This window comes from Pithys albifrons, chromosome 5 (assembly GCF_047495875.1).
Source record: "Pithys albifrons albifrons isolate INPA30051 chromosome 5, PitAlb_v1, whole genome shotgun sequence".
Lineage (NCBI taxonomy): Eukaryota > Metazoa > Chordata > Aves > Passeriformes > Thamnophilidae > Pithys > Pithys albifrons.
The window spans coordinates 50,352,880-50,497,058 of NC_092462.1; the positions used below are offsets into that span (position 1 = coordinate 50,352,880).

At 37.5% G+C, this 144,179-nt stretch overlaps 1 protein-coding gene across 1 annotated transcript; it reads left to right on the plus strand.

The window, feature by feature from the left end:
- The first annotated feature begins 13,634 nt into the window (after nucleotides 1-13,634).
- Nucleotides 13,635-114,053, plus strand: KCTD8 (potassium channel tetramerization domain containing 8). The gene is made up of 2 exons (XM_071555203.1): nucleotides 13,635-14,511; nucleotides 112,765-114,053. The coding sequence occupies exons 1-2, from the start codon at nucleotides 13,668-13,670 to the stop codon at nucleotides 113,223-113,225; spliced, it is 1,305 nt and encodes a 434-aa protein (XP_071411304.1). The 5' UTR covers nucleotides 13,635-13,667; the 3' UTR covers nucleotides 113,226-114,053.
- Nucleotides 114,054-144,179: the final 30,126 nt, after the last annotated feature.

Consider the following 144,179-nt stretch of genomic DNA (forward strand, 5'->3'; position numbering starts at 1 on the left):
TCAGTCTTATGGACCCAACACTGCCTGTCAAACACTGTACAGCACACAGGTTGGAAGGGTTTCTGACCTCTGCTATGAGTCCACACTTAATAGCAAGGAAAGAACTTTCCCTATGACAGCTCCCGAAATAACTTTTATTAATACAAGTGTGTTTATTTATGCAAGTTATTGTGGGTTTGCGTTGCCGGTGATAATGTTTAGCTGCAAGATTGTATTTAATTGATGACAAAAAGACCCCAAAAGAAACCAGCACAAAACACATTCTACAAAGACAAGCACACCAAACTTAGGTTTCAATACAGCAGTGTACTCCCCTCATGACAGACTTATCTAACAATAGAAAACTACTAACCAGAAACACAACAACCCAAAACACAAATCTAGACCCCCTCTCGGTAACACAGAGCAACAAAATGACTTCTACACCATCTTCTCTATAACACAAAGCAAAAGCAAAGAATACAGCTGTTTTCCATTAATATATGTTGAAAAGGAACTGCACACTGTAGAGGAACACAAGAACCAAAATAAAGTTGCGAAGTGTAAGGCAAGTTATTATCATTAGTATTAAAGTAGCAAAACACGGTTAGTAAGTAAGGTGCCTATAGAGTAAGGATCAAAGTAGCTGTAAAGTAGAAGTAGAAGCATAAGATATAAGATAGAATGTATAAAGTAATAGGTATTGTAACAGAGTAAAGTATAAGATATAAAATATAAAGTATAGACAGCACATGGTTTTCTCACCCCTACATTGTTCGAAGAGGTAGGAGGAGACAGGGCAGCTGCTCTCAGCTACCCCCACAGAGACAATGGCATTTGTCCCCTGTTTTTGCTCATGCCTAATCTCTTTTTATACCCTTTTTCCTTTAGGTAGGTTGAGTGATTATGCTCAGTATTTTGGGGGTGATAGACAGACGCGTGAGGGGTGGGTTCTTGGGTCTCTGCAGGGGGTCACAGGGTGCGGCAAAGAAGGGCCATGTCATTTCCATAACACTCCACTCTTTGGTAACCCCATCGATATGACTTGAGCACTTTCAGGGAGACACTGGAATCTCTTTGTCCCCTGACAATGGTTCCTGCAAGCATCCCTCCAGGGGCTGAAGTGTTCTCCTTAAACTATTATCAGGGCTATCACCCCACAAACTGCATAACACATTCTTGCAAGTACAGATGGGAGTGGTGAAGAATTGTCCAATAGATCCTCTAGCATAGAGTTGCCACAGTTGATGCTACAGTAACTGTAGCTATCCAAGTGGTGCAAACCTCCCACAATAGAACTGGGGGTCTTACTTGAGAGTTTTTCATTATAAAAAGCTCTTATATGATAAAAGTAGGCAACTGTTGTGAGGAAGACACATCTTATATTCAGCTAAGGTTGTGGTTTCAACTTTTTCTGATTAGCATCACCTGTAAGGGGTTATGTCCTACCATGCAGTAAACTTCAGTCTCACAGCAGTAGTTTTGCCTACCTTAGTCACAGAATCACACTAAAATGCAATGGTTAGGGCTGGAAGGGACCTCTGGAGATCTAGTCCAACCCCTGCACTAAAGCAGGTTTGCTCAGAGCAGGTTGCAGGTGTCCCGGTGGTTTTGATTATCTCCAGAGAAAGAGACTCCACAGCCTCTCTCAGCAACTTATTTCAGTGTTCTGTCAAAATAAACAAGGTTTTTCTCAATTCATATGGAACTCACCTTTTTGGTGACCCCAAGAGCTAACAGAACTGAGCTGACAGAACACAGGCTGTCAACAAAAACATAAAAACATACACAAAGAATAAATAATTTTTTTTTTTTTAAGTTTAAAGATTTTAATGTTTTGTGGGTTTCAGAAATGTATTCCCTCAATTTCCAATTCCAACAGATGGAAGAATGAGCAACACCTGTAATATTTCATTATTTATAATATCAAATGCACTTCATAAAACTGGAACTAATGTTAAGACAAAATTTATTAGTCAAATCCAAAATTAGTTTGCCATGCTCTTAATTCTGTATTAATGCTTTATTAATGCTAGTATTTATATTACACTTATTACCTGCTTGAAGCACTAAGTGCTTTTAGTATGTTCAGTAATTGAAATCTTTGTATTCCTAGTACCTCAACATACTGTATTTTAATTATTAGTTCCTGAAACATGTTGGGTTGATGTTTAATGAAGCACATCTCTGTTTCACCTCAACGTTTTCTTTTAATCTCATCTTTATGCTTGACATCATCCATACTTCCTTCTCCATACTTGTATTTGTCATTCACAGCAGTATTTGTGCTCAAATTATTTTGAAACTTATGATGTAGAAAATAGTTGTTCTGTTTCATCTCCATATATACATATATATATACTACCTGCTTAATTTCTTCCACTTGAGTCTCTCAAATCCATGATTAGGTTAAGAAAATCTCCCATTACTCCTACAGCTCTCTTGACCTTTCCATAAGCCTTTTCATTTACTCAGTCATTTCACACTTGAGCTGTTGTTTCAGGAAAAGGCAAAATATAGCATATTTCTGTAACTAGTTTATTCTCTCAGACCAATTCAAATTCAACCCTGAATGATATTGCAGCCTTAGGAATGACCAGGTCACCACTGTTCTTCACTCAAGTAACAAACAAATCAATGCCTATATGAACACCTGCCATGGGAAAATATGAAGAAAAGAATGCTTCGACTCCTCTCTGCATTTTCTCATAGTATGGAGTAGACTAACTGGAAGGAAAACCCAAACATCTCCACACCAAATTGAGTTTCCTGGCTCATTTAAACTGGTATTACAACATTTTTTTTTACCCTTCCCTAAGTTTTCTGCTCCAAAGTAAAAAGCGATGAAGTAGTCTCATTCTAGGGCTGCTGCTCATGAGAAAGGCACAGGATTCTCATTTCAGAGGGTTCCCATTTCACATTTCCACTGGATTTATCTAATCTGTATCTGTTATTTTTAATAGCTCAGCTAATGTAATCTTCAAACCAGATTTAAATTATGCCGATAATACTCTACATTTCTTCATATGACTAGTTCTTTCACACTTCTATCTCCTTTGGACTTCCCATTTTTACATAAGCATTTTAATAGCCTTTTGTTATTGAACTTACACTATTGTCTATAAATTCCCCATTAATCTGTCATATAGCACATTTCCACCACAAAAAAAACCCAAACCACTGTTACGATATACTCCATGTATTTGTTTTCATACCCTCTATGTATGTATTTGTTAGAAAGGCCACATTCACGTAAGACTTGTTTGTTTCAATAGGTTCAGCTGACTATAGGATGTTTTGCCAGTCTAGGTACAGGACTTTGCACTTGGCCTTGTTGAGGTTCACACAGGCCCACCTCAGGTCTGTCAAGGTCCCTTCCTTCCAGCCTGTCAATTGCACCAGGCAGCTTGATGTTGTCAGCAAACTTTCTGAGGGGGCACTCAATCCCACTGTCCGCATCTCCAACAAAGGAAGCATAACCCCTGTTTTTAATAAAGGAAAAAAGGAAGACCCAGGTAACTACAGAGCAATCAGTCTCACCTTTCATGTGGCCAGAAATGGCTACCAGAGTACTCAGACCATACTTTGCCCAGGGGCAGAAGCAAGGATAACTGCCCTGGAGGTCTGCAGATCATTGTCCTTGTCTTTTTAAAGATGGGGTGCAACACTTGGCACTCTACAGTCTTTTGTTCCTCCCCCAAAGCTGTCAGAGAGTGGCCTCATACTGACATCAGCCAGCTCACTCAAATGCCCTCAGAGAAATCCCATCAGGGTCGGTGGACTTCGATGTGACAAGATTTCTTTGGAGATCCCTGAGCTGAATGTCCTACAATATTGGAATTTCTCTGCTCCTTCATCCCTGCTTCTGAACTAAAATGCCTGGGAACAGCGTCAGTGAAGACCAAGGTGAAGAAGGCACCAAGTACCTCAGCATTTGCTGCATCACTCAACACATTTGGCAAGCAGGCACATACTTTCCTTGCCTGATTTACTATCTGTGTAACAGCAGAAGCCCTTTTTGATTTTGATATCCCTTGCTAACTGTGGTTTAGCTTTGGTTTTGCAATCCCATCACTGCACACTTCAGCAGTGTTACTATGTCCTCTTTCATAACATGTCTGTGGGGTGATGGCCCTGATAAAGTCTTGATTAGTTGAGGGAAATACCTCAGTCCCCCTGGAGGGATGCTGACAGAATTGATGGTGTTAACGAAGAATAGAATGTTATTGAAGTAACATGGGCTTACTTCCCCTGTACCCTGTGGCACCCTGCAGAGACCCAGTGAGCCACCCCTCAGGCATTTGTCTATCACCCCCAAAGTATTGACTTTAGTCACACAAACCACCTAGAGGAAAAAAAAAGGTATAAAAAGAGATGGAGTATAAGCCAAAATTGGGGAAAAAAACTTCCACCATCTCTGGGGAGGGCAACCTACGAGCTAACCTGTCTCCCCCACTCTATCGGACATTGTGGGGGGAAGCAACCAAATTATTACTTTATTTTTCCTATGCCTTACTAATTATAATTTGTTATAGCTCACTGGGTGTATATGTGTTAGTGGGAAGTGGCTATATTTTTCCTGTTGCTTTTCTTTTAGGTTACTGAGTGTGTTTACATGTGGTGTTGAACTGTTGTGTTTCTGTTTAGTAATCCTCTGTTAGTTAAGTTTGTCGTGGGAGGGCTATACTGCTGGAGTTGCCTGTAAAATGTGTTTTGTGCTGGTGTCTTTTGGGGTATTTTGTACAATCCTGCAGCTAAATGTTATCACTGACTAAGTAACCCATATAGTCATTGTCACATACTTGTATTAATAAATGTTATTTCGGGAGCTGTCATAGGGAAAGTTCTTTTCTTGCTATTAAGTGTGGTCTCATATCAGAGGTCAGAAACCCTTCCAACCTGTGTGCTATCCTGAGTTTGATAGGCAGTGTTGGGACAATAACGTTCTGATTTTCTGGAGGCGCTTATTGCTATTAAGTTCTCTCTGGCTTAAGTGTGGTCCTCATTGGAAGATCAAAAATCTTTCCAGCCTGTATTCTGTCAAGTGTTTGACAGGCAGTGCTGGGTTCATAAAGCTTTGATTGTTCCAAGGACACTTATAGTTATTAACTTTATATTAATACAGGTGAGACTAGAAATCTTTGCATTTCTGTCTCTCCCCCTTTTCCTCATGACACATGTCCTAACTCCCACCACCTGTATACATAATTTTTGTATCTCTCCACCCTGTTTAGCCATGCCAGCCTCCTGGTAGATCTGTTTTGGGTTTTTTCTTGAGCATCAACATAGACATTTCTTGCATTTTAGGAAGACTATCATTATAGTCCTGATAGCCCGATTCTTTTTCCTGCAGGGCTGGCTCTTACAAGAACTGCCTCCCACCTACCTTTTTCCTGAGCAAGCTGCAGCTTTCTGTTGTGAGGTCCAGGGCTACTCACCTTCTTAATCCCCTGCAGCATCCTGGACTCCTCTGTGTCAGGATCATTACAGTCATGGCTCCCATTCACTATCCCAGCCCTGACAGTTCTTTCCCTGACACCCTCTAGAAATCTCCCCAATGGCCTTTCTCTTACAGCAGGTGCCAGGGAAGAGGAAGTCACCGAGGAGAACCAGTGCAAGTGAGTGGAAATTTGACTATGATGGTTCGGTGTCCACATATGGTGCTCCAGTTCAAATGTAGAAACAAGTAATATGAGACAAGGCTAGCAGATAAAATATATTATTTCATTACTTCATAGAAACATTTCAAAACAAATTAAGGTTGTTTTTTTGAGGTTTTTTGTTCAAGTTTTTCTTTTTTATTTCCTTTTGACTTTAGCAATAAAATATGATGGGTCATAAACCCCTCTTCTGAATCTGACCATCTTTCTGTCTCCAGCATAAATGTATTTGTGATCAATTTAAATCTATTTGGCCCTGGGCCAGGATGGCCATTCAGAATTTCATACTATAGTCATGTACAGTAATTGTACTCCTCTCAGCTTTCATTTTGTGAGACTAAATATGAAAGCTTCTGTAGTTTTGCCTTCTTTCCTTTTAAGACAGAGATGTATCTTTTATCTTAAATATATAATACAATTGTCTATTTTGATATAAAAACCTTTTAACAGTGAAGTAGTTATGTACAGGTCTTTAGCAGCATTTTACATCCCATACTTAACGATAAAGAAAATTTATATTTAAACATATGTCTGTTAATATGTTTGTTCCTTAGCAAACAAACAAACAAACAAAAGTCTCTCATTTGCAACAGTTACAAACTATCAACATGGTCTTAAGGGAAAATAATGTGATACAGCATTTAAATGAAAATATATCTTTAACTGTGTTAGGTGTTCATGTGTCTGTTTTTTTGTCTATTTTCCTGACTTTTTTATTGTTTTCTAAACTGTGGGAGGCAGACGTTTCTAAATCCTTTTGGGCAGCCACCACTAAAATTTTTCTTCATTATTTTTCCTTTATGGATTTTATTAATATTATTTTGGTAGTGATAAAAATTTGTTTGGCTGCAAAATCAAATGCACATTGTTATTAGTACTACTGACTTTCATTCACGTGTTAATTTGCTGTGCTATTCTTTGGAGCCTTGTCACTTTCATATCTTTTCTTTTTAGCTATCATTAATTTATCACTGTAACAGCCTCTGCAACTTTCTTTTGTGAATGCAGGACCCTGCATGACAAAGATATTCTATCTTTGTATTCTGATTTGGTTCTACAGTGGAACATCAGGAAGAAAATATGAAGTACACAAAGAAAGAAGAAAAATATATGGAAATTACAAATATCCATATTTCACCATGCTATTTTGTCTCTTGAAGAATGGCATGACTAGACAGTAAGCTCTAAGGCATTATGAATTATTATTTTATGCTTTATATAAATATTATTTTATACTAAAGAAACAGTGGTATAACTGACACAGAAGCAAAGACTTAGAGTAATCTCTGATCTGACATTGCATGTGAACACCTTTACATTAATCAGTACTCTCATCATAGGCAATGGAGCTCTTCAAAATTTGCAAAATTATTTATATGCTCAGTGCCAAAATGGTATGTCCTGTTTAGGCACTTCACTCTCCTTAAATTTTGTGAATCAGGACAGATTCTTGAATATTCTGTTATAGATATGGCCTTGAGTGTTTGGCAGAATCGGAGCCATGCCCGAGATTTCTTCTTCCTTTTTCATTTAGTCAACAGAAACACTATATAATACGGTATAATATGGCAAGTTAATATATTAGTAGAATAATGACATTTCTTGGTTTTGTGCATTTAAAAATTCAAGTATAATCTGAAATTGGAAAAGCATTGTGTATATTTTCTTTGCAATTTTTCCCCATAAAGATAAAGGAAAAGATGGTTGTAATTATCTATTCCAGTATATCACCTAAAGGAAACGGGAAAAACATATACTGAGTTTAAGGAGCCCTAATTTGCACTACTGTAAATAGCTTCTGAAATAAACAACTGCTGCATTAATTTCTGTGTGCTAGACTGTAGATACATACCCATTCAGACACTAAGTGCCTACTTACCAGAACTCATGAACACCACAAACATAAGCTGAAGCCAAAGGAAGCTGACTGTGTAGACTCTATCAAAAACACATGAAAATCAAAATTGACAAAACAGTTACAGTCAGACTGTAGCTGCTCCAGCACAAGTGGATACCACTACACCTGTGTCCTATCTGTACCTGAGGTTTCTGTATTTCATTCAACTTAGGTTCATGAAGAAGTGGCAGTGAGAGAATATGAGACTCCCTGTTCTAATGACAGCCACAAGGTGTGTAATTACACAAAAGTTGTTGCTACAGCAAATATTATATGCTTCAATATTCAGGAGCCAGGTATTAATGAAATTTAGCCTAACTTTACTACAAGGAAATCATACGATAGCAGATGTATATGTTTGTTCTGTCAAGCTGTTCATTTTAACAAACTCTAGGAAATTGCTGCTTGAGAGTGAGAAAGAAATGAGCAGCTGAGCAGAACATCAATAAGCAGTACTTCTATGGAAATGACTTCACATTGATCAACATTTAAAAGATGTTTTTTAAAAAAGATAAATGAATGAAGAAGGAAAAAATAGTACATTCAAATGCTAAATACAGCCTACACTGAGAAAAGTAAGAGAAATGTCATTGTCATGCTTGGAATACACTTGCATAACTGTTCAGGGTGTTAGGCCTAATTAACAGCAAGCTAACAGACTCTTGCTGTGGGGGTGTTTATAGGCAGAATATGTTCAATGTAGAGTTTGATACATTGAAGTTAGATTTCAGTTAGATTTAGGTTAGTGTAAATTTACATAGAAGACAGATTTCTGTTCTGGAAAGGAACTACAAACTAAGTACTTTCAGAATGCTAATTCTGAGTGCTACTCTTAATGATGGAAAAGAAATTGTGCATTCTTCAAGGAAGAAATCCAACAACATAAAATATCAAATTATTCTCATGCATGTTTGGATAAAATAATACAATTGAAATATTCTAATAAAGCTAGACTGGTTTATAAGTCCTGGGGTTGTTCTTTCTTTTGGCTTTGCTTTGGTATTGTAGCACAGTGTAGGGAATACTCCAAACTGCTATAGTATAAAAGCATAGCCTTTATTTTGACTTTCATAACTGACTGACTCTGCACCCAAAGAACTTGTCAGGTAAAGCTAATGCAGCTGTTTCCATGAATAATTCAAAGAAATCACTTAAGCCACAGTATGATGGAGCTGACTTCAGTGGTAACCTCAGTAAATACTGTCAGAAAAGGGACACATAAACTATTAGTGACTGAAACTTCCAGTCCTTGGGAAGCAAGAGTTGCTAAATTCTTTCTTGATTGACCTGACTGACAAAACTTCTCACCAAAATTTTTTCCTGAGAACACATAATTTTCAAGACCTTAATAACTGCTTGCTATGTTTCAAATGTAATTTAAATTAGAACTGTGAATTACTACAGACTGTAAAGAAGAAATTTCCCACATTCCTAGAATCAAGTGTGCAGGCTAATTTCTTCTGATTGCAGCCTCAGCAGTGCAACTAAATAATCTATAATACTAATGTAAATGTATACAATGCTGATTAGGTCCTGAACAAACAAATTTCCACAGCACTAACTTTACATGTATGAGTGCTTCTGTTTAACTCTGAGAATTAATTACATAAATATAAACATTTCTAAATTCTTGTGGGACAGAAGTCCAATAATTTTGGAATAATGAAATGTTATATATAAATACCTCTAAAGTTTAAAAAGGATGAATTTTGGGACGAGAAGGAAAATGTGAAGAATGAGCTAATAAGGAACAAACATAACATATATATTGAAGAGTTGAAAATTAACAAGCTCAGAGTTTTTAGAAAAGCCATCTCTTTGGAATGATGCTTTGCTGCCAAGAGAGAGTAAGATGTAAAGCAACAAGATCGATTAAAGAATTTGTAACAGTAATATATTAATAACTGTGAAAATGACAGAAATGACAACCAAAAAGAGAGAAGGACTTGTCAAAGTGGTCAAGACTTCAATGCTTACTGAGTCAGAGTACAGCAGCATTAGAAATATGATGCTGCTGGCAGTTTCTCACACTCTTGTCTACAATTTTAATGTCATTTTTTTTGGCTGATGACTGTTTGAAAGACAACATAATCATCTTAAATTCTAACTAGGTGATTTGTGTAGTTATTGCAGACCTGCTCATAGTAATCATCTGTATCTTCTTCAGCATAATGAACTACTCTTCCTCCCTGATCCTGCAACTCAGAACAAAGGACCAAATCCCCTTGGCTTCACTAGGAGTTTACTAAAATTTTCTCCTTACTACAAAAGTTCATCTAATTTATTCACTTGCTGGGATTACAGAATTTTTTATAATTCTATTTCTAAGAACCTCCAATTAAGTGCCTATTATCAGTATTTGTTCTTCTCCTACACATTATCCTCCACTTGGTTGTTCATTTTTACAGAGAAATAAGATTTTTTACAATTTAACTTGACTAGTGGGTACGTAGCCTTCATTTCATGTTATTCAATCGCTTTGGATTGTAATGGTGATTTTTTTTAATGATGCTGAAGTATGTCTTTAAAACAAGTCTCTTGTTATGAAAACTCTCACTTCCACATCTCTCCTTCTCAGAAACATTAAATAATTTATTTGACAGATTTTACCAAACACAAATTCACAAGAGATTACTGTCATATTTTTTAAATGTAAAAAGTTACCTTTAGCTGGGTAAATCAGTTCAAAACCGGATTGAGCAATAAGCCAAGTAAATGTATTAATTCCTGATGTTCTAATTTCTGTCTCAGAACTGGACAGTCTGAGCAGCAGTAAATGCATACTTTTATCTACATGAATTTTTTATAAGAACGACCTCGGTGATCTGCATGATGTAGTCTAGATGATCTTCCTGACTCTCCTTTCTGTCATTTCCCCCTCTCTCAGCATGATCCTCTCATTTAGGTCTAGATTTATCTTGTAGCCTAGTCAAACCAGCACACTGACTGACTTCAGGGCAGGAAGGACTATGGTGAGAAGTTTTTTTTCTGAGGAACTTGTCCTGCCTGTGCTCCTCCAGCTTTCAAATGGGATGTTGTTGTTGCCTGCTGATTGCACCAGTGTGCCTGTATAAGGGAATCTCCAAAAGAAATTCTCATTAATATGAATTTTTCAGTCCTATCTCAAAACCCTTCCACAAATAAAGAAACAGATCATGACAGATTTTCACCTGTGGATTTTTTCCCCCATGCTTTAAGCATCAGAAACCCTTGCATATCTGAAGCTTAAGGATATTTAGTTATGTACTGAAAGATTTACTTGTTTCCCTTTTATTGGCCTCAGACTTCACTCAAACAGCACTCCAGGATGCTACTGCACTACACATGATGTAAGCCTCGAAGTAGATGCTTCTTACTCCACAGGGCACAAATATATTCTCTCTGGCCATTCTCATGAAAAATTACCATTGGAGTCTATATGGGCTATTTTCACCAACTCAAAGACATTATTGGGCTTTGATACACTTATTCACAGAGGAAACCATGAGCTGGCCAAATAATGAGTATCATATAGAAGCATAATACAGAAGCAAGCAAGTCTCCAAGCATTTAGTATAAAGATTTTTCAAATGCCTCAACAATGGTTGCTGCGACTAAGAAGACTGCAGTACTGATTCTCCCTTCTTTACCCGATAATCCTGAGAAGAAACTTCTTTCCCTGAGTAATACATTAATATTTATTTTATGCATGACTTCTATGCAACCTGCCAAACTCTGGCAATTCTATGTGAGAAATGATCTCACTCTATTTTGCCAAACTATGTATCCTTAGATTACATATCCTTACAAACACAAGCCACCAAAGAGAAGATTTAATATACAGTTCTGCTGAGGCCATCGGCTTCTGAAGGGGAGAAAAATGACATCATACAGGTTATGACAGCACCTAAGTGCTGCTTCATAGTGTGATCCTGCAGTGTCATAGCCATGCAACGCTCTGGCATGAATTGTCTTAGAGATGGGCAAACTAGTATCCTGTATTAAAAAGAGGGTGACCATGAAATCTGTTCTCTTGAAATCAGCAGAAACCTTTCAGCTGAGTCTGCAGGAGAAACAATATCTCCTGCAGAAATGAACAAGACATTGAAAACTGCCTCCTCTTGCGTTTTAAGGATTTGAACCTAAAGAAAGATATGACAAAATGGTCAATAAACAATGTTGCCCTGCTTTCTTGTCGTCCAACAGTTCAAATGGCTTTTCTGACTTTTGAATGGTTTTCCCAACCTTTCTGACCTTTAGATTTTCTGCATTTCACACAAAATAAACAAGGAAAGAGACAGAATTTTACTTAGTTTCTTGCAGTCATTTCTATTTTCAAAACTATTAATTGGTTTCAGTAAGTGGTCATGGAGATGCACTGCAGAAATCTTTCCTGCACATTTGTTCTCTGTGACATGCCCTTTCACTCCCATGTAATTCTTATGTTTGAAGGACAATACATCTAGTTTTCTAGGAGTCTTTTCCCAATCTGTCCGACATTCCTGACCCAATGGGTCAGTGGTGGATGTGCCTCCCCTAACACTAACCATGCAAAAGCTAGAGGAGCTCTCTCTCTAAACACAGATTTAGGGTTAGCAAATGGAGGGAGGAAAGTAGCACCATGGACAGATTCATCCCACCTTGAAACAGATACCTAAGGTCGGATGAAGCGCTGTGGATGTGTATGTTACTGCTTTAAGACAGAGAAATCTACACTAGTGGTTTAAAGAGCCTGACCAAGCTTTGGATGACCAGTCATTCTGATCACAGCACACTAGTAAGGAAGTAACAGACTACAGCTGCATCTACCTGCAAACTGATATTCTGACTCTATGTGGCATAATTAATGGTTGAACCCTTAATATTTAAAGTGTTAGAGAAAACTAAAAGCTAAAGTGTTCCCATGCATGAACCACCTAGCAAACAGTCACACTTAGATCCCTTACTGGTAGTCAGAGAAATACAGACAGATTTAGGCCTCAGATTTTACTGGCAAGAGCAATTGCACATCTCTCATCTAATACACAGGCACAAGTCTGGGGTCTAATACATTCCAGCAGCACAGCTGGAAAGTACATGCATCAGAAATCTGTATGCAGGTAAGCTGTGGCTCTGGGTAGAAACAAATAAATAAAAATTAAAACCCCTACTGCTTGGAGTACAAATTTAGTTGCTTCACAGCCAAGAATCCAGACACTAACATATTCCAAACCAGTGTCTGTTACCTAGATCCTAATGGGAGCTGACTTTTTTTTCTGCTCTGAATCACCCCAAGTGCATTGTCAAGCTACAGAGCATGTCAAGCTTCTCTGGAAATCAAGATCCCAGTGTGCCATGCCACAGTGTAGCCTCATGACATCAAATACAGCATTTGTGTCCACCAGGGCCCATTAGTTTTGTGCCACCAGCACAGCTAAACAGTGGTTTCTTTTGCATCCTCAATTAAATGCTCCCTTTCCTCACAGTAAAGGCTTGCTGATAGAGGGAAGATGGGGAACAATGCTGTCACATGCATCGTGCTGCATTGCTACTTTTGGAAGGACGACCAACATTCCAGCACTCTGCAAGTGTTGACCAGTGCAACAGTGTAAGAGGAGCAGACATTTGGGGGAGGCTAGGAGATTTTTAAGGGCGGAAAAAAAGAATTTCGAAGTGAAGCCAGCCAGGCGAGGCGAGGGGAAGAAACGGGGTAGGGGCTTCGCTCTTCCCTGGGCCGAGCCTGGCAGCGCAGTAGCGCTTTGCCAAGTGGTACCGGCTCTGGCGGCCGCTCGGTCCCGATGCCAGCGCGGCTGCGAGCCCCGCGACCCCGCCGGGCGCAGCGGGCAGGGGGTCGCTCGGGGCGGGGCGGGGCGGGCCAAAGACCAGCCCAGCCGAGCCCAGTCCGTCCCGCCGCCGGGGCAGCGAGGGGGTGGCCGGGCCGGGGTAGCGCCGCCAGGCTGGAGGGCGGCACAGCAGCAGCGCCGTCCCGGAGCTTCCGGGCGCGCCGGGCGGCGGGGGAAGGAGGGGAAGAAGGAGGAGGAGGAGGAGGAGGAGGAGGAAGGGAGGGAGGTGTGGGTGGAGGGGAGGAGAGGGGAGGGAAGGGGAAGGAGGGGTGGAGGGAGGCCGGCTTTTTTAGGAGGGAGACCCTCCTTTGCGGCCGCCCGCTCGCAGCCATGGCTTTGAAGGAGGCGGGCGGCAGCATCCTGCCCATCAGCGACATGGTATCGGGGCCGTCGGGCTCGCCGTTCCCCGAGGTGGTGGAGCTGAACGTGGGGGGCCAGGTGTACGTGACGAGGCACTCCACGCTGCTCAGCGTCCCGGACAGCACGCTGGCCACCATGTTCTCCCCGTGCCGGGGCGGCCCGGCGGCTGCTCGCCAGCTGCCAAGGGACAGCCGGGCGCGCTTCTTCATCGACCGCGACGGCTTCCTCTTCAGGTACGTGCTGGATTACCTGCGGGACAAGCAGCTGGCGCTGCCCGAGCACTTCCCTGAGAAGGAGCGGCTCCTGCGGGAGGCCGAGTACTTCCAGCTGGGCGACCTGGTGAAGCTGCTGTCGCCCAAGGTCACCAAGCAGAGCTCGCTGAACGACGAGGGCTGCCAGAGCGACCTGGAGGATAGCAATTCGCAGGGCAGCAGCGACCGGCTTCAGCGGGCGGCGCTGGACAAGCGCTCGGGCTTCCTCACCGTGGGCTACCGCGGCTCCTACACCACGGTGCGGGACAACCAGGCGGACGCCAAGTTCCGCCGCGTCGCCCGCATCATGGTGTGCGGTAGAATCGCCCTGGCCAAGGAGGTCTTCGGAGAGACCCTCAACGAGAGCCGCGATCCCGACCGTCCCCCCGAGAAGTACACTTCCCGCTTCTACCTCAAATTCACCTACCTGGAGCAGGCTTTCGACCGGCTCTCCGAGGCGGGCTTCCACATGGTGGCTTGCAACTCCACCGGCACCGCCGCCTTCATCAATCAGTACAGGGACGACAAGATCTGGAGCAGCTACACCGAGTACATCTTCTTCAGTAAGTGCTGCCCGCGCCCCCGTGCCGTCCCCCTCGTCCCCACCCCCGAGGGGTGAGTGGCGGTGTGCAGTGAGAAGTACAGGTGCATCCCCGTACTCCAGCCCTTGCTGTCCCAAAGCAACATGTAGCTGAAGAGAAACGGGGGCTGCCCCCCTTCCCCTCTCACTCGGCACTGTCACCGCCACAGTTCAAATTCCATTTTGTGCTTTGTGGGGGCGGGACAAGGCTGCCTAATGCCCCGTCCGGAGCGGGGCGTGGGAGCAGCTCCCTCCACTCCATGGAGCAACCGGGGCTGCTGCCACCTTTTGGTGCCGAGCGTTCCGACGGGAGAGCCGGGCCCCTCGTGCTGGGGTCTCCCGGGGGAAGTCGCCCTGGCTCCAGATCGGGGGCCTGCGGGGCCGGGGGGGTCCCTGCCCCTCTGGGCGGGCGCGGGTGCGGTGCGGGCGCGGCTCCGGCTCCGCTCGGGCGCGGAGGGTTGCGGTGCTGCCTTACCAGAGAGGCGGTGCTGCGATCTCAGCGGCGGAGCTCCGAGCAAGGAAGGGTTTTAATATTTTATTGCTGCGTTTTCTACAAGTGAGCGCACTGCGCTTGGGCACGGGCCCCGTGAGGAAAGGGGCAGCGAGGGCACAGCCAACTTCCAGAGGAGCAAGAAAGAGTCTGGCTCCAAGGTGGACGAAAAATAGAAAAGAGAAAATAAACCACTGAGTAGCCAGTACACAGCTCCTAAGCCACTTCGCTAGTTGGCTGCGGGTAGCCTTGAAGGTTTCGAGTCATTCACAAATAGGAAAACCGAGCAATGACGAATGAGTTTCAATTTGGTAAAGTATGTAGTGCAATGTAGGGCACTGGCTGAGCAGCGGGTTCGGTTAATGAAACCGTAGCTGGATGGAGAACACTAACCCCTGGCAGAGATTTGTCTGTGAAAGGCAGAGGCAGTTTTAAACGTTACAGATGTCTTTAAGAGTCGACTGAGTCCGTGGAAGAGAGAGATGGTCTGCATTCACTTCTTTCTTCTCTTGCCTTCTGTGTGGTCTCACGCTCCCTGAGCACAGGAGGAATGAATTGGCAGAACATCTGGCCGCCTCTGTGGTGAGGTGGGAGATGCAGCCTCTAACTGCGCTACTAGGGCAGCTGAATGGAAGCAACTTGTTTTTCGTGCAAAAGTGGACCTAGGCACAGTACTTAATAGAGGAGGGAAATGTGAATGGTCTTCTGCTGGGAGGAGAAATTCATAACATAGTTTACTTTGGTATATATTTTAGAGATGGTGATCACCATTTGCTGAGCAGACTGAAGCTCTATCTTCAAAACACTATTAAAACAGTTTTTGAAGATTCACTGCATAACTTAGAGCTGGTCATATTTCAATAAGATATGTAAAAACGGAGCTGTGGAGGAGCTTTGCATACGTCCTGTGTGGACTTCTATTAAATACTTTACTATCAAGTATTTTGTATTATTAAATAATTTTTCTGGGAAAAAGGGACAATTATTTTCTAAATGGTAGAAATTTCTTATTGTTATTGTCAAAACTGTGAAATAATCTCTTCCATTTGCTCAGGAATAGAATTGTAGGTGCAAAATTATTTGTGTGCATTTGTGATGCTCATAATGTTGTAGTTATTTAGTGTTTGTGTATTACGATGAGGTTGCTGCATAGAACAGTCCTCTAATTCACATCAGTGTTCCAAATTAATCCCTGGTGTAATACCACTGATTTATGTGGAATAATGCCAGGGATGAATTGGATCTTGTACATCGTGATTTTTGGTTTTAGTACTCCATCCTCTGATGTTGTGAAAAGTAAACCAGTTATTTAATTACTTAAATTGATACAGTAAACTGAAAATGTGTGTTTTTCCTTAATGTGTTTGGGTGGGTTGTTTTTATTTTTTTACTTCCGAGTGCAAAAAATGGCTGAGATAAAAGTAGGCTGAAAAGATGCCAAGCATATTTTAATTTTTGTTACTTGTTATGCATTTAGAAACCTTTCTGTATAACAGCTTTAGATGTTGCTGTATGATAAGATAGATTTCCTGAAGTATAGCAAGATGGAAACAACACTTAAGAAAATCACTCAAGGCGGAAGAGAAATATGCAAATGCAGCACCTGAAGTAAATGTTTTAGGATTTTTTGTTTTCTTTTTTTTTAATATATCTGACTAGATGTCCAATTGATGTAGACTGTGCTAAAACAATACTTATAATAATAATTATAATATGCCCTGGATGGATTGCTATTGCCTTGCCTGACTGCTGCATAAGAGTCCAGCAACTGGAGAGCAAACCTTTTAAGCCTTAGTGCTCTGCTCCAACTGTGGGGAGAGGAGGAGTCAGGGTTGCTGGCTATAGGGTCTCCAACAGCATTAGCCAGGACTGTCTTCCTTTCTCACTTAGAAACAGAGATTAATACACAAGAAGAGCAGTCGCTTTTCAATTTATTTCTTGCCAAATGTCCCCACGAACCCTAGAGAGGAGGCAGTTTTAGCTGGGAATTGCTGATTTAAAGAGCTTTCATGGAGAATGTCCAACCCTGGACTGTTGTCTTATAGACCAAAAAAAAAAAGAATCAAGACAAAAGATTATAGGGAGCCTATTCTAGTTTTGGCCAGTGCCCGAGTTTTAATTTGGTGCAAGTAGAGAAGAAACCTTGTTTTATGTCCCACTGGAAAAAGCCATACCTCCATTTGCATTTGTTATTCACAGCATGAGCATTTGCAGCCATCAGTAACTCTATTGCTGGTCTGTAAGTCTACAGCAGTCATATAAACTTCTCTTTCACCATTTCTTTTGAGAACCGTGGACAATTCTGTTTCCTAGTAATGCTAGATAGCAAAGTGATTGTAAACATACATGAGAGTATATACATTCTGCCTGTTTCCTTAGGTCATAAGTAGCTGAATGAGTTTCTTACCAAGAGCTACTAAGGAATATTTGAAGGCCAAAAGTTTATTCTGTGGTCTGTGGAACAGATTTCAGGTCCGTTCCTGTTACCTCTCAGATTTTGGTAGGTTTTTTGAGTTGAAATGACCATCTAACACTTTTCTAATAAAATAGAAGTTAGTATATATTCTTAAACATTCCAGAAGATCAAATTCACCTGGGATACTGCATATATATTTAACTAATTTAAGAACTGCTTAATATCTAGGGATGGAATAATTATTGCAGACTAAATCTGATTGAAGAAGCAGAGGTTGTTTGGAACTGCTTACCAGGAAATAGTGCTTCAGCCTTTGGCAAAATGTCCTGATAAATACAAAAACAGACTGTCCTTCTTAGTGTCTATAAATCCTATTAAAAAAAAAAATGAGATTCTTTCCCCCCAATGTTTTTCAAGCTATCATGCATGCAATGACATCTTCATTCATCTACACAGTTAAGTACATGGCCAGAATTTAGCCTACATCTTGCATTGATGGCTTAGTTACGAAAAATGCTCACATATCTGTTCCACATGTCCATTACAAATCCCAACTCTTAATGACCAGTAAAAGGAGTAACCTTTTACATGGTAGTGAAACGACTCTACCGGAGTGTGCCACAGACTTTTCCTTTTTTGTTGTTTTGTTTGTTTTTACTGGTTCCGTGCTATTAATGTTCTTACCTTAGTACACATGAGAATTACTTGAGTCAGATTAGGGTAACATGACATGCATATGCAATTGGGGAAAGAGGCTAAAATTGTTTTGCTGCTTAGTTTCAAATTGCCATAGAGGATGATGGATTAATTATCTGTTGGTGTGCAATAGGTGATGGCCCTCACAAATGTTGCTTCTAACTGGAGACAGGAGACCTTGCCCTCTTCATGTGGCTGCAGACACTGTAACATACCTTCTGTTTGCTGGCCTCTTTGGGAGGAAAGGGTGCAACGTACATGTGTAGGGTTTTTCAGTTTGTTTGGGTTTGGATTTTTCTTTGGCTTTTTGGAGTTTTTTGTGGTATCTCTTGGTATCACTGTATCTCTTGGTACTGTTGTATAGTGCAAGATTGCCTGTGCATGCTATTACTATTATTTTCCTCTGTAAAATCTAATTGGACTTAATGGATTTTATATTTAACATCTGCTATGCAACCTGACTTATGGGTGTTGAGTGCACTCTGCTCAGCTGGAAGCTTTCTGTGCTGAACTGACATCTTTATTGTAAGAAGAAGGCAGTAACATTTACTGAAAACTTTCACGTGCTTTCTATGTTGACACTCCTGTTTCATATCTGGCAGTTTCTGTTTCCTTGTCTCCTGTTTTTGGTTGTAAAAGATGACATTTGCATGAATTTATGGTGCTCATTTTCCACTTGAAATCACAGCACTCTGAGATTATATTTGTTGCTATGGAAATTGTCATAAACAAGTGATAATAATTTTGTAATCAGTGGGGAATAAGCAGTTGGAAACAATGAAGTTTCAGGAGACAATATGCTATTTTGATAAAACAGAATCTAAAACTCAAACAAAATGACACCCCCAACTCCCTGAAAAACCCTATCCAACAAAAACACCCAGCCAAAATCTTTTGTGTCATTGCAACAAAAAAGAGAAGAAAACAGAAGGTGACACTTGAAACATAGGGAACAAATGTATGTAAAATACTTTGAGATGTTTTTTTGCTCTATAAATGCCAAATCCAGCTCAGCATCCCACGGGGATAGTGAGGGAATGGTGGGCAAGCAGATAACCCTAAACTGCTGTTTTGAGGGCAGAGTGATGTGCAAACCATCCTGCATGTGGTTTCTGTGACCATGCCAAGCTGCTTTCTATCCATCACTGCTTATTTAGTGGAGTTTTTACTGTGTAGAGTGTATCTGTGCTATTTTTCTTTTTCACTCTGATACAAATACAGGTAAGATGTTCTAGGCTGAGGAGAAAAAGGAGACCAAGACAAAAGTAAAAAAAAAAGGATATTGCTTCTCTATGACACTTTGAGATAAAGTTGGACAATTTACTTTGAGCCTTAACCAGAAGAAGCTTCAGAAGAAAAGCTCCAGATTTCTAACAGTATCAAGATCTAGAAATGTTGTTTCTGATAGGAGTGATGAGCAAAGCCCTTTAAAGAGGCATTTTTAGGCAGTCTTGTGACTTTGGAAAACTGACATAAAACTTCAGGATATTCTGTCTTATGATTCCAGCTCAACTCTAATACATCTTAAAAACAAATGAATAATATGCTACTCTTTATCTTGTCATTCTTCCAAAATATATGTTCATGAATGCAAAGAGTTGAATCAAAGTGTACTGTCATAAATTACTAATATAAGAATATCTTTCTTATGCCACAGATTGATGTAATGCGTGATAATCTAGACTACTGAAACTGGTGTTCTGATTTTAGTCATTTCAAACAAGATACTCTATTTCAGAATTATTTTAAATGTGAGATTAAGAACTTTAAACAAATTTGGCTTTTTAGTAAATAATGAAAACAACCTGCATTCATCTGCTGTTAAAGGCACTGCTTCAGTGAAAAACTATGCCAGAAACCTCTTGATTTTTCTTACATTTCAATCAAAATATGCAAAACTTAATACAATGATTTGTGTTCACATTTTTTCAGTATAACCAATTTCTGGTCTTACTACAATAAAATAATATTTTTAAGTACTGTGGAGCCTTTATAATATTTAGAGCTGCATATTGGAACTGTTGTGTGATATTTTAAAAATAAAATTAGAGATTAACTAAGAAAATCAATTCACCCTGAGTATTATATACCAAGATCAATGCTAAATGAGGAATAAGCAAGAATTGATAATTCCAACTGTTGTTTCTTATGTTGGAAAGTGGAAACACTGGTTTTGATGTTATCCCAGACTGGTACTTCTTGCGAATTACTTGGGGAAAAGAGTGACAGTGTTGGAGAAGCTGACTTTGCTGGATCTGTACTGTTTTGCAAGAAAAGCACTTCTTGGTGTCAGATCACTTCATAGATTTTCAGGAATTTATGACAGTAGTTGCAGGGAAATGTTTACTTTTCCACACTAGAATGAGCAAATCATATTTTATTTTTTCTTCAGTGTCAACATGTAATTCTAGTTATCTGCTGTTCAAGCACAGATTTTTTGCATACAAAAGCTTTCCTTTTAATATTGTTCCAGGAAGATGATTTAAAATTAAAACATTATTGCTAATAAAATACATTCTGCAATGTGTTTGCTTTCTCAGTATGATATAGCTGGTATTTCACTGCTGTTCTCCTTTGCAGCAAATACCACATTTATTATACTGTGGTGAGAATTTGTGTGGCAAACTAAATTTCTCTAAGCTTTCCACCAAGAGGGATTTCGTTGATTGTCACATTATCCCCTTTTTGCCATAGTTCCACATTTAAACATGTCTCCAGAAATTAAAAACTTCTCAGGCAGCTCTCTCAGAGGTCAAAAGTAGTATTCTGTGGGTATAAGGAGAGAAGTAGCTGAAACACAGTTCCTCTTGGTCCAACCAAGTATCAGTATGGCCTGAACAAAGTGACCAGAAGTAACTGGTTTTGTTCTGTTACCAGTTGAAGGGTGGGAACTTTGGTGGGCCAGATACCTGGATGAGCAAAGAAGGAAAGTGCATAAGGTGGCATGCATTCATCTTGCACCTCTAGTGTCCTGGGCTGCTCAAGGCTGGTGGGCTTGGTGTAGCTTGCAGCCATCTTAGCATTGCCCTGCATTGTCTCAGCAGCCAGGCAGGTCCTGAGCCTCACATGCTGCAGGAGATGTGAACAGCACAGCCATGCTCTGGATTCTCTTTCAGATTTTTCCTCTGATTTCTGTCTCTAGTTTTGGAGTACTTTACTGCTGGAGTCATATAAGAAGTCTGTTACAGAGTTAAGCGGGCCAAGGTCATGTCTGCAGGGCTTTTTCACGCTGCAGACTGGTTGTGTGGTTAGGGGTATTTGTCTTGGTATAAATGTTGAAAAAAGCTGGGGACACTATACCAGCTAAGATTCTAACCTAAGTAACTGATATTATATTTATATCCAAGGATGATTTTATTTCATTTCCATTTGCAAGATCTTTATCTCTTAAAGCATGTGGAGTACTAATGCCACTCAAATCATAGCTTTATTATAAAACAAGCCACTGGAAGTCCAGTGGAAAATGGTTATAAAAAATTACTAGGCAAATTTCATGTTACTGTGGCAAATCAAATGCTTCCTGATAGTTTTCCTGGGGTAGTTATTCACTCCAGTTTTATAAAACTGCATGTTCTTACTGAGACGAGGTAATTTATACTGTACTTAAAATTCATGTATTGACTAAATGTTAGGATAAAAACGAGCTATGTCTAGAATGAAATTATCCCTCTCAGCAGAGATTAAGTACTTTTATTTAAATGTTTTGTATTATTGTTACTATTTGGTTTTAAGACTGTAACAGCCGTTGCACTGACAGCTTTTGCCTTCATATAAGTTCAGGAATATTCAGTGAATTATTTTCTTTTCTGTTTTTTTATTTAACCTAAATGGGGTTAATCATATAAATTATAAGGACCAATAGTGTGTGAAACTCAGAATCAAGTTCCTTTGAAAACTGCACCTTCACTGGGACTGAAGCAGCATAACAGTTTTGTGCTAGTCTATCACATAAAAGTGAAATTCAAACTAAAGGAGTGGTTATTTGCTTTCATAAATGTTTCTAGTACACATAATCCTGGCAGGAGTTAAGTAATAATGATTTGTAATTTTAGGGCTATTTTATAAGCTAATACGATTCATTTTTGTTGCATTTTATCAGATTGTGGTGGCTAAACTTGTGATGTTGTTTACATTTTGACAGTTTAAGTTCAGAAGACATTTAAACTAAAGGTTGTGTCTTGCTGCAAGGTGCAACTCCATTTATATCATCACATCTCTAAATATTTTGGGGACTTCACCAGATATTTGTTAAAATCACAGTGGTGTTAATGAGAGTTTCATGTTTCTAGCAACAAGATAAATACAATGCTTTTAAAACTTTAATGCAAATATTATTTCCTCATGAAATTACTTTTATCTTGATCTTGCCTTTCCCTAAGTTGCTCAAAACAGCATTCAAAGATAGGGAACAATGTGCTTACCTGTTCTTTGCACAATATAGAGTCTGCCTGGCCATAAGTAGCATCAGGACTGCTCTCAGTTTCAGCTGGCGCAATTAGTCCTTCATCAACATCTTGCAGCTGAGAGTAGCTGGGTCAAAATTTAGATGTTTCCTTTCGCTTTGCTTCCAGTATGCCTGAACCCTATGGCAGAGGCTCTGAGCAAAAGAAGTGCAGAGACAGGTGCCACTGTCTCCAGGTGGCTGCCACTGCCTCGGGGCTGTGAACATGTTGGGTTGGCTTTGTACTGCTCACCCTGTACCTGACCTGTTTTCTGTTCCGAGGACATGCAATTAGGAAACAGGGAAAACTAGTGTGGCTTATAAAGTAAAAAATAATTTTACTTCCTGTTGAAGGGAATACTACAACACTTTTTAAGGAAAACCACTGTGAATAACTCAATCCAAAGACAAAAATTTAAACACAAGTGCACATACAGGTGGCTACTAGCACACTGAAGTAGGTATGCTACACATCTCAGGGGAAGAAGGTGTGGGCTGAGAAACAGGGGAGAAACCAACATCATCATTAACTTTTATTAATAAAATTAAATATGCCAAGTCTTAGCTAGCATACATTCAGTTGTATTATACTTAATATGTACAGAGGTATTTTCTTTGCATTAGCAGAAAGATTTGATCCAGAAATTAAATTGGTCAGTATATTTTATTTTTTGTATAAACAAAGAACAACAACCTTCAAATGTATTTTACCTTTTCTCGTTGATCCTTGCTGGGTTTTACCTATTAGTAGTATTAACAAATATTCCCACAGGGAGAAGAGTTGGTACTCAGGGACTCTTATCACATTTTGATGTAAACAATCTTCTGCAACTTAACAGTGAAATTGATCTATATTTACTGAATGTAGGTGTCTAGAGGTTCTTGTAAGGATTGCAACTGTGTCAGATATGGAACTTATTAAAAGTGTGCTATCATTCCAAAGACTTTGTATGGGTGAATATTTTATGTATGTCACAGGGATCCATGAAGCTCTTTATTTAATAAGAGGGGGGGAATAGGGCCTAGAATTGCATAAATTCATGATTATACAAATACATTCTGTGCAAAACAGTTACTTTCATAATGTCTTACTAAGTTTGTACAAGTGTTTTTTTTCCTCCCTGACTGTTACATTAAAACCACCATACCTGCAAAACTATGACAGTAATGACAATGTCTATTTTGTGTATACAGAAGTATTCTCTAACACTCTGGTTCTTAATCCAGCTCTTTCACTCTCATTGAAACTCATGAATACAAAATAATATGAAAATCAACTACAGAAGGGCTGGAAGGCAGATAAAATAAATCAGTAAAATTGAGTGCCAACAGTTTAACTAGTGTAATGTGTAGATAATACAGTGGAAAAAGATTACAACTAAACAACAGTCTTCTAGTTTTTCTTAGTAAACACATTTTCTTTCCCTTTCTTCTCACAGTCACCCTTTTATAGGCAGTCACTTCTCAGTATTGTTCTCTTCAGACAGCTGTTACTATTTCTGTTGTTAATGCCTACTGTGGCTTTTCAGCAGATCTGAAACAAAGTGGAGGCATGGCTACTCTTGCCATTCCACCTATTTTTGTCCCTTTTCACTGCTGGGTAATATAAATATCACTCATTCTATTCTTCTAAAAATACCAGTATACAGCTTTATAAAAGTGTGATCAATATTGCTGAAGCTACATGGGCTTAAGAGGAGAAAAAAGAGAACAAAAGAATTGAGCTGTTTATGATACTAGAATGGGGCTGTAGTTCAAATAAGGTTGTGGTGTCCTCTTTAAATTTCAAAATTTTGGCAGTAAATCCCACACCTGCCTTTCCATGTTTTCCTTTCTGCTTTTTACTCATTTCAAGGACCCCTTTGGAGTAGGAACTGTCAGCATCTGTATGTGTAGTTAAGCCTTGTCTGGAATTTTTACTTTCCCAGGACTCATAGACTTTAATTTTCTTAGTTAGCCATCCCTCAGAAAACTGTGTGTATTTACCTGTTTTAGTGTTGTCATAGGTTGCATATATAAATTTCTCATCTTCATGCGGTCAGCTTGTTTCTGGGGATTCAGTAAATGATTATAACGTTTCTAAGTCTTAAAATCTGTGTGTTTTTCTCCTCCCAAAACACAAGGAGTAGCAGATAGTGATAACCTTTGGCTTCAAAATAATCCTGCAGTTCTTTAAGAAAGAAGGGACAAGCTTTTCAGGAAAGTTTCAGTTATTTAGATATTTGAACATTATTGAAATTTTTTAAGTTTTACCTCATAACCTGCCAAGTTTGTGTCTTCATTTGACTTCTCACTGCCTAGTAATTCAGCCTCCAGTCATAATGACACATTTTTATTCCTCTCTTTTCAGTATTTTACTTCTTCCACCTGTACTGAAGTAGTTTGGTATCTAAATTGGTGGAATTATGCCCCTAAATAATTGCATCTGTGATCACATTTAATTTCAGGAAGCAGAATGTGCTCATGGCAGAGGAGATTAGGTTAAACGCTGTCTGTCTAATCAGAACCCTGGCGACTGTCTCCTGGCAGTGCTTCCTTCCTAAATCCCACTGCTGGGGATGCCATGAATAAAAGCTGCATGGCCCGTGTCCATGTCTTCAGAAAATGATTTTGCTTTTCTGAGTTGAGGGGTTTGACATGGACCTAGGAGCAAGGCTGAACACTGGCGATACCTGCCAAAAACACATGTGGGGCTCATGGTGCCTTTGAGTGGGCTTGGCTTCATGGGGCCCATGTCTGGGCAGGGCAGGGCATGGGGAGCTGAAGTGTCCTGTCTTGGGGTCTGTCAGCCTGAGGAGGCATAGCTGAAATGGGTCCTGGGCTGGATTGGGGAAACCCAGAGGGTCTGTCATGGCCAGAAGAGTCTGGTGGTGTCCCCTGGGGGCCTGGCATTGTGGGGACAATGTCTGCACTCTGTGAATACCAGCAAATGAGCCAAGAGCTGCATCCTCCAAGGATCTCTACCAGGTGCCTCAATCACAGGTCTGCTTTGGGGCTTTGGAATACCAGAGTAAAGTAATGAGTCAGGGTGAGGTATTCCACAATTTGGAAAACTTTTTATCAAATGAAATACATGAGTAATAATTCCCTGAGTTATTTTTATGCATGAAAAGCAAAGGGTTCTTGATCAAAGGCACCAGTAAGACAACAGTTGCATCAACTAATATTTAAGCAGTGATACGGCACACTATGTTTATGCAACCATACTGCTGAAGTAGATTAAATTCAGAAGTAACGGCCTTAATATAAATAGTTAATATAAATATTCTTACTTTTGGCTGCAAAGTATGGAGGTAAAAGAGCAGCTGTTGCAAGCAGTTGGTAACCTGAAAAAAAACACATTGGAAAAAAATAATTTGCTTTTTAGAGTATGCAAAAATGTTTTCTTTAATATTAATTATGTGACTGTATGCAAGCCATTCTGTGTTTTCACACTTACGATGCATTAAAGGTATGAAGGAACTTGGGGGGTTGCCTAGCTGCATTTTCTGAATATAGTAAAAATATTCTTAACATTGAGAAGATGCATTTTAAAAAAAATATTTTAATACATTATTTTGGAATCAAGTAATGAATCACATTTGAGAATAATATGAATCTTAAATTGACCTCCAAATCAATGCTTGCAGTCTGGAATGTGTTGTCAGAAAATCCAGACTAGTTCGGTGAAAATTTCTGTCTGCACTTTGAGTCCTGGGCAAGCTGAAGGGATAGACAAATTTGAATTCAGACTGTTGGTTTGGAAAAGTTAGTTTTTTGTATCACCTCTGTGACTGGCATAAACCACACATTTCTATTCTTCCTTGTCCTCTGGTTATATTAGAGGTTTAGCAGTTTAGAAATCAACTTTTTATCAAAGTTCACCTTGATTTCTATCATTAGTTAGCTCTCAGTCATTAATTTACTCAATTAAATCAGTTTATAACACTGAAAATAATACTCTTAAAAGCTTTTCATTATCAAGCAGCCATATAACAAGAGTATTGCAAGTTACTAGATAATTACTGCTGGTTCAGAGCATGTTGCCATAATTTCTCTTCAAGAAGGTATATGGTATTAGACTGTGAATCAGGAAATTAAGACTATTAAATGTTACATGTGGTAGCCATATAACAGTCATTTTTCAAGCTTCTTAATAGACTTATAAGTTCCTTGATAAAAGGTGAAACATTTCCTGCATTAAGGCAGTCAGGTGTTGGAACAAGCTATGCAGTGATACTCTGCATGCTGTGAATCCTTGGAGGCTTTCAGAACTTGTCTGTATGAAGCCCTGATAACCTAATCTGACCTCATAACTGAGCATGCTTGTGAGCAAGAGGTTGGACTATGCCTAAATTATGCTGTGATTTTCTTCTCTGATGTGAATTGCATTGGCGTTGACTATTTGAAAACATTTCTCAGGAAAGGAAAAGTAAACTGTTGCAGGTAAATTAAGTAGATGCTAGAAAGCTATAAATCTGATTATTCTGAAAATCAAAAACTTCAAAGACTTAACTTTATGTTGTCTTTTTTTCCAACATTCGTGTGTCCTACTTGTAGTCAGAATTGGAACAATTACTTCAGGAGAAAGTTTCTTACAAGAGTTTCTGTCCCAAATTCAAACCCACAAAATGTTAAATAGGCCACAGTTAAGAAAGTATCTGAAAAAATCATCAAAATAGGTGTTGGATAGCACTTTAGTTGTTGATTATATGTTGCTTGAAGAAAAAACTCACAAATTTAGCAAATCACCACTGTTTAAACCTCTAACCATTTTTATTATCATTCTTTTAGAGACTCTGATGCTACCTGTCACAAAGGTGACAGGCAACCTTGGATTTCTTTGGGTTACTTTCCATTAAGATGTTTTTAGTCAGTGTTGAGTTCCTTTAATGTGACATGTTTTTTTCACTGGAATTTTTCAGCCTCTGTACTTTTCCCCTGCATAGCTTGAATCAATTTACGTAGCAACTCTAAAAATGCTGAACAGGATTCTTTTGGTAGCCTGAAAACTTAAAAAAAAATTATCATCAAGCAAATATGAACAATGCAGAATTATTTTTTAGTAATGCATTGCTGAATCGTTGTATAGCATAAATACAAGATAGTTAGTTACCAGTATATGTAAACAATTTGAATTTTTTCCTTCTTGAAATTTTAATGTAAGAATAGAACATGAGACACTAGTAACTAGGATTATCCAAAAAAATGTTGGATGTTCCTCTTGCTTTTCCCACATTACTGAAAAGATTGCTGAAGTGATGTGTCTGGAGGCTCTTCATGCTGTTAAAAATTCTCTTGTGACAACAAACTAAACCAGAAGTATTGCTTGCATTGATTGACACCTAATGGATAAATATACATATGTAGTCACAGAGGCGCAGCTTAATAAAAAGATGTTGAGAAAGTTCTTATATCAGTTATAGGTTGTCAAAACACTTTCAATGTCAATTAAATTGTGTCAGTTATGCCTAGTATTTCCTCCTCTGAAATTATTCTCTTGAGCAGGGCATGTGTTGTTAAGATACAGTATATTTCCACCAACAGTTTGGGTGATGGAGCGATTGGGCAGATTGGTATTGATACCTTTGTTATGAGCTCACCTACATCCTCCTAGAGCAGATTTGGATATCTTGGTGGTGTAAGCTACTCTGTCTATGTCCACATTAAATATGATGCAAAAGTTATGTTTACTGTATTTAAAACTCTTGTGACTTGGCTGTATTTTGCTTCTGGGAGAGTGGTGGAGATGGCTTCCTTAGAGAGGGGAGAAGAAGAGATTCTGAGGAACAGCAGCCACAGGGCTTCAGCGTGTCCCTTCTCCTCCTCCTAGCCCAGTGCAGTGACCTGTAAGCAATGGATTGTGAAGCTTGGCCCTTCAGTGATTTTCATGGGACACCTCATTTCAAAAATTCTTTCAGGTTCTTCTCTAGACTTTAACTGGTCTCTTAACTTTGCTTATGTCTATGTCATAAGCTACAAGCTTTTATTCACAACCTTGAGGACCACTTAATTGCTTTATATTTTTAAAATTATAATCTGAAATTAATATATGATTATTTGAATCAGGAGCCTAGTGTCCACTATGCTACGTTTCACTAGCTTTTCAGTGCTCTCTTTCCACCCTTATTTGCAGACAAAAACTGGAACTACATTAGTAATATAGCAACACAGTCCAAATATTTCTCAAATCTATCATTATCCTAAATCTGTGCATCATATATAATGTATATTTATCTATCTGTCTATATTTAGAAATCTAAATATTTAAAGAAAAGACATTAGCTAAATTGTGACATCCTGGTTCAATATTATAACTGAGTTGTGTGGTGGTGGCTTGGGAGGCATATAATTGAGTTTTTTATGGACAGTATTTTGCCTTATGTTATTTACAGGGTTTGAATACTTGGCAAGATACTTCATTTCTTTTTCATAACCTGCATTAAGTAGAAGGTTGTACTAATATAGTTCAGAATCACAGTGGCATATTATATATAATTACTGTTAGTTTTTACATTTTCTAGAGGTTAAGTGAATACCTTATTGATCCATGGTGATTATTAGAATGTTTATAATGTTGCAGTTACTCGTTTTGCGCTATAGCTTGCAATATGAAAGAATTCCTAAATTATTTTATACAAAGTCATATTATGTAAACTGTCAATCATTGGTAGAGCTTGTATTCTAAAGACGGTTTTGCTGGAATAAGGATGATACAGAATATCTGCACCAGCCAAACAGTATGTAACACTGTCTTGCTGCAGTTCTGGAAACTATACTACAGTGTTTCTCAAGTACCTAAAATTCTTGATCATTTCAGCGGTAACATAGAGATTACAACAAATTGTAGAAATAATGAATAACACAGAAGTGTTTATTATCAGTGATCTTTATGAAAGCTCTGCAAATTTTGTAAAATTATCCTGTCTGTGCTCCACTGGCTCATTTCACGTGTGCTTTGTTTTGTCTGTACAAAGCTTTGTCCAGGTCAAATGCTTTGCATGTTTATAGAACAGTTGTAATTTCATAGGAGACAAAACAGTGGAAACTGGGGCTACATGGACAGGAATGTTCTTGGAAGACAAGAGAAATCTTCAGTTAGTACAGATGAAGAGGCAAAACTCAAAATGTTATGATTTTCTAGTCCTGCAGGTTGTTATGTTGCAAAATTTCCATATAATGTGATTTAGAAAAAAAAGTCTTGAAAATTTAAATTTGCAATAAAATACATGGTAATGAAGAGAAAGCTCTTTTCTACCAAGAGATTCCTGCCATCAAATACTGTGGAATTTTATTTTTATTTTCACAGAGTCACACCAAATGAGGCTACTGTGATTAAGGGCTGTGCTGAGCCTATCTGACATGCACAGTACAACATAATGGAATCCATTGTGGCCTATCAAGTAAAGGGACGGCTTATGTTGCATTTTCATAAAGTAGAATGATGAATGGTATGAATATCGTGTGTAGGTGTTCAAAATCGATGTAAGCCAATAAAATATCATCTGCTTTTTAGTAAATACTCTTTATCTTTGGGGTTTTTTTTCCCTTTCTTTTTTCCCTCTTTCTTTGCTATATTGATTTTCCACACTAGATGGCAGTGCCTTAGCACTAGTGCATGATAGGGGAATTGATTTAATTTGACCGAGGGGAAGAAATCCTTTTTCATGCTTCCTTCTATGTACATAGCTCAAAGAATTGCAGATAGGAGACTGGATTTTGATGAGCCACATAATGATGGGCAAAGCAAAATGCAAATTGTTTCCCCCTTCTTTTGTACCAACGAAAGACTATTCAAGCTTATTGAACCAGGCTTGCCTTGGTTGTATGTGAGATAAACTGGGGCTCTTTCTCAGTCTTGTCCCCAAGGAATTGCGTTCATAGAAACTTGAAGTGAACGCTGTATTGAGTAAGAGCTGAGAGTGCATCCAGACTCTGAGCAGATTGCCTCACAGTTTTGAGCCATATGTTGTCTATACTGAAAAGTCAGTGAGAGAAAACACAGCTTCATTCTCTTTCCAAGAAAACCACGTGCTGGAGAAGTGGAGATGGAGAGCTGAGAGATGCTGTGGTGCACCAAAATACTGCACTTTTAGTGCTGGAATACATCCAGGGTCCATCCACCTATGAGTTGGGATGCAATCCTGGATTGCACATCAGGTGAAAGACTGGAAGATTGCTATCTTGAAGTATTTTAACTAACTGAAAGTTCCGTAGAACTCTGATGGTGAGTAGTGAGTGGAGACCATGATTATAAACAAGTGGGCTCTGAAAGTGTAAATGTGGCAGTAACTGGTGCAAGCTGAAAACTGGAAACTTGAAGTTCAACTTGAAATTAGGATACAATGTTCAAAATTTATGGAGGAGGTCCTCGGAAACACAGGGTTATTAAACTGAGAGGTTATCTCTAACTGTTCATATTTTCAACCTTCTTTAAAGAAAACTTTCACCTAACCCTGTGAAAAGAGGAGACAGAGTTTGAAAAACAACAAATATTGAAAGATTCTGCAGTTAAAATAAAATAGACATATATCATTATCAGGAGAAAATAAATACCTTAAAAGGCAAGTAGCAGTTGGAAATAAAAAAGAGATCTGACATAGAAAAGATTGACTGTATGAGAAATGGTAGCAAGAAAGAAGGTATAAAAGTGCCTGAAAAAAAGGAAAAAACATGTCAGGAAGTCAAAAATTGTCAAAGAAATATTTGCTCCTTGTAAAATTCCTCGTCTTTTCATTGTAGGATTTGCTTAAAAATAAGATCATTGTTTCAGTCCAATTTATAATTCACAAAGGTAAGTTTGACACAATACCTTAATCTTTTTTGCTGAAGTTAAAAATTGAAAAATAAGGAAAGCTCTTGCCTGAGGCTGGAAAGAGTACTGCCATGAATATGTTTTCTTAAAGAAAATTTAACTAAACTTGGTGTCTCCTGAGATGTCACTGCATGCAGCTTCTGCCTTATTTATTCAGTTTTATTTTTTGCTACATCCCTACTGAATGAGCTGGATAAAACAAAATTGAAATACAGGAATACAAATTTTTCTCTCACTTTTTTTTTTTACTGAATCTACCATAGTAGCTGAAATTTCATTACTACTGCTGGAAGGAAGGCAGGCCAAATAAATGTTTACCTATCATCTACTGCAGCATTCACAGAAACTTAATATTTCTGCAAAACATGCTGCTGTCATTTTTTGCATGTCACAAAAAGTGCTAGTCCCGCCTATAATTTATTACATAACTTTTCCAGAGTAGAAGATGCAGATGGCCTGCTATAAAAATGCAGTGCAAATTATGTTTGATAGTACTGCTTAGATGATTCCTTATTAGTTGGGGGAAGCAACAAATGGTGCTAAACTGAAATTTGTCAGGCATTTGGTGCTAGAGAGTGAGCCTCAGGCTTGGGGCAGTTACGTGGTAGAAATTGCCAGTTCTTTAAACTTGAGAGAACAAATAATTGAATGTAGATTTCCCACCTCCCTGATGAGTTTTCTGATCACCAGGTTAGATTGCCAAGGGATATACCTCTTCATTTTGCAACAAGGATTATTTTCTTTTTGAATTTGAATATAAATATCTTGCCTCAGAGGTTTTCATAAACAGAAACTCGCTTTCTAGTTAGTCTTCTTCACATCAGTAGGAAGCATGACACAAAGTTGTTTGAGGAAAAAGGTACAACACGTCTTGAGACAAAAATGAATATATGGACAATATTATGCAGAAATTGGAACTTGGAGAGGTTTCTTGTTCAGAGGGGTTGTTTTTATATTCTATTGTGGTTTAGTTCTCTTTCATCTTGTGGCTAGATGAAAAAATGGGATTTCGCCCTTTGTACAAGGAGTTTCAGTCTTCAGTGTTCCCGTGCACACAATTTCACAGACTGGATGACAGCGAGTATTCAGAGATATAGGAATCTATTGGGCACCTGTAGCTATTCTGTAGCAGTTTCCCTTTTTTCTTTATTTTTCCTTTTTTTTTCTTTATAACAGCCATGCCTGGCACTTTGTGAAGCAGCAGGAACCCTCTTTATTTTTTTATTCATGAAAGCCAAGAGCAATTCACTCTAATGGAAATTTTTATCTTGCTCACATGGCAGTTCTGATTAAATCTGAAGAACAAATGAATGACAGGATGCTTCAAACCACCCAAATGACTTGTCTTTACTCATATCCATTATTTAATTGAAAGCAGGAGGTTTGCCTTTGAGAATCAGGCTTTGTAAGCACAAGGATTACCCTTGTTTGTTAACACAATTCTAGTTCAAACTTTATTTCCTCAAAAAGACAATGTGATTTTCCAGATTGTTTTCTTGGGTTTATTCTGGCTATGCTATTGAAAAACACACCCAAACAAAATCCTAGGTCTGTTCAGTTTGGCATTCATGAGGAAAACATTCAGGTTGTTCTCTTTAGCCATTGTTGCTTATGGATTTTTACTGCTGCTTCCCCTCCCCAATTTTTTGTTTGCCTCCTTCTAATTCTGAAATGTCATCTGCACATCAGGAACAACAGAGTTGCTACTCTTACCAAATTCATGTTAGCACTCCTCTTTGCAGCTTTTATGCCATCCATTTTGTCAGGTTTTGTGGATTGCACTTGAATTACTCCAGCCATAACCTGGAAAATATCCTCCTGACTCACTGGACTTGGGAAAAGCATCTTAATAATAAATTCCATTTTGAATGGCTTTTCTTGTCATAGATACTCTTGCAAAATATTCATTAAGCACTCCTGCTGTGTTCTTGATTTTTTCCTTTTCTTTCTTACTTGGATGTATAAAGCTTTTTTTTTCATTTTGCTTGCCATCATAGAATAAATTGGGTTGGGAGGGACCTTAACGATCATTTAGTTCTAAGCCCTGTGCTGTGGGAAGGGACACCTTTCACTAGACCAGGTTGTGCAAAACCCCGTTCAGCCTGGCCTTGGACACTTCCAGGAATAAGGCATCCACAGATTCTCTAGGCAGCCTGTTTCAATGCCTCATCACATTCTCAGTAAAGATTTTCTTCCCAATATCTAGCTTAAACATATCCCTCTTTCAGTTTAAAGCCATTCGCCTTTGTCATGTCACTACACACCGTTGTCAAAAGTTGCTTTCTGGCTTTTTTTTTGTAGGCCCACTTTAGGTATTGAAGGGCTACTCTAGGGTCTCCCTGGAGCCTTCACTTTTCGTGGCTGAACAGCCCCAACTCTCTCTCAGTCTGTCCTTGTAGGAGAGTTGCTCCAGCCCTCTGATCATCTTGGTGACCCTCCTCTGGACTTACTCCAACAAGCCAGTGTCCTGTCTGAGCTGGGGCCCCCAAAGCTGGATGCAGTACTCCAAGTCTGAGAAGGGCAAAGCAACGGGGCAGAATCACCTCCCTTGACCTGAGTCGCACACTGCTTTTGATGCAGCCCAGGATGTGATTGACTTTCTGGGCTATGAATGCACATTGTTGGGTCATGTTGGTCATATTCCTCTTCAGAGGCTTATAAATTAATTCACTCTCCCTTCCTTTGGAATACCATTTTCCTTTTACCTTTGTTAGGGGGTTGGGGTCTTTTTTTGGTTTTGTTTTTGGGTTTTTTTGTGTGCGTTTTGATTTTTTTGTTGCTGTTACTATTATTGTCCACCAGCGTTTTGTCCTTGGTTTTTTTTTCCTTGTGTTTACTTAATTACCTTGTAGGGTCTGTTTGTTTTTAATTTAAAAAGCTCTTTTTGTTTATACAATTTCTTCTAATTGGAATACATTGTTCTACCAGCAATTGAAGATTGTGCCCATATGTGTTTTTTTACATATAGTCCACTCTGTCACATTTTATTTCACTCGTAACAAAGTTAAAACCTTTAGAAGACATCAGCTTTGGTTGTTTCTTAATTGGCTCTGTTTTCTCATTTCTGTCATGCCACACATGTGAAAAACAGCTGGCTCTCTTGTTTGCATTCCTTTACTGTTACTTCCTATGTTCACATGATGTTCCAAATCAATTCAAGTTCTTTGGGTGGCATAATAGAGATAAGAGATTGGTATTTTCTTTATAAAATGGCATATTTCCTTCTTTTTCTTTCAGTTAATGTTTTTTAAAAGAGGGGCTGAATTTCATTATCTATGCATTCTTAATTTACTTCATTCATGAGTAAAATTCTGCAACATACTCAAAATTGTTTACTACTTTTGATTAGTGCTGTAGATTCAAATCCTCAGTCCTGCAGAAAAAAAACCAAGTTTTTCACTAGAGAGAAGATTCTGGTGGAAGTGCAGAAGTGAGAAACTTCTGCTATAGTTTGCAGAGCTCTGTGAATATGTTCTGCTGGAGGATCTACAACAAACAGATTAGCATTTTTCATGCTACCATTTCAACTGCCCTGGGTTTTTCACAGTCAGTGCGCTTCACTTGTGACTTGTGCAGATCCCTTGCTGTGTGCTAAGGACAGTTTCTCATTGGATGCAGCCTTTTTTATAAAAAAATGTAAAAGGGAGCTGATGGGCAGCAAGACCCCACCAACATAGTTTTCCTATGGATGTTTTCCTACTGCACAGGCAGATCCTGCATCCGTTCAATCAAGTCAGGTGTTTGGCCCCCTGATTTCTGTTCTTCTCTGGGTACTACTGAAATCCACATTTAGGGGTGGATTTTTTGTTTTATTTAGCAAATGCCTGTTTCTTTCAGATGTAGAGCAGTTATGTCACTTTCTTTATGTAAAGACCTGAGCGCTATAACAGGACATTCTACTCCCAGGCTGGAGCATGTGGCAAATTGTGACTGCCCTTACAGGTACAAGTACTAGAGATTTATACATTTTTATTTCTTAAGACACATACAAAAAGTAGACATAAAGATGAAATAGCAACTAATAAGATGTTGGAGTCTATATTTTTGTCCATTTTTTTGTTTGTTGCAGTTTTTAAACTCTTTGCCTCATTTCTGAGGTTCACCACAATATATGTAATTGTACTGTCTAAAGATGGCAGCAAAGGTAGTGAGGCAGATTTATGTCCTTCCTAGTGTTAGAGGCAATAACTTGTAAAACTGAAATGTAATATCTGTACTAATATTATTACATCATTACATAAGAAATTTTCTTATCTTTAAAAAAGTTTCTAAGAAGTGAAAAGGAAAATGGCCAATTTCACTGAACTTCAAAATTATTTTATTTAAAAATTTAAAAAAGCCAACCTAAAAATTCAAATGCCCATCAGCTATTTTTTGTACTCATACTGTATTCTGTATATTTGGTTTTCCAGTTTTAGGTGTGTAATTTTAGCATTGCCTCACTGTCATTTTAACTTTGTGAAATTTAATATTGAAGCAAGTGTTTATGCAAAGTACTGCTCTCTACAAAGATGACAAGAGAATCATGAAGCATTAAAATTCAACAGGAATTGTTTGAGGGGGAAGGGAACATCATATTCAATCATGCTATTTCTGAAGAAGTCAACGATAAAAGACACAGGATCTTTATCTAGAATGATTGCAGGACTGTATACAAGCAGAAGGCAAAAAAAACCAAAACAACCAACTGGCATTTTAATCTCAATATCTGAAATTGCTGGTCCAGAGGAACTCAGTTGCTACCATTGAAATTATTCTTTTTCTTGCTTTGGAAGATGGTTACAGTTTGGGGTACTGTGTGGGCAGTTTGCCACTCCTCCATTTGTGACATTTGGATACCATAGGGAGCTTGTGGCAGTGCTGTTTCTCCTGAGGGTGGCATGAGCAAAGCAAGCTGGTGTCTGAGGAAGAGCTCTGACATACTTCTTAGAGACAGAAAGTCAGGGCAAACATAGGAGTCTGGAAACAAGGGCAGGACAAGGTGAGAGAAAGTATTTTACTTTTCTGTATGGATAAGGATGATTTAATTGATCAAGTGCTAGTAAAAACCCCAGAACACAATGGATTCACAAGTACATTACTTTTGAACTTTGATGGACGTGTCTAATGTTTTATAATTTTGGGTCTTAGTGCACTCAGTTTTCTATTTGACATTTGAAGTATGAGTGGAATTAAATCTTGCAAAATGGAACATGCACCCTAAAACATTCTCTTCCATTAGCTTTAATCCATACCTTTTAGTACTAATTGCTGTTTATTTACTGTATCAGAGAGACTAATTGAAAATTCCTTGAAACAGGTAGAAAAGTTTTGTTTGACACAATGAAGAGACAAAATCACAATTTCTTCAGGTTCTTCCCAAATCACATTACAGTTTTCCCTCCATTCTCAAAACCACATATCATGTATTTTTCCTCCTTTTAGTTTACATTTTAAAATAATTTAATTTGGGGGAGATGCTAATTTTTTATTTGAAGTATTTGCCAAAAATCCCTAGGCAAAGGTTGCTGAATTTATGCTCTTAGTATGTAATTCTCCTTTACCTGGCTGGAGGGTGGAACTTGTTTCCGAATATTATGTTTTTTTGGGAAAAATAATGAATGTTTCCTCACTGCATCTTCCAGCTTATGAAAGATTCTGAGTCCTCCTGAAGGACTTGGTTTAGTGGTGGACTTGGTAGTATCAGGTTGCCATGATGATCTTAAAGGTCTTTTCCAACCTGAATGATTCTGTGATTTTATGATGTTAAATTTGATTTTCTAGCAAATGAAGCCATGTGAAAAGAAAAAGACAGAAAAAGAACCTCTTATTAGGTTTCCATAGTAACATGTATAGAATATTTGCAAATGTTTGATTTTATTACAAGCTTCTGTTGTCTGGTATGAATAGATCAGTCTGGCATAATGAATTTTGCTTCATATTTTACTAGTTCTGACTCATGGCAATAGAGGCAGCAATTAGTGTGATGTTCAGATGAAGACAGTAGTGTTCAGTGTCTGTATAGACAGTTTGGCTTCTCATTGTCACAGAATTTTTGTTCATCTACTGTACTTATTTAATAGAAGAGCCCAGTGAAGAAAACTGCAACCTTTGGCTTAGTTTTGTTACAGACTTCTTATGAAAAACATAGCCTAATATATAAGGTTTGAAATTCTCTTCCTTTTCCTTAACTATTGGTGTTGTATATCTTTGTGTTTCAAAATTGCTAATATATGTTGCCCATTTGGTGATGTAAAGATGCTCCTTATTGATCTGTTCTCTGGGAGTGAAACCTCTGAGAAGTAATACCTGTGTGGCTGGTATAATTCCTAGAAATACAACAGTGGGCCTCAAACCTGCACATTCATGATTGCTTAAGTAGTTCTGCTGAGGAGTATTATGAAGGATTGGATCCAGCTGAGGTCTGACAGGGAATCAGTCGCAGTCTGACGCATTTTTACTTTAAAGCATATGTAAATTAATAGATACCATAATTTTATTTCTGTGAGCAAAAATACAATTGATCATAATCATTGTGATGTGGTCTGGAAAGATTAGAGATTCTCAGTTCTTCTAGTGCGGCCGTATGGGAGTGGAATGACAGTGCTTTTATTCCTCTTATCACAGGGTAGGTCTTCCTTCCTGCAGGTTAGTAGTGAACCTTAATTCTGTATATAATCCTGCATCTCCTTTTGGAGGAAAGGGAATGTAAGGTAACCCAAATATTATCCACACACTTAATTAAAGAACAAAATATAATTAGCTATCAATTATCACACAGAATTGAGTGAGGTGGATTATTTCCTGTCTCAATCTTCATTTACAAATACATTCTGTATCTTAAGACCAAGGATAAAGGTAAAATAACAGATTTCCTCTGGTAATCCACTGGGACATCTTTAGCTTTCTGTTTCACCTTTGTCTGTGCAACTTCCAGCTGTACTGGTTGGCTTGTGGGAAAGTAGGACTGCAAGCGTGGGAGTGACATTCCACATGCCAATGAGCTAGTCTTTTAAATTAATAAATAAATGTACAGTATTCTGTATCAATTTGAATGTACATCTACATCAATTTAAAACTTTGTTCACTATCACTGATTTTGTTGCTTAGAAAATACTTTAAAATGTCCCGCCTTAGCTTTAGTCAGTCAGTTTATTCTTTTTATGTGCTGATACTTCTTCAGGTTTGATAGCTCTTCTTTTCCATTATAAAGAACAATCAGGGTTTTTGTGTGTATTGGTTTCCTAGGATGCACAAGATAAGATTTCATCATATGTGCTACTGTATGATAGTGTTGCCATTCCTCTGATTTCTAGTAGCTCTATTTTCTGCATCTGATTTTGTTTAACTGTACATTTTCTGGAGAGAGAATTGTATAGATTACATTCAATGAGATTTTATCATCGTGGTGTGTACCATTTTACACATTTTTAGGATAACGTTAATTATTTGCATGAAGCCAAATCATGCAGACTTTAGTTTACTTCATTAAGGTAGTCATATTTTTCATATCTTTTTATCAAACTAAAAAGTTTCTTGTCATTAGCCTAGCAATCAGTTCACTTGTTAGTAGTATTGCATTTCACACTACTTTGATTCTTCTTTTGTGGTGTTCTGATCATAGCTTATTGACTTGGGTGAACCTTCTAGCAGTTGTGTCTTCTTACCACCATGTTGCAACCATGCTGCAGCCCTAACAACATAGAGATGCAGGATAGTGTGACCACAGTGAATGCTAAGCTCCTGCCTTTTTTTTTTTTTTTTTTAATGTAAATTTTAAGTTGGAAAAGCCCTCCAAGATCATTGAATGTAACCTTTGACTTATGACCACTTTGTCAACTAAACCATAACACTAAGTGCCACTCCAGTTGTTTCTTGAACACCTCCAGGGATGGTGGCTCCACAACCTCCCTGACACAGTTCTGGGCTACATCCTTTCATCCTGTTGCCTAGGAGAATGACTCCCACCTTGGTACAACCTCCTTTCAGGTTGTTGTAGAGAGTGATAAAAAAAGCCTCCTTTTCTCCAGGCTAAACAACTCCAGCTCCCTCAGCTGCTTTATAGACCCATCACCAGCTTTGTAGACCTTCTCTGGACATGCTCCAGCACCTCAGTGTCTTTCTTGCAGTGAGGGGCAAAGAACTGGATGCAGTACTTGAGGTGTAACCTCACCTGTGCTGAGTACAGAGGGACAATCACTGCCCTTTTCCTCCTGGCCACACTATTTCACAGTCCAGGATGCCATTGCACTTGACTATCTGGGCACACAGCTGTCTGATGTTCAGCTTCTGTTGACCAGCACCCACAAGTCCTTTTTTCTGGGCAGCTTTCCAATCACTCTTCCCCAGGCGCGTAGCCTGTGGCCCTAGTGCAGAATTCAGCACTTCCCTTCTATAAATTATTTATTTGACGTGTGGCTGTAGTGGCTACTTGAGTGGAGTAGTCCAGATACTTCTTCATGTTTCTTTAGATCCTGTGTTGTTTGTCGTACTGTGCAGATCTTTGACAGTCAATTTTCACTAGGTTTTTTGCATTGTTTTTGTAAGAAAATAAACTTTTATTTGTTAAAAATTACAGGGAATATATTGAGGAATAGAGGCCTCTAACAATAACTTTTGGTCATTATATATATGGTCTCAACACCTGCTAAGATTAGAAAAGAAATTTTGAGAGGAAGGATTCTGTGCAAGGCACCACAAAATCACTGACTGCTTTTTGATTGTGCAGCAGAACATCAATATGTTATATCACACAGACTCTACTCTCTATGTTTTGTTTGTTCCATCACTATATAACACTGATAGGTGGGACAGCTGTCATTCTCATTAATCTCACTTTATTTTCTGTAGAATTAAAAGCAAATGTAGATAAGAGCTGCTGACTATAGGATTTCAGAAGTTTCTTTTTGACTGTTCTGGTGCATAAACTGCTGAGCACTCTGTAGCTATAAAATCTCCTTGCTCTTTGAAATTGCCAAAGTTACTATAGAAGCAATGTAAAAGGCACTAAAAAAAAAAAAAGGCAGACCCCCCCCCCCAGATCTCAATACTGTAAAAGAAATTCTTTGCAATATGATCATCATAAACACCAAACACAAAAGCAACATTTTTCAAATTTTGAGTGTAGTTTTGTTTTTCCTTGAGAAACATAGTTTTCTATTTTGGATTTTTTTTGCATTAGTCTTAACCCCTGATCTTGTATCTCAAGAGTTAACGTAAGGGAAGAGGAGCTATGATGAATGCCAAAATGAGCTGTGTGTAAAATTAGACTGAGAATAAAGAACAGCAGAGCACTTACAGTCATTTATCACAATTGTCAATTGATAATTGACAATTTCTTTAGGAATGGACTTATGATAGGTACAGTCTGTTTGGTTTTTTCAAGAGAATTCCTTGGTTTTACAGTTTGGAATAATCTCAGAATTGAGCAGAGTGGCCTGCTATGCATTTGTGTTACATTTTACTTTTAGTCTGTTACTAAATAATGTGCTTTTTGTCAAAAAGAAAGCCTCTCATCCTGGTGCATACTAAACAGTGTAAAGTGGTTATATTAGGATCAATGGTGTTCACAGTGGAAGAAATAGGTGTGCCAGGCTTTTGCCCTTTTCTGGTCATACCAGTGTTGTTTGTGTTTTAAGGCTCTAGAAAGTCATTAAGATTGTCACTGATACCTTTTTTCCTCCCCCTTCCCCACCCTTATTGTAAAAAATCTCCTTCTTACATCTAATCTAATTTGACCCTTCTTTAGTTTAAAACAATTACCCCTTGTCTTATCACATCAGGTCCCACTATAAGTTTATCTATGAGGCCATAATACATCATGCAGTTCGACTTGGAATCTCAGCATAACCTGAACACATAAACAAACATTCCCCCAAGTGTTGGGGTTTTTTTTCTTCAATTTTTATGCATATTTTTCTATTACTGGTAACTAAGAGTATTGCATCATACCATTACACGTGGCTTGAATAATCTGTTACACTTAATGCTTTTCATGATGTAATATTTGCTGCTCAGTGGATTATTTTGTCCTTTAGCTTAATATGAAATTAATTATATCTTTAACTCTACTTGTTCCTCTTATTTGCTGCTAAATATACCCATTAGAAAGGAATGCAACAATTCTGACAAAAATTAAGCAACAAATTTGATACCTGCTGTGAGTGTTCAGAGAACTGCTCCCAACTGTGATATTAATATTGGATTGTTTATCAGGAAGGTAACTTGCAGAGTTATTTCAAGTTAAAGGCCACGCTTATCTCCCAGTGAGATAATAGCAGCATATTTCTTTGTACAAAAGTTGGTCTAATTACGTTTTCGACTGTGCTATTAACTATGGTAGCCATACAACTGCATACATTAGGGTTAAAATGACTTTACATTGTACATTTGGCCCTAAATTATCCTGAGTTTAAAATATATTTTTAGGCTTTTGCACAGTAGCTTTTTACCATGTTTTTGATTTTTTTTGTTACTGAATTTTAATGTAGTGATTCAAGAAAATTAGCTGTATAGAATTCTTGAACATTTGAATGTTTTAAGAGAAAAGTATGCTTTTCTGGTGTGTTAAAGAATGGTATTACAATATTTATTAAACATTAGTAATTTAAAGGGGAAGATATATATTTAGCATGTGTTAGGGTGACTAGAGCATTCTAAGTTGTAGTCTGTCAGAATTCTGCATTTCCCAGGAGTAAATAACAAGCAACATTAAAAGAATATTTATTCAAATTAGCAGAAATTCAGCAGCAGTCTTCCCTCATATTGTATGTTTCATAGCTGTTCCCAAAGTTTGTAGTTACAATGTTTCTAGGTCCTTTGACTGAAGCTAAACGCATAAGTTCTCAGCAGAGTTTGTTCTCCACCAGAGGCAATGGCAGTATAATACTATGAGAAGGTAAAAAAAAGTAATTAGTCTTATTTCTCTAGGCGAGTATTCATAGTAATATTTTTAAACTTCTGTCTGTAATCCCTCACAGTTGAAGGTTTTAATGCACTTAAAATATATGATTTAGTGCTCATATAATATCTAGGACATGTGGGATTACCATTTTCTATAAATATAGTTTAATGCAACCCAAGAATATAATATAAATCATCAAGGCATTTTTAAGGGCTACAGTAAGCATGTGAGTACTGGAAATTGTACTGCTTTACAGAATCAAAATGCAAGTGAGGAATTACATGAATATATTTAAGTATTTGAAATAGGAAGAAAAGGAAAATAGAAGAAAAACAATTGAAAAATATCAACAGCAAAATGGCAGGCTAAAGCAACATCCATAATACTGGCTAAAAAGTCATTATGAGAAATGTTAGTCTTTCAACTGAATAAAACAGCTAATTCACTGGAGATCTGGGTATTTGAAAAGCATATGGCAAAGAAAAACTTGTCTGCTTGTTGTAGCCACAGTTACTAGTGACATGTTTAATAAATGGGCTCAGCTCATCCAGATAGAGTCAACTCCTGATTATCCAAGGATGAATTATTCAAACTCAGGATTAAATGTGCCGATGACGCGGAGATACTGGAGCTGGCTCAGCATGAGCTGGTTTCCTTTCAGGAGGAGTGCAGGCATGCCCAAGCTGAGAGCACAATATGTTCTTCATTGCTTGCCTGGTGCCAGCTGGGGGATTTCCCTGTTCCACACTCGTCAGCAATGATACCTTTTTCCCACTGTACCCTTGCAGTGTGTTCTTACAGGCGAGTTTTACATGTATCCTGTATCATATGTAGGTTTGAGTTATCCAGGTAATCCAACCCCTTCAGAGTCTGCATGGTACTGAGGAGCCGATTGTTGCCTGCTGTTTCCTCTTTCCTTTTTTAATGTACCAATTTGCTACGAAACTATATTAAAAGTTGGAATGAAATAAAAAGTGCTAATTTCAAAGTTATGACTTATATGTGACTTCAAAATAGTGCTGTTTTTTTAGTTATAGAATTCATTATCTCTTTTAGTGTCAAGCAGACATTCCCACCACTAACCTAGATGTTTTATTTGCCTTAGTTTTTTTTGGTACACAGTGAATTTAAAGCATTCCTGCAATGTAATTCATCTACACAGAATTGGTAAGACTGTCCTCTTCAGAACTTTGTGTGGAGTAGATGCATGCTGCAGTAAGTAGGAAGTGGTGTGAGATTTAAATTTCACATGATTTTATTTAGATCTTTTTCACAAGTATTAAGTCCCATTTTATGTTATTTTCACATCAACCTACAGAATTTTAAAATTCTTGTTGGTTTTCAATACTTCACCATAACATGCCATGCGTTTTGGAATGTCAATTGTACATATATATTAACATATGTAATTTTTTGGCTGTGAAATATATTTTATGATAACAAGAGGTATCATTGACACTGTCAGGCCCATTGATTCTCAGCCACAAAGTCCAATCTGTGTCTTGTGAGTTTATAGACCGTAATACACACAGTCATTTGGGAATACTGTAATAGAAATCTACTTAAGAGAAACACTCATGTTGCTATTAAATGAAATAGTATATTTTACTACTAATTTGTAGGTTTCAAATTGGCATTTTTTAAGGGCATTTCAAATGCTTAGCATAGCCATTTGTATTTGAGTTATACTACAGGATGTAGAATCTAATCAAACTTTACGTTTTTTGGTCACTTCCAGGATGGAAATAAAGTACATCAAAACAACTCTGCCCAGGATAACTTTACCTACCAGATTAAAGCTTTGAAATAGTTCATATTCTTTCTGTGAATTGTCTATAATTGAATTCTTGGTCAATCAGTGGCATGATGTCTGTAATCGTAGTAAGATTTGTTTCATCAATATCATCAAATACCTCGCAGAGAAATACGATGGTGTAATATTACAATCATATGAAGTACGTTTCTGAAAGGTTAAAATGTACATTTTCTCTGTTTCTGCCAGGGAGTAGCTGAGCAAGAAAAAAAGAAAAATGAGCAATTTTGAATAGTAATCTTTTCCTCTGGCCTTTAGTTTCACACAATATGCTAAAATGATAGCTGCTTTTGAAATACCAAGCACATTTTTCTTTGAAAAATTTCCAACTTTTTCATCTAATGTAATATCAAGCTCCTCTTGAAATGGAAATAAGCTGGTATCAGTATTTTTGCTTATTAGTCCACCTGTAATGCAACCCACCTGCATATGTCCCTCTGGACTTGGTTATAATGTGCAAGCTGGTCTTTTTGTTACAAGGCAGGGCATTTTCTTATTAATATCTGAAATTGTGCTTGTGACATGTTCCCAAGGGCTTCGAAAAGCCATCCTCTGTGTCTCTGAGCCAAATGGAAAATGTAAGACTTCCAGAAAAATTTCAAAAAGCTTTGATGTTGCTAATAACACCACAGGTAGGATTTGTTTTTGAAACATATGGCAATAAAGATAAGAAGGTGTTTCATATTTAAATCTTCAGTTTCAGGATTCCTCATTACCACCACACAGCCACCAGTAATGTCAGTAAAGTTTCTGTCCTTAAAATGAACTATTTGTCTTCAATCTCCTAGACACTTCCACTGTAGTCTTAAATTATTATATATGAAAAGAATAATCAGGGGACGATATGGATACTGACTTCTGTTTTTTCTCATAATTGACACTCATACAACTGCTCGGTTTCAGATTTCTGACTCTTTGCTTCACAGCAGAACATACTGTGCTCATTTTTCCCATGCTGCTTTGGGCTATTGCAGTTGTGACCTATTTTAACACTGGTTTCAAGCAACTTTAGTTATAAACAATAAGTTAACTTCAGCTCTGTGTTCACAAAGATTGTCTCTTGCTGAGTAGCTCTCAGTTATTGAATAAACATTCTTCCCAGCCGTAACTAGCCCATTTGTTTAATTTGCCTTTCTCTTCCATCCCTACTTACAGGCTGTCAGCATAAGTGACTACTCTTCCAGCCACAGCCTTCCCTTTCCCATGCGTTGTTGGTAAAAATTTGTTTCACTACCTTTTGGACTTCCCTGTGCCCTTCCCTCCCATTAAGATCAATCTGCTGTCACTATCCTTAACAGCACCTATCCAACATGTATACATATTTGCAACTTCTTGTAAACTGTATGAGTCTGTATGTTGCAAGATGGGAAATTAGATATCTAAGATGCAATTAAATACCTCACACAAACTAACTGCCTACTTTTGATTATTATGGAGCTGCTTCAAACTAGACCAGATAGGCTAATTTCACTGTGCACAAGAGACACTTGTGAGACCTAGGCATCCATCTTGAGGAAAACCACATCCTGTAGGATGTCAAAATACAGAAGTGGCTACAGGCCTGTGAAGTGTGCTCAAAACAGGTAGAAAGTGACAATGCAGCTCTGTCTCAGAATTACGTGCTGAGGCTCTGACTGTTCTAACTGATCAGCTTCACCTTATGGACAGTGGCCCAGCAGATTGGTGAGCACAGCCAGCTGGTACAAGTAGGAGAATCAGGACAGAGAAAGAGGAGGGACAAGACAGAGTTGGAATAAGAATTCTGTAGGACCCTGGACCATTTCCCTAGTATTTAGAAGCAACTCAGATAAAATTAATGGATGTAAATAGCACCAAAATCTACCATCAACAGCAAGCCCTCCAGACAACAATTTATTCCTTATTTCTTGCACTCACTCTCACCTTAAGCTGCAATGCCTCAAGCCTGCAACAGGGTTCTGCACAGGTATCTTGATTTGCTATTATGTCTGTTGTTTCTACTTATGCCTGAAGTGATCCTTTGCCTGCCAACAGCTGTTGAAGAGACATGCCTTCAACTCTGCTCATCTCTCCTGGCTCTGAAACTATATGGGTCTGAAAACTGTATGTCTTACCAGTGCACATTTGCCAGAGGCCCCTTACTGAAAGAAAAAGTGTGTTGGAATTGAAAGACATGACATTCTCTCCTCTCTTGCCCCAAGTATTGCCATGCTCAAACACACATACAGAAGAAGAATATGAATCATCTGGACAGTCTTTCATTCCTCTAAACCAAATCATGTGAAGGAACTGCATATTTTCTAAAATTCTTGTCCTGTGCTTCCAGATTCTTTGAAACTTGTAGTGAGTGCACATGGTGACAGGTTTTATGCAGTAGTGTGAGTAAAATCTCCCCATCTCTACGCTGTCCTGTCTTAGCCAGGACCTTGGCCATTGATGACAGAAGTGTTTCTGCAGCAGGTCCACAGAGCTGCTCTACTAGAGCATCTGGGTTTAATCCACATGCAGTGAGGCTCAAACATCTCCCCAGAGTAATTCCATGCATAGCCACTGAGATATGGTCTGCACTTCTACAGTTGTTCACAGCATGCAAAACTATACATACCAGTAAGTATAACTTCCCATTTCCTGCCTCTAGTCCCTGGTCTATCAAATGGGGTTTCTCGGACAATCTTTAAATCCAGTTTTTACTCTTTCATCTGTATTTGTATTATCTCCCTACATGCTGTATAAACTTTAATCCTATGCACCAAAACTGTAGTCTCCCTTGTACATGTATGTACCTTCTCCTCGTGTGAAATACCCATCTCTGCAACATACACATGTAGCACAGTTCCGCAAGAGACTTACCTCCCTCAACAGGGCAAGTTTCTTGGGAGACTGCCAATCCCCATATAGCACAATCCTGGCACCACTCTGTCTCTCTTGAGTAACAAGAGTAAGGAGAGTTGGGCTGTGAATCAGAGCTGCTTAGCGGTGGAATAAAATCCTGCACACTAAGCAGAGACATAGGTGGAATCCCCGTTGTAGCACTGCTGCTCAGAAGTTGTCTCCTCCCAGCTGTGGATGTGACAAGTGAGGTATCTGACAAGCTTTGTTGGCCGGTCTCCCTCAGTAGTTTTTTATAAGGCACTTTTAAATATCTATATCATTTTTTCAGCCTGATTGTTTGATGGTGATAGTTTAAATGAGTGAGATTTTTTGCAAAGTCTTCAAATTCATTAGAATGCAGTTCTATTGCTATGATGGGACCTGGTAATTCATTAATCACACTAGAAAAATAGCAGAAACTGCTGCAGTAGGTTTTTGTGATCTTGACTCATTTCGAGTAAGAGTCTGCCACAGTCTGGGTGTTCTTTTTGAAAAACACAAAGGTATCAAATGCAGATTCGAGACAACAGCTTCTTGGATAGCAACTTACATATCACACAGAGTAGTCTGTCTAGTGTTACACTCATTTATCACTTTCTTCTGGATGTGCTTTCCAACTCAGAATTGGGTATGCTGTAACATGGCTAAGATTGCTCAACAACTGTCTTCAAGAATAGTACTCTGATTTTTTTCTTCTGAATAATTTTTCAGTTTTTCCTCTTAACATTCAGGGAGAAAATTTTCTGGTGGTGCTCATGTGACAGTCATTTCTAGGACTTGGTTGGCCAGTGAAGGAAATGTATCAGCGGATTAAAAATAGCCCACCGATACGGTGGAGAGGTTTCTGCTTCCAGGAGCCAGGCTAAGAAAGCGACAAGCAGGGCTCCCTAGGATCAGGCCCCTTAGAAGCGAAGGTCGGCTCCTCCCGCCCCCGGCCCGGGACCGTCCCGAACGGAACAAGCCCGCACTTGCCAGGAGTCCACGAGGAAAAGCCAAGTTTATTGCCGCGCGCTAGCTTTTGAGGAGAGCATGGGAATTCCCCGGATGTAGGCGGGGAAGAGGGGCGGAGATGGGGCGGAGTAACGCACCTCATTGGGTGCATGCAAACGAAGGGAAGGAGGGAGGGGAGGAGCGGCAAAAGGACCAATGGGAGAATGAGATGGGTGGGGAAAGTCTACCGTAGGGCTTCTGGTACTTCGAGGCAGGCACAGCCCCCGCTCGGGCTCCAGCGGCGCCTCGTGGGCGGCCCAGCCGGCAACCGCCCCCATGGCCGGGTTGGGCCAGGACAGGGGGATGCGGTCCGGAGGGTTCTGTGGGAAGAGGGAACTTGGATAAGGAACGACTAAGGGAAAGTGACTAGGGTAGACATATTGGAGTGTATAACATTTAAACTGGGGAAACATCAATATAGAGTGTGAACATTAGAGCCCTTATAAATCTCTCGCACAGCTTCCATATTTGGGGAGCCGAGTTCCTGGACTTCGGCGTCCTTGTCTATCCATCTCTTGTAGTATTTTTGCCACTGTATAAACCCTGGGTCTCCTCCGACAGAAAGGAATATCCAGACTTGATACAGGTAGCATGGCATGATCTGGCAGCATGTTGCAGTGCATCATCATGAGGATGGTGATTGATGGAGTGCAGACCCCATAACATGTGGTTGAAGGAATGGCTGATGTTTTAGCATTCAAAGATTCATCAGTACTCAGTGGTGGAGGCAGCAGTACCCTCATGAGTTTGCTGAATTTGTGAAACTGAAATATCCAGTCAGTGACAGCTGATGTAGGCAGAAATGTAACTGGCTATGATTTTATCTTTTGCCTTGTTCTTCCATACATCAAGTGCAATAACTGCCTATAATGGCAAACACGGGCAGTTGAAAGAATAGCACATTTTGTTTTGGGATTAATCTCTCTTGTTTCAAAATATTCTTGAACTTAGAGAATTCTGAAATCAAATCCCATGATGCAGAAGCACTTACATTGAGTTGCTCAATGCATCCTAGCTGTGCTGATCCAATTTCTAGGCAAGCACACTCTTTCAAGTGATTGCAATAGCCCTTTACACTGTGAGTCCTTGCTGATTGTTCTCAAGACCATTGTTTTCTTCTCCGACAAGCAGTGCTACTCCTCTTCTGGTATTGCTCGTTCTTCTGCAGGATTATAGCCTTCCTGTCAGAGCCCCAGAGTTGGATTTGTGGAGTGGGATGTGTCTTGCTGAAGAAGCCAATAGCAAACAAGTGTGGCTTCTTGTGGTTAGCAATATGAACAAAATTGCCTTCACAGGGAGGAACTGTGTGTAACAGAATTTATTCATAGGCCAGAAACAATATACTCTGCATATGCAGCAGTGGCATCTCATCTGGATATTCATGCCTCAAATAATTTAAGGTGCCTTTAATGTATAATGTATACATAGCACTTTTTGCCTTCTGCTGTCATTTCCATATCTATGCAGGAGTCTGGTGTCTTTTTCAGGGAGAAGATCAAGTCCAACACAACACTATTGCGACTGCCTCTTTGCATTTGTCAATATCATGATTTTTTTTTAATGTTTCCTTTTTTAGTCCTCATATCTCTTTAGAAACCCAACTGACAGCCTGACACGGCAAATGCTGACTTGAGTTGTTGAAACTTTGTCCTCTTTATTGTTCACTTATCTGGTTGCTGGCTTGCAGCCGGTCTGATTTTGACCATATGTCATTTCTTTGCACTTATGGCATTTCTGGCACTGAAAAAGCAGATTGTTTGCAATAGATATATTTGCTGATTATAAATTGCCTTTTGTAATTCCTGAAACTTGATTGTATTTTTATAAATTAAATAAAAGTTTAATGCCGTTAATGATGCTGGGTTTTTTGAAAGCTTTGATATCAACACCAGTAATTCATTACTGTAACTGGTCTGTAGAAAAAGTAACACTATAAAATTAAATAATATACAAAATACAGCTACCTTAGTACACTACATCACCGTAAGTGTATCACCAACAGTGATCCATATCATAAAGCATACAGATGTCAAGTCTTGGTATAGGTGTTTCAAAACTACACTTGCTTCCTAAATAACACTATTTCTGGAAGATATTACACATGTTTTGTTAAAGTGTTGCTACAGAAAGCTAATTATTCCACCTGGGTATTATGTAGTTACCACTATTTGCAAATTCTCTGAAATAAACTCAGTTGCCTTTTCCTTTTAGAAAACTAAAACTCAAAGTATTTGGCTAATTTTACTTGTCTGTATACGAAACAGCAGTCGTAGTTGGGAATAGATAATGATTTCTGTATCCAAGAGGTCTATAATGAGTAAAAAGGTCTTGTATGGAAAGTATGAGATTCTAAGGGAAATCTGAAAAACATCAGGTGTTAGTAATTCAAGTCCACTCAAGAAATAATTTAACTTATGGTTTATAAAACTGGAATGCCAGGGACATTCAATTCTATAGTAACTTCAGAGATGAGACCTAGTTCTAGTGACAACTGTCTTTGAAGAGCAATCTACTAAATTGTTTCAACAACAGTTTCTGTTGCCTTCATGAACTATGTTTATAAAGATTTACTTTCCATTCTGTTTACTCCAATAGTGTATTGTTTTTAGTGCTGCTACAGCTGTCTTTTTCACTTATGACCTTTTTTGCTATATTCTTCAATATGTGTGAACTAGCAGAATGGGGAGAGAAATTGAAAGTACAAAGAAAATTGAAAGTTCAAAGCTTTCACAGAATGTCTTTAGGTTCTAGAAGTCTTTCAAGTCAAAAAGTATAATGAAAATTAATTACTTGTGACAAAACATAATTAGGAAATAATAATGCATAGCACAATATACAAAATCTAAACAAAAGTCATAGTACATTATTAATATCTAAAATGTTTATCTAGAAGCAATATTTCAACCACATTCCAATAAATTGGGGTTTAGGTATACAGATATAAATTTAATGAACCAAAATAAGTCTCCAAGTGAAAATTGATGTCTTTGGAGCTATGATATCATTGCATCTAGATTACATTTTAAATAAGGCCTTCTTCACTAGTAAATTCACACCACTGAAAGTTGGCTACCCTACTTTAATTTATCTTTAAGGACTTCTTTGTTGTATATGAGCATGTCCATTCCTTAGTTTTTGCTATATAGGATCGCAATTACAATTGTAACTGTAATAGTGTTCAAAAATGGGCTTATGTCTTGACTGTGCTTGTGGTGAATCTTCATCTTACAAACTTTAAGTATTTAGTCTAGGTAAGGTTTAAAGCATCTGTGTTTAGTTTTGTATAGTCAATGAAGAGACATATCTCCAGCAGAATCCAGAGGATTGAAGTTGCATGCCTATGTCATGGTTTAACTCCACCCAGCAACCAAGCCCTACTCAGTTACTCACTCACTCTCCCAGCTATGGGACTGGGGAGAGAATTGGAATGGTAAAAGCCAGAAAACTCGTAGGTTGATATAAAGACAGTTTGATAGAGAAAGCTGCACATGCAAGCAAACCAAGGAATTAATTCCGTTCTTCCATGGGCAGCCAGGTGTTCAGCCACCTCCGGGAAAGCAGGGCTCTATCATGCTTAATGGTGATTTGGGAAGACAAATGTCATCACTCCAAATATTTCCCCCTTCCTCCTTTCTCCCCCAAGCTTTATATACTGAGCATGATGTCATATGGTATGGGATATCCCCTTGGTCATTTGGGTTCAGCTGTCTCAGCTGTGTCTCACCCCAGTTTCCCACGCACCCCCGGCATCCTTACTAGCGTGGAAGTACAAAAAGTAGATAAGGCCTTGGCTCTGTGTAAGCACTGCTCAGCAATAACAAAACCATCTCTGTACTGTCAACTCTGTGTTCAGCACAAATCCAAAACACAGCCCCATACCAGCAGCAGTGAAGAAAAATTAACTCTACCCTGCCTAAAACTAGCACAGCCAATTTTAAGATGAGATGACTTCCTTTAGTGTTACCTTAATTCAAGTTCATGCTCTCAAATGTAAAACTTCATCTAAATAAAATGAACTTTTAATAGGTCTTGAATGTTTTTTAAGAGGTGATATGAAGCTAATCATAATGTTGCAATACAAAATGAGCTGTTTAACCATTTAGGAGGAACAGAGTTTTGAAGTAGATGAAGAAGATGTTTATAAGCAAGATCTGCTGGCCAAAGTGTCATGTAGTAAAATGAAGTATACATTGCCTTAAAGCTTATGCTGCAAAAGAGAGAGTAATGAAGAACAGGTAAAATAAATGTCAAACAGCAAATGCCCAGAAAGATCTATGAATACTGATGATACTATAGTGGTACTTCCTCTACTTGTATATAAAGATACAACAGTATTTGGCTGTTAATATTTTAAATTAAATGCTGGTGTCCCAAAGCATGAGGCCTGAAAGTAGAGCTCTGGATATACTTTGGGAAGTTATTTTGCAAACTATGTATTTTCCTTAAAATTTAATACATCTTGCCCAAAAGTAACTGCCTGACCAAGAAAAAGTAGACAATTTTGTTGGCAAATTATAAACTACTCATCCTAAAGTCAACATTAAAATTTACCTACTGAAAATACTTCTGAAGTAACTATTATTCATGGGTTCTTTGTAATATCTTTATGACTTGATCATTAAATTTTAAAATATGATAATATTTTTATGTTTAAAGCAAAGGAAACTTGGAGACACCAAAGCACATCACTTGTCCTGAAAAAGAGATGAGAAAATAATTCATAATTTATTTGCAGGATTTTAGGGTTTTTTTTATTTCCTGCATGAATACGTCACATGAACACTTACCCAGTATCAAAATGTAAGTTTCGAGAACTGGATTAGTTTCAAGTTAGGTTCATAATTTTGAGCCAAGATGCTTTTTTTTGTCAAACATTATTGAATTTAGAAATGATTGATGTGTTTGGACTGATAGGATATTTTTTTGTAATGTTAGCATGTAAGTCTTCAGATATCTCTGTGATTTCCTGTCTGAAGTTCTGAGGTCCATGACTCATGATACTGAAATTCTTTCACTGGAGCATGTTAATTAAAGATATATTATCTTTTCCCTTAAAATGAGTAAACTCTGTAAGGTTTGTGGTAGTGAAAAGGAGTGTAAAGTGTAGATGTTTATAAACTTAGAATAAGTTTGTTGATTGATCTATGACAACATAAAAAGCAGAAGAGAAAAAATTATATTCAATGGAAGTGCTTTTATAGAATGCAAGACAGATGGAATTTCCCACCCTCATGTTTTCTTCATCTTATGAAAGACAGTCCATGGTCTAAGATACTTGTTCTTAAAGAGCAATGGTGCTGATTAAAGTCTGGTGGCTGTAAGTAAGCATTTGACCTTGAGAATGGTAAACAGTCTCCTAGTACTAAATAATACTGCCATGTACTGGCAAGTTTTAAATGGCAATAAGATGGTGAAGCATATTAACATTATCTTCATAAGAAAAAAAATACAACCCTTTCTGCATTTGATTGTAAAAATATTGTAAACTCTTTAGCCTTGCATATGTAGTTATTCAAATTTTATGTATCTTTTTTCAGACACCACTTGGAAAACTAGGCAGATAGTATTTGCTCCTGTGCAGTGTTTCCACTAGCGCTCAGTATTTCTTTCTTGACTTCACTACTGATCAGAGATTGATTTTCATTTGTTTTGTTCTAGATGTTCAGGAGCAAAGTGGGAAATAATTGTATCTTACTTGAGCTAGTTGAAAATCTCTGCCTTCAGGGACAGCCTTTCTGTGCTGGAAGGCTTGCCCATACCAATGGTTTGCACTTTATGCATTAATGATTATTACAACAGCAGCTTTTTCAAGGACCACTCTAACATAAACTAACCCTAACATGTTTGATCTTACAACATGAAATATGCTTTAATACTGGTGATCTGAAATAATAGTAAACATGCGATGTATTTGCTCCCTTGTTGAAATGCCCTTCATTATAAACTAAACCTATTTTGAAAAATGCATCTCTGGAAATAGAAGATGCACAATGGATAAAGTGACTTTTGAAGAATGAATCAAGTTAATCATTGTTTCCCCTTTCACAGTGTAGAAAACATTTTCCTATGAAAAATGCATACTGGATTAAAATAGGAAGGTATTCAAATGCAGAATCATAGAATGTTAAGGGGTTGGAATGGACCTTAAAGATCATCTAATCCCAACCTCTCCTGCCACGAGCAGGGAAAGCTTCCACTTGACAGACTAATTAAGGCCTTATTATCCAGCCTGGCTTTGAACACTACCAGGGTTGGGGCATCCACATCCTCCCTGGGCAACCTGTTCCAGTGACTAACCATCCTCACAGTAATTTTTTTCCTAATATCTAACGAGTATTTCCTCTCTTTCAATTTGTATCCATTACTCCTTGTCCTATCACTGTACAGTTCCTGACAAAGAGTCCCTCTCCAGCTTCCTCATAGTCGCCCTTCACATACTGGAAGGCTGCTATGAGGTCTACACACAGCCTTCTCTTCTCCAGGCTGAACAGCTGCAACTTTCTCAGCCTGTCTTCATAGGGCAGGTGTTCCAGTTCTCTTATCAGCTTCATGGCCCTTTTGGATTTGCTCTAAAAATTCCACATCCCAATTTAAATCCCAGGTTACATCTACTTACTGTTCCAGTATTTGAGAGAACTTATTTCCAAAAGCTGTATAAATTCTTCACTTGATTAAAAAATGAGTACCACTAGAAAGGAGGAATATCTGGAATTTAATACTGAGTGGCATTTTTTTTTTGTAGCTAAACTCCCTGTTAAAAGAGTATTTCTGAGATGAAACATGAAAAAAAATGAAGTAATCTCAAATATTAAAGTGAAATTTTCTTTTCAGATACAGGTAGAGAAGTTAACAAGTTACTTTAGGATAGGTAGCTGAAAAAACTGAAGCAGCATTTCCTGCTATTCTTTTTTGTCATGGTCAGTCTTATGAGAGTGCCATGAAGATGTACCAGTGTTTTGTCCCAGCTCTCTAGTTACCAGCAGTTCCTTTAGGATCTTGGAGTTCTCTATCATGATTCAGCCAGCTGTGAACTGGTACCATGCAAACTTTAGCATGAGGGGCTGTAATTGCCTGTCAGAAACATCTCTGTCCTCTCATTCCATACTGAACACAGTTAGTTTCATAGCTGGTTCAAATAAATAAAAGAAATAAAAACTCGTGATGAAAGATCATGGATATGAAATATGCCTGATATTACTATAACAGAGCAGTGATCAAGCTTCTGGCTCAATGAATTTTCCCAGCTATTGAAAACTTGATGTCTCTTGCCTCATGGGATCATATGTAAAAGCCCTATTTATGACTTGGATTCTTTTTTTTCTTTGCACCAATGCAACTTTTATTTTTGTTTGTTGGCATATGCTGCAGAATAATGATTTTTTTTACCCAAACCTTTTCTTTGATGTAGATGACAGGGGTTATTCCATCACTAAAGAAATATTCAAGATGTATAGGGACGCAATGCTTTATGCACCTTGCTTCTATCAGCTTTTTGTTTTTGTTATAGCTTTGCCTGCTGTAACTAAAAAACATACTGTTGTCAGCCTAATTATCCCATAACCCTCTTTCCATTTTCTCTAATTTTTGGATAAAAGCACACAAAAAAATTGCTTTTCTAGGATTTCATGACAGCTCATTTCTTGTCCCTAGAGCCAAATTCACTGCTGTGAATAAGTTTATCTGCCAATAGTGAATTGTCTGCCTGTCTTTCTATCTTGAGTATGTTTTCTAGCTTAATTGCTGTGAGTCAGCAGTAGGAGATTAGAAGCATGCTCCATAATGAACGGAAGCTGTTTGTGAATTTAACCTTTTTACTGTGCAGAGCCTTTACAAATATAAAATGATTTTATGCTTTATTTTATAGGACCATACTATCTTTCTTTTTTTTTTCATTTTCAGAACTTAATGTCTTGTCATATGTGATAGGTCAAAACGAGGCAAGAATTTTGACCTATAAATAATCAGCCAAATGTTCTTATGTTTCAAAATCACTGAGATTTGTAAACATCAGCTATAATTCTGAAAATTCTAATTATTTTCATGTCCAGTTTTTCCCATGTGAAGTGTTGTGCAGTTTTGGAAATGTTGCCTGTCAGCCCATATGGTCAGGGTTAGCTTCCCAAACAAAGTTCCTATTCCAAAAATAATGAGAGTGATAGAATACTTTATATGGTGACATTGTTTTATATCACAGTCATTAAGTGGATGACTCAGAAGTGATCCCAAAGATTTATGCACACAAACTTTTAAGCATTGGAGTAAATTTAAGTTTGCTCATCAGTCTTCTGAGGATTAAATTATAAAATGTAGGTACTGATTGCCAAATATTTACAATAAATACTGACAAAAGTGTTCTGCTTGGTAAACTATGTTTAGCAATGCACCACCTCTTGATTTTTTCCATGCTTAGGGCAATGACAAGGGCATTACCTTGAAATGGTCCTGCCTGCTTTTCCTTTCTCTTTTGTACTTGACCCTAACTTAATTTTTCGGATGTCCAAGATACAGAGTCAAAGCAATTAGAATTTCTTTGATGTGTTTTCACTCTAATGTAAGACCTGAAAACTTTACATATTCAGAAAGACTATACAGATAGGTATTTATATTTAGATCAGATCTGAAGCTTGTAGGAAATGGTTCTTATCATATGCATAGAAACAGGTTTTTATAAAAATATGGATGAGACAATAGCAAGATACTGCACATAATAAGCTACATTTTGTTTAACTTGTGCAGTTTTTTGTCTATAAGTGAAATCTTTAGGTGTAGAGAGATTCTTTTGGAATACTGTTGGGTAAGGAGTACTTCTGTTGAATTTTTGAGTTATAAGGTCAATATGAGGGCTTTGCTGGCTGCTCCCTTTGTCATGTAGTTTCAGTCCTTTGTGTCCCAATTTTTCCATCTGTCCCAGTTTTTCCATGTGTGAAGTAGTTGTACTGATTCTGATTGCTTTCATGAAGTGTTTTGATATCTGTTTATGAGACAGTGTCTTTAAGAGCCACATGCAGTTATTACACTATAGCATATATCAATATATCTGTTTATTATAAAATCAAATTATGTAACATTTTACCTGCCCCAGATTCTGTAACAGTTCCCTTGATTTACCAAGAATTCTCACTCCCACCTCATTTTGGTCTTCTTTCTTCAAAAATTACAACTAAGCTCCTGGATTCACCTGATCATTCAGAATTTAAGGTATTATTATTATTTATATTTGTAGTTTAAAATGGTTACAGCCTGTTGTAAGTTAAAAAGAAATGATTGGCAAGTGCACCTCAGTAGAATGAAATGGGGACAACAAATCCTATTCGCTTCTTCCTATCAGGACTTTAAACAAATGTTATGACTGTAGACTTATCTTTTGAATTTGGATGCTTGGAATTAGTATTATTTCTTTAAAAATTCTGTGTTTACCCAGACTAGCCAATAAGAACAGTTCACCTTTGTGGACTTATGTCCCCCTTACTTTTCATAAATGAGAGAGAACCTAAAAGTACAGCTGTTGACTAAGTCTACATGTTAAAATATACACTAGAATAGCTAAATCTTGTAGGGACACTGTGTGGAGGATTGAAATATTCAATAATTTTTTTCATACTCCAAAATGGTTGAACCACGGTGGAAGAGCAGAAATTATTAGAGAGTAGATACACCTTTAGGGAGAAAGACACTTTCAGACTCCTAGAACTGATGAGGAGACGTGTTATGTGTCCAGTGATGTGTCTCATCCTGTAGAACTGGCAAAGTCTGCCTTAAAATGCAACAAAAGTCATAAAAATTCAGAGCTGTTTCTTGTTGTTTCTGAAAAAGTGTCAGGTAATTAACCTTTCTTAGTACCTACAGTTCTGTGGCTTTCTGGCTCCTCACTTTCCCCTGCCCCATCTTTTATGGCAATGTGGTGAGCTGTGAGTGATACAGCTACCTGTTACCCCCTGAAAACCTTGGTGAAATTAGGCTCAGTTGCTTGAATGCAAGAAGAGGCAAAATTTAGCTGCAGCATCTTCTCCTTTATTTCTCTTTCTCTTTTATTTCTCTTTTATTTTCTTTATTTCTCTTTCTTCTCTTTTTGCTTCTTAGTGTCACCACTTTGAGGTGGGGAACCTAGTTGTGTTTTAATATCCATTCAGGAGGCCAGTGTTGGGAAATTCAAGAAGCCTTGCCCAAACTGAAACAGTAAACCCTGCTATGAAAATTTGTAATTCTTTAAACTGAAAGTTACCTGAAGAGTAACCATATTCATATGACTTCTGAAACTCAGGGTTTCAGGAAGGCCTAGATGCACACACAGGATAACAGTATAAAGAAAATGGGAAATCTAAAACTGAAAAAATGGCATTCCAGAAACCAAGACACAATCCTATGAAAGAGCACAGAGGAACTCAAGTTGTTCACAAACTCTTGTGATGAGTGAAGTTTGCAGTAAAAATAGCAGATTCTGATGTCAAAGTAGGACTTTTCCACATTTAATAAAATGTATTTGGATTTTCTATTAATGTCGCAGCATCAGCTCATTTCATTCTAGAGACAGATGTGAAAATAAACCTGAATCTGACCTTGCACGTTTTTACCAAGGTGGATGGGACCCAGTCTCCGTTTCTTGTCAACTGTTAAATGCCAGATTCGAAAATTTGTAATGAGGTTTCCTAATATGTGGCCTGTAACTCCCTCCAGCTGTGGTTCAGATGAAAGCATTTACTCTTTCGCAGTCTGTCCTTGCGTGTGTCAAAATGTGTCCATCTACTTGTCGTAATTGGCTCTCCTGAGCTTCAGTTGCTGTCAAGCACCAGAAATTCAGCTTTTTATTGTGAACATGTGGAACACTGAGACAGTAAAAAAAAGGCTAGTTTCACTTGCTGGCAATTAATATAAGATTATTCATGAATGTAATAAATTTATTTTTTACTTCTAATTAAAAAGGTCAATTTTGGCATCAAAGTTCTGAGCATCTCCATTGTAACTGACTTCTCATCCTCACAGGCAGTGTTCAGAAGTGCTGACGGGATAGTCCCAAGGCTTCTGTTGAACTTCTTGGAAGAGTAAATCTTCCCTAAAAAGAGAATATACAGTTAGTTCCATTTCTGTATAGGTATGGTTCTAACTTGAGAACTGGCCAGTGTACATCAGAATTGAGCAATGAATACAAGAACGAGCCATATATTATTTTGGGAAGTTTTCCAGCCACTAAAAAGAATAAAGTTCCATCTGCTGTCCACTGATAGCAGGCCCTTGGGAGTTATTTCAGAATAAAATACCAGCATAATGGACAGCAAAAATACAGTGCATGTATCTAATGTATCATAAAGAAACTTTATTCGCTTCTTTGGAAAAATTATAGCAAGATGAAATGGCTTTATTATCATGAAATGATGTTAATAATAACAGTAAGTGTAGTAAGGATAATGGGATATGAGAATTGACATTTTTAAGTATCAATAGAATGTTTGGCTTGTATTGAGGAAGTCTGTGGTAAGACTGCTGGTTTTGGGACAGGATTTGATAGGCATTGCTGACTGAGACTATTACATTTATTTTCTTCAATTTCCTCTTAATGTGTAAGTTTTCACCTGGCTGGTTGTTCCTTATCTTTGGTCTGCATCTTAGAGATGAAACATAATCTGTCAAATGGAGTTATTCATGTATGGGAAAATGTATATTCTTTTTTACAGTCTTTATTGCATACTTTTAATTTCACGATCTATGGAAATACTGCAAAGAACTTGCTACAACTCTAATTGAAAAAGGGTGAAGTTTGTGACCATTTCAGATAGTCAAGGTATCCTCCATGACAAGCTAGAGATTCTCCTTAACAGATTCCCAATCTGATAGAAAATTGTGATATAGGTAAAAATTAAATCTCAATTACTGTAAAAAAGAATTGTCTGCAAAATCATGTGTACTTGTTGGTGTTTTTTAGAATATTTTTTACAAGAAGCTGCAAACTATCCTGTGTGCATGTACTTTTATGTATACATATATCAGCAGGTGTTTCTGTATGCACATGGAGACAATGGGCATGAAACAAGAAAAAGAGCTGATTTTGCAGTTTCCTATCAATATGGCCCACAATCATTTATCTTTCTTCCCACAGTAAATTCATTTGTCTTTTTCTGGTTCCAGTGAATGTGTAGTGTCTTGTATTCAGAATACTTTCCATTTACTGTACAATTTCACAATTTCGGGGAAACAGAACTATTGTAGAAAATCATTATGCTTTGGAAGGGAAGAAGGGGAAAGGTGGGAAATGCTGAAATGCTGGGAATCAGCAGGTGATTGAGATTCCGTTCAGTGAAGATAGCACACAGGATAATTGTCGTAGTATCTTCGTAGTCTTGCATTACAATACAAAGCTTGTACGTTAGTTGGGATCACTAGGTCTGCAGCCCACAGCTCTTGGTAGTCACAGTCTGCAGTAGATCATGTGATCCTATGTATTTGTTTCCTGAGCAGACATATCTAGAAATGAGCACTTCTTTTTCTGTGATGGATGTCTGGATGTCTTGTCAGCTTCCTGCGATCCAGAAGACTGAATGAAGTGATTTGAAAGTAGATAGGTCAGTCAAAATATATGAATGATTATGCTCTGTTGAAGCAAATTTTGGTAGGAAAGTAAATGAATGAATGAATGAATAAATGAATGGCTTGGCTTTGCAAACACAGATTTGGGCATGGCTCTACCCACGTGGGTGTGCCCTTCCAGCCTGCGCAGTGGATTTTTTAGGTAAGGCACAGCGTGTGCAGAACTGGCCCCACCCTTTAACTCCTCAGGTTCATCTGCCACAGCCGAGTGAGCTTGGACAGTGACAGTGGAGTCCTCCGGACTAGAACCTACAGCCCCCAGTATTCCCTAGAGGTCTCCCATCCAAGTACTAACCAGGGCTGACCCGGCTTAGCTTCCGAGATCTGATGGGATTGGATGTCAGGGAGGTATTTAATTGCCTAGGAAAGTAAATAGTTGTATTTGAAATTAATGGGAACAATGATATTTGCTTTTTTAATATAACACACTATAAAATATGTATTACATACCTACTCTGGAACCTTACAGAAAAACCTACTGGTTAATGAATTACAGCAAAGTTACAGGAGATTAGTAGCAGTATAACTGAGGTCAGAAAGCGGTCATAAGATAATAAGTTTATTAGTGAATTAGATTGTTGTCTTTGTAGCAGGAACTATGTCCACTTTGCTGTTTACAGGATACTGAGAACAGTATGGGCTAAACTGTGGAGTTCAGGACCATTACTTTTCAGTGCTGTAGAGGCATATTATCAGTTTAAGGTTGTTTTAGTGGACATACAAGCATCACTTTTTCACATCTGACAGAATACCGGTCTAACACCACATCTGTCCTTCTAACCTCAGGAGTGCTGAGGGCTTTCCTGTAACTCATTAGCTGTGAATAATTTATACTTACTGACAGCTATCATAATTTAGAGGGATGAACCCAGTTCACACTAAAGCAAACACTGGGAGAGTCCATGGAAGCCTTTGCAGATGCTCTGTAAAGCCTTAACTGGCTTTAATGTATTGAGTGAGTGACAGATTTTTTATTTAGTACTAGCTTCATGCTTTTCTGTTGTAATTATGCAAATGGCCTATTGTATGAAAACATCATTAAACTTTTAATCATCTATGTTAAAGTGTTCAGCAAAACATATCATGCTCAGACTGGAACATGTTTCATCTATGTGGGAAAAAAGATCTGTCAAGAAAGCTTGATTGGGCAGGAGAACATAGTTACAAGTTGCTTGCATCTGTAATTTTTAAGTCAACCTGCTTTGAATTGTGTTCTTTATCTCAGTGAATTCTGTATGAGAGCTCATGGGAGGCTTTTTGCTTACAGCTTTTTCCTGTGGCAAATGTGGCTAAGAAACATTTTGTATAGAGCAGTGTTGGCCTGTTGGGCAAACACAGTAATGATTATCTGGGCACGGCCTCTCCTGAGACGTGGTGGTTTTGCTGGTATCTGCATCCTGCCATCTGTGGGCCCAGAATGGATGATGAGTTTATAACGATTCTGCAAGATGGGAAAGAGAAAATACAGAAAGGATGTAATAGGAAGGAATATAAATACGTATGAGAACCTGCTTGTCTTTCATTTCCTCACCTTCACAGCTTCAAGTCACAGCATGTGATAACCTGCTGTGACTTATAGCATAGACTGGAGAAATGTTGAGCTGCTACAAGAAAGGAAACATATGCCAAGGGACATGTAAACACCTAGGCAGAGAGAGAACTATTCAACTGGAAACTGTCCACTACAGTAATTCCTTCTAATTGAAAAGTAAAACTGGTATTATTTTATCCTGGAAAATAAAAAATAATTCTGACTTAGAGGGACAAACACCCACAAAATATTTCATTGCAGTGTCATTAGATAAAGTATCTTATTAGCAGAATTGCACATTAGCAACACATTTTTAATTCCTCAGGTGCAATTAAGGGAAGTTCATATACTTGGTAAGTATTTGTGGCCAAGACATAAGAACTATTTCAGTTTTAATAATTGATTTGATGTAGTTATGGAAAATCTTTTGATTTCCCATGTATAATGGTATTAGAGGAAAAAGGCAATAGAAATACAGAAATTAAATACCTGTTCTCAACAGGCAGAAGGTGAACCAGTTGGGCAGTCCCTGTTCACAACTGTATCACCACAGGCTTAGTCCATGGAAGTAGGAGTTTTCCTGGTTATAGCAGCAGCCACATAGCAGTTACTCAGATTTAGAGATCCTTTACTACAACTCCTTTTTAAGAATGCATTGGAGCTTTCCAGTTCATTATCTTCTTCAGTCAGCAATGGTGCCAATATACTTCTGGTGGTGTAGCATCAGCCTGCGATATAACAGACAGTGGAAATCTGTCTGGCACTGCACTATGAATACAAACATACCAAAGGACTCAGCTGAAGGAAATCACTATCTGGCTATTCTGGAAGAAGAAGTGCACAGAATATGAAAGGGCAGCATCAACCTTTTCTGTAGTTTGTGGTGAATGAGAAGTGATTAAAAGGTGCTACATTGGGAGCTGTGGGATGCACATAACCCAGGGTTATGTGATTGGAGATGTAAGGAAAGTTTAAAACACTTCCATGGATCAAAGCTATACAGTTCTGACTTACATGTCAAAGTAGTCATTATCTGTAATTACACAGAACCTTTCTAGTTGCATGTGAAAATTCCTTGGGCTTAAAAATAATTTAAACGTATTAATTGCTTAAAATTCATATCAAAATCGCATTGCTTATATCTGTTATTCACTATACAAGGCATGTACAGGGAAATATGCACATCTTAAACCTTAATTTCAGGATGCATTTTGGTAGGTACTTTTTGAAAACCTTTACATAGTCTATTTTCTGCTCCTTTATTTCATGATTCCAAGAATTATGCCTGAAATAAGGAGCAATAACAGTCCAGACAAGTATCGATATTTTCTCCAGCAGAAGTATATTCAGCTAAATTGTCTGAATCATTAAAATAAAAAGAACACATTTGGAAAACATACACCTGTAAATGGTTCACTGTTTCAGAAGAGGCTTACCTGCATTTGTAATGCATGTATTTTCTAATGAATATTAAGCTCTGTGCTTTCTGTCATCCAAAGTGTCAATCTGCACTGCCCATGAGAATAAAACCACAAGGTAGCATTTTTTCCCTTGTCTCAGCCAGATGTGGCTGTGTTCATTCCCAGCATAGGGTGTATGAACACGTTTCATTTGTTCCTCAAATGATTCAATCTACTATTCTTCTGAGGGTCTACAGGGGCAATTTTATACCAGCTCATTATGCATTATTTTTTTCTCTACAGTGCAATCTTTCATTAATTCTTCCTTAATATTTTGCCATAGCTGACAGATGCTCTGTGATTGTGAGATTAATTAATGAAAACTATGCCCATAAATAGCATCCCCAAAGTGACTTGCTCTCACTTTCCTTGCTGTATTATATGCTCTGCTGCATTTCCTCATTGTCTTTAAAGTCTTTCTATTCATTGTAAAAGTTCATAATCAGAAAATTATTTTTAATATATGCAAGAGTCCATTCAGAAATAAATGAATATACATTGTTGCTTTTCTTAGAAAGGTTTGAACATTTGTGTGTTTTCACTGTAGTCCTGTATGAGGAAAAAAGCTGCCCTATTCCCAACTTCAGTAAATTTTTGATGAATCTTTTGGGTAGGCAGTCCCAGAACCTCTGTCCTAAAAGTGCCAAACCTGTATTTACTGGTTGCCGTGGGAAGTTTTCATTGTCAATCTGAGTTGTCTGATTTGCCTTGAGGGTAAATACTATGCTAATAATTGTAACTTGTTTAGAAGAGATGAGCTCTCCTTTCTTTCACTTAGTCAAGAAAAAAACAATTGCCTCTTTCCTCATCTTCCTGATTTCCTTTCTCTGTTTTTCTGTAGCTGGAGATTTACTTTTCTCTCTGATTCGTTTGCAGAGGAACATGCTAAAGGGGAAGGTTAGGCATATTTGCACTTGACTGTTACAAGAAACAGTATTTTAACAAACCCAGTGTGCCTGTTTACTTCACTTTCTTTTGAATCCTTCGGAAAATTCCATTTTCTTTCAGTGACCTCACAAAGGCACAGTGTGCAGATAATATGCACTTAAAGGAACATCTGTTAAAAGAGACTAGGAGACTCACTTCCTTCTGTCTTCCCAAGTACTGTCCAAGCAGCCCAGAAACTTCTCTGAGGGCAAAAATGCAGAAAGAACAGCTGTGTTATTCCATAGTTGAAGCTGCTGTTCTTCCCAGATGGATGCACAAGAGAAACGATGGAGGGTTTATTCCTTTCTGCAGGTCTATTTGGCTTCACAGAAGTTAGGCACCATATGACCCATAACGGCTTTTTAAACATATATGTATTGCAAATCTCTAAGAAGCTGCCACATTTTTGTTCAAAATGTTCAAATGTGTCTCCTGAAACATCTAAAAGCGACAGGCAACACAAGTCTGCATTAAAAGAAAAGAAAAATCTAGAAGCATTAAGATGGTTTCATTATGCTCGCATCTTTCTTCACAAAAATTCTGATTACTTGTAATGGCTAGCCAGTCAGTCAGGCAGCCTTGGCCTCACGTTGTTCATAGTTCTTAAAAAAGGAAGAATTTTTCTTACCTATCTGTGAAATTATTCACATCACATGATAAATAATTTCTTCATGAGACTTTTCATTTTATCTCATCATAGGTAAGAATCATATTTTCTGCTTCAGAAGTAGGGAGGAGGTTGTGAAACTGAATAGAGAAGATCCTGCCAGATTGAAAACATAGAACACACCTAGTGGGTAGCTAAGGTTTTAAAAATTAATGGAGTTTCAGATATTTATTATTTAAATAAGTACTGTTAACAGCATGACAAGCTGTTTCTTAAGTAGACATCAGTGCAGTAGCATCACTAGAGCTGCAAATAATTTTATCCTGTCCTCTTAACTTCTTGGCTTTTCACATGCCCCTGGACCTCTCCAACTGCCTATTTGTTTATCCATTCAGGAAGAACAAGGAAACTTTGTTACTTTACATCATTTTAGGACTGATGAAACATAAATTCATCAAAATTTTAAAGATGGCTCTGAGGTGAGCTCTCCTTGGTGTTTATGACAAGTCCTGGCAGGGATAAAACATGACTATGAATAAATGTATAACACATAGGTTCAAAAATAGCTTTATATCAAGAATTAATATAGCATAAAGTGATTTTTTTATTGTCTATGCTTTATATATTCCTAGTAGGAATAGAGAATAGTATTTTGCATAAAGAGAGTAATCATAGCCACTTTTTTCTAATATATCATTGACAGATTAAAAGTCCTTGACTATCCAAATAAGTCTCAGACATTATGACATTGAAACCTAACTTTCCAAAGATCAGGATGTTATGTAATTACACATCAATTCCTAGCAGGTATGAGATATTTATTGGCAGTTTTATTTATGGAAAGATAATAATTTCAGAGATTCTTTTGAAAATACTTGTAAAGATTTTTCTAAGTAGCTAAGAGAAAAGAAAATAAGTAGATTTAAATCAGCTGAATTGCAAGCAAAGTCATCATTTGCAGAGATCCATCATCTTGTATGGTCACATTGCTGCAGATTTCCAACCTGGTTAAAGTTGCTCTATCCATTTTTGACGCTTCTCTTGAACAAAAATTTCTATAAGGTACAGAAGAGATAATCTTTGGTTATTTAAATTCAGGTAGTTGTTCCTTGATTGGATTCTGAATCTTCTACATGTTCAAGTCTCCAAAGTGGCATAAAATAGTCATTTTTGCAGCTTTGCTGTTCAGTGTTTCCTGTCCCATAAGACTACATTTTGACTTGAAAGTTTTTTCTATTTTTATTTTTTTTTAATCAATAGAACAGTCAGAACAATGGTTTATAATTGATGCTTATGTCTTGAAGACTTTGCTCTCTTCAAACTCAGGACTGGTATTTTAATGTTTGAAAAAATCCCAATAAACAGATAAGATCAAAATTTTAGAACTAAGGTTTAGATACAAGTACACCAAAATTACCAGTACTGTATACACATACCTTTAAATTCTTGTCATGGTAATTTCAAAACAGAGTTCAAACTTAAAATTTATATTTTTTGGTTATTTATTAATTTTTAACTTCATGTGACTTTTCTTATTATTGCAATGGTTTTTTCTAAGCATTATTTTCATGAACAAACATTTAAATCTGTACATTACTGTTTCAAGCTTCTAATACTTGTCCCATAATATTATATATGAGATGAAAGAATGTTCTTTCTAATTCTCATTTATATTGCTAGATCTGTAAAGTAGTTCAGGCATGACATTCACATCTGATAGAACATAAGATTTACATTTGATTACAGTGTTATTCGTAAGCAAATTGACTAAATCCTTTATTGACCATCCTTTCAAATTTTTTGATATTTCAGAAGCTTTGAAGAATTGCTGTTCATCCCAATTTTCCAAGGTCAGATACATCTGAGCTTTTTTCTGTTTCACATTACTTTGATTGTTTGAATCAAAGAACCCCTTTTGTGAAACACTGCTTTAACTTTAACATCCTATCAGTCAAAAGTAATATATATTGATTGCAACCTATATTGATAAGAAAGCAGAGGTAATTCTACAAGATTTAATTTGTTCATGTTCATACTGTTAGTATGTTAAGATGCTCCAGTGCAATGGTTCTATATTCTACTTATGCAGAGTGAAGTGGGGTTTTAAATACTACATGTCCTGAAATAACCTGAGATCCAAGAGTTGCTTAATCTACCTTTCATTGGTAAGAAAGTCTGATATTAGATTACTGATGTTAATTTTTCAAATTCCTACCTACAATTCCTTGGTTGTTTTAGTGAGGATAATGAATTCTTGTCAGATAGTATTTTGATGAATCTTCATTTGAAAACTGGTCTACTGCATAAAAGTGAAGCCCATTCAAAGGTATGCCATTCCCTCTGTAGCTTTTGACATTAGAATCAAATCATACCATTTTGTGTTAGTATTTGATCATTCACCTTTCTTGTTAGCAGTAAGAAAATGGATAATATGGAATGAGAAAAATTGGGATCAACAAATCAGGCATTCATTTCACTGCAGTTACCACTTCTGCTGTTGTCTGTTGCAATGACTTTGAGTGAATCTGCACATAGTAGTAGCTCTGAGGAGCCTTTATTTTCAGACATCAGCTCCTGGTAGTTGTTAGCATTAGTTCAGTTCTCATTCTGCATTACAACTTTATTCCACATGCAGAGCAAAACTATGGTTCCAGGTTAGAAAATAAGTATCTTTTCAAGTTCCTCCTCTCTGGCTGGGTATCTTTACCCACTCTTTCATAGGGTTCTTGCAGGACAATCACATCATTATTGTTAATGATCTTTTGATGAAATAGAAAACCAGTCCTCCATGGCTGCTTGCTCTTCCTCAGGCATCCTCAGGCTGTCACAGTCATGTGCTACAGATTAGGGGAAGGGAAAAGTCAGTCTGCGTGTTGAGCCTCAAATCCAGCAGATGAAGTCTTTTAGGGTGCTAAAATAATTTTTTTTTAAATGTCCAATTCAGTATTTAGTTATTATTATAGGTATTTAGTTTAGCCTGGTTCAGTTTTGTGCATGACAAGAAGCAGTGGGTCTGAACTTAAAATAGTGAGTTTAGGAATATTTAGTCATCCGAAACAATTTTTGGAATGATTCTTTGGGTGGAAATACCTCCAATCTGCTCAAGTTCCATTCTAGATGTCTGTTTTCATGGGATAGGAAAACTCCAGACGCCAGTTCAGCTCTACCATTATGTTTGTGTAATCACACATTAAAACATTCTATGTGTAAGTCAGAAACAAATGTGAAAAATTGACAGCCCGCTGGAATCAGAGAAATGGCAAACAGCACAACAGGTTTATTAGGGATTTCTGAGAATGGTTATTGTGTTTGTCCTCAGAGCCCTCCACATCTGGTGCTCTCCAGACTGTAGGGCTGCAGTGTCCTCGGGTTTGTTTCCAAACATCCTGAAAGTGTATGTTGACATTGCTCTTTTTGCAGGTGAGGTTGGATCCCTCCTAATGTCTTGCAGATGCTAACTTGCTGTGGTAAATAAAGTTTATCTTGATACAGTAGCCATTTGTGACGATAAGCCAAATGAATCTGATTATGGCATGCCTTCTCAACATGCCCTTACCATACATGTCTGCTTCTAGAGGTTGTTGATTCATTTAGCTACATGTTAAACCAGGAGTGGGAAAGGATTAACTGTAGAAAGCCATTTCAGTTCATATGTAATGTTAGTGCAACAGCAGCACTTTTAGAATTTAATGCTGACAGCCACAACTTCAGGAGTTTCAAGTGAAAGCCTTGAAATTGTTTATAAAACAGATATATACAAATCATCTGCTTTAAGAGCCGAGTTGCTGATTTTTTTTTAATTCTTTGAAATTCGGCCTGATGGTTCCTGGAATTACTTGCAAATGAATTCCATTGTGGTTTAGTATCATCAGTGGGAATGAGAGTGTGAAGCTGAGCAAATCTCTTGCCATCTGGAATGTAACCCAAGCACCTGATAGTTCCCTTTCTGAGTCCCCTCAGGAAGCTTACAATTATATAAAATGTTTAATCAAAGCTGTTATGCCAAGTATAACTGCAAAGCTGACATAAACATAGGAAAAGAAAAGTTAAATGGCTGCATATGAGCTGTTCTTTTCACTAGAATTTTGAAAGACAGGAAGAAAAGATAATGCCAACTTTGCTTCCTTTGTGTGTGAGTTACCAAAATCACCCTTTTAGTAAACAGTGTCATTCGGCTACTCTATGTTGGTTTTGTTGCTTAGGTTAAGTACAGAATTAATGCTTATAGATACATGACCTTATTTCATGAAGACTGAATGTTTATTCAGTTGCTTACAGATATGTTAATTTCGCTGTTATAACAGTTAGTCAAGCAAAGTTGACTTAAACCCAACTGGCTTAATTTTTTCATTTAATTTCTTAAGCAGAAAAGACTGACACATGAAAAGCAGTGATTAAAAAATTAACACATCAGATTAGCAATCTTCAAGTAATATGTATTTTAATAGAAAAGTGATACTTTGGTATTAAAAATACTGTATCAGTATTTGGAGGGTGAGAAAAAGAATCTCATTTTTCAAAAATGTTTTATGTAAAATAAAAGTATTTCTTAAAATACCTCTTTTTTTCCCTTAATTTATGTCTATGTAAGGTAAATTTGCATTTCTAAAACTATTGGAATATATGCCTGTCATATTTGGAACAACATTTTTTTCCATAGCAGCCTGGAAATGCAAGTGATATTTTGAATAAATTTAATTGGAAAACTGTTTCCATAAACAATCTTTCACTAAAGCTCAGATTAAAATTTGTTTACTCAAAAGAATCAGGTTAAAACTATTTTTGAACATCACTTAAAAAAAATTCTAGATTTCCAAAGCAAAGCATAAATTAGTGAAGAAAAATACTAGCATAAGAGAAGTGATCTTATGGATTATTGTTCTTTTTGGAATGGAATTTATGAAGCTTTTAACTTCACAGAATATTAGACACCTCAGGATATTTAAACATTACTACCACTTAACTGAAAATGCTTCAAGAAAAATCTGCATCTTTTAAGTACTTGCTAAAACAATTGTAAAATATATGTTTTCTACATTTTCCTTATGTTTATGTTTGCAATGTATGCCACAGAATCTTGTAGTGCTAAAAACTTGATCCTTCAGAGCAAGAGACTGAAAATGCTGAAAACCTTACATGCTCAGTATAACATAATTTCAGCTAGACTATTCAAAGAGTTTATTGTTTATATAGCTGTTTAAATAATTGTCTTTAAGCAAATTTTAAATAGTGATAAATTTTCCACAAAATGGTCATATTATGTTATCAGCTGGGGCTTTGACTGCTATGTTATATCTAGTAATTGCTAAAATATGAGTACGTGAAATTCTAATTCAGGAAAATAAAACTTCTCTGGTACCTCTTTGTAACACATTCTGACATGGACAATGGTTTTAAAAATATGAGAAAGGAATATAGATCTCATGTTCTCCAAGTCACTAAGGAAGCTACAGATTCCTTAAAACTAAAGCTTTATTATGCTAACAAAGTTAATAGACCATTTTGACTACTTGAAGAGCATCAGGACCTAGATGGAAAGAAATCTGTAATCCCAAAGGTCCCACAGGTAAGAAGCATATTCAAATGCCTCTGTACCATCTGACAGTTCTACAAGTATGGTTCCATTTGTTGCCTTAAAGCAACTTGGCCTAAGTGTACAGTGCTCACTGAACAAGTATTGGTTGGAAGGAACCTCCCAAGGTCATCTTGCTCAACCTGCTGCCTGAAGCAGGACAGTTGCGGATTGATAGAAAGTCAGCCTAGCTTTCCTTAGCTGAGTCTTGAAAACTGCAAAGGAAAGGGCTTCACAGCTCCTCTCAGTGGTGTGTGCCAATGTAAAAATTTCTCCCAATGTTTAAACTGCAGTGTGTTCCTGCAAGATTATATCATGTTATTACATTATTTATCAGGAAGAGTTTTGTTCTATTACATGCATACCTAAATGTCATCTAGCTGTGGGGTTAATCAATCTTTTCTCCTTTACAGTTATTGGAAGAAATGGCAGATATTGATAAAACCCATTCTCTCCACAAACTCGCAGTGAAGGCCTAGCACTGTGGCTGACTTTTATAATACCATGTGGAAAGGCAGGGAAGGAATCCATACCGAATCAGGAGCAGATGCAGTAGTGACTGGATTTGTGGAATGTCCCGTTTTTTCCATCAGGAAAGCTTGAGTTATCTCTTCAGGCAGCAAGGGTTAGGGTTAGGGTTAGGGTTAGGGTTAGGGTTAGGGTTAGGGTTAGGGTCAGGGTTAGGGTCATCCAGAGGTGGTTTTGTTCAGGGGGAAAGGAGCATGGTTGGATCGCACCGTGTGGTGGATGAAGTGTACCATCTCCGCATATTTTTAATAGATTGACTTGGAATTTTTTAAGCCCTGACAGTTTTCCGAGAAATTGTATTGGCCTAATTAGAGCTATACCAGAACTTCACTTACCACCATGTCTTTCTACCTACCCCTATTTTTCTTAATAAGGAGACGAAAATTTCTTTCAAGCTAGTCTAATAACAGGCTTATCCTGCTGCTTGAAGTCAAACTAAGAACTTTGAGATCAGCTGGAGAAAGGTACAGGAGGTACATCTGTATTAAAAAGGAACAAAGCTGTATTAACAGATTCTCAAGGAATCCTATACATTCTGAAGATATGTTAGCACTTATGTGTTGCGAAGGTATATTTGAGAGGTAGCAATATTATTAGAAGGTTTTAACTACCAAGAATTTGAAAAATTAAACTAGTCAATTAGAAGGAAGAAAAGAAACCTCAATAGTGGCTTTTGAAAAGTTGGGGGGCAAGAAAAGTGGAAAATCTCAAAGAACTGAAGTGGTTCTCTGTTATTTTTTAAAATATAAAGCACTTGATCCCCATACCAGTAAACATCTTTTAAATGATACACAAAGTAAATGCTATTATTTTTCTTTTTCGTATCTCAGTGCGGTTTCAGAAACTCTTCAAAGACTTGTGAAGTGGCCCATTCATCTTCACGAGATACTGCCAGGCAAATGAGAACATCTCAGGGACATCAGTATAGATAGAAAACATCCCTTGGATGTCTCGTGGCTTCATTTCACTGGGTCTTCTCATATTTTCCACTCTGTTTTCATCTCTTATGAGCTTGCTGGTAATTAGATCATAAAGCTTTATAGTTAGATAACCAATTGTGCAGTATTATGATATTTCTTCTGCTGTTGCATTGTTTTATAAGACTCCTGTGTGTATGTGCATGCACTGGAAACAGGAAAAGGATTTATATGCCATTAAAAAATCAAATAAAACATCTGAGACAATGTTCCTCAGTATTGCACAAAAATCCTCAAGAAATTAGTAGAAAATTCACAATTTAAGCTACTCCATTTTATCTTGCATGATATCTTTATACGCCATCTTTTTGCTGAGACTTACACAAGACCAGTCAGCTGTGTAAAAACCACCTAAATGTTTTCAGTAGTAAGAGAACTTCAACCACTAAAAGAACCTCAACTTAGAACTGAAATATGTTCGCACGCTCCCCCATCTTTTCTCAGTCTTTTGGTTCTTCTAGTTTAAATCTTTCCATTCTCTTTTTTATTATGCTGTTAACAACTACTTTTTCCTAATTGGTAATTATTTTTTATTTATGAAATACTAGAAATGTGCTAGCAATCACTAAAGTGATTTTATATCTGTCTCTAACTACCTTCACTTCCATTGCCCTTTCTTTTAACTATGATCCTTGTCATTTAGCTCTACCACCTGCAATTGGCTCCTTGAATTCTGTTCAATTTACTTCATAGCCTTGTCATACTCCTTGACAGCCCTTTGTATAAAACATGCTGTCATTTAAATTATGAATGCTTCTATTGCTTCATTGTAGCACTTTTCTGAGTTTTACAGGGTACACCTTCAGGTAAAATAAGTTTGACCTTGTTTCATGTGATCAAAGACCAAGCAAGACTTCTAACTGGAATTAAGATCAGCTTTGTCTCTAATGCTGCCAACAGCAAGGTTACACCATCTGGATTGTTCCCTACAAAATAAGGTAAAAGAAGTCAGCTTCTGAGCTCAATAATGAAATCTCCTATCTACTAAAGAGCTGAGGTAATTGCAGCAATTAGAAGGAATTATTTAGTTCATATAAATATATATATATAGGAAATAATATCAAACAAACTGAACATCTCTGCCAGGCAATCATTTTCATCTAATTCTACCAATTGACAGGGGTAGGAGTTGAATGAGCTTTCCTAAACATGCTGGATTCAGTCCTGCAAAGACATACAACTGAGGCTGTATGATCAGTTCAGTTTTTTAGGTACTTAAACACTCTCATCATCTGAATTAGTAACATACTTATTTGAATTGAAATTAGCACACCACAGCCATTTGTTTCAAGAGATTGCTGGGACTTTATAAAGCAGTTTCAAGCTAAGGAAGCAGTTGTTAATTACTTCTCTGTTCATTTGTTTAGTATAACAGAACTTTAAAATTGGAGTTTATTTATGAGGATTTTGCTATCATAAACTTCAGACTCTGATAAGAACTTAAATTCATCTAAGACTTCCTTGGAAATTTATGGAAATCCAGAGCCAAATGGTACAGATTGAAAAGCCTGAAAATCTTTAGGCCATGATTTTCAAGCAGTATATGTATTTTTTTTTTTAAAAATGCATCTTGCTTTGTCTTCATGAAATATTTCATGATTTTAATATGACACCACCAAATGGAAGAGATTAAAAAGAAATTATATAGGAAATCTCACAGAAAAGGAAAAACAGGTCTAACAAAGGTGGGGCTTTCTTAATACAATGAAGTATTGTTAAACCTCATATTACAGAAAAACTGTTGTAAGTAAAATATTCTCCCACTTTGGCATATAAATACTTGAAAATGTATTACAGCCTACACTGAACACTGTGTTAAAAAAAATCAGCAGAAGTAGTTAACACATTAAAAATATAATGCTTCAGGCCAAATACTTTTAGAAACACTGATTTTTTTTTTCCATTTTAAGGATTAAGAGATTTTGCATTGCATGAAAGAATTCTTATTTCAGGCCATCTGCCCCTGTTGCGTTTTGGTTTTGATTTGGTGTCTAGACTAGTATCTCTGCTCTTGTAATTAAGATTTTAAAATTGATTTGTCTTTTGGTTCCAGTAGATTAAGATAGAATTTGTCTGAAAATGATACCGTATTTTCAGGGGTGCTCACGTATTTTCTTATAGAATTAAAAGAAACATATTAAAACTTCAGTGAAATAAAACATATGAAGACTTCAGGGTTAGCCTCTTGAGCTCCTTCAGCAGTTTTTGCTCCTGTTCAGTTGAGCTTTTTCTTAGGCTTATGTGAAGAACTTACATAACTGCTCTGACAGAAGAATCCTTACCAGTGTATATTTTGGTACAGAAAATTGCAAAGTTGCTGATCTTCAGAAGCTGTTTAAATACAGGGTATAGTGACTCTGGGGTACTTTGATAGGAGTTAAAGCATGAGGCCCCCATGAGATGCATTGAAGAGCCCCTAGTCTCCACATCCTGTCATAGGTGGTCTCTGTACCAGGTTAAGTTCCTCTCTGAGGCCAGAGGGTATAGATTTCAGGCTGATGCAGATGAAACCAGCCCAAGTTCTGAGCAAGCTTCATCATTAGTGGTCCTTGATCTCTTACAGGGAGGCTTCATATGAGAAAACTGGCAAAGCCATGTAGTGCATTGGAAATCAGTGATACTGTATTTTATAGCTAGAAAATGTATAGTGCTTTTACTTTGCTGGAAGCCTGCTTAGTATATGTTGTTCAAGTTTAGTCTACAGTTTTATAGCATATCAATAGATATTTTTTCTGTCTTTACATGCAATAAACTCCAGAATCATCCATTTAAGAATTATGAATATAATCCTGTCAAAGTTCCACTTTGATGTTTCTTTTATTTTAATGTTTCGAGTTTTTTTCTTTGAGTTTTTGTTCTTTCTCTTCAGGAAATTCTTTCCTTTTGTGTAGTTCCTTTAAAATGTTTTTGCATCTCATGCTGCAGCAGAGGATGAGAAATATTCCTCATTCCAGTTACAGTAAAAATTATTTTCAGATAATTCATAGACCCACCAGTTCTAACAAAATCATACACTAAATGAATCTTCCTCCTTAGAACAAAGTTGCTGGAAAATCAACACAATATTATTTTGTGAGAGATACAACAGGGTTATTATTAAACTTTATGATTACAGTACCTGTAAACCATCAAGATTTTTAACTGTATAAATAAAAAAATTGAAAGCCTTTCTGAAGTTTACCACCTAATTTCTGTTTTTACCCTTTCTTTAAAGAAACATATAATAATAAAATGGGTTAGAGAAAGAAATAAGATACATTTCATGTGCTGGTAAAATTATATAACTGCTTGATTATGTCAATATTGGCTTGGACTTCAGATTTTTTTTAATCTAATTTGAATATGTATTGACTGTATTCTTAAAGTGGAAGTGACAGCAGTAGACACTCATGAAGACTATAGTTTAGGAGAGAAATGTGTTGGTGACCTGTAGCTGAAAGGCTGTCCTGTGTTTAGGGTTGAGGTACAGTGGGGCTCAGGAAAATGAAGTCAAGAGAGACCCTGGAAACACTGCATCAGACCTGTATACCAAGTACTTGGTCATTTGAGGCTATAAATCATACTTTGTACTTCATTTAGAATATTATATAGGAAAAAAAATCAACTTATCATCTCCTCTTCAAGATGTGCTAGTATAAACTAGAACTAATTAAATATATTTATTTCATAAGATGGTTGATTGTACTTCCTGATCAGAGAGGACACTTCCTTACTGCATGAATAGGAAGAGCCAGTTTTGGTAGTACTAGGTTGGAGTGAAGAAATAACTATTCTTCCTGAAAGAGTTCTCAAGGGAGAGACAGCCTGAAGCATTAATGAAAGTGAATTATTCTTCTTTTATGCTTTTTATTTACTTATTACATTTGGAACATGCTTGATCTATAAATTTTCATCCCTAAAGTAAACCAGTTTTGAATTAGTATGTTTTGATAAAAACGTAAAACTTAACATACTGTGCTACCATACATGCTGCTTGAGAGCTAAATCTCTCTGACAGCTCTTTTGCTTCTGACTACAAGTTGGAATTCAGTTCAGAAAGTGTAATTTCAGAGACTTCAAGCAAACTGCTCCTTCATTTATCAGCACTTTTAAGTCAATAGTTGACTCTTTTGCACCAGAAAGGAAAATAGTAGGAAATTCAGGGTAAATTAATATTTTTTTCCTGCCTCTCAAGTCAAAGATGTTGAGATGATGCTGCAAGATTTATATACCATATCTTTTCATTACTCTAGTAAACTTAGTAAACACCTTCAGTGTTTTCTTTCAAGAATAGGGTTTATTTCTTTTGCATCTTTGCTGTTGTTTGCCTGGGCTGCGATACTGGTTTTGTAGTTGTGATATTCACAACATTGTCCAGGGAATAAATTCTTTGGTGTGAGACTAGGCTGAGCTCTGTTAATGTATTTAGATGTGCAGCAGAATATTATCTTGGTAGCTTCACGTTTACTGAAGCTAAACTGTGTGCTTCTGCAATATAGTGCAGTCACTGCTGACTTTGGTATTGATGTGTAACCGTGGCTTTTCCATAACCTTGTAGTACTTAGCATCAGTTGTACATTGGGCAAAGTTCCTTGGGTCAGGCTGATAGCTCACTTTGGGTCACATGCTTGCTATTAGGCTACATCTACATAGGGCAGAAAGGTTTAGTGTGGGGTTTTTTGGCTTCTTTGTGTTTTGTTTTTATTTGTTTGGGGGTGGTTTTGTTTTTGTTTGGGTTTGGGTTTGGTTTGGTTTGGTTCAAATGGATGTATATTTAAAATACAGGTAAAGAAGCATGTGTTCTTCTGTTCTGGAGAATGTTCCATGACTGGAGCTCATGGGATTCACAGAATGCAGAATTCAGAATTTGAAGCTGTGTTCAGAAAATTCAGACTCTCTTTTAGGGACTGCATTTATGACCTGATTTTGAAGAAGGCAAAGTACCTTTTGCTCTTACTTGTAGCCACTGTTCAGGAAGAGAATCAGTACTTGTTTTCATATTAGTGTTCATATTTCCTGACAGCTTACTTGCTGAAAGAGAGTGAACTGTGGCATCTGGTAGAGTAGTGGGAAGAAATGGGATATCTAGGATTAAACATTTTGGTTGCTCTAAAAGACAAGATTATTGTGCTTCAGTCTCTCATCACTGCTCTGGCCTAGAAGGTGACTGCTGTCCTCTGACTCTTCATTAATAAACCCTGTTGTGTCCACATGTTTCCGAGGACAGGTGCCGCTTCTTGGACGAGTGGAAGAGATTCACCTCTGTTGGGATCACATGGTTGTCAGAAGAGAAAAGGTTTTTTTCAAACAATCTCATCATACAGGCTGAAAATACTTTGCATCTAAACAGAAACAGAAAAAATATGATTGCTGCTGCTGATTAAAGGCACAATATAGCAGCAGACATGAAATAGCTAAGTGTGCATAAATGAGATCACTTGAGAGGATTTTTAGTTGCTCTGTTTTATATAAAAGTGAAATAATTACTTCTAAAACATGTCTTTAAGATATGCTGGTTCTTCTCATGCTCCTGAGTTCAGGTTTTATAATAAAGGACTTAGCATTCTTGCCTTTCAGTCCATATACATTTTATTTAATTTGCTGTTTTCAGCATCCAGAATATAACCATAGTAACTGTAAAATTCTTGAGGAGGGTGCCAGATTATTATTACTAGACACTAGATTTTTTTCATAGCTAGCATTCACAGTAAAATTCTGTAAGTTAACTAGGATTCTTTCTATCAGACAGTTTACCAGCCCCTTAAAGATTTAGCTATTAGTATTAATAAGTATTGTTTGAAATAAAAAAGTTTAACAAATCTTTTCTGAGTATCATTTTTCTTGGTCTCTGCTGTGGGAAATGGAGTTTTCTTATTTCTCAAATTTAGTAATTTTCTAAGGAAAGGCTGTAGCAGAGATCTGACTGCCTCTGGAGTATGGCCCTACCCATCACAATTGGGAAGGATGTCATCTGCTTCAATAAAAAATCATAATTAGTTTTCTGGAAGTATATATAATCTCTTGTGTATTACATTTTTACTTTTCAAAGGTTATGATGTTTATGATGTTTAGGCAGGACTAACCTGTGCAGTTTTATGAATCTAGCAAAACTTGTAGCTGTTTGACTTTGAATAGTCAAAAGAGGTTTATCCACTGCAGGGAAATTCCAGCTCACATTGTTTCCACAAAATTGAGTTAATAATGAGTCAGCCTGTCTATGGATAATTAGGAAGGCAGAAATAAACACACATTTCACCAAAACAATGCTCATTTTGTGGTGTTTATTCTGCACTAGTTGTTGGTAAAACTTGAATTCCTGAAAGTCTAGAGTGTCGATGCCCTAGTCCTGTGACTTCTCAAGTCCGTAGTTACTGTGGTAAATTCTGTAAACAGGAAGGCATTTGGTAAATTCTTCCTTCAAGAAGAGACTTTCTAAATATTTAGAAATCTAAATACTGTGTATTTCCAGAGAAGGGCAAAGATGCTGGTGAAGATGCTGGACCCACAAGTCTTATGAGGAGCTGGGGTTGTTTAGTCTGGAGAAAAGGAGGGTTAGGTGGGACCGTATTTCTCTCTACAGCTACCTGAATGGAAGTTGTAGCCAGGTGCAGGTCAGTCTCTTCACCCAGAAAGTGATGAGACAAGAGAAAATGGTCTCAAGTTGTGCCAAGGAAGGTTTAGATTGGATATTTTGAAAAATTTCTTCACCAAAAGCATTGTCAAGCACTGAAATGGGCTGCCCAGAGAAGTCTTTGAGAATCCATCCCTGGAGGTATTTAAAAGATGTGTAAATGTGGCACTTAGACATATTGTTTAGTGGTGGATTTGGCAGTACTGGGTTAATGTCTGGACTCCATGATCTTAAAGGTCTTTTGCAAGCTAAATGATTCTATAAAATTATTTTCTCCTTAACCTTGTTGCCCTTTCTTCTTGTAACTTTCTCTATAGAATTCAGTCTGCTACATCTAGGAAAATATATCTTGAGTTTGTGCACTTGATTACGTGTTTATTCTTAATGTTTCCTCATTTATTTAAAAAAAAATTGAGAAATTGAAACTTCTGTATTTGGTAAACAGATTAAATGAAAATGTCCCCAAACTATAGTGATTTATCAAGAAAGAATATAGCTATCAACCTTTATGTTGATATATGTTTCTGTTGAAATCATGGTCTACAACCTGCTTCATGTCATTTGGCTTAAAAATAGCCTTCTTCAGGCTTCCTGTAGCTTACAATTTTTTTATTAAGATTTTTTTTTAAGCTTTAAAATCTTCTGAACTTCAGAAAGTACTAACCTTCAGAATCTTTCAGCTTCTCATAAGAGGATCATTGCCAGGAAATTGATGCTTCCTATCTACAAAACTCAGTATTGGGCCACAAATGAAGAAATCTGTACCTTGCATGGATAGTATCAATTTCTCATGGAATTTTTCTGGATGCTGATACTAGTTAGGTAGACAAAATGAATGAATATGTGCCTCAAAGGAAAAGCATTTTCCTTCTGAATATTTATAGGTGTTAAATTTAGCTTTATTAGAACATACTCATTCGTATTTGACTGAACAGTCAATGAATAAAGTAAATGAATTGTTATGTGTAACCTTCAAAATACTTTGAATAGCCACTGAACTCAGAGGCACTTATTTTCCATTTTTTAAATATATATTTATTGTCCATGTTCCTCTTAGTAAATAAAACACTTCTCTTCACAGTATAGTAGTAGTGCCACATAGGCAGTGATGCAGTGACGCGTGGGTACAATAGATAGCAAAAAAAAGATACCTAAACCAGGGATACTTAGAACACTTTTCTGAAACACATGTTTCTGATGAACACAGAAATGTATGCTTAAGGAAATACATAATCTTTTGAAAGAAATTATGAATAATGCTTGGTATGAATGCTGTCTGCATGCACACATTCTTCCTCATCTTTGTCAGGTATGGCTGTTAAAAATGGATTAATATTTTTACAGAAATGACAATTTGACAGAAGCTTTCCTTCATTATAACTATTAATTATTAGAACTATGAATACATTCTACTTCTTTATCTCAAGGAAAGTTTAAGGAAAGCACATGTGATGGATAGTGTACCATTAAAAGCACAGAAAAAAATAACTGTGGCAATATATATAAAGTTGTAAAGTTCTTGAGGTAAAAAATGTCATAACCTGTTAGAACATTTCTGTATATTCTACCCTTTTCCATGTTCCATACTCAAAATGGAGACTAAAATAATTTGCTCCTCCCTGCTCTCCCCAAAAGTAATATTCATGGTTTGTAAATTTTGATGAATTTTCATCACCCTGACAAATCGTAAGAAGCAGCTGTTTGGTGGCCACTTCTGTCATGAATCTCCATTACAAAGTAGTCAGTAAAGCTCCTGCTTCTTTCCCCCATGCAAGCTCTTACACTGATGCCAGTTTTGGGTGTATCTTCTGCGCTGAAAATACAAAGGCTCTGTATCTGTGTGCATGCTGTCTTCTAAAGGTGGCCCCGATGTTGACTGGAAACCGTTGTATGTCATTGGTTTTCACTATAAGTTTGTAGAAGGCTACAAGCTGAGGTAATAATTCTCACATGATTCAAAAGATCAGGCTGGACACAGGGGGAGTGTGCACCCTCCTGTCACAACAGAGCTCCTTTTTAGAAAGAAGTCACATTCTAATCCAGGAGGTGATGGGGAAGCATTAAGTGTGATTGTGTGGTTCAGATGTTGCCTGGGTGGCTTTGACAATTCTTCCTTGAGTCCCTTCTGGTTTTCCGCATGACTTTCTCTGTAAAGTTTTTAGGCAAAACTCTTGATGGAGAAAATGTAATTACAAGTTATTATCAATTATGAGAAGTTGCTTGTATGATACTTCTAAATGATTCCCATTCCGTGTAAGAAAAGTAGTGCACCACTTGTACCTTTACGGCTTAGTTCAGAGAATCTAAAATTTCCTGCCAGTGTAATACAGAATTTTGGTAACATGAGTAAAAACAGTGTAATATAGTTTTCAATCATCTAGCTGTAAATTAAATTAAACACGGCAGTTAAATGACACCCTGAAACCTGATCCCATCAGATCTCGGAAGCTAAGCAGGATCAGCTGCAGTTAGAACTACTTGGATGGGAGACCTCCTGGGAATACCCGGGGCTGTAGGTTTTTGTGCTGAGGACTTCACTGTCACCATCCAAGCTTGCTTGGTCATGGCAGATGAACCTTAGGAGCTAAAGGGTGGGGCCAGTTCCATGCATGCTGTGCCTCACCTAAAAAATCCACTATGCAGGCTCAAAGGACACACCTACATGGGTACAGCCCTTCCCAAATCTTTGTTCATGAAGCCTAGCCATCATCATCAATTAAATCAAACTGCATAAAGCTAATGAAAGAGCAGGAAACAAAATCTATTAATTACTGCATCTTCATGCTTCCTTGTTATATGTGGTTTCACAGTCTTCAATGAACCACCTATTTTCACCTCCAGTATCAAGAGATTAACAGTGTTCTCAAGTAGCAAGCTTCTTTTATTCATGAACCCCCTGGATACATACTCAGCACTGCTCAGATCCTGAGCCGTGGTGAGACACATCTGGAGCACTGTCTTCTGTTGTAGGCTTCCCAGTACAAAAGAGACATGGACATACTCAATAGAGTCCAGCCACAAAAATGATTAAAGGCTTAGAGCATGTGTCACATAGGAAGAGTCAGAGAAAGCTGAGTCTGGAAAATAAAAGACTTAGAAGGGATCTTATCAATGTATATAGATACCTGGTGGGAGAGAGTAAAGAAGATGGAACCAGACCCTTCCAGGTGGTGCCCAGTGACAGGATGAGAGAAGTGAGAGGGAATTCAGTTTGAACATACAAAACCCCCAAGTTTACTGTGGGAATGATTGAACACTCCAATAGGTTGCCACCTGAGGAATTGTGGAGTTTCCATCCTGGGAGATATTCAAAACCTGACTGGGCATGGCCCTGGGCAACCTGCTGTAGTTGAACTTGGTTTCAATGGGAGTTTGGACAGGATAATCCCCAGAGGTCCATTCCAACCTCATTTTAATTTGATCTCTAACTCTAAGGGTTAGCCAAACAGCTCTGAATCATACAGACACACTTTCCATTCAGTGTCAAGTTTCTGTAGCATATATAGCTTTTCTTTCATTATCAGCAAATGCTTCAGAGGTACCAACAGAGATGACCTGGGAGGTCAGTGCTGTCCATTGTTGAAATACAGACCCAGTTTCAGAAAACACCAAATAAACTTTATTTTAGGATAGTTTCTGTGATTAGTAAAAGACTACACAGGCATCATCAGTGTATGAGCAGTTTTCAGTAACCATCACCAAAGTGCTTCCTCAACTGAGTTACTTCATTCTTTATTAATCAAGTCTAATGGTATCATTGTTTTCATTTTTTTCTTCTACATTAACAGCTTGAAGTAAAATTTAAATGCCAGATCCTCCCTTAGTCAATTCCCATTAGGCATATAATTTGAAATTATTATTATTTTTAATTAATGTACAGGATGGTTTGCAAGCATCAGATTATACTTAATTCTTGCTCTGTATCTTCATCGAGAAGATTTAAGTGCAAGTTTTTTGCAGGAAACAAAGACTGATTTGGGTGAGAGTTTAATGTTTTTATCCCTCAAAAGTTATAAAGCAAATTATTTCACAAAATGTGACAGTAGGTTTTAATAAAACACTTACCAAAACATATCAACAAACCTAGGCTACTGTACATAATTTTAAACTGAGCAAATATCAAGCACTCCATCACAGCAAGGTCAAATCAGAAAATTACTCTCTACTAAACTGGAACTGGATAATCAAACAAATTAAATCGTCAAGTTAATGCCAAAAATAGCCTATCTCTATATGTCGTCTATGGGAGTCTAAGGATGTGGCTGCATATGTGCGTTGCAGATCCTAACAAAATAATTTTGAGAGTTGCTTCACTAAATAATTTGAATAGTAAGTGCTTTAATACTGCCAAAGGGCTATGCTCTAACATCTAAATTCCACTTTGAAAAGCAATATTAAAAAAAAAACAACAAACAAAAACAAAAAAAAAAATTGAACACATAAACTTGCATGCAGATTTAAACTTTTACCATATATTTATCCAAGAGGAGAACACCAATTTTACAGGAAATTTACTGAAAAATAGAAGTTTATCAGATCTTATTTATCAGAAAGTGCCATGTTACAAAATCCAGTCTACTAAAAACTGCCCAATACTGAAAAAATCCTTGAGCAAATTTCCCCCCTCTGTATGGACTCACTGGTTGCTGTCACAGTATTAGTAGTGCATTTAAACATAGTAGCCATGCAGAGGTTGCATGGGTACATTATCATTTCTATAAATTGAAAATATAAAGGACATTTCCAAATTAATAAAAACAAAATTAAGAAGAATGAGCTGCTAAAGGCATAGCGGAGCTTGGACACTCTTTCCCTCCCATAGGACAGGCCTACACAAGGCAGTGAAGCACAACTCCAGCTAGTGCTAATGAAGCTTTTCCAATGTCAGAAGTGATACACTTGATGCATGTTAGTACTGCCCTGATGCTCAGGTGTAGCACTGCAAATACACTGTAGATAATTCTTGGTGTCATATGTTAGCTCTCAGTAACTTTGATAATCTGAAACTAAAGCATTGCACAAAGCCAGTGCTTTTTTTATAATGGTGAAGGTGTTTTGTACCTAAGTTAAGAAAATAAATCCCTACGCCTGGCTACCTACCTCCCTACCCCTGACATATTTTATGGAATATTAATATGCAGTTAAAAGTGGCAAATGCAAGGTAATTGTTAAATCTACAAACACTTGTAGAACTTTTCCTATCACTTTCTCTCTGCTCTTTAGTTTCACAGAGGGCAGATTAGGACCTGAAGTTTGAAAGAATAGATTCTTCTTGAAAGCAAAAAATCCCAGAAACTTTTCTTCAATCTTCCCATCTCACCAATCCCATTATATTTGTACATGAAGACTAAATGCCTGTCTCAGGGCTTAATACAAACTGTCATAGCATTCCTTTTGAATAGATGAAGACTATTTATTGCTCTTTACACATGACTAGAGAAGGTCTATCCTGTGGGAAATGGCACTCTTGTGTCAGTTCTATCCCAGTTTCATCAGAACCATAGAAATAGCTACAGTTGTGATTAGTTTGCAAAAACAAAAAAATTAAAAAATTAGTTGTTATTTTCTCATCATCTGAATGTTCTCTCATTCCTATATCATGCCTTAGAAACAGTAACCCAAAACCTCCTCTTCTTTTGCTTCATGTGCTCTGCTCTGTGTTTCATGTGCTTTTAAATTTTTTTAAAATGTCACTTTTTTATGATATCAATAAATGAGATCATAATTAAAACCTGGATAGATCAACGGTGTCTTTGTGTAATCTCTTATTCCTGTACTAATATTGGACATTGGTCTTTTTTTCAAACCCTCTATTTAATGAATGTCCTAGTTCCTAATTTACTTAAAGATTAGCCTTGGTAAACCAAGCCATGAGTGTTTCCCAGCAATCAGCTGATTTAGTTTTCAATTTTTATTTTACATGATTTATTACTTACTGAGGGAGCCTAATTAAATCTAATGGACTGTGGGTATACATCTATTGGAAAATTGACATTCTATCACCAATTAGGCTGTACTTCTTATCTTAATATGCTGCTAACTGGCTTTATATCACTTGACTTTACAGGATTAGGAAATGCTTCTTCCTCTGTTTTTTAACGTATTTGTTTTCAATTAAATTGTTGAGGTGTTTTATTTTGAAAATAGAAACTGATGTGTAGGTCAGAAGGTAACTATACAGGGCATAAAGATGTATGTAATTGGAAGGCATAATCATCTTAAATATGCTTCTCCTTTTCTTCATTTGTATTCTCTCTCTTTCCAAAATACATCCCACAGTTTGATAAATTACGCTTCTCTGCTTTGAAGCTAGAATTGCTTTCTTTGTTTCCAAACCATTTTGCAACAAGAAACTCCTAATGATTTCAACAGTAATATCTTGCTAAAGTATAGTACACGTGTGTGTCATTTGGAGATACTGCTGCAGAAAAGACTGCCCCCTCACTTCTTGTCCCGAGGGTCTTGTACCAGTATGTATCTTTCTTTAGACTCCAGAAGAGTGACTGTGGCACACTGCAGCATTGAAGGCATGGGGCACTGTTGTGGGGAGTTTAACCCAAAGCAAGAATCAGAGCTGCTGTAGGATTGCTTAATAATGACTGTTAACTCTCTGTCTCTGCAGCTGGTCATTAGAGAAAAACAACAGCAAAGCGGATACAGGCAAATTGCTTTTACACCACTGTTTATATTTAGAGTGTATGTTTTTGATCCCATATGAACTATTTCCTAGGCTCCTCATCAAAGGAATAGAAGAAAGAACTGTTTCTGACAAAAAAAGTCTGCTGTCCTACACCAAATATCTCTTCTCCCAAAAACACTGTGGCCATTTGCAACCAGCCTTGGGGAGCAGGCCCTGACCCATGCTATTTTCAAAGCCATGTTCAAACATAGTCTGAAAAAGGGCTTGTTGATACAGTGAATATAACTGTTCAAAGAAAACTGCCATCAGTTTCACAGTCTGGCCAATCCTTCACCACTAGATGAATTTTCTTATATGTACCGATATGGATTTATTTGTAGAGGTTTTCTTTTGCACAGTTCAGCCTTGTGCTGCAATCCAAAGATTTCGCTGTATTCCATTAATTTAGATTGTAGGATGAGGAAAATCAACACTGAAATGTCTTTGCAGAGTAGTGACAGTGGGACTGGGCTACATAAAATTCTGAAAAAAGGAAAACAAAGCCAAATGGATATCTGCAACAGTTATAACCGCACTGATGTAAATAAAACCAGTAAACACTATTTTAACCAGGCACTACCCAGTATGTAGTGTCACTATATGAGTCATAATAGGTAATCTTCACAATAGCTTTCCAATATGATGTGTTGCATTTTTGTAGGGTTTTTTGCACACACTGTGATGCTAGTTAGGTTCTATACTTATCGACATTTTCTCTTAATTTTCAGTAAGTGTTAATGACAAAATTCTAGAGAATATAAAGCCTTCATATTAAATATATTCAGTTATGGGTAAAGTATTTGCTCTATACCAATAGACCTGCTCAACAAGAATATTAGCTACGGACTAGAGGATTATTGAGCAAAACAGCCTGAAAAAATTACAGCATATAAATTAGAAGGCTGCACTGTTGTTTACCTTAGAAATACATGGTATCTCAGTGATACAAGGAACATCTCTGATGTATGATGTCAGAAACAAACAAGAGTGATATTTATTACTGCAACACTTAAATCAGTTTTTATAAATAATTTGGTTATCGGGCTGTGATTTGAGGCACCTGAGGTGCCAGCACATGAATTTCTTTACTGTTCCAGAGCACAATAACCTCTTCTAGAGGTGCAAAGAGAATAACAGAGTTTAAGCCTTAGTTCTCTTGTCCTCCTTCAGTGAGATCTGCTGGAGGATGACTGCTCTTGCTACTTTAATATGTCCTTTGAATTCTGCCCCTATTGATGACCACTTGTGTTGGTATATGCTGGGTATCCGCCTTAAAAATATACTTTTAAAAAGAGATAAATTGCGTTGGCTTCTAGTGGGATTGTAAGTCTAAACTTTCTCCCTGAAATGACAGTGCAGGTGCATAAATAGGTTTTTCAGGATGAGTTTGAATGAAACCTTAAATGTTCCTCTCCCACTAACACGTGTTTAGGGTCCAGTGACAGCAAATATTCTATTCAGCTGCTGCTGAGACCTTCAGAGGAGCAAAGTATGTTACATTTTGCCCTAAAAGTGGACAGTATACTATTTTTTTAAAAAGAGTAACTGATACTTCATGCAGACAAACTAGGGGAAAAGGTTATTAACATGACCCCAAAAGAGTAACCTTACTGAATTACAAGGAAGGCTTTCATGTGTGTTTATGAATTTACTTCATAACCTGTGGCACTAAAGACTCTGGATTACTATTATTTAATTTTGTTCTAGACTTACAGACAGCTCTATGCAGATTGTAGTGATGATGGAAATTAAATGTACATTAAAAATACCATTACTGAATAGTTCTAGTATAATAAGTTGCCTGCTTCATAGCACGTTATTATTCTCATGATGATTTAGCAACTTGTATCACAGATGCCTTAGATGAACTAGCAACAGCAGTAGATGTAGCAGCATAAACATCATGCTCCACTGCCTGCCCTGTGCTAAAGAAATTACAGTGAGAGGAAGGAGCATAATATTGCAAGTGATGAGACTGACAGCCATGGAAGTGATGAAGTCTTATGCAATCAACAATGTGTAGGGTACATAATCACCAATTTTTATGACAGGATTTTACTAAAAGGTGGACCTGCTCTCATTATACATAAACAGACTCATTAAGACAGTTTCTAAAAGATCAAGACCAGCGTACGTGGTTTTAAATAGATAATAATAGTTGGTTGAATCCAGCAGATCTTCTAACACAATCTCATCCTGTTTCCTATCAGTATAAGGATTTTTAATTTTTTTTTTTCTTTTTTAGTTTGGATTATTATTCTCATCAGGCTTTAAAATATTTTGTAGTCCTTTCTTGTCAGGGATGGCACACTGTCTTTAACCCACATGCTCAACAGAGAGCTTGTCTGATACCACCAGGTTCCTAGCACTATGTGAGCAATACATGTGCTACTGTAGCTGCAGAACAAATTGCCTAGGAAGACCTGTTGGGAAGGGTGTGTGTGTGTTTGTTTGTTTGTTTGTTTATCTGGGAAGAATTCGGGATTTATAAAAATTATTTTATTTATAACTGACAAACTTCACTGTGAGGCATGACAGAAAGCATGTTGTGTTTATTTTCCTGTAAGCTGGTACACTGAGCTTTTTTGTAGGCTGGGCAAAGGAAAGAAAGATTGCTTCTGCATGATTCCCTCACTGCATTTACTATAGGACTGCAAAGCTGCTAGGTGTGCAATTCCCAGAAAAAAAGTTAGTCCACAGCACAAGCAATTCAAAGAATACCTGGTTTTGATTTTCTTTTTTTTCCTTCTTTCATTTATCAAAAGTCTTTGAGAAATACTTATAAGGAAATTATCCCTGTTGCTGATCTGGGGATCTCACAGATGTGGCAGGAAGATAATTCTCAGTTTACTGAACTTGTACTATCTCAAGGAACCACACATAATCCTGTGTAGAAACTGCAAAACCTTGCTGCTCTGCTTGTTAAAAAGCTCTGAACTCATAACTGGTTAAAGTCAACTTACTTTTGTGCCAACACTGTAACTTCTGTTTGCATTGCTTTTTTTTTTAATTTTTGGATTTAAAAAAAAAATTAAAAAATAAAAAAGGTGAAAAAAGCTACAAGCACTTCCTTTAATTTGAAATTGTCTTTTGTAAGTGTGGGAAGCCATAATTAAACACACTATTCTAGGTCAGGTCTTACCTGTACCTTGTAGAGAAGCACAATATTTCCTTCTAGGTATGTAACTATCTAACTTAAAATGTTCTGGAATTGCGTACAACTTTTTCTTTATTAACTGTATTACTTTGTTTGGAGGACTGTGATCAGTTAACCAATTCTTTACTCTCTTTTTCTTGCCACTCAGATGCTTAAAGAAGAAATTCTTGTTAATAATGTCCAAGATGTGTTTTGTACCATTACATTTAATCCTCTTTCTATCACTTGGATCTTCAGCATCACTTCATTTTTTCAGTGATCTTCCTTCTTAACTAATAAGTTTCACCTTTGTGTCACCACATTTTAGCAGCATGCTTCTATGCAAAAGTCATTACTATGAATATTAAATAAGACTCATCTCAAGTATGATTCTGAACAAAAAAAAAAAAGCACTTGTGACTTCTTCCTAGCTCAACAATTCAATTTTACACTTCCATTTACTCAAGTCTGTAGCCACTTTTGTAGTCCCATATCAGTCCTCTTCTTGTCTGGCTTTTTGCAGATCTTTCTGCACAGTTTCACAATATTCCTCAAATGAGTGAGAAATTGTACTGATATCTTAGCAAAGTATTTATTGCTCAAAATTTATCTTTTCATGCCACTGCAGATTCTATTCATCTCAAAGTATTTATAGCACATCCATCAGCAAAGTCCAAGGAACTGGTGGCAAACAGAAAAATTTACATATTTACATATAAACCCCCTCAGAGGATTGCTGCATTTAAACACTGAAAGTTCTCCTTCATGTATACAGTTTTTCAAAGCACTTAGGGATTCTTCATACTTAAATTCCCAGAAAAGTAAAGGATTATTTATATTAGTCTTGTGTAAAACCATAACAAAATGCAACTAAATCATGGAAAATTTATATATAGTTTCCTTTAAGCTTGTTTATACCAAGACACACATGTGAGGTAGTATTCGTTTTATGGTCAGAGTTAAAATAAGTTCTTTCAAAGAACACTTTAATAATAACAAGAAGGCAAAATGAAGACTATTTTAAGTTTTTTCTTCTATCTAGTGTTTTTAATCTCCATGACAAAACTCCTTAGTATCATTTAACAGCATGGAGAATAACTCTGCTAGTTTCTGTACAGTCCCAACTGAGAAACAGCTTTTTTCCCTTTTTACTTGGTGACATTTTCCTTTTGGTTATTAAAAATAGAAAAGGACAGCTGTGTACTTAGATGTGCATTAACTTCATAAATTGTTAATCCTGAAAAGACATGCTGCTCACAGAGGGGGTTAGTTTAATGTTGTGGACTGCCATTCAGTGACTATCACTGCTTCTTACATTTGAAGTCATGCACATCAGACAATATTTGCTTTTCTACAAATTGAGCCCATTCTCAGGGTGCCCCTTGATACAAACAAGACTTCTATTTATTTCCAAAAAATGCTCAAGCAAAAGCAATGGGATGAACTGACATGGTTGTCTAGCTTGTGTCCCTGAGCAGAAAGAAGTGGGAAGCAGATTTGCAGCACGTCTTGAAATTCAGCACCGATACTTCTCCTTAGAAAGCACTAGCTCCTAGCTCTTCCCTGAAGGCTGTCTTGGGTGACTGTCCTGATACCCAGGCTGTGTAAGAATTAGGGCATCCAGCCATGTGTCAAACACAAGTAGGATATCTGACCCCATTGCCCCCATGGTCAGCGCTGCAATGTACCTCTTTGCAGGAGGCAGGTGCCCATTTTCCTACATAGATGCTTCAAAGCAGGGTTGGACAGGCATCACCAAGTGATGTTAGGAACCTGCAGTGGCTGGCAGGCCGGAAAAGGAGCATAGCACATTCTTTTGGATATTTATGTCCCAGTTAAAGAAGGATTTTATGTTGGACTTCATCCAATGTTACTTTTGTTAGCTTTGTCTCTGATCAGCTACTGCATATACCATTTCCAAACCTCTTTCACTCATTCACTTATCAGCCATAAGCTTTTGCTCAGACTTTACCATTAAACTGAAATGCTCAATGTGCTTAGCAAAGTCTTTATCAAAGAAACATGAGGGGGATAAACCTTGAAACTTTTCATTGCTTACATGACAGGAGAGTGGCAAATATCTCTAAGCCGTGTTCCAGTTAGGGGAAAGCTGAAAGCCACATCAAAAAGAGAAGATTTAGGCATATGTGGTCAAACTTCTACAGCTAAGTGCAGCATGTCATCCTAAGAAACTCAACTCAGCTATCACTTCACTGTGGAAACACTTGCAATCTCTAGTAGAGTTTCCCTCTTTCCAGGCTTTTAGTTGTCCATATATGTGTGCCTACTGAGGTTGTTACACGTAGCAGAAAATAATTCATCATCTAATAGTGATGAATCCTCTTCTAGCAGCTATGTTTTGAAAAACAGGAGCTATAAAAAATGAACTGCAAGGGGAATACAATAGTTCCAATACAGAATATAATCCTAGCAGAGCTGTTAGATGATGACCATGACACCATTTCTGAGTTTTTGGAAACCAAGAGGTTTTAGCAGGTAATAAAAAGAAGAGGAGTGGAGAGCCTCCAGGTCCAACTGCAATGTTGCTGAATACAGGAGCGTGTCTCTCTTGCAAATGTTCAGGTTGATGTATAAGAATAAAAGAGACAAGCTGACTGAACCTTACTTGTATTCTGTTGTGAGCATGATGAAAGACCAGAGCACCTTCATCAACACTGCTAGTGTGAAGCTGGATTCACAGCAGTGTAACTCTGTTCAGAATCTGAGCCATGCTATAAGAAATGTAACCATATGAATGTGCCAGAATTGAAATTCTCATTATTTTGTGCAATAATAGTAGTAGAAAGCAAAGGAAGTGATGATTGTGAAATAGCTGCCTGCCTCTACCTGCTGAGGAAATAAGTGGCATTTTTTATTGTATGGATATATTTTATCATCATCATCATAATAATGGCTAGGCTTTGTAAACGAAGATTTGGCAAGGGCTCTACCTGAGTACCTGAGTAATACCTCGGTAATTTGAGCAGTCTGATTTTTCTCCTTTCTTCTTGTACAGGGTGATGATGACTGCGTCACGGAAATCTGGTGATAGTTCACCTTGTTCCCAGCAATGCACAACAAGCTTGTGAAATTTAGCATGGAGTGCTTGACTTCCATGCTTCCAGACTTTGGGTGGAATTCCATCAACTCCAGCTGCCTTGCCAGTCTTCACCTGCTGTATGGCCTTAAATATCTCTCCCACAGTATATCAAATTCAATTTTCACGGGTTGTTGTGTAATGTGTTGAATTGCTGAGCCTTGGACTACATGGTTGGTGCTGAAGAGTGTCTGAAAATGTTCAGACCATTGATTCAGGATGGAGGTTCAATCTGTGAGAAGCATTTGGTCATCTGTGCTGAGTAGGGGGCTTTGAACCTGGTGTGTAGGACCATACACTGCTTTCAGGGCCTCATAGAGTCCTCTTTGGTCACCCAAATCTGCACATAGTTGAGTCTTTTCTACTAGGTTGAGCCACCAGTTGTTCTGGATATCTCAAAGTTTCTGTTGGAGCTTACTGCATGCAAGATGAAAGACAGCTTTTCTTTTAGGGCAAGATAGCTGAGCAAGGTGTGCTTGGTGAGCAGTTCTCTTCTTCTTCAACAATTCCTAGATTTCTTGATTATTTTCATCAAACCAGTCTTTGTTTTTCTTGGAGGAGAGCCCTAAGGACTCTTCAGAGGACTGCAGGATGCGATTTTTAATATGTTGCCAAAGTGCTTCAGAAGAGGGATCTATGGGATTATCTTGAAGTCTAGTTAGAAGGTTTACCTGAAAGGTCTGTAACAGGGTGGGTTCTAAGAGATGCTGGGAAGTGAGACAAAAGCAGTGTTGAGAGGGTAGCAAAATAATATATCTATTACAGGAGCAGCTAAATAATGGGGGTTATTAGAAAAAGAATGAGGAAGAGAGAGAAGGAGGGAGACCAAGGCAATAACCCCAAAAGTGTAAGCACCCCACTCACCAAGGGATTACTCATGTAGGTTGTCTTACCAACCCAGAACACTTAGATCCTCTGGAGAAAGATGCAGGGACTGCAGTCTGTAGGTGCCGGCTGGGTCACAGCAATAACAGGCATTTCCGTTATTAAGAAACAAGGTCTTTTTGTGAAGCAAACCAGCAACAGAGCAACAGTCATCTGCTCTTAAATACAGTCTACATGTGATGTCTGACTGGGTAGATGTGGCCAGCACCATCCAGTCAGAGTTCTCTGGCTCCACATTCTTGTTATGTCAGAGTCCCCCATCTGCACATGTGTGCAGGCATTGGAATTCCCCCTGAGCAGGCATGTAGGCACTTGGGGGGTCTCCAAAAAATGGGTCTTGGGGCAGCCTTACTCTCCCTTCTCTTCACTTTCTCCTCCAAATGTCCTCTAAACGCCATCAGTGAATCAGAGAAAATCATTTATCTTTAGTTTACACAGAGCTCCATCTTCAAGGACAAAGCTGTCCTCTTATCAATGCTTGTTACCAGTAGTTTGGTAGGAAAAGAATAAACTTTTTCCAGTTGGCCAACCAAAACACAGGCCAAAAAATGTCGACATTCAACCAATTTCCAATACAAGCTGTCTCTCACTGTAGCTGTTTGAAGATTGTTAACTTGGAACCTCCTTCTTGGAATGCCGCCCTTCTTAGGTTTGGGCTTAAAGTGGAGGTTAAGGTTGCAACACAGAAGGCGGTGGTCTGTTTGACATTCTGCACTCGGCATCACTTGGGTATGATGGACATTGCGAACATTTCTCTGTTGCACTAAGACATAGTCAACGGATTGAGGATGCATCCAGGTTGTCTTCAGGCTGTCTTTCTGCTGAAAGGTAGTTTTGGTGATGGTGAGCTGCTGTTCTGCACAAAACTCTAGCAGGAGTGTCCTTTGTCATTTCAGTTTCCAACACCATGCTTGCCCAGTACTCCTTTCCAGGCTTCAGAATTCTTACCTACTCTGGCATTGAAGTCACCAAGGATTATGATCATATCATCCACAGGAACCTTTTGGGTGAGGTGGCACAGGTCATTGTAGAATTTGTCTTTTTTCACTGGGTCAGCTTGGAGAGTTGGGGCATATACACTAAAAAGAACATGTTGCCTTCTGTATAGTGGAAGGCACAAGGATATAATGCAATTGGAATGACCCGTCAGCAAATTTTCAAGTTTGGAGACAACAAAGTTTTTAATCATGAAGCCAACTCCTGAAAGGTGACTTTTGGTTTTGGGTCTGCCTGACCAGTAGATTGTATAGCCAGCACCATGTTCTTTAAGGCTGCCTTCTTCATGAAGATGAACTTCACTGAGAGCAGCAATGTTGATGTTGAGTCGTGACAGTTTGTGGGCAATTAGAGCAGAACAACGGTCAGGACATCCACTATCCACAATATCAACCATGGTTCTGATGTTCAAACACACAAGTGTCAATTTGAACACACCTTTGGAGGCAGGTGTACGCCTTTGTCTCTTTGTCTTTGTTTGACTCCATCAGAAGATGCCTGTTGGCTGTGGTCAGCCAACTGGGTAAGGAGATAAGCTTTGGTTAGGCCACCTTCTCTAGGCCCCTCTCCATGTGGAGCAAGCAGTGCTCTCCTTTAAAAAGGCTTCTTAGTCAGTCAGGATGCTGCTGAACCAGACTGTCATCTCCAGGGTCAGTCTTGAGCGACCAACGTCCTGAACCGCCTGCATTCAGGGTTGGGTCTGAGGCTTCCAGCGCTTCCTATTACCTGCCGCTTTGACCCTCGCCTGTCACTACAGGGCTTTGCAATGTAGGTGAAGCTTTCAAGCCTGCACAATGGAGTTTTTAGGTGAGGCGCAGTGTGCATGGAACTGGCCCTACCCTTTACTCCTAAGGTTCATCTGCCAGGGCCTAGCAAGCTTGGACGGTGACAGTGAATACCTCAGGACGTAGGTTTGGTTAGAGTATCCTTCTCTTAGATGGACAGCCTTATAGGCCTAAGTGAGCTCCATCTGCCTGGGTTTGGAGTTAGAGTTGCCCTTCTCCTAAGATGGTTGCCAGAGGGCTAGTGAGCCCATCCTACCCGTGGATGCGCTTTGTCTGACCCTTCAGTTGAGAACTGTCTGGCATGGGAGACCTTACCAGAGGCACATACCACTGCCAGCATAGCACACAACCTCATAAGGGCACACAAGCTTCTACCCCATGACAAGGAGATGTCTGTGGAGAAAATATATTATATAATGTCTTGCCATTATTAGAAAGTATGTCTATATTTTTAGTACTACATCTGCATTAACTATAGATGCTGAATATTCCAGAGATACCCTTATTCTAATTACCTTACTGTACACATTAAAATTGCTCCAATTTTTTGTCCCTTTCTCCCTTTTATTCATTCAGATGAAGAGATTAAAATAGCTTCAGACAACTATCATAAAAGGGATCAGTGGCACTATTAGTTCAGTTGTGACACAGACTTAGAGTGGTGTAAGATGTGGTAGATATATTTGTAGCAGTAGTGAAAAAAACCCTGGTTTTCTTCAGTGAAAAATACAGGTTTCATCAAAAGCTAAAACATTTAAGCACATGGAGTTAAATTATTTTTTAAAAAAATTAATTTTAAGAAAAAGTGATTTAAAAAATGTTGAAATCTATAAAATAACTTTGATTTTTTTATCTTTTAACTTATGTGGGTTTTCCCACTTTCTTTACATTATTTTATAAAAATGCAACAAGCTTCTCACTTTCTGAAAGGGAAAAACTTATGCCTTAAAACAAAATACAAAAGTGAAATCATGCCCTGAGAAAGAGAAGAAACAATTTTGTTCTAGACCCTGATAAATTTTTAAAAATACAATATCTCAACTATGATTAGATATTACAAAACCCTTCTTTTTCTATTTCTTATTATGTACATCTGCTGAGGTGTGTAAATTATAAGCAAGCAGTATCATAGACAGTATATTGAAAAGTGTAGTCAAAGAAATTCTGTGAAGCCTGGTCTTCTATCTGATTTTGGTTTTAATGCAAGGAACAGTTAGTAGTATTTGTTTCAGGAAGTATTACATGACTGCTTTAAAGAATCCAGTCTGAAGTCTTTCTCTAAAGAAACAGAACATATAGCCAAGGCTGTGCCTCTTGCTTCCTCTTAGTATAATTAGGAAGAGCACACCCAGCTAGAATAATGGAATAGCACTATAGTGCAGTCACTGTTCTCAGTTTGAGGAGCCCTTAAGCTTGCTTGGGGGGAAACAAAAGGATATATCAGAAAACATGTTTCTCTATATATTTCCTTTTTTGTTTTGTTGTTTAAATGCAAGTCTGTTTCAAAGGAAATCTCAAAGTTTTTGTTCTGCCACTAAAAGTCCTTGCCAGTGTGTATCTCCCGTCTGTGGCCTTGCCTGGGATACAGCTCTAAAACTCTGCCATTAGTGCACACTAAGGATAACACAAAAGTTTGATCCTAACTCTGCAAGTTACAGTATCTAGTGAGCAGCATATAGGAGTCTGGGTCACCACATTTTTCTTCCTCTTTTCCACAATCATTGACAGTAAGGCTAATAAAAAATAGGAAGGGATAATTTAGTAAACTTTTGACTGTAGAGTGAAAATCAAAGCCAATCAGAAGCAGCAGAAGAACCAATATTGTAATCACTATATTTTCATTCATTTTTTACACCAAGCACTTTTATTTCCTTTGCATTCCTAAATTTGTCAATCTACAGTAATACTTTGGCATACCACATGTTAGCAGCCCAGAAATAGTAAGTCGTAAGGACATACAAGAGAGACCTCTTCTGCAGTCACAGAAAACAAACCTGTTACCTAGTTTATGGTCTTGATTTTAATTTCTCTTGGCTCAGGTGTACCTTAATCTGTAACTACAAAATAAATTTGGTATTTATTTTGTAAGAAATCAGTGGGATTTGATCTATTATATTATTAGTATCCAGTTGCCATAGACATTTTCAGCAGCAGGTCTTGAAGCATTTTACAGATGGAAAAACTCAGGCACTGAGACATAAGATCCCTGACTTGAATATTGACACTGAAAAGCAAAAGAAAATTTCATTTTCAGACACAAAACCAATTTTTTCAGAGTAACTGCCTTGTATTCAAAAGCTCAATGTACAGCTGAATAGGAAAGATACACTATCATTGGTAAAACTTGGTTGAACTACGTTAGCTTACAAGGGAATCAAAACAGTAGGAAAAACAAGTATGTAGGAAGCAAAATATTTCACTCCAAGAAGGCCAACAGCAATGAATGCCCATGGCTTTGACAAGGGCACTTCTCTTCTGGGTTAAAAACTGACTGATGGCCAGGCCCAGAGAGAGCTGGTGAATGGGACTGTGTCCAGCTGGCAGCCGGTCACCAGAGGTGTCCCCCAGGGATCAGTTTTGGCCCCAGTCCTGTTTAATAACTTTATTGATGATCTGGGTGAAGGGATTAAGTCCACCATTAGCAAATTTGCAGATGACACCAAGCTATGGGGGAGTGTCAATCTCCTGGAGGGTAGGAGGGCTCTGCAGAGCGATCTGGACAGGCTGGATAGATGGGCTGAATCCAACGGGGTGAGGTTCAACAAGGCCAAGTGCCGCATCCTGCACTTTGGCCACAACAACCCCATGCAGCACTACAGGCTGGGGACAGAGTAGCTGGAGACCAGCCAGGCAGAAAGGGACCTGGGAGTTTGGATTGACAGGAGGCTGAACATGAGCCAGCAGTGTGCCCAGGTGGCAAAGAAGGCCAATGGAATCCTGGCCTGTATCAGGATTAATGTGTCCAGCAGGACCAAGGAAGTAATTCTTCCTCTGTACTCAGCACTGGTGAGGCCACACCTCGAGTGCTGTGTCCAGTTCTGGGGCCCTCAATTTAGGAAGGATATTGAGGTGCTGGAGTGGGTCCAGAGAAGGGCAACAAGACTGGTGAAGGGACTGGAACACAAGTCCTATAAAAACAGCTGAGGGAGCTAGGGTTGTTTAGCCTGGAGCAGAGGAGGCTCAGGGGGCACCTGATCGCTGTCTATAACCACCTGAAAGGAGCTGTAGCAAACTGGAGTTTGGTCTCTTCTCCCAGGCAAGAAGCGGTCTAAGAAGAGGACGCAGTCTTAAGCTGCACTAGAGGAGGTTTAGGTTAGATATTAGAAAGAAGTTCTTTACAGGAGTGATAGGGCATTGGAATGTGCTGCCTGGGGAGGTCATTGAGTCACCATCCCTGGAGGTATTTTAAGAGATTGGATGTGGCACTCAGTGCCATGGTCTAGTAGGCAGGGTGGTGTTAGGTCAGAGATTGGACTTGATGATCTCCAAGGTCTTTTCCAATCTAGCTGATTCTATGATTCTATTCTATCTATACCTCAGATATATGTATTCTGTTTCCTGATAAATATCTGAAACACTTGAAATAGGAGGAGAATGAAATCTTCTTATTCTTTCCAATGCTGATTACACCTCGCCTGGTAAATCAGATTCTTTGTTGCTTGGTCAGGGATTGAATGTAAATGCAACTATTGGATACAACCAGTGGTCACCTTAGAGAAAATATTTAAAGGATTAAAGGAATAAATAAATATTGTAGGCATCAAATTACACATCATGTTAAATAAGTAAGCAAATATGAATCAAAATGGTACATAGCTTCTGTAGGACTGATTTTACAAGCTAAAGTTGCACAGAACAGATCTGGTGCTGTTTAACGTTTGAGTTTTGCTTCAGGAAGACAGGAGAAGTTTATTGGGAAGAGCTATGTTGAGGCAAGAGAATGTGGTAGATGTTGAGGAAAACAGGAAAAAGTCAACCAGGGGCTGGTTGCTCTGTAGACCTATGTAGCTGCTTATCCAAGGACAGAGGAAAGTTTTCTGACAACTGACACTTTTAATTATATCCACAGATACACTGAAGAAGCAAGGTCTTGTATTTGAATGGAAATTGCTTATGGGTACTTTTGTTAATACCAAAAGCAACCAAGATTTTAAGCCTTAAATCTGCTTACTCAGAAATAGAAATTAAATTATACTTCTAAAAAAAAGTCTTTGTTTTACACCTCTTCCACCCAGACTTCAGTAATTAGCAGGGGAAAATACTACTTTATCTGTTTCCAGAGCAGCTGCTTTGTGTCATTAAGAAAATCTTTTTTGTAGTTCATTGCTTTAACCCTTGTTTCTCAGTTCCGACATTAAGTGTCTCATTTTTTATGTCAGATGTGGGTTGCTTGTCCTCATGCTTCAGACCTTTATCTATCTGTCTGCGCCTAGTCCCTGTCATTTGGTATTGCAGTGGAATCTCTTATCTCCAACCAAACCATGGTGACTATTGCTCACATTCATGTCACCTTGGAGGCTGCTTCTTCCTTGATGGAAAAGGTACCACTAACATCTGCAAAGCTACTGTGTTATTTCCCTTCAAAATCCTTCTTAAAGCACTCTGGTTTTATGCTGGTCATATAAATTTTGACAGAAGATTAGACAACTCTTGATCTGAGACAACCAGTCTATTGTGATGACCAATTTTGCTCTTTTTTGTACTTTCACATCTCTTTGTCTCTCCCCATCCATTGTTTCTTGTCCTGTTTTAACCTGATTTTAACCTGTTCAGGGCAAAGTTCATCTGTTAGTTAATGATGATGCAGCCCAGCTACATTATGCATAATGTAGCCTACTACTGAAACATAGTTGAAAAATATTATCTAAGTATTATTCTTCAAGTATTATCTAAGAAGTGTCTGAAGAATTTTTGCAACTCCTGTAAGCATACCTGTATGCTTTAAATTTTTAAATGTGACCAGTGTAGTATTGTCCCTTAAATGCTGTTGATTTTTTCTTGTCAAAAATGTGATTTTTTTATGCAAATACTCAGGATTTGTGTTAAGAACTTCATTGTCTTTACTATAGTGTAGTTTTAATCTCTGCAGTTTCACTGTTTCCCAAGGAGAATTCATCTAATGAATTCAGCCTTCAGGAATTTTATCTGTTTGTGAGTTTATGTCATATAGTCATAATACTTTGTTTGTATACATATATGACACTTAAATGCACAAGTGATTTACAAACTATTTTGTTTTTTGCAGAGGACAAGCTGTGTGCAAAGTGAATTCATTATCCTTTATACATTCATTTTTTTTCAACTTAAATATATCGCATATAAATAAGTTTTACTTTCAGCATGTGTTTTCGTATTTTCTGTAACTCTACTTTGAGTGAATGCCTTGAGTTGTTCCATAAGCGTTATCTAAGAATCTGGATCTAAATGTATTAGGTATTATTGGCATGTGTTTACATGCAATATCCCATAACTTTTGTATTGTTTTACTTTATTTTTCATGTACCTGACCTTAATGATAAAACAGGTGAATGGCACTGCAATAGTTGAAATGTATGTCTGAAATGTACTTCATGCTGCATACACAGAAATGAGAAAGACCTCACTGATGGCCATCACTGTTACTTACGGAAAACCTTCAGCAAATATTTCTCATCTTTTCCCAGAATTCTTGAAGATTGAGACATTTCTATTATCCCAGGGACCAGGAAGGAAAGGCATAAACTCTACAAATGTAATTTTGAGTATATCCTGAATTACTCCTCTCTTAGTGCTTGAACGCTTAGGGTATTTCATTGTAGTCTTACCAGTTCATTTAATCCACTGCTAGTTCTTGGGAATCAAAATAAAATGCAGATTTGACTCAAGTGTGCATTTCCCATTGTTTTGTACTTGCTTATTGCCCAAAGTGCTATCCTAAGTATCATGAAAGCCTGTCAAGATGGCTGATGTCTGAAGTATTTATTTAACATGAGACTTTTTTTAAGGCCAAAGCCAGTGCATGATATTTTGGCAACATTCTGCTAGCATATTTTATACACATTCTGTAAAGTCACATTAATGTTAAGTTATTTTGCATGCCATTAGGAAAGTAACCTGTAAAATTGAAAGAGCTGGAAGGAAAAAGGAAAGATTTAATATTTTATCTAAAGTGACTAACAATGTAATTTACAAAAAAAGGGGATGTGAGATGATACTAGTCAAACAGAAATAAAAAATTACTGAGGAAAAATTTTAGTTTAATATCTGAAATTAAATGGGAAAGCAAGCCACAAAGGTGATCCTGTCCCCTTTTTATTGTTTGAGGGGTTTTTTTTCCTGTTGCTCATGGTGTTAGAACAAAGTTACTGAGGCCACCGACAATCCCCAGAGAGAAGAGTTCTTACCAATGAGTTATGAATAAGCTTCCTTCCAGGAAACTGTCAAAGCAAAATATCCTGCAATTGCTGTATTAATCACTCTTCCTCTGCTTTAATTCTTATTGGAGCTTCTAAGAGAGAAGCAGTGATTTTGGAAGTGACTGAATCCCAGATGTCCCACTGAAATATGTTTCTGACTGTTTAGACCTTATTTGAGATGGCTTTTTTTTTTGCATTCCATGTATCCTTTTATTGAAAGTAAACTTTATTTGATGAGGACATTATTAAGTCAATATATTTAATGTATGTGTGTGTCAGAAGGCAGCAAGTAATAGCTTCACATATGTTTCAAATTGCTGTAAATCATCACTGAGAAGTGCAGTCCTTTCCCTTGAATATACTCTCCCATCCCTCTGTTGCCTATTCTGGCACAAACATTTATATGGCCACATAGGGAGCCACATCTGACAGCTAAGAATTTAAAAAGTGTTTAGGAAAAGAGAAACGTGAGTGGTTCAAAGAATAGTGTTGCTTATCTGAGTGGAAAGAGATTCACCTTCACATTGCCTAAGTCTGATTAGGGCTTTGCCAAACACAAACCTGGTGGCTAAAGAATTGTTTCACGCTTGAGCAAATGCCCAACTAATATTAATATTTACAAAGCAGAAGGCAGCAGCCAGTAATGTGGTTGACAACAGGCTGAAATTCCTGATTGACTTTCAAATAAATATGTCCTTAGAAGAAAGGTGAAGGTGAGAAAGGGGAATGATAATAACTGGCAACATCAGGGGAACCCAGTGGAACAGTAGGCTATATTAGGGATAAACAGGGATATAGAAGTCCAACAGCTATTTTCTCTGAATGTTATCTGAGGATACTAAAATAAAATAGGAAATAGAACTGGACCTCTAAAGCCACAGGTTAAGCAGTCATTTAATAGTATGTTCTGTGAATTATGGGAGGGAAATGGATCTGGGATGTGTTTTTGTAATGTGAAGATGTAGTGATTGCTTTTCATTTCTGTTACTTATGCCCTTGTGTTGGGTCTGGCTGAGGTGAAGTTAATTTCCCCATAGCAGCCCTCACAGGGTCGTACTCTGCATTGGTAGCTAGAAACTTGATAATACATTATGATTTTGGCTACTGCAGAGCCCAGCATCAGTACTGTAACATTCCTCCCTCAGTTGAGGGCAAGATCCTGGGAGGAGCCACAACCAGGCCAGCTGACCAAAACTAACCAAAGGGATATTCCATACCATATGACATCAGCTCAGATATAAAAGCTAAGGAAAGGAGGAGGAAGGGGTACATTCCTTGTTTACAATGGCTGCCTGCTGAGAAACTGCTACACATGTTGAAGCCCTGTTTCCTGGAAAGTGAATGCACATTGCTCGCTGATGGGATGTAGAGAATAAACCTTGTTGTTTTCCGTTTCACTTGTGTGCATGCAAACTCTCGCTGTAATTTTGATGGACTGCCTTATCTCAACCTACAAGTACTTATCCATCTTACTCTGTTAGCTACAAAGGCTAGAGTAGAAGGTAGAAGACTGGGGTCTGTGTCAAGGAACTCTCTTCCAGGGATCAGAATTAATGAAGTAAACTTTGTGCCAGCACCAGTTAGGGGAAGAAGCACCAAAATCTTAAGGAAGTTTACCAGAGCAAAATAGTCAAATGTCCCGCCTATGATCATTCCCCTAACTCTTCTTTTTGGTATATTGAGAATATCACTCTAGGTAAGTCTTACTAACTTTCAAAGACCAAATTTATAATTTGCTGGATTTTAATATCAATTAACTATTTCTTTTAGGGAAATATTTCATCCAATAGGTAACTAGTAAGCATTTTTCATGGGCAGAACAAAATATTTAGCTTTTAACTGATAACCACTCAAAAATAACCAGTCAAAAAAGGCAAGCTGAGAGCTGAGCATGAACCTACTCTATAGTTTGTAAATGAATGACGGGAATATCTGCAGATGTTGCCAAGATGCTTCTGAATACAAGCAATTGGGGCTATTCACTGTAGGAAGTGAAGTTATGGAAGAAGCATGATTTTTTACAAAAGCTGTTTTCATTTGTCATGTATACAATGCATTCATTTCTGAGATATATTTTTTGGTTTTTTCAGGCATCAAAATTATTGTAAGTACTGCATTTTCAGATTTTGAGCAAGGGAAAAATATTTCTACAGGTGGAGAGCGAAGAAATCAACCATTCTACATGTAAAATACATTTGTGTCAAATTACTTTCATTTTAAAACAACCAAATCACTCTAATCTTAATTCAAATTCAATTGTACTGCTACCAATATAATATTTGTATTTTATTGCTGTTACTCTATTGTTAGCGAAGAGTGATATAGCATATGACCACTACTTAAGAGTGTGATGGCTTACCTGGATCCTGCTTCAGGAAGAAAATTCTGTACTGCTTCAGTGACTCCTGTTTCTCCAAATAACATACAAAATACAAAGCATCTGGTGACTCTGGAAACTTGTGATGCCTGCTACGAACTCGTCAGATAACTTTATAATATTCCTTTAGCTGGGGTAGACTGTTTAATTTTGCTTCTAGGATTTTGCAAAGATAAGCAATCTGTTTGCTAAACAGTGTTCTCTTCAGGAATAATTAGACAGATTGACATCTTTGGCTACAAAGAATTGACCTAGTGATACAATCCCAGAATGGGTGAAATCTGTCATGCATAACATGCAGTGGGTGGATATTGGCATTATTGGTGGTTTCCTGGTTTTGAATCTTTTGATATTGATTCAGGTTGTACTTATCTATTCAAAATTTTTCATTTTCTTCTTGTATGTCCAACAGTGCATTAATGCTGCAGCCATCTCTAACTTCACAAAATAAAAACACCATCATCAATATTTGGCTCTGTTTATAGTTGGATATGAAAACTACTGGCTTTTCCTGTCATCTTTAGCTTATCTGTTTAGAAAAGACACTTCTCAGAGTGACTCCAATTTTTTAAGATTCCTATATATAAAAAAGACTGTGGACTCTTCATTGGTTTTACTGAAATGCAACAAATTGCCTAAGTCAGAATTTCACTTTGTCTCTCCTCTCTCTTTTGTTTGGCCTAACTCGAAACCCAGCCGGTAAAGGAATGTGGGTTGGTTATTTTTCAAAACAAGATTCTTTTGAAATACCTAGTGAATTCAAGCTGGGTACAGATGTTTTATTGTGTATCTTCCGTCATTTAAAATAACAAAAATATTTCCCTCCCTATTTATTAATTCGTCTTTTTATGTCTTGAATAATGGTAATATTTAAAATACAACTTGTCTGGAAAGAAGCAAAGAAATTTCCTCATTCATTTATTTCATTCATTCTACTGTACCATTCTAGAAGTCAGTTTAACATCAGCTGGTAGTAAATGTCACAGAAAAATATTTTTATGTTGTTGTGTTCTTTTTGGGTTTGCTTTTGAGACAAAGCATGTATCACTCACAGGCATGTGGTCCTAATCTGAAAGATGAATTGGTTCATTCACTTCAAGTACCACATAACCATTCACACACCATCAGGCTTAACACTATTAAAGGGTAATTTCCCCTGTGGGAGCTATGCCTGATACAGACACTGTCGCTGCACAGTGTCTTTTTATCTTGCCATGGCAGGTAAGGAGGTTTAAATAAAAGGCTTCATCAAGAGTGCAATCACAGACATATTCTTCCTATAGAAATATCCATGAAATAGCAAATAAACACTCCTAAAAATTTTAATACTCTGAAACATTGCCAAGAAGACTTCAGTGTATATTGAAATTTTGTGATAGAATCAAAGCATGTGAGATTGGCTTGACAGTAAAGGACGGGAAATATTATGGGAAAATTTGCATGTCCTGTTAAATTCTGCATAAACAGTTCAGAATAATCAAAGTATATTTTGCCTTCATCTCTCATAGTACACACAGGTTTTTTTAAAAAAAATTCTCATACTTTCTTTAGTTTATCTACAATGACTTATTAAACAACTTATTATTATAGGTTCTATATTCTGTCAAGCCTGATACGTCTATGGTGAAGTTTCTTTAGAAGGTAGTATTAATATGTTCTTGCTCAAATATTTGGGGGCTAAAGTATTATCTGCAGTAATTTTGCTTGGTTTCATCTAAAGACGATTGTCTAGGGATGCCAATAAAAATACACTTTCTGAGTAAAGTACTGAAAAATTATAAAAATAATTCTAACTTACTTTTCTTTTTTGCTTTAAGAAGAGACTGGTTTTTCACCCTTTCTTTTTTCACCATTAAATTGTTTTTCTTCTGAGATCATTCTTTTGCATTCATACTAGAATGAACATGTTTATTTTTTAATTCTGTGGAACTTTATGTCATAGAATGTGTTGTCTTTGACTTAAATGGGGTCAAAATTTATGTCTTAAAACTTTTTTTTAAATGAATGCAGTTTTGGACCCAGGCTTATAGCTCAGAATCAGCTTATTAGTGAAGCCAATTTACATGCCCTGTAGATAAGAATTTGAAGTTTTGCTGGAGCATAGGGAATATTTTGATAAAATTTGAGTAACCTAAGTGCTCGTCTTCATGTCAAGGAAGCCCTGCTGAGAATCACAAGCCTTTCTGTGGCAGTCTCATTTGCAAGCCAACTTGCCTGGCTTTCTTAAATCATGTAAGATTCAGGTTCTGTTCAAAGTACTGAAGTTGATATGTCAACAGTGCTGGCCTTTTATCCAAGAATTCACAACTGAGCACAGTAATAAATCAAAGTCTCACAGATACTAGTTCTCTCTTGTGCCTGGGGGAAGTTAACTTTACCCTCAAGTAATCAAAAGTGAAAGGGATATGCTCCTCATTTTTTTCAAGCTATTCTACTTTGCAGTGACTAAAGGCAAGCCTCAGTTGGAGCAAAGAATATGAAAGTGTAAGTGAGCATTTGGCTATTCATCATTCATGTCAAAGGAGGAAGAAAATAGGAAAGGCTGAATTTCAATCCTCCTTTCTGAAAAATATGTTGCTATTACATACTAAACATTCTTTAGATCAGACCTTTAATTCAAAAAGTGGTTTGAAATTTTTTTTGTACCAGATGAGTCCCAAACTGGAAACAGAATCTATATATATGTTTGATTTTTTACTTGAAGCAATTTGAACCCACACAGAATAAGCACTCCCACACAAAATTTTATTCCACAGAAATTTCTATGCTGAACTCTTCAATCTTTTCCCATAAGTGCAGAGTTTGTAAAGAGCACTTAGATATTTCTCACATTATATATTTAGGTATTATAACTGTTTGTTTGGAATGTTCATAAGAAAAAATTCATCCATGAGCAGAGGACAGCTGAGTAATACATGCCACTAAATCCATATGTAAGCCTCCATATTAGCCTTAAAATAGACATTTTGTAGGGCGTAACCTTCCTTCTCTACTCCTGCCTCCACCTCCCAGAACTAAATTACATGTAAATTGCATTAACTAAAGTTAGATGTAAAATTTCCTTGACAAGCTGTATGGAGTTAAACTCACATAAACTCTCACTGCTAGATGCAAGCAATGGATTAAGTTTGATTTTGTAATGCATTAAATAGGACAGAGAGCAATGCTCAGGAAGTGCCTTGTGAATTTGCCAGCCATAAAGCTACAGTTTTAACCTACAGCTCTAGTGGCAGGAGGCAAGCTGAATCCTGTGTTGGTTTCATAGAGTGAATTCATGTGTTGAGCTGAGCTCTAAGAACAGGATTTTCTTCTAAAACTGGAAATACCATTAATATGCCACCAAAAATATCAGGGGCTTAGAACTATCCTTTTATAGCTCTTAAAAATAATCTTTTTTATAAATAAAATTAAAGTGATATTGGACATAAAACATAATCATTTACCACTGAAGTGTGATATTAAGTACTCAAACTTCTGGCAATAAAAGTGTTCCCACAGTAGTCATAACTTGTCATTAGATTTCACAGGTGACTTGTCTCAAAGCATTGAGTTTAGTGTAATACTTACAGTCTTGGTGGAAGGTAATAAAAAACCCAGATATGTCAGATGGATAAGTCCATCCTAACGTGAGATTTGATGAGTATTTTTTCTATAATTATATATTAATGATAGTTAATTAAAACATAAAACATAAAAGGTTTCATCTTATATTCACTCTGTATATGATGTCATTTTGACATAGCAGATAGAGAAATTCATTCAGTGGTTTAACATATTCGTGTTCCATAGTAAAGGTCTTTTGTAGCCTGTAAAAGTAAGGACTTTTCACTATGCAAAACAATGTGGAAAAAATTGCATTTCATGTAACATCATGTGCAAATCACATAATGTCAATATTTTCAAGCATTCAAAAATTATGACTCAAACGGCAAATAATATTGTTGGATTAGACATCATTTCTTCTACAGGTACAAATAAAAAATAACCCTTATTCTCATTTCTCTTATGTTTCTAAGCCATCCAATGAAAACCATCAGTTTAAAACCCTGTTGCCCTCCTGTTTTCTTTTTTTATGAAATCATACAGAAACATGGGATTTTTTTTACTGTTTCAGTATTTTGCATCATAATTTTATTAACAATTTTGCTGCAATTTTTTGAAGTTGTTCTTGAAAGAAGAAACATTCTCAAAGATATTTTTTGAAGTTCTCAATAAGTATAAAGTACTTACTAAATTTTTTTTGCATATGCACAAGTTAATTTTTTTTATATCAGTTCAAAGGAACTGATGTAAATAATTGGATTACTTCATTAATTCAGTAGACTATATCTCGTAGAGATGTGATTTGGGGCTTCAAGTACATTTGAAGAAACAGGAAATCATAAATATAAAATACTCACAAGAACTTTGTTTCTGCTAAAATTACATCATAGAAGGACTCAAGATTTGGAGTTGTTGGCTTGTTTTTTTAAATTTGTTTAGGTTTTTATTTAAACCAACAATCAGGCTTATTTCAAGGTGCTGGCAAGGAGATTTATAAAACTCAAATCAGTTCATATTTTTCATGCATATTTTCTGAAACAACAGTAATCAATAGCATCTCTTTAGCAGATTCTATTCTTTTTGATTGAGGTACTGCATACTGAACACATTTAAAGTGTTAGTTATGGAGTTTTTTGAAGATAACTCTTTTTATATCAGCTTCAGTACTTATCTACATATCTTGCATCCAGCTATAGCTGTGGCACTCCACAGCCCATTCTTTATGTCAACACAGTAGTTACTAAAATAACTAAATGCAGCAATATATGCATATGTTCAGAACTTCTTTTACATTTTGCAGTAAAAATAAACTGAATTATAAACAAATTATTTCTAAGACACCGTAGGAATGAAATAGCTGAGTGAGGAAGTTAATTCATGGATTTGATACTGTGTATGCAAGAAACCAAGCATTTGACCTACAGAGAGAGGAGAGATTCATAGAATCAGAGAATTATTTGGGTTTAAGGGGACCTTTAAAGGCCATCTAATCCAGCCCCACCCTGAAATGAGCAAGGACATCTTCAACTAGAACAGATTGCTAAAAGAGAGAAGGGTGTTGTGCGGGGACCATGTCAAAAGTCTTAGAGAAGTCTGGCTAAATGGCATCCATGGCTCTTCCTGTATCCACTGATATTGTCACTCCATCATAGAAGGCCTCTAGTTTGGTCAGGCAGGATCTGGTCTTGGTGAAGCCCAGGTTATGGAACATTCAGGTTAATTGGATTTTAACATGGTTTCCCTCATTTTAAGGGTGTTGTACTAACATATAAGAAAATAAATGTATACAAAAACCAAAATACAGATAAGCAGAATATCATTATTTTATGCTTTTAATGTGTCCAGTGTGGTATTTTTCCCTGATGTGGGAGAGAGTGCTAAAAAAACTTCAAATAGTTCTTCAAACTGCACTTAATCTGCAGCAATTTATATAATGATAATTTGACTTCCAGAACTACGTGGGTAAAATTTTCAACCAGCAGTTTTGGCTGATGGCTAGTTTGCTGTGGTATTTTCCATGTTCTGTTGCTGACTGGGGCTCTGTTGTTCTGTTAATGTTTGACAAGGAATTCAGAGAGGACTTCTTCTGTTTTAGTTGTCATAACTGGTAGAAGAAGATCTACACTTCAGAGGATTAAGTTTATAAGTTTCTACATAATTTTCTATGCATATTTTCTGGCAATTTACAGTCATTCTTTTATCACTCAGTTCTGTCAAGAAATGCTGGCTAAAATCTGTGCAGAGAGCAACACAGATGAGAAATAAATAGAGTCAAAGTAAATACAATATGCCTTCCTGATCAGAGAAATGTCTTGAGATATTCTTTTAAGTATACCAGACTTGTGAGTGTAATTGTCACCTGTGCTGATTTGGCTGGGCTATAGTTAATTTTCTTTCCAGTGGTTGGTGTAGGACTGTGTTTTGCGTTTGTGCTGAACACAGGGTTGACAGTACAGAAATGGTTTTGGTGTTAATGAGCAGTGCTTACACAGAGCCAAGGCCGTCTCTGCTTTTTGTACTGCCACTCTGGGGAGGAGACTGTGGGTACACAGGAATCTGGGGGGAGACACAGCTGAGACAGCTGAACCCAACTGACCAAAGGGATATCCCATACCATATAATACCATGCTCAGTATATAAAGCTGGAGGAAAGAAGGAGGAAGGGGAGGGCATTTGGAATGATGGCGTTTGTTTTCCCAAGTTCCCATTAGGTGTGATAGGACCCTGCTTTCCTGGAAAATGCTGAACATCTGCCTGCCCATGGGAAGCAGTGAATGAATTCCTTAGTTTGCTTCTTGCATATGCACTTTTGCTTTCTCTATTAAACTGTCTTTATCTCAACCCACAAATTTTCTGGCTTCTACTTTTCAGATTCTCTCCCCAGTCCTGCTGGTAGGGGAGTGAGGGATCAGCTGCATGGGGCTTGGTTGCTGGGTCCAGTTAAACCAGGACACCACCATAGCAGTGGTGGTAAGCCCAGGTGAAGGGCCAGCTCAGCTTTCTAGGGAGATGCAGCCATTCAAAGAGCATTAAAGCAAAAAGAAACTGGGAAGGTCAATGTCTACTGGAATTGCCTAGAGGAGAAGTGCTACCTGGGAGCTGTTTGGAGAACTGGGCAGTAGAGAGGGCAACTGGAAATATCTTTATAGGTGAGAGTAAGTTGGAGAGGACCAAGATGCAGTGACTCACTTCCAGATTCTCTAAGGTAAAGAATCAGCAGCAGGTGAGAGATCCCAGAAGGGACAGGAGCAGGAGAGACAGGTTGTAAATTAGCGATGTTTTTTTAGTGTTATATATGGAATTGGCACTGTCAGGTTAACAGTTAGACTTGATGGTCTTAAAGGTCTTTCTCAACCTATGTTCATAGCGAAACAAATATACTTTCTCTGAGTTTTCAAGAATTATTCTGCACTTCTGGAAAATATGTAGTTTCAGGTAGACTGACCTGTTTGAATAATTTTTTGTGTTATACTGAAATGGCTGAGGAGGTACCGTGTGGCGGCATAGAGGGCAATAAGGAGATGTTTTCTGAATTAGAAATGTAGATAAATTTATCTTATAATCTCGGATGTTGAAACTTAAACACATCTTTTGAGGATTCTTTCTTATGTATTTAAAAGGTCTTTTGGGTTTCAACAGGCAGAAAATATTGGGGAAAAAAACCTTCCCTCTAGCAGAACTGTTACTTCTGTTAATAGCACACTATCAAGAAAGCAGTGCAGAGGTATAGAAAGAATTCTTTGTGAGGGAGGATTTGTTAATTTTTAAAAGGAGATGTGTGGGAGAAACTTGTGTTTGGATTGAAGTCATTCTGAATTTAGACAAGTCAGTGAAGAATACAGAGCTCAGTGCTGTAAGGTACTGAACCTCAGGGCTGTGATCCTAAAAAGAATTTAAATACCTGCCTATTGTCACACTCCTGAATAATCTTATAACAGAAAATGGATTGTTTTTAATATTCTTGAAGGTGTATTTTGGTGCTTTTTTAAAATAGATCCTTAGTACATTGCAAGTTTGAGCCCATGAGAAGCAAGGATTACTGATAAAGAACTAAGTATAGTGAGTCCAACAAGAAATAACATCTTGATGTATGAAGTTACAGGGGAAAAAAAGAGCAGGAAAGAGAGCTGAAGACTACATAATATTGCTAGCAGAAAACTTAACTTTCTTAGTCATAGAGTGTGCTATTATATTTGAAGAAGACGAGATTGTAAACTAGATTAGATATTGATGTTAATCATGTTATAGAAAATCAGAGTAACAACACTGAAATCACTGTCTGATTAACTGCTCAGTTTTATAATTGCATGCTGTAAAGCCAGAGTAGTTCCATAATGCCAACTGACTGCCAATTTAGCATATTCATATAATAGTCTGAGGTATGAAATGCCAGATACAACAATAGAAGGAAGGCATGTAAATCTATTTAAGAAGGTGAACATATTTCTGGAAGAGGAGGAGGGAAATCACTGCAGCCATGTGTTAAATATTTGGGTTGAATATAATGAAGTAGAAAATTGCTTGTGTTTTCCACTCTGCAAAATATATACAAGCCCTGATGGATTGTTGTCTCTCTTTGGCTCTTGGTTATTCGCGGGTTTCTCTAGATGAACTAAAGAAGGATGACATGACATCCTGGGATGCTGGCTAAAACAAAAGAAAAGCAGGTTGTTGAATGCTGTTGTTTTTAGATGAGTCTTTATTTTCTTTTGTGTTTTGCTTTGTTTTGTTTTCCCCTGTGTCTCATAAAATATTGCAATCTTTTTAGATTCCTCTGAATCATAGAACTACACTGTCAAAATACATTTGAGTGTTCAGATTGCTTCTGCATTCTTTGTAATTGTATTTCTAATTTGTAATTCTGAACAAAATACTAAGTGAATCAAAAATCTCCTGGCAACTCTGTCCCAATGACTTAAGGCAGAGCTGTCATACCCTGAGGTTTTGTTCTGGCAAAGGCAGCTAAATGATGCTGGTGGTGTCCTGGCAAACTGTAAAGCTAATCTAGTTTTCTTAAGGTATTTACTTACCTAACCTATTCGGACACTTTCAAGATTTGTAGCAAACACACAACTGCCATTGAAGCCCCACCCTACACTTTCATTTAGATGTTGAAACATCTTTGAAATTTTTCCTTTTGGTGTGATCCAACACCTCTTGAACTCCATAGATATTTCTTTCATCTTTAGATAATGTCCTAAATTAAGATTGTGACGTTTATGTGATATCAGCATAGCATCATTTCACTTTACAGCTGGAGTGTCAAAATAAGGCTTCAAAAATGAAAATGCTTGTACAGATTTAGCATCTACCACTTAATTTTCACATTCATATTTGCTTAAGACTTCAAAGCAGATTTGATATATGGAGAGAATAACAGCCTAGATTTGATTTTCAGGCGTGTGAAGTGCTGAGCAGTGCCTGCCAAGAGGGTGGTGGGCCACTCCCCCTGCCATGGCAGAGCATCTCTTTACCCACAGCTTCATAACGTCCTTTTCCCTGCCAGCTTGTGCAGTAAGAGGTGTACAGCTGAATTCTGAGCTTGCACCGAGGCAAGTCTGGGATAATGAGTGACAGTAAGAAAAATGGTGAAATCACTACGGGATACAAAAAAAAGCCTAAAGACTCTGTCAGCAGTGAGCGATTTCTCTGTTATTCTAGGTTTAATAGTCCTTTATCTGTCCAGGGCTTCTGCTGAGTTGACATCGGCAGAGCATAGTATCAGTAGACTATTCAGGGAAGGTAAATTAAGAGCTTCCAAAAAGAAAGAAAATCTAAGCACTCGAAATATTTTTATTCAAGTGAAGACCTGGCAAATTGTATAGTAGTATTTCCCTAATGCAACAAAATCTAATTTATCTTAATAAACTTCTTGCAGTATAATAGCAAACTAGCTCATTTAAACTTGCCTGCAAGGATTTCCAGTGCAGCTAATCAGTGAGCATTATGTATGCTTCATTACCTGGATTCTCAGGCAGGCAGAGAAGTTATTCTTGCTGTAAATATTTTTAGGAGTGAGAATTTTGAGGACCAGTTTGGTATAGTTCTTTTGCCTGTGAGAAAGTGCCACCAATTTATGCCAGCCAAGACTGTGAATCATGTTTTTCTAAATGGTATCTGAACAGTTTTCTGTGTAAACCTGTGCTTGCTTACTACTTTTTCTCTCCTACCTTGTATTAGGGCCCCCCCAGCGAACTGTTTCCCCAAAACAAGACCATGAAGAAAGGAAGCATGACAAAGTCTTGGACAAGGGCAGTGAAAGTGGGACTTCCTGTAATGAATTGTCCACCTCGAGCTGTGACAGCCACTCAGAAGCAAGCACCCCTCAAGAAAATGCCACCAGCACTCAGCCATCCACAGCCCACCAGCCAAATACTCTGACTTTGGATCGTCCATCTAAGAAGGCCCCAATACAGTGGATGCCACCACCAGACAAACGCAGGAACAGTGAACTCTTTCAAACTCTCATTAGCAAGTCCAGAGAAACAAATCTTTCCAAAAAGAAAGTGTGTGAGAAGCTGAGTGTTGAGGAAGAAATGAGAAAATGTATCCAAGATTTTAAAAAAATCCACATTCCAGATTACTTTCCAGAGCGCAAACGTCCCTGGCAGTCTGAACTCTTACAGAAATATGGGTTATAGTAATCAGCTCTTTCATAGCGTATCTCTGGGGCATTTGATGTTTATTACATTGCCGCTAAGTTACTGATGTCCTCCTCCTGGCCAACTCTGCCACCAGAGCTATTCCTGCTGCTTATTTCTTTCTGTGAACAGTGGATGTTGGATAGTACATGTTTTTCTTTAAAAATATATATAAGGAGATAGAAACTTAAAAAATACAAGAGGCATCTCATCTAAACCACTTCATAATAACGAAGAAAAATGTGCATGGTCAAGAAAGATGGCTTTCAAACTGTAGTCAGTTGGGCTTCATTATTATTTTGGAACTTACCAAATATATCAACCATCAGTTAACACCTCATTTTATGTCATCAGTAAAGATGACTCAGACTTTCTGAGGATGAAAATAAACAGGGTTTAAAATTCAATTGAACTGGCTTTCGAACTAGTTCCCAACGTTCTCTCAATGTTAATGCAATAAAGCAAATACCTATTTTGCATGAGCACAATGTTACAAATAAATCACACAAGAACAAGAGGTTGTCTGTTGCTTGGAGAATTACTTGTTTGATACCAAGCCTATAAACATAAAATGTCTGAGGGATTGAATTTACTTTGTTCTGGATCTGTGATTTTTTTGTGTGTACAGTGTTCTGTATGTAAGGATGGTGTAAATATGCCTTATATTGTTTTATTATTGCACCAACAATGTTCATCTATTAGTACTTGTCTGGATTATTTCTGTGAAATGCAAATTTACGGCTGATTGTGAAAACTGGTTTGATGGTCTGAAAGTTTTTGTTATGTTAGTCACTAAAAATGGAGAAAAATAAAAGAGACTTTAATGTATTTATTAAAAGAACCATCTGGTAGATTTTTTTTTGCTATTATTATCTCTTTTTAAAAAATAGAATGAAGCAAAATGCTACTTTCTGTTGTTTATTGTTTCATAACTACTCTTCTGAAAAGAAAAAAAACAAAATAGAAAACATGTTTCAAGAGTGAGCAAAAAACATTTAGGATAGTGCCATTTAATTGTAACTGCCATACTGATTCTCCAGGGAGGAGAATTATACTAAGAAGCATCAGGGAATGAACTACAAAATTGAGTGGTTTTACTAACAGAAAGAAAAGTAGTTCCAATTTGACAAGTTCACGAAAAATCAGCTTAGAAATAGGAGATTCAAAATATCACAGCAGAGTTTACTATACTTAAAAATGCAAAGTTTCTGTTAATAGTCAACTCTATATGACAAACCTGTTATCTCAGCCCAGATACAGAAAAGTAAATAACTTTCTCATAACAAGAACACCAAGACAACTGTGGTTCAGACAGCCATAGCTGAAATGAGTGAGGACTGCTGGAGTTTGCAAAGGAGCTTCTGAGTTCTTACAGACTTGAAATTACTATTTTGAGCACACAAATGTACACATACATATTGAGAAGGGTTCACCCCCTGTATGTTCTGTAGTAGGAGTTGCACAGTTGTGTCAGATGTTTCTCATCTATGTGTAATTTTAACTCATTAGCTAAATTAAAAGGACTTCTTGTATTATAATTTCCAGGGTTATTCCTGATACCTGTGTTACTTTTCAGTCCTTCAAGAGGCCACTTCTGATAGTAGCTCAGTAACTTCATTCACTTTTTCTTTTCTTTTCTTAACCTTTCTGGAACTAGAAGTAGTTGTTCTCCTATTCAATTATCAGTTAATCAGTTGGCTTCAACAACTTCTGATGACATTTTAATAACTTGAAAGACTGTGTCTGGGATAAATTGGATGAACTGATGCAGTCCAATGTGTAATTATTTGGATTCTCAGCTCTGCCCTTATGTTCGGTGCTTGATTCTTTCTGGTCCAAAAGACCCATTCTTTCTTTTGCACGTTTATTGCTTCTTAGAGAAGTTCAGCATTTACTTTTGATCTTCTCTAGTCTTTGGCTTCCTAGTCTTTACATGATGAAATTTCCATTTAATCATTGCTTACCAATTGGATAAAATTCTGCTGTTAAATAGTCTAAAGTTAGAATTACAGAGAGCTTTGTTTCCATCTGGGATTATAGCTCTTAGATGCAGATGGCATCTTGAACCTTCACATTAAACCTTACTGTTGAGTTTGGAGATTTGTCTTGCCTTCCTAGCTCCAGACAGTAACATCCTGAGGTATTCTTAGGTGATTGTTTTACCTGGCTATTGATTTTAACTTGTCAATATTTAAATGTTTTTATAAGCTTTTTTTTTCTTTTATCATAGTACCTAAAATTTCTCAGAACATTTTTAATTCATTAATGAGGAGAAGTATTATCTTAATAAATATCTTAATACATGCCTACTGTAAGATTTTTGATAACTGCCCTCCATGTGTTCATGAGGCATATGAGTAATGTGGTAAACAACTGACATTGCTGTTACTTGAGAACCACACTAGCATCTTAAGACAAAGTCTTTAAGTTTTGGAATTGGCAAGTGTACACTTTGTTTCAGAGTGAAAAATTGGAATGTGTTGTAGTCACAGAGAGAGGGGAGAAAACAACAGTTCACATGAATCCTTTGGTCATATTCTCTAATTCCTATCATACTTTTCATCCAGTTCACCTGGTTCATCACTGCTCCAACCCTATCTATGTAGTTATTAATCTGCAATTCTCAGAAATTGAGAAGAACACAAGCTGAGACATTTCATGGAACAGGGGAGCTTGTGGACATTTAGATGGCTATAGTTGGTAGGATATTCCCTGGTGTTACAAGAGAGTTGTGTATTAGAAGTGCATGGGGGGGTTAATTGCTTTGTTACGTTCTTATTTTTCTATGATAACTGCTTTTCTTTTTTGATTTGAGTCTGTTTTATTTCTTTTTTGCAGCTATTCACTTTGTTAGGCACAGTCTACCATGGGAACCTGTGCCATTTATAGGACTTCAGCGGAGGTGGTCAGTACACTAAAATTCCACTCCATTTGAAGCTTATAATATTAAAACGTAATGTTTTTCTGGAAAAAAATGTCAAAATACTGAAATTTGTCAGTCTTCACTTAAAATCATTAAATGGTTTGGATTTGAAGAGACCTTTTAGAGGTCATCTTGCCCAATCCTCCTGCAATGATCACAGACATCTTTAACTAGATCAGGTTGCTTGAGACACTGTTCAGTGTCTCACCACCCTCATAATAAAAAAAATCTTCATCATATCTAGTCCAAATCTACCCTCTTTGTTTAAAGCCACTAACCCTTTTTGTATCACAACATACCCTACTGAAAAGTTTGTCTGCATCATTCTTAAAATTATATAATTTTATATTTTCATATTATCAAATTGGTATCTCTCCAGTTTAGAGGGAATGATGTTGTGGGGACTCTTTCAAAGGCGTTACAGAAGTACAAGTAGATTTGTAGCTCTTCCCTTGTCCTTACTCCCTGTAGTCCACCATAGAGGGCCACTAGGTTGGTGTTTGGTCAAGGAGGACTTTCCTTGGTGAAGCCATGCTGGTGTCTCAAATCAATTCCCTGTCCTCTGTGTACCCTAGCATAGCTTCTAGGAGGATCTGTTCCATGGTCTTTCTACCCATAGAGGCTGGTAGTGTTCAAGGTCCTCCTTTCCACGCTTTTTAAAGACGGGTGCAAATTTCATTTAGTGTCATTAAAGACCAGGTAGTTTTTAGTCATTATAATAAATTATAAGTGATAATTGCTTTGATAAAATTTATTTTAAAAAATAAATTTAAAAAATTGAAGAAATAATATAACATGTAAATGGGACCTATTCCTGGATGGAATTCTTATAAAGTAATTCTTATAAAAATCAAATTCTTTTGCAGAATTTGTTTCTAAATCAACACACTCCCTTAAATTTTGGTCTTATGGTGAATTTAACATGGAATACATATCCTTTTATATTTTTCAGCTGAGTGTAATTCATAACATGTTCAGAAATATAGAATGTTATATTCCAGATATATTTAAAGCTTTCAGACTGATAAAAGTAAAATCTTCCTTCACAAGTAGTCTCCCAGATAAGCTAATATATCATGAGCGTCATGAATTAGAATCTGATGTAAAAATTATGTTACTATTGCCTGTGTTTATGCACTAGAAAAGTGAATGTTAACATGTTGTCATAGATATTATGTGCACCAATTTTTGCATACTTATTGTTCTAACCGAACAGATGGGATATAGAGATACAGTTTTGCCATACAGTATTGTTTACACCTTTAAAATGTGTGAACAAAGATCAGAACCACATGCTGGCCTAGTCTATTGCTGAAAGATTATTTGTGAGCCCTTCTTTCACTAACTTTTAAGTCTTAGAATAATTGGAATTAATTCTGAAATCAAATTTTAGAATTCACTTTGTTTTCCTTTGAATGAATAAAAAATACCAAATTGTATAAAAAGTTTAATTTAGTGGCCTCCTTTGAAAAAAAAAGCTTCTGCAAAATCATTTGACTTGCTAATGCTGTCTTTGTTTAAGTAATGATATTCAAAAATATACTTCCTACTGGAGGTGGAAAACCCAATTTAGTATAGTCGGTAACAAGGGGTAATGCTGGACTCCCTCTACAAGTGACTCATGTCCTGAACAAGGCTCTTTGGGATGCTCAGAAATAATTAAACCTTCAGTTCTTTGCAGGATAGCACCACTGGTATGGCTAACCATAAAAATAGCACTCACACATTACTTCAGTTTATATATTTCAGGCCAGCAAGTAATTTCTTTTTTTCCAGGGTCTGTTATCAGTGATTTTCAGCCTGCTTCTTATTTTCCACTCTACCCCTCTTTTCCATTGTTACCATGGACATTCATAGAATCACTTTTATTTAAGAGCTTATCTGTTCCTTGCTTGAAGACACACATTTAAATTCAGAAGGGACTAGATTACACTTAAAAATTATGGAGGAGGCTGGACACACTGGCAATGTTGCTGGGTTGAATAACTTCAACACTGCTGGCAAGAAGATACCATAAAGCACAATCTGGAAGGCAAAGTCACATTGTGCTACAGCTCAGGCTCTCTGTAAGACTGTCAGGTGCCACATCCCTTTAGCACTGACCAGTCACCCAGTGAAACAAGCCACAAAGATATTCACTGATAAATGAACCGCTGATGCTGTCAGCATCCAGTTGGCCACCTACACATGCTGTGTGCTGGTACTGCAGCTAAATCAGACATCCCAATTCAGAGATGGTGGTGTGGGGCTGCACAAGGCTGGTGCAGGTAAAGGCTGTAAGAGCCATAGTTCTCACACTGTATATCCCATTCATGGGGATGTACAACTAGTTGCAGGCTGATGTAAGTGGCTACTTGCCTTCAGAACACCCTGCATCACTGTCTGAAATGGGATTGTTGTTTTGTTCTGCTGGATCATCACTGCACAGAAAAGAGCTGTACAATGGTACCAAATCCCATCATGCGTATGTGTAGATTCCCAGCAGAAGATGGCAATCTCTTCTGCTTTAGCACACTGTTCCTTCCTTGAAATTGGGCTTGTGACAGCATGAAATGGGGTACTGAGAAAACAAAGTGCAAATGGTGCCCAGAAGAGAAACTCAGTGGTGACTGTGTTCCCATCTGTTTGGAGCCTGGCACCCTGGCAATCCTCAGCTGCAGGCATTAGGTTGTGTAAGACACATCAGGGAAAAGCACAAATGGACTCAATGCAGTTAGCAATGAATATAAGAGAAAAAGTACTTGAAAATTTTTCCTCCCCTAAAGACTCCCCTGTTCTTATTGAGGCATCTATTTTCCTCAGATAATAAGGAAAAGGAATTGTGGAAAACAAATGTCAATCCAATGGAGATAGTGGAAATATCTATGCCTCTATGTTGCATTGCCTCTTAAGATGTCTCTGTTTCTTCACAGTGTTAGTTGATGTTTCTTTATATAGAGAAAAAGAAAATGTAGAAATAGTTTGATGGGATTAGTTCTAAGACTCCATATCCTTTGTACACAGATGAAGTTCTAGCGTTGTGCATGTATAGTGTTTCAATCAAAATACAGTGTAATTTTTAGCAGGGAGTCACCTAACAGCAGATGAGTACTGGTAACAAGAAGTAAATTAAATTAACATAAAAGGAGGGAAGATCATAAACAGGCAATAAATAATCTTTCCAGACTCCAAAGCAACATTTAATTCTGAAATACTATCACTTTACCTACTATCCGCTTAACTTGCATGTAATTTATTAATTTAATACTGATAACTGATAATGAGCTCCAAACTTAGATTCCTCCTGATAAATTGCTGAAAGATTGTTTTCTTCATAAATTTTTACTGTACATAGGAAATGGAAAGTTTTGACAGCAGGCAACTGCTGACAGAATATTTTTCATCCCTACTGGATTGCTACTTTGGCCTAGGAGGGATTGTGAAAACTATCAATCAATGACCCTAAAAAGCTTTTTTCCCTGTTTCTCGTCCTATTTAGATGAATTATGTGTTTCACATGGTGTCATTTTTGTGTCGAAGGTAGCATTAGATTCAATGCAGCACAAAATAGTCACTGACATTTTGGCCCTGAATTGTTCAGATTTATACCTACCCTTGATTTAAATTACATTAGTAAGCTTCTGACAACAGCAGTTGAGATGACTGCTGATAGAACACCTGCCATACAGCTGAGAAATGAGCTTAAAGAAGACAAGATTAAATCCATGCTAGTGTGGATTTGGAGACATCACAAAGGACTGAAAGCCCCAGCCCCTCCAGGACATAGCATGTGATACTTCCATCTCTGGACAGGGATGGACAAGGAGGCCTTGCATATTCTTTGCCAAGGGAAAAAGGGAAAGCTTGGTTTCACCATCTTGCAGAACTAAGATCAGTCTTTGAGGAAAAACAGTTCTCTTCCACAGGTTTTATGATGCTTGTCCTGAATGTCCTCATGATAAAATTAGTCACCCCCTTGATCCCTAATGAAAAAGCAGGCTTGGCTTCTACTTTTGTCAATACAGTCACTAAATTTATGTGAATAATTACATGGGACTTCCCTGGCAAGTTAAGTACTGTTTTTTCAAGTGTGTCTCATGACTTTCCTGGAACTTTTTCCAACTGTTCAATACTGTTTTGGAAAAGAGAATGCACATATTCTAGTTTTAGTCAGTAATGAAAGGACAGAAATAGGGGAAAAAGTTATTCCCTTTCTGCACTGTGATAGGGTATTTCTATATATATGATTCATTATTGATTTTTTTTTTAATTGCAAACAGGTCATTTTTTAACTTTTCTTTCTTTCTTTTTTTTTTTTTTAAACATCACTTTTTCCTGGTTATTTCAGCCCTCTGGAAATATACATTCCAGATTTTCAGTTATTTCTGACCAGACCACTTTCTTCAAATGTTCAGTCATATTTTACCTTTCTCTATGTTTCTAATTACTCTTCTAATTACTCTTTTTTTACCTGAATTTCATGAACACCCCACTTAATTTAACTTAGATAATTAGAGAAGCTGGCAAACAAAACATATGAGAAAAAGAATTTTAAAGGCACACAGAAAGATCCACGATTCCCTGTGGCATTAACTGAAACTTGGGCACATAACTTTTTTTCTTTACTGTCTCTGAAAAACTCATGTTATCTCTGCAGTGATCCCTATGCCCTTCCCTTCATCTGAATAAGACCTGTCTATCATCTAACTACTTCTTCCTACTTCCACTCCAAGTCAATTTGAATTAATTTTACAAGTAAGGTTTCTTGACATTGAAATCAGGAATTATTAAGCTGTCCCATTCCTTTTATCCACTAATTCTGTAGTGCGTATGAAAGGAGTAATCAATCAAGTTTGTCTGACAAGAGCTATGTTTTAATACTCCTAGTGAGTCTGTCTTGTTCCCACACTATGGTAAACAGCAATTGCCTGAGCCAATCTGTAATAGGCATCTCAGCAGGAGGCAAGTAATGGTGCTGCTCTATCGGGTACAGAAGTGAGAAGAACTTCTACACATACAAGCTTCCAATAAATTAGCTGTACATCACTGTTTCTAAAAACCTACAGAAGTTTTCCAAAGTCTTCTGTGTTCCTCTGTAAGTCTTCACACACAGTGAAGCTGGGGAATGGTGTCGGCGGCGGGCAGAGAGTAGAGGGAAATTAGATCAAGAACAGGACAAAAAAGCCTCCATGGCTTTGAAAGTGGTTTCAGTGGTTTTCTCTCATCTTGAAGTACCTGAGGAGCAGTGACATCTTTAGGTATTTTAAATTTCTCATTCTCATGTGATTACCTTGGTGATCTACTGATGGATATCCTGTGGACTGAGGCTCTCAGATTTTTAAATAGTTCTTAGCTGGTGCTCAGGAGCTGAGATCCTGCTTGGCTTCATTGTAGCCATAAAGGCCCTCAACTCCAGAACTGCATCAGTATCCCACCTTAGAAAGCATATGTGTAAATTCATAGATCATGCCATAACAATGGTGGAAGTGCAATGTATTACTCTCATGAATTATGTTTTCTGGATGTGTGCCACATCTCATCATGATCTTGACTGCAGAAAATCTCAGTAAAACTTCCATTTTATGCAGAACCCATAACCAGAGTTATCATATCTTGTATTTACTGTAACCATTAAAGGATTAGGTTCTTTTTCACTGGTAAGTTACCAGGGTTTTAAGCTGTCATGTGCTTATGCAATTATCTGGTTGATGCTTCCTCACAGGTCTGAAGATGTTATTTTCTGCTGGTTCCTCAGTCATCCATGGATATTCAGTAAGAATGATTATTGATGCAATAGATGTGTTCTGATTTCCTTAATATCACAGAATGTCTGTCATGATTCACTTTTATATTTATTTTGCATGAGATACATGTTTAGTGCTGTACTGTTAAGCATAAAGAATTCTCTCCTGCCCCAAGACAATTGAAAATGGCAAAACAAGAACTGGGACCATTGAAATGAATGTAACATAAATGCAAAGAGATTGTAATTCCTATTAGTATTCCATAGAATGGTTCTGTTTAAATTTTATTACAGTGTGGACTATGATCACAGTCTCTTCATTTGTTTTTAAATCAATGAAACTCCTTTTGAGTTAAATCAAATGTCTAGACCATGCTTTTCTGCACCAAATCTTCCTAATTACCCATCTTCCTCTTTGACACCTTCATATTTTTAAGGCTTATCAAATTACTTGGCTCTATTCTTTGCTCATCAACTGTGTGATGAACTAGCTTAGAAATTATATCATGAGAATGCAAAATAGAAAAAAAAAAAGAAAAAAGCACTTACATACAGCCTATTCCCATACCAAACATTCTGGTTGGTGTGTGATAGCTGAGTTCTATCATGTGCCGCTAAGCAGGAAAGCTCCTGAATGGATGAGGTCGGTTTTCCAATGTGTAAGTAAGACCCTGTGGTTTGTCAAAGGTCTGTTGGTATGAACGGGGTGCTTGTCCCTGGGTATTCTGAAAAGGATCTGCCTAGATTCTGTGAAAGACACTTTAAAACAGTTTGCTGGCTCATCACTGCCATTAATTGATGGACATTTGACAGTTGCAAGTCCACTTATGTTAACCAAGTGCAATGCTGCATCACAGAAAAGATGCATTCTCCTTGCAGAATTACCCTATCTGTATCTTCTGTGCTGTTCTGGAAGCAGTCTATGTGGGAAATCCACATCTATTTTAGAAAGTTTTTTTGTAAAAGATAACTGTTTCTGGCAGTGGGGATATTTTCGGACAGCAACAGAGCGTATTCTCTCTAAGCCCTCACAGCAAATTCCTATTTTATTTCTCCTTTCTCAGGCTCTAACTCCTGCACTGCACAACATTGGTAAAAGCATTGATCCCACCTGAAGCAGTTTATTGGACACCACTGGAGGAGAGAGCATCTACTTCTGCTTTGCCCACCACGGGAGAAAGTAGTTGTAGCCTTAACCTCTTCTCATTCTCCAATGTCTTGTAAGGTTGAATGATGAGCCTGTGGATTCAGAATGGAATTTAGGTTATTTGTTTACTGGTTTGTGTTTTGGGTTTTTTCCCTCTGTAAGCTTTCTTCCAGAGACACCAGCTGCAAATCTGGGCTGGCAGCCAACTTTGTCTCTCCTTGAATAAAAATAAGATAAAGCTAGTGGGAAGTGTAGAGAGGGCAATGGAAGATCACACAGCAACTTATGTCAACCACGCAACACACCCCCAAGATGCAGCAAGCTGTGAGGTGCTGACCCAGAGGAGGAGCCTTACACAATGTTCATACTGATGTAGGCACCTGCAGATGCATGGCCTCTCACCAAGCAGAGCCCACGTGGAGATGGCAATAAGCCAATCTCAGCTTTTCCTGAACTTGCAGGGCACAGAATTGCAGGAAGAGAGGATTTAGAACCCCCTGCACCAGCTGGATCTGGGCTCTCTCTGCCTGCCACAAATGAGACAGTGGCTGTGGAGGGTCCTGGAGGGAGCAGAAGCAGGTGCAGTGTTCTCAGACAGCACGATTTTCCTAGGCTGAGGTGGGAATCATCAGCGGATTTGCTGTGGGGAAGACAGGAGCACCTCTGTGCTATTTGGGAGAGCTTGTGAAAGGGGACTTTGAGGCTGAAGTCAAGAGCATGAAAGTAAGCAGTGACTCTGCAGTAATGGGATGATGAGGGTGGAATAGGAAGCAAACTGATTTCTTCCCCTGCAAGCTGCGTAGGGTAGAAATATGCCTTCTGAAGGAAATTAAGTTGAATAGTAGGGAAATGAAGCAAGGCATTTCTGAGTTCTGCCAATCTTATCTGGCACAGAAAACTTTCTCTTTCATAAATACACCATTTCACTGAACTGATAGCTGCCTCTGAGCACAGATGTGCCTTTTCCCCCGTTTCACATCCACTCACAGTGCTTTCTTCATCAGCTGCCTTTCGATTGATTGCATTGTAGCAATGCTGAGTATCAGACACAGATCTGTGATGGGGAGTGACTGCTCCGCTCTAATATCACTAACTGAGCCATCCCTGACAGTTCCCCTCATCTCATTAAAAAAATAATTAAAAATAAATTTTAAAAAATTAGACTTTCAGGGAAATCCAGAGCAGCAAAGGAGTTCCAGGACATGACTGATGCGACTATCCAGATGCTCTCCTGGAAGAGTTGGGAACTGTTCCTGTCTACAAGGACTGAAGTGTAATTATTTGGTGTGTACTCAGGTTGAAGCATTTGGGTAGGTAGGTGATGATGGATGGACAGATACCTGAAGGTTTCAGCAGCAGGTGAGTTATAATTTTAACAGAGTTTAGGATGCCTGTATTGTAAGCAAAGCTGCCAGTCTACCTCTTTATGAATCCCCCTCCATGGGCTGATGTCCTGACCTCTGTCAATCTCCATCCCCAGGAAGGTGCACACTGCCCAGGGCTGGGGCTTTCCCTGGGCCCAGGCTGCCCTGATCCCTGGCTGGGATGGTGGGACCAGCCCTGGCTGCCCATTCCTGCATTACTGCTTCCCAGGGAGCCACCATGATCCCTGACAATGTATGTACAATGTATATGCATACAACAACAGCTAGATATATTCTTAGGAAGAAAAATAAGATTGGAATACTAAAGTAGTAAAATAGAGAAATAATCCCAAAAATGCAGGAACAGCAAAAAATGTCTGTCATCACAGTTGTGTTTGATTAAAAGTAATCACTTTCCTGTAATTTTTCTGTATTTTTCAGGTGAAGGAATAGAAGCTGTGAAAATTCCTGCCTTGGACAGTTCTGCTCACTGCTCATTTCTCCTTCCTTGCATTTGAAACAGCTCATAATAATTTTATGAAGGACAAAAAGGTTATGTGCTTAAACTAATACAGGACAGGAATGAAGCTGTAACTCTGTGTATTGGAAGCAATCACCCACAAAATATAGCCCTTCTTCCAGAATACAAGAATCCACAGGATGATGAAATGTCAGCTTGTTTCTGGAAATATCTGCTTGTCAGAGAAACAAAAAATAACTGCATTCTCTTGCCTCTTCCCCCTTCAATTTATGTAACTGCTAAGACTGACTTTTAAAAACAATGGAGCTGGTAGAAGAAAAAATATGAACCTTAAAAATTCTTATCAACAGGAAGAGAGTTAGGCATGTCTCTTGGGTTATGATGAAAAAATGTCTTCCTACTGTAATGAATGAACGGTTTATAAAACAAAAAATGGTGTAATATAGATTTGATGGGTTCTAAAACCTAGAACTAGCATTTTTCATCACTGTCTATTCACCTCACTCTGAGCAAAATCTTAGATCTTTGCTTCTTTAGACACTGCCAGAACAGCTGTCCATTCCATCAGTAGAGAGGGGTCTTTAAAACTGGAGACAAAGGATCTTATACACCTATTAGGCCTCTTTCATTGTCACTCCTTGTGAAGAGCATTAGCGTAAATGTGAATCCTGCACCTTCCTCTTCATAAACACTGGCATTTATTAGCAGGTTAACATAGGAGAAGAGGAGTCCTTTTGATAAGTAGGATAGAAGATAATTAATTAGATTGTAATTCAGCAGAAAAGTGTTAAATTTAAACTTCAGAAGAATTATAAAACTTATTCAGCTGATGTGGAATGTGCTGAAATTTCTAGCAACTTACTAATTGCCTTAAATTAAACGACCTAAAGTCATAGTCAGACATGAAAAAATTGAATTGGGTGGTGTGACCTGTGAGCCGGCAGTAAAAAACAAACTGTTTGGTGATTAGTAATAAACATGTATTCTGAGAGGTAGAAAATACCTGTCTATAGAAAATACAAATAATTTCTTTAATAATTTCTGGCCAGTGAAGATTACCATTTTACATGTGTTTCCATTCATTTCTAGCAAGACCCAAAAGCTTCAGCAGGGGGTCTTCAAATAATATTTTCATTGAAGGAGATTCCAATATAAGCATATAAAGCAGGAGATGCCAAATGGGCAGTTTTCTTTCTGATACTCTGTTTTCCTGGCTCACTTAACTCCTGATTCCTTTGTGCTGTGCATGTTGGCCCAGCAAGCAGTCTTGTCAGCTGTCACAGATGTTTGAAGACACATTTTATATTAATAGTGTTATTCCATAAACTATTAATGGTGATCCTTCCTGCATGCTGGCCATTACCACCAGCAGGTAACACACTCAAATAAAGCAAGCAGACCCACTGAGGGGTCTCCCTTGTGCTGTTAACTTAGCTCCCTGAAAGGGGCAGTCAAATCATCATCTGGTCCAGCAGGACTCTTTGGTGAAGGGTCCCCATAATGGGACACTGATAGACTGATCAGGCACAAGGGGTTTGGCTTTCCTGGGGCACTGACAGACAAATAAATCATTAAGGATCAAGGAAATCTTCCCACACTAAGGGCCAAGGAAATCTCCCCTTTTCACATGACATGTACTATAAATTCTGACTGATACTACTATGCAGCAGAAGGGAAACTGGGCCAGTGTGTAAGTACTGTGGCAGATTTAATCTTTCCATATGTTTGTTTAGTTTATCAATTCCTCCCCCACATATAACTAATGACAATATTCAGGCTTTCCAGGGCATGAAAAGAGCTGCATCCACAGCATTTCCTGTGGGTGCCCTTCATGCTGGGTAAAACACGAGAGGTTGATTTAAACACTGCCCTCCCCACACAAGGTGTCCTGTAGCCAGAAATGACCCATGCTGGGAAGGTTCACAACCTTTTCCATCTAGAGGATATCTGAAACTTCAGAAGATGTCTTTAAAGGATATGCTGAAATAATTTTTATCAGCTTAGTATCTGTTTCCTCACACTGATTGAGAGTAAACCAACTGCTCCCAAAATACCAATATTTTTCCTTTTCATTCCCTTTCTCACTCTGCTGAAATCATGACATGTGTTCACCACAGCAGTGAGTGCTGCCAAATGACATAAGATCACTAGTGCTACAGGAATAAAACTGTATGCAGGTGTAAGGGATCGGAAAAGCTGCTCAGAGGCTCAGGTAGCTTTATTCAGTAAGACCTAAAGCAAACAGGCTCTGCAATACTGGTTGGTAGGGACCTGAACATCACAAAGCAGAAATACTGCAAGCAGTCTGAGTCAGTGCTGAAGTTCTGGGCAAGTTTCAGTGTTTGTCAAAATCAAAAAGTCATCTGCCTAATTAAGGATTGATTCTAAAGTTATACTTCCCCTTCATTATTATGCACTGCAAGAGCATCCTAGAAACATTAGTATCCTGTTATTGGTTCATAATGCAATGCCATTATTCTATCCCAGCTCAAATTACCAGTGTAATGGCTGTTGGCTTCCAATAACCTACCCCAATGTGAGATTCCACAAGGGAGATGCAGTTTATGTGAGGTATCACTAAAAATGTCCCATAATATGCATAAAAGACCAAATTGTGCATAAAAGATAGAACATCATCTGAATGCAGAGCCTCTGCACGTTCTGCAACAGATGTTTTCTCTCAATCTGCCCAGAAAGGATATATCTTAAGGGTTGTTTTAACACATACACTGCTGTCCCTAAACATTTGTCGGTGCCATTTGTGGCCTCTACTTTCCCATTGAATTCCCCCTTGTTTAGTCTGGAATGTGAATATATGAAAAATGTAAGAGTCACCCTTTAGAGTGCAAAGACATGCAGGTATCATCCTCTACAGAGCAGCTTCCTGCTTTCCTGTCACACGTAGTCAATCAATGTGATTTCAGTTACCTGCAATGAAATTAAATTCAGTTCCTGATGCCTGCAATATCTTCTCTGTTTCACTGCCACATATTGGAGTTCCCTCCTGTCCAGTGTTCACATCATTCCTTACAAAAGATCTAGCCCCTCCAAGGTTATCATTATTTAATTTGAACTTTGCATTTTTTCCAAAGTATTTTTATTATAATTCTACATTCCTATTTTTCTCTTTTTATAGTTGCCATCATGCATTAACTAAACTTTGACTGAATAATCTTTCAAATATTTCCTGAAGAGTAAGCCATATTTTTTAAAAAAAAATATATCACTCCAAAAGGGACATGTAGTTCAGACTACCACTTCTCTTCACACACAATTTATTTACACATATATAAAATGTAGACAACTAGCCAATCTATCGGGAAAAAATCTGCATTTAATTTTTCTTTCATCTCCTTCCCTCTGTGATCTGCATCTCACAGTCAATAACTTTTACTCCCACATCATATGCCCTGTCAGCTTTCTTTTCCATGATTTTAAATGAAAAAGGCAGACTGCTATTTTAAATCCATGCATGATTTTTCATATTTGTTGATTCAAAAGCATTTTATATTTACTTTCAGAAAACTATTTCTCTCTCATTAAATGTCCACTTCTTTGCCATCCATCCTATTAAAAATCTTGCATACTTCATAGCATTTAGTAATACCTTTTCCATTAGCAGCAGTAACCTGCAGTCAGAAGTCCTCTACTTTTTCTCTTATTCCTGTGTGAGAAAAGATCTATCAAAAAGATCTCAGTACCATTCCCACTCATTCCCTGATAATACAGTTCTAATCTAACTTAAAGTCAGACTATGGACATATGACTGAAGGATGTAAAGAGCCCACCAATGCCAATTATGTTCTCCATTTCTTAAAGGAGTTTAAGAGTTTCCTCTGAGCCCATCCTGACACACTGAAATTAGCAAGTACTTTGACAGTCTTCTTGAGTTTTCATTACCTTGGGGACTTTAATAGATAGACAGATATCTAAGATATTTTTGTAGAAGTTATTATTTTCCCTTTCTTTAGCAATAATATCTGACTTTGGTGAAGCTCTTACTTGCCAATTTTACCATCATAAATATTACAAGTCCTTATTTTCTTGACAGATTTCTAATAGTGTGATATGAAACATTGTTATGAAGTAAAGATTTTATTTTATTGCATTCAGGAAGCTACCTATTTTCACCAAGTAATTAAAAGGTCTTAATTTTTTGATGTATAGGGCAAGCGGACTCTGACTGGAATAACCATTTGTGTTTCAATGAAAAATCAGCTAGCTTTTGCCATATTAAAATGAGAAGAAAATAAAAAGAATATGAATGTAGCAGAAACACAATTAGAATTAAATTATATTTCTGATCAGATGGAAAATATTTATCTTAGAAATTATTTAAATTTCAAGTGGCTGTAAAGATGTCTCTGGAAGGAAACAAAATGGTTAAGGGGGTACATTTCTTTCTTCTTGTTTTGTAATTAATTGTCATTAATGACATGGAATCAATCTGATTAATGGGGCATTGTCTTTGCAAATTTGTTTTCTGTCCTGTAAGGAAAGGACTGAGGAAGAACTGTGAGAAAGGTTACTAAGACAGCATGACCTTCAGTAATAAGACTAAGCAAACTGTGATCACTTCTGATAGAACAAATGAAAAATGAACAAAACAAGAGATGAATAAAGTATCATTTGTGATTCAGAGATCCCAAGATTAATGATCTGTCCCTTTCAAATTAAAAATTTAGCCAAATACTGAAGTAATTTGTTTGCAGCCAATTGAAATTAGTGGAGACAAGTACAGTAAGTTTAGTAAGTTTTAAATCAGATCTTTGCCTTTTAATGAGACTTCACTGATTTAGACAACAAGTACTGATAAAACTACAACAGCTTTAGATGGGAAAGCCCCAGCTTCTGCTTTGAAAATAACTTGCAACACAAAGCTAGCTGACTTTCTCTCTTTATTAATTATCTTTGTATTAAGGCTGATAGAAACTGGCATTCTGATCTGATATGACTGTATTTGAGCTCTTATTTTCACTGAAGGACTCACACCTGCAAGTATCCTCTGAAATCAAAATAATGGAATCATTAGTACAGTGGATCTGCTTTGGTACTGGTAGCTCCAAATAGCTAGAAAATAAGCTTGGTCTTCACAGCTAAGACTGCAAACAGGGCCCCATTAGCTCTATTGATTTCCATATACTCATAAGTTGAAAAATTAGTTACTGAAACTAGGCATCTTCAGGAATTGAGGCCTTTCTGTTTTCAGCTTTCTGAAATTCATCTTCTGTTCAAGCTTTCCCTTCCTCCTGTCCTAGGACAGATGTTATTTCATTTTACTGTAATGTGGGTTTTTTTTTCTGAGAGATGCACAAGAAAATACTTATTTAAGCTCACCTGGCTTCACTGAATATTACCTAAAATCATTTATCTGCCACAACACAGGAAAAACTTAATTTCCAGTGTCCTACTGCACATGATGAGCACCTGCTCAGTTGCCAGTGATTTCCCACATCAGATACTTAAACACATTTAGAATTGAGAAATTGTAATTTTCTTAATTATAAATATTTGCAAAAGCTATGAGGTGTTGTCTTCTTTACAGGTTGCAAAAGATTAAAACTGAAAATAAAAAATGTGATATATTAATTGAAAAACACATTAAAATAAATTATGTTGACTAAAAAATGCAGCACAAACAAGCAGGAATTCTGTAGACAAAAACAATTGCAAAATATGTTTTGCCATAAGAGTTTCTTCCCCCAACTTCCATAAATCATTTGCTTAGGATGTCAGAAAGTTGCTTAGATTGCACCCTGAACATTTAAAACTCAAGCATTTTTGCAAGCCTTGAAAATCCCATATGTTCTTTCTATTTTCTTTTTTTCCTAGGGAGCCAACTTATATAGGATTAAAATAAAATCCTTACTTATCCAGATCCTACAGTACATTATGAAAATTCATCTTAGGAAAGTACTGAAGGTAAAATTTTCCCTTTTGTTAACCTTAATGAGAGTTAAGATGAGCATTACAATTAAAAAAAAAAAGAAAAAAGGGGAAAAAAAAATCAAACACAATAGCTATGTGATCCTTAATGTTTTGAACTTCTTCTGCTTGCTTTTGAGCCAAAACTGCACACTGCCTGTATTCCTGTTTTTATAGGGTCAACCTGTAATCGTTTCATCATGGGTATGTGAGCAAAATGAGCTGATCATGAGCCAACAGCAAAAAGGTTTCTGTTTCATGATCTGTCAGTAGAAGAAAAAAACTCGATTCATTCAAGTTTAAAGCCACAGAAAATAATTCAAAATAACACATTATAAATAATGCTTTTTAAAAGGTACGGAAAAATAGCATGAAGACACTAAAATTAAAACATATAAAACAAGATGCAATTTCTGCTCTTAAAGGTACAAGGCTGATCTAATTCTAGATTATTTTGCCTATAATACTCTATTATATTATTTTATTATTATTCTTTATTATTGCTGTGGAGAGCTCTCCAGTTTCAATGGCTGATGAACAATTCTTAAATATAAATTCCACTCAATAATAATTTTTCTAATATGGATATTGTATTTTAGCATAACAGAATTTCTTCGTCAAATACCTTTTGTGAGCCTTTTCATTGCATAATACTGTTTTGTATTATCTAATATTGTTATTAGAAAAAGCAACTATGAGGTAAAAATAACAAAATATAAATAAACAGAAAAAATATTATCAAAATAAAAGTTTAAAATTCAGTCCCAGAAGCCTATTAAGAACACACCACATAATTAACCTATTACATTATCTATCAGAGTGGTTATATTGGAAGAAATATGTTAAAAGTTTAAAAGTCAGTGCAAAGTTAGGAATCTTCAGTTACATCTGACATTTAAAAAAATATACAAACACCTTTGATAGTCTTACCTTGATTCATACTGTTTATTTCTGAAGATTGGTGTCGCATTCAGGTCATTAAATAAATTTTTGAAAATGTTAATTTTTTAGCAAATATTCATTATGCCTGGATTTTTGAAATTTTGAAAATAAAATCTTTTCTTCGATGGGAGCTTTCTTATTCCTGAGCTAAAAGTGTGGCTCTTCTTTCCTCATCTTCCCCATCAAGCATGCATATGTGCATTTGTTCTCCCACAAGACATAAACTGAGGAACTCTGATGCTAGATTGTTCTTATATATACCTCCTGAAAAAACATTTGAAATGTATTATATATATAAATCTCCGAATGCTTTTCATTGTCTCTTGAATTCACCCTGGTTGCTATGTTTTCATTTATTATTTTTAATGTCTTCAGAAGTAATAATATAAGCTAAATCACTTGCAAAAGCCTTGAGCTCCCTGATGCAGAATTTAATGTATTGGCAAAATATTGTTATAAAGCAAATGTTTTGACCACATTACATTTAGGAAAACAGACAGTAACCATCTAAAACTAAGATCTATGAAAAATGTGAGGACATGGAACGATGCTCTAAAGAAAGAAAAAGGTTTTCTGAGGTCTAAAGGTACTGAGAGACCACCACAGGCAAAGTCAGCCACATCTGTGCTAACCCACTCAAGGCTGCTCTCAGTTCCCAAGAGGCAAATGATTTTTCATGGAAGATGCTACAGCAGCCTGCAGAAAGGACTGGACTCTTTTAATTTATGGGTAGCCAGTCAAGTGCACTCATTGCCACTCATACTGAGATGCTGGACTGTTTGAATCAGGAGTGCTTCCAACTGGAAGGACTGCTCAAGGCATGGGGGCAGAGTACAGATGACATTGCAGTAGAGATGTGGGATAACTGGCAAACTGCAGCCAGCCTTTGTGCTCTGCCAAAGTGAGCAACAGAGAGCAAGCCTTGCTGCCTCGAAAGTGTAAATAAAAACTGAGAAAAAAGGATTAGAGGATACATTCTCACCTGTGGCATTTTCTGAATGCTCATCAGCTCTGAGCTGGAAGAAAAACATTTTTTACTGTATTTGTAGAATCTGGCATGCAGAGATGGTATGCTCTGTTATTCTTCTGCTCCTCTGCACTCAAGTGAGAAATCAATACCAATGCAGAGGCTGTCAGAGATGTACAAGGGACAACAGGATTTCAGCAGAAGGGTGTTCGGTTGCAAATGGAAGCACCTCTATTATTTAGGTTCTTTCCTAAGAAACACAAGGGCAAGTGTGGTGACCTGCTTGAGTCAAGAGCTCTTGGAAGCAAGTCCATACCATATTGAACCTACAAAACCTTTGCATGAGATATCCTGAGGAATAAATAATTGTGTTATACTTGGTCACCTCCTACCATGAGTAAGAAACGAGTCTTCCAGAAAGAATTCTTTTGAGGCTTTCATTGAAGGACCATTTTGAGCTTTGACTGCTCAAGATATGCTATCAGGGGATCCCTTCAGAACAGTGTCTTGTTATTTAGGCATATGTTTGCCCACCTCTGCACAGAGTAGAAAGCCACTCCTTTGAAAGTCCTGTTTTAGAGCTAGTTCAAGAAACATACAGAATGGATTCAAAAGTTATTTATTTGTTTAGTTATTTATATAAAAACATGTGCTTCCTTGTTCTGGTCAGTCATATGCCTCAGTCATTCACAGTGCTACTCTGGTATCAGGGCCCCCAAACTCTCTCTCTTTCTGTGCTATTCTCCCCTCTGATGACCGCACTGTGTCTACCTGTGCACTTTGACCTCCTTCCTTCCATGGCCTCACCTCTTTGCTGCAAAGGCAAAGGGAAAGATCTCCTTTGGAGCTCGAAGAGAGATGGTGAAGGCTTACTTAATGATGTATAACCTTTCATTTTGGGCAGCTGAAGAATTACAACAGGCCTGTTAATTTCTGTGTGTCTGTGTCTGCCCTACCTAAGGCAATTTAGAAATCTTCCTTGGGATGACTCTCTGCTACGTAGATTTTTTAAAAATGAAGCACATATTTTGTGAATCCAGTGAATTTTTTTCTCTTTTTTTGTTACTAGTTTGAACAAATCTAGCAGTTTGGGACTCAAGAGGTGAACCAGTGAAAGAACATTCCCTGATCACTATTAATATAACATACTTATTTAAAAAGCAGCAGCCCATCATCTGTGAGAAATGATATACATAGCTACTGGGAGTGCCTTCACTTTTAGAATGGCTCTGACATTTTAGCAACAGTAATCTGGTGTGAACCAGGACCATTAAAATGTCAATAAACTAACTGTAGATTTACATTATTGATTTTCCACACAATGGTTCAGAGGAAGCAAAAATCCACTACCTCTAGGAAGACTTATAGGACAAAAGTGGCTCAGAATATTTGCAAAATACCTAATATTGTCAAAAAAATATAAAACTACTATTTAAAGAGTACTTTCTTCCTTTTTTCCCCCCTGTAAATCTGTAAATTCTTGATATCAACACTTCATGGTTTAACATTTATAAAAATAAAATGTGCAAACATACATGCACACATATGTATAAGCATATGCTTAGCTTTAGTTGCTGTTATTGTAGAATTCTGATACAACTAATTGAAACTATTTAGTGCACAATTCACTGAGAAACAAAAGATTATATTAGGTCCTGAAAAAACTACATTATGCAAAAATCATTGCTATTCATTGTGCCCTTTTCTCCAGGGTAGTATTTATGAAAAAAGTATAATTTTCTCAGTGCTGAGTATTCTTCTTTTGGACATATATTATTATAACTTCATTTTAATTTAGTCTGAGTATCTTAAATCAAGTTGTATTGTAGTCTAAACATCTAAACTATGTATGAACAGCTTTACAGAATCATGATAGAACCAACTTGTCTGATGCTCTGTATTGAAAAGTGATTCATAATAAGTGCCTCAAGGAACAGTGTAGGAAATAGAGCATGCTTTCCTCACATCCCCTCCCACAACTAAGTCTCAGCAGTGGAGAGATTTCCTGACCTTAGTGAAGGATCATTATGTCTAATAGGCACTCATACATCTATTCTCCAAGGCTGCCCATTAACCAATTCACACACTTAGTTCTGCAGTATCCCTTAGGAACACATCTGCGAACTTAGATAAGTTAATTTGTCATCTAGAAGCTGGATCCATGCCCCTGATTTAGGCACCTCGACTGCCTTTCACAAAATGCCAAAAAATTTTGAGGATTGGGCCTTCTTTTGCATCCAGGCTTTCTATGAAAACCTTTGCCTTCTTTTAAATGGGAAGGTTGCAGTTCTTTTTTTGAGTACTGAGGACATAGGATAAAAGGAAAGTAGAGGTATCTAAACAGCTTAGGCTTTCAGGGTTACAAAATTATGATGGCTTTCTTGACAGTTTTGTTACAATAGACAAGTGTCTCCGAGGCTCTAAAACCAAACCACTGGCATCTGGAACAAGCAGAGGGAGCAAGAAGATGCCTGTGAAAAAAGGGGGCATGCTGTGACCATAAAACAAAACCAGAAACACCATGCTGTGTGGGAAGGGCCAAGCCATGAAGCAAATCCAGTGGAGGGTCAACAAGTTGATCAGAGGGATGGTGCACTTGTAGAGGAAAAGCTGAGGGAGTTGGGATTGTTCAGACTGGAAAAGAGAAGGCTTTCGGATTGACCTAATTACAGCCTTCCAGTATCTGAAGGGAGCCTACAAAAAAGATGGAGAGGAACTTCTTACAAGACAGTGTAGTGATAGGATAAGGGGGAATGGCATCAAACTGAAAGTGAGTAGATTTAGATTAGATATTGGGAAGAAGTTCTTTACTGTGAGGGTGGTGAGGCACTGGAACAAGTTTCTTCAAGAAGTTGTGAATTCCCCATCCCTGGAAGTGTTCAATGCCAGGCTGGCAGGAGCTCTGAGCAACTTGATCTAGTGAAAGTGTCCCTTTCCACAGCAGGGGCATTGAACTAGATAATCTTTCAGATCCCTTCCAACCCAAACCATTCAGTGATTCTATGTGAAGCAGAGATTTGAGTATTGGAGACAACATACCAGTTGTGGGAGAGTATCAACACTGAGAGTATGTAGGCATTTATCTAGGCTAATCAGCAGGGAAGAAAAGAGGTTTATCAGGTGTGGAAGAGCATTCATGGGTACTAGAAGGGCTGCAATTCTGGTACCTGATCCTTTGACAGCAGAATTGGAGTCTGCCTAAAAGCTGCCTAAAGGCTGAGAAACATTGGTTCACTGTCTCTTATTATATTCAAAGTATTGCGTTCATGATGATCTAACCACATATTCTGGTAGACCCATTGCACAGATGATATGGTACTGTATTCAAAATGGTTATGTGCAAGCTAGTTTATGTAATCTGAACAGGAGATAGGTAAAGTCACAATTAGATGAAGTAAGGTATGCATGAGAGTGGACTAAACCCAACGTATTAGTTGTTTAGCACTGTGTCAGTGAAAAAAGGGAACAAATCTATGCAAAGCCTGGAAAGGTAAATGAATTTAGTAAATTCATTAGACTACACTGGAGGAAAGAGTTTGCTGTGGGCATTTTTTTGCTGGATTGGGTTTTTTCTCTTTCTTTCTTCTTTTTTTTTCCAAAATTTAGGCATCTGTTTTAGTCCATGACTTGCATTGAAATTTCTATTTAAAGCAAGCCTTTTTCATTCTGTTTTTTTTCACTTTTTTGAGCCTGTAATTGGACATGCAGTAATAGAAACTATAACAAATTATTGAAAAAGGTGTGATGCCAAAGGGGTTTTTGATTTTTGATTTTCACATTTTGTAGATTTTAGGAACACAGTAACTGTAGCAAATGTAGATGTAATGTGCTAATATTGTGGCAGCCTAAGTTCATTGTTCATACATCCTAACCTTTAGCATTTATCAGTAGCTCAAATTCTCTTAGTTGCTTCGCCTCTTTTTCAAGGTACAAGATTGGACGACTATCAGAAAGGCCTACAGAACAAGACATAAACACAGGTCAGAGTGACCCAGAACTCAGAACATTGGAAGAACTCCAAGAGACCTTTATGTGCTGAAGAAGGGGAGGTGGATGAAGACAGAGGGTCTTGACGACCCCAGCCTCAATTCCAGGGGTGTTGGACCAGGGGTGGAACCAGGGCTGGACTGAGAAATGTGTAAAGCAGTGATTGGAGGGATCTTATTATAAAAGCCATGGAAACTAGAACTGGAGAGGACATGCATGTCATCATATATTCCTGTGGGCCATAGGCCTGTGTTATTAAAGGACCTTTACTTTTTATCTTACCCTACACTAACGTGGCTCAGAGTCCTGCTTTGGGGGGGGGGGGCTCTCACGGCATCAGTGTGAAGGAATAAACTAAAATATACCAGCCATCTAGAATACAGGATAGTTTCAATACTTTCCTAAAGGCACTGTGAAGTGTTCTCTGTGATGTATCTTCCAGAATCAGTGAAAATTGTGCATGTCAACTAGAGAGTAAAAATAGATCACTTAGTATTCATCTTTCTTCTCATCAAGTTTCATATAAACAAACAAAACAATTGAATCCATTGTAAATCTTATATAGACTATGCACCTTTTTTATGTAAGCTGCAAAGGACAGTAATTAAATTGAAGATAAGGTAAAGGAAAGTAATTAAATTGAAGTGAAGATGAGGCTTCTAATTAAGATGTATAGTATATTAGTGACTTAATTTCTCAGGTTATTAATTGCTATAAAATAAATGTCTATATGGCTCAACCTTTCAAGCTTCTGGCTTTAATGGCAATTCAAAGCCCTTGACATTTATACAATGTGCTCAGTGCTGTGAAGGATCAAGTTCTTAAAAGAAAAAGAAGCATTTTTTTCCTTTTTATTTAAGGTCAAAGTAATAAACATCCCGCTCCTCGGAGACTTATCAAATGTACATATGGATGCATAAAAGCATAATGTGATATTCCACTATGATTAAACCAATGATGCATCAAAAAAATCTGTAGACTCCTAGTGCTTCGGATTTAGTTTTGTGTCTGTAGTCTGCATAGGTAATCCTGCAGAAATTGTGTGGTTTTTTGATGACTGACAGTTACTGAATCAGGTAATGCTCCATGTGACTATTTTAAATCCTAGACTTAATCTAATCTTGGTGGGCTCAGTCTGGTTATATATATATCAATGTAACCAGGAGAAGCTCCAGTGATGCTGACAGTTAAACCTTTAAAAGGTTGGTATAAAAGATACTGGGATCTAGAGAGTTTGTGGTTGAAATTTGCCCCTGTGAAAATTAATATATGTTTTCCAATAACTTCCACTGGAGCAAGACTGGGCCATTGAAAAACTGTTTTAGTACACTCCTCAGTGATGTTCATACTCCAGTAAACTCCATTAGGAAAACTAATTTATTCTAAACACCTATAACGCAGCATTTAGGTAGGAAAAAAGTACCATCAATCACTTGGTGTTATCCCACAGACAACACTGCACACATCAGTGATGTGCTCAGAAGGCAAGAAGACCCAGATGAATTAGTACAGTTTTTCTGGTTTTTTAACTTTATAAACGAAAATGTTGCATAGATATATAAAACTTTGTAGCTATCATTTCTATTGTGAAACTCAGGGACATAAAAAGACCTTTTACGAAAATATTAAAACCAAACAACAAAGGAAATATTCACATAATTTTACAGGAAAATGTATGAGAACGGCCTTAGAAGAATAAATGTTTAGTATGATAGACTTATGATTGCAGCCAGGCATTAAAATTAAATTTATGTGTTCTGTTTATAGATTGACATTAGTAATGAAATTTTGCTTGTATAAAACAGAACTCTATTTGCCTCATTGCACAATGAGCATTTTTTGTAACAGAAACAGAGTGACTCGAGGTTGTAAGCTGTTAAAAGGAATATAATTGATATTAGTTTTTAATATATTGACTTTCCTTAGAAGGGTGACTAGTCTTGTAATTTTCTGAATTCATAAGTTATATCTTAACAATCAAATGTAAGGTATCTGAAAATCATCAGAAAACTATTATTTTCTGAATTATTCTCAAACACCAGAATGACCATTGTCTGTTCAGTTACCATCTTTTGAGTAAAACATTGTATGAAGTTCTGAGGAAATGGCTGAAAATGCAAATTATGCAAGACAGTGTATACAAATAAATGCAAAACCAAAAATTGACAGAATGAAAAATAACAATTTAAAAACTAAAAATTACAGCAAAAGATTCAGTTTAGTATGTTAATTGGTTTTTTGTGTAGCTTTGAAAGAATTAAAATTATAAATAAATAAATAAATAAATAAATAAATAAATAAATTTTATAAATAAATGAAATTTAAATTATATCTCTTCTTTTTACACATTATCTTGATGAAGTATGTTGACTGTGCTGTTTATGTGCTCTTTATGCAACATCATGGAAGGCAATAGTATTAAATATTAAAGCTAACAGAGATGGGTACTTCTTTCTTTGTAAGCAAAGTCATAGAATTTTACCAATCATTTCTTGCAGCCAGCTCCATAAGTCTCAGATTATTAGCTACAGAAAAACTTTTAATAGTGATTTAAGACCTCAAAGTAATGATGAAGGCTTGTTACACCTTGAAACAATGTTATCAGTTTTGGTAGGAAAAAGCATTTTGAATATTTTTTTATGAAAACGAAAACAGTCTCATTAATATATATGCAGTTTAGGGTTGTGTAAGACATTCTTATAAGCTGAGACATTTAAAGCCTACAGTTGATCATTATTACTTGCTGAACAGAACACAGTAATTTTAATTTTTTATAGTAATGACATCAAATCTAAATAGGCCTGCTGTCTATATTACATTGCATTACACTGGAAATTATTCTCATTTGTACCAACTGAAGTTGGTGAAGTTATATGGACAGAATTTTGTTCTGTTGAGCTGGCATTCATGTCATAAAAGAGAATCAATCCACCACAATCTGTTCACCTACACTTCTTCTTTAGTGCAGAAAGTCTTGATGAGGCAGGTGTTAGTAAAAGAGAATCATAGAATCATAGAATCGATTGGGTTGGAAAAGACCTCCAAGATCATCGAGTCCAACCCTTGGTCCAACTCTAGCTCATTTACTAGATCATGGCACCCAGCGCCACGTCCAATCTGCATTTAAAGATCTCTAGGGATGGTGAATCCACCACCTCTCCGGGCAGCCCATTCCAATGCCTGATTACTCTCTCTGTAAAAAATTTTTTTCTGATATCCAACTTAAATTTCCCCTGGCAGAGCTTAAGCCCGTGCCCCCTTGTTCTATTGCTGAGTGCCTGGGAGAAGAGACCAGCCCCCACCTGGCTATAACTTCCCTTCAGGTAGTTATAGACAGTGATGAGGTCACCTCTGAGCCTCCTCTTCTCCAGGCTAAACAACCCCAGCTCCCTCAGCCTCTCCCCATAGGACTTGTGCTCCAGTCCCTTCACCAGCCTTGTTGCTCTTCTCTGGACCCGCTCCAGCATCTCAATATCCTTTCTGAACTGAGGGGCCCAGAACTGAACACAGTACTCAAGGTGTGGCCTCACCAATGCAGAGTACAGGGGAAGGATCACTTCCCTGGTCCTGCTGGTCACGCTATTTTTGATACAGGACAGGATCCCATTGGCCTTCTTGGCCACCTGGGCACACTGTTGACTCATGTTGAGCTTCCTGTCAATTAGTACTCCAAGGTCCTTTTCTGCCTGGCTGCTCTCCAGCCACTCTGTGCCCAGCCTGTAGCGCTGCAGGGGGTTGTTTTCATTTCAGTACTTTAAAATTCTTTTTTCAACATGTTTTTGTTATATTCAGCCACAGCCAATAAGAATACAGCTCTGAAAAAACAACAGAAGTGGCCTTATGACTTCAGCAAAATTATTCTTTTAATGCAATAAAAATGGCATCACACTTTCTTTCTTCTCTTCAAGCCTTGCTTATTTGCGACTTAAATGTCAGTAACTGCAATAACTTAACCTTTGGTGGTGTTCTAATGGACTTCAATTAAACAGGAAGATTTTCATTGGCCTCTGTGAGGAATAGTGCTGGCACTGCAAAGCAAGCTGCTGCAGAGTGTGTGTAGGAGAAAGACATTCCATTTGTATGTTTGTAACAACGTACTCTGGGCTGCGCATCTGCAATACATTATTGATCAAACTGCTGTTATAAATAGGAGCATCTAGTTTTGCTACCACTGCAAATGCTAAGATCTCTGAAAGCTAAGATGCCATTAATGTATACACATAGAAAACATAAACTAAGAGTAGAAAACCTCCTAGCAAAAACTGTGTAAGAAAAAAATAAAAACCACCATCAAGACAAAACTCATTAAGAATTAGAGTATTTATTAGATTAGATAGAGTTTATGCCCTTTGCTTTTCCCAAACATGCCCTTTTTCTGTCAACACTCAGAACCTCATTACAATTTTGCCAAAAGAAGTCAGTTCTCAGTTTGATCAGAGAAAGGAAATCGTATAATTCCACTAAGTTTTCTGGCAGTTCTGCTGTCAAGGCTGTCAGGCTGGGTTACATACTTTACAGTAAATAAAGCAGAATATAATAGTATAGAAGGGGCTGTAAGAGTCTCTTCACAACAATGATTTATTAATTTTAGCTTTAAATACACATTTTGTGCTGTCAGATGATGTAAGGTTATTGCTGGTTTTTATTGTTTGTTGCTGGTATTATCATCTTGCCTGAGTAGCCATGGACTGTGATCCCATTGCTCTTGCTGCCACACGCCATTCCACCAAGGAACTTATAACTGAGAGTATGTTTAGAGAGCAATCAAAGGTGTGACTGCAGCATAACAGGTCAGCTTTACTCACTCTAGCATGGGTACCCGGAGCAGTGCCATCACTGTAGCATGCACTCTGACTGCCTCCATCCATTCCCCATGTGATCTTAGCACAGTATTCCTTCATGGCCTTGTGCTACATCCACTCCAGTCTGCAGTACAATAGTGAGGGTGGTGGTCAACAAAGACAGGCAACTTGATGGTTGCACAGCAACATCACAAAGATACAGGACAAAGTGAAAGCAAGGTAGGTGTAGTAGAAGGGCAATCCTAAAATCAGTGGAAGAGGTTTTACTGGCACTGGATTTATAGTGATGAGGACCGCCTTGAACCAGCTGCCCCTGAAGAAAATCAATGCACTGTGACAGTTTAAAGGATTCTAGTGGACATTTAATGAAATTTTTTTTTGCATTTTCTCCTGTTCACAAACAGTTATTCAAACAGCATCCTAGTTGTTCATTTTTCCTTTAGACATCCTACCCTGGTTTTTGTTCCCCTGACTCCTCAGGGCTGCTTTCTCACCTCTGTCAGAGCCTCGAACTCCGATTAGCTGTTGGAAGTGATCCCCTGTTGGTCAGTTGTTGAATCCCTGCACCCATTATTGATGCATTTTTCAATCCTGTTCTCCACCAATGGGAGTCCAGTTCCCACCTAACTCTATAAAAGAAGGCATTTCACCTTAATAAAGTGCTTTTGTTCCACTGTTTCTTGGTGTCTTCTCATCTTTCTAGAGGCAACACTGGGAGTGGGAGCCAGGATTGCCAGTCCAACTGCTGTGAGGCAGGCAGTGGAGAGAAAGCAGTGAAGCTAAATATTTCATGCTCAGTGGTCATAGGACACCAGCTGCCTATCTGGTAATGCTTTCATTTGAGGTTTCATGGGAAAAAGAGGAGACTTTGCAAAGAAGTGGTTATTCCTGCAGAGTTCTGTCAAGCCTCAGATGCAATGGTGGAGAAAACCAAATTGTAGTCACTAAATGGAGGTATCAAATAGGGTCAGTAATAGGAAAAACCTTTTGGGAAGAACAGAACAAGCCAGAAAGGTGAGAAGCGAAGGATGGCCTGTCCAAAGAAATGGGCCAGGAATAGAGTTTTTCAAAAACTGCAGGTGTGCTTAGCCTTACAAAAGAAAGAAAAGAACAGTGACAAAGGTTACCATCGGAACCCAGCCTATATCCAACCAGGTTTGTTTGTGCTGAATAGCTCAAGTGGACAATGTGTTCATTTTGTAGAAAATTAAATCCCAGCCTCTGTTTTATGGGTATGAAGGACTAAAAGAAAATAGCCTAAATATTATCCATGAAAGAGCTAAACTTCTTTACCTCTATTATTATGTACCTTTGCAGAAATACTGACTTTTGGGTAAGTCAGAAGTCTCTCAGATCCTTGCTGCAGAGCTCAGACTGAACAATATTACACAAAGTAAGACTCACAGGAATATCAAATAGTCATTCGAAAAGGAGTTATTAGAATTCCAATATATTACCTTAGTATTGGAAAAATTCCTTCTGCCACAGGAAGTGTTTATACTTAGTACATAAATGACTATCATTGTTAGTGTTAATTTTTCCTTTAAGTAGTCATTATAATATCAAAAGTAAACCCTTTTTTATTTAATCTTCCTTGATGAGTGCTAGACTATTGTTAATATTTGAGAAGTGTATTCAAAATCACAGAAGGCTGAACTCAAAAGAAACAGAAGTTCCAGTTCTAAAAGAGCTGTTTGAAGGAAATAGTATTTTATCCATGTATGAAAAAACAACATTCACTTTGGAAAATAAAATGAATGAAATCTGGCAAATATAGAAGAAAAACAAGTGTGAAAGGGAGAAAGAACTTGAGATACAGTAGATTTATTACTATATTATACTATATAGTAATAAATTTTCAAAATTTGTTTAATAACTTGGTAAGTCTTTTGCTTCAATAAGGAAACTACAGGACCAGCAGAAAAGAGGTGCAAGATGGACCAATTGAAAAACCTCCAGTGTTCTACATATTGTAATGATATGTGGAATGTAAAGGAGATGTGGATAGCTTGGTGAAAGTACATCCATCTTGTGAGGATATCCTATTAATATAAAATTAAAAATTCACATCATCATCATCATCATCATCATCATCATCATCATCATCATCACAACAACAACAACAACAATAATACATATTAGCATAACAGAATTAATATATTAATAGATAGAAATAATTAGGCTAATAATAACTAATAAACACCTAGATACACTAACGATCCAGAGATAAGAGAGAAGATAGCCAAAGCTGGATCCCTCAAGTCAATGGCTGACAGGGCTTTGGTGGAACCTCTGAAGCACAGCTTGGAAGATACTCAACCAGACTTCATCAGGGTTAAGAAAATGGAAAACAAAATTATGTGTCTTATAGGATAGAGACACTTAAAATCCTTCTAAGGATGTCTCTCCCATCTTTAGTTATTTATATTTTGGGCAAGCTTTGGAATAAACTACCTTGAGATACACTCTGACTTCAAGAAAATATCATTTGATTTGTTTCCTTCGTAAGGCACAAAGTCTATGTAATACAACATTTATAACATGTAAAACTCAATAGGCAGAAACTAGAAACAATTTCATTGATCCAGTAGTGGTTATCTTTGCCAAGAACACTATTGTTTCATTATAAACCATACTATGTAAGGCTCTTTGTAATTAAAGAACATTTTTATTTGCCTAGATTGCAGACCTGAT

Coding starts and splice junctions, on each gene's coding strand:
- KCTD8 (XM_071555203.1), top strand. CDS start 13,668: ATGGCTTTGAAGGAGGCGGGCGGCAGCATCCTGCCCATCAGCGACATG. Junction 14,512..112,764: donor CACCGAGTACATCTTCTTCA/GTAAGTGCTGCC, acceptor ACCTTGTATTAG/GGCCCCCCCAGCGAACTGTT.